We start from the raw sequence: 144,179 nt of genomic DNA, 5'->3' as shown, positions 1-144,179 counted from the left end.
GTGAGCATGGTGTTGAGGACAGACTTTGCTGCAAGCTAGGTCTCTGCTCTACACAGTAGCACAGATAAATGCTCTGCACAGAGACAGAGCACAGTGCTGACTGAAATGTGAGCATGGTGTTAAGGACAGACTTTTCTGCAGGCCTGGTTTCTGCTCTACACAGTAACACAACTGATTGTTGTGCACGATACAAAGCACGGTGCTGACTGAAATGTGAGCATGGTGTTGAGGACAGACTTTGCTGCAACCTAGGTCTCTGCTCTACACAGTAGCACAGCTAACTGCTCTGCACAGAGACAGAGCACGGTGCTGACTGAAACGATGTAAATACGCATTTTAGTATGACGGCTTAAATTTGGCTTTAGTCAAATCCTACCAAATCTTGTAATCAAATTCAACCAACTCGTTGGTTTTATTGAGCTGAAATTCGCTCCGACACTCTCCCGCCCGCAAAAAGCTAATTTTGGGTCAAAGTTCACATATACAAAGAAAAATAAAAGTAAATTTACTGCCCGCTTTAATGAGACTGTTTTATGGCGTGTTACTACTCTGTAGTTAGTACTTTTTAAGGAGTGTTATCGTGATGGATTCAAGGAGCATAACCTTGATAGGGATCAATAGCTATTTTACTCATACGATTATACGTCTTAAAGCTTCTTGACTAGTTACAAAATATCGACGGATCATTTTGTAGGTATGGAGTGTGCGAATTTAGAACAAGATTCATCAAAGAGTAAAATAAAAATATTTGAAACAAATTTTCTTTTAACCCTTTTTTCTCCAAGTTTATTAAAGGTTAGATTGTATTTATTTTTTCTTTTTACTTACTTAAATTCCATCCAACCTCATGGGACGTTTCGGTGCCTCTCTTTTCCAAATTTTTATTGACCAGTGCTCGATATGCTGCTCTGTTTGATGCTGTTTTGCTACACCAAAAATTAAAACTTTCTATGACGGAAAACGAAAGCACTTGGCAATAAGTGTCCAATCACAACTTACATGTCGTGATTACCCCATGCTTTCATATCTAATTAGAATTTTGATTTCTCCTAATAGCAAGAAACGAAGGCATTTCTAACCTTCTAGTACATATGAATAAAAAATATTTTCATTTTTTGCTGTTATACTTTTTCTCTTGTTCAAGCGTAAATTAACGCTAAAATACCCAGATACAAAAAAAAATTGACGAACGCTTTGCATACATATTACCCAAGTCATTTTTTACCACCTAAATGGAAATTAAGAAACCCTTTTCTCTCTCTCTCTCTCTCTCTCTCTCTCTCTCTCTCCTCTCTCCTCTCTCTCTCTCTCTCTCTCCTCTCTCTCTCTCTCTCTCTCCTCTCTCTCTCTCTCCTCTCCTCTCTCTCTCTCTCTCTCTCTCTCTCTCTCTCTCTCTCTCTCTCTCTCTCTCTCTCTCTTTATATCTCTCTTTCTCGCTCTCTCTCAATCTGTCTTTCTCTTTCCCTTCTGTCTTTCTCTCCATCTTTGCCACTTAATAAACTTGGAAGTGAGCTCTTCATGATCTCAGTTTTAATTTGCAGGTTCTGAATCAGAAAATTTTGTAACCGCACTTCAAACCCTTGATGCCATGTTAATTAAACGTTACAAGCGGATATCAGTTCCAAGGGCATTAGCCTATATTAAGCGTATTGCCACTGTGGCAATGCAATCTCAGCATAGTGGTGCAGCTGCGCTTCTCTCTTTCCTTAGGCAGATGTTCATTGTAAGTAAAAATTATATATATTTTAATGATTAAATGGCAACAATAATTTGACAGCAACCCAAAATTTTATTCAATATTCGGGAAATTTCGTAACTGCCCTTCAAACCCTTGATGCTATGTTAATCAAACGTTCCAAGGGCATTAGCCTATATTAAGCATATTGCCACTGTGGCAATGTAATCTCATCATAGTGGTGCAGCTGCGCTTCTCTCTTTCCTTAGGCAGATGTTCATTGTAAGTAAAATTAAATACGTTTTAATGAGTAAATGGCCACAATAATTTGACAGCCAGCCAAAATTTTATCATATGGTATTTAAAAAGAATAAATAAAAAAATACAGTCAAATAAAAGATTATTCATTAAGGCAAATGAAATAAATAATGACCGATTTTTTATTTTCATCTAGCTAGAAAGATGCTCCTACAGTTCCACTAGTGATTGAAAAGATAAAAATTTACCGCCTCTACGCTGTGCGGGTGGAAAAATTCGCGGTTTTAATAGGAGCCTGAAACAAGGGGTGGTTTATTAATGGAAGGTTTTTAAGGAATCTAATATTTCTAGCCAATGGAATGCAACTGAACCCGGCCATGCCTCTGAGGCTGTATTACTTGAGTGTGGACTTAAAGCTCTTTCAGATCCTTAGTTTTTTGGTATTTTTCCTCCTTCCTGCCTGCCCCTGAAATCACCGTAAATGAACGAAGAAAAGTTATGTTTTTTGCCCTATTGTGTCTCCCAATAACAGGTATACACTTATTTGCCGAGTGGTTCAATACAAATAGTTAATGATGAAATAACCTGCTGTCTGTCTTTATTTTGGTTTCTCTTAATTCCCCATAGTCTTAAAGGCAATAAACTTTAATAGTTAAATTATTTTATCCGAGTATTGGATTGATGCGTGTACAATATGACAGTAAGTTACGTAACTATTGACCATGTTATAAATTTGTTTGGAGGAGGGATATGCCAAAAAAAGTTGGCAAAACGCAAAAAATTGATAACAAGCATCTCTTTACTTTTGTGCGTGTTGGACTGATTTTTTATTATTATTTTTTTTGGGAGGGGGAGATCCAATGTGGATAGCCTTCTCTTAGATAGGGCCTTAATTGGGACTAATACATTTGGTTCTCTTCTTTAATCCCTTTTCTTTGGGCAGTATCCAAAACATACCCTCCAAACTAGATATACACCCTCTTCAAGCGAATAGTAATATCAAAATGGAACTAAATTGTTTAAAATTAAAAGATTTTAAGTTGCACTAATTTAAATCTTACTGCCCAATAAAGCTTTCTTATTAACTATGTATTTCCTTAACTATCGTTTCAGAAGGTTATAGCTCATTGCTTGAACTTATGCTCCAAGTTATTGAAGTCCCCCATAGTGTTAAAGGCAATAAACTTTAATAGTTAAACTATTTTACCCGAGTATTAGACTGATGAGTGTAGAGTTTGACAATATGTTACGTAGCTATTTACCATGTTATTTTTTAAACTTTAGATTCATTTGACGAGAACGTAATGTCAGCCTTTTGGGCTTGTAAATAAGAATTTTGAAATGAAAGAACCGTTTACTTATTCTTGGTTCGGTGCATTATGCAGAAGTGACTTCAACCTACTTTCTTATGCTTTTTACACAGAAATACGATAAGTTACGGTCACCAAAAACAAGAAGAACAATAGGGAATTACTCCAGACAGTGGGAAACAAATTAGAATGAATATTTCGGCCCTATGTCCAAGGGCCGTCCTCAGCAATACAAAAATATATAAGAAAAAACTACTTACAAGAGGATAAAATCAATAAAACTGGTTGAAATTCGCTGAGGTAAGGATGCTGGGACTGTTTTGAAAAACTGTTCATTTTAGTTTTATTGATTTTATCCTCTTGTAAGTTGTTGTTTCTTATATATTTTTGTATTACTGAGGACGGCCCTTGGACATAGGGCCGAAATATTCATTCTAATTTGTTTCCCACTTTCTAGAGAAATTCCCTATTGTTCTTCTTGTTTTTGGTGTTTGTGATGGAAAGGCAGTGTGGTCTTCGTCGTTATTTATATGAATTACGGTATGAAATAACTTATAGACTTTCGGGTTAGTAGCACTGAAATTGCTTGGCTTTCCCAGTCAGGAGTTAAGATTTCTGAACCCAGTCTATACCAACTGGTCCTGTTACTGAATAGGTGGTTGAAGATGAGTGGAAGGCCAGATGAACGACGTTTTCTGGAATTAATTTTCTCAAATGTCAACTCCTGGAAATCTCTTAAAGTCTCATTTACCTAGCTCAACTGTCTTCCTTAAAATAATCAAAAAGGGTTTTTCCGGAAAGTAGTTTGTTTTCCTTGGCGTCTGGAAGGGGATTTATTTGAACAAGTGATGTTTTTTTTCCGTTTTATCAGAGAATATTTTTTTTTTCATTCTTAATCGTCGATATTTGCGACAAAAAATATTATCATCTCTAGGTAGAGGATCAAGTAGAAACCCAAACAGTAATGATGCTTTCTAAAGAAAAAGAAAAGTTTTTATGATTCTACTATTCTACCATAAACTCTACTATACATTTTTTCTGCGTTCTACTATACATTTTTTATCTATTTTATTAGAGAAAAAATTTTTTCATACTTAATCGTCGATATTTGCGACAGAAAATATTATTATCTCTGCTTTCTAAAGAAAAGGATGTTGCTATGACTCTATTATTTTACCATAAACTCTACTATACATTCTTTCAACATTCTACTATAAGTTTTTTCAACATTCTACTATACGTTTTTATCTATTTTATCAGAGAACTTTTTTTTCATACTTAAGCGTCGATATCCGAGACAAAAAATATTATTATCTCTAGATAGAGCATCAGGCAGAAACCCAATCAGTAATGATGCTTTCTAAAGAAAAGGAAATGTTGTGATGATTCTATTATTCTACCATAAACTCTACTATACACTCTTTCTACATTCTACTATGCATTATTCATCTATTTTATCAGAGAACATTTTTTTTCATATTTAATCGTCGATATTTACGAGAAAAAATACTATTATCTCTAGATAGAGTATAAAGCAGAAACCCAAACAGCGATGATCCTTTCTAAAGAAAAAGAAAGTTGCTGTGATTCTACTATTCTACCATAGATTCTACTATAACATTCTACTATAAATTACGATTTTTATGATTATATTCTATCTCCTGCTGCGGCTTTTCTAGCTAAACTTAAAGCAAGACTGTGGAGGAAAAAATGCTTAATGCAAATAACATGGTAAGACTGAAGTTGCTTTTTGTTTCTGTGAATTTGCTTGGTTTGTTGTATTTTCGTTGTTTTTATTTCTCGTTTTTTACTTTTTATTATAGTTGGTTCTTGGTTTTTATTGCAGTTCTGTGTCAAGCGTGCTATTTTCTATGTAGGAAAAATTGATTCAAAATTATAAAGTTTCTTATCTATTTTATAATTATGTCTATTCTATGTTGAAATATGTAGTGTGCTAAATAAACAGATTTAATTAAATATAAATAAATAAATAAAAAAACAGTTGATAAATTCAGTGTATGAAATTTGCTTAGGCTTTACCGTTACTTCATTTCCAGGTATTCAAGAAAGCTGATGTTCTGCTAGACCCTGATAGTTCTATAGGAAGTGGTCTTTTCTTGCCGGAGTTAAACGAGCCTGAACATTGTAATGCCAGCAATACCGCTCTCTGGGAACTCCATTCACTAACGGTATGTACTACTAGAATAACGTATAGGTGTTATAAATATAAGTCACAACCGTCATTAACGTTATAACCATTTGGCATTTCCGACGAATTAATGAGTTGAACGAGTTAAACATTATGGCTATTGCTCACGTAATTGAATTAGGTCAAAGCTATTTAAACCAGTTAACTTTAAATAAACGTTATATATATTTTAAACGTTACAATTGTAAAGATTGATCTTTCCTGTCGTTGTTGAACGAGCCAGAACGTTGTAATGGCAGCAATACTGCTTAGAACTCCACTCTCTAAGGGTATATAAGGGTATCTCTAAGGGTATATTAAAATAGCGTATAGGTTTTCATAAAAATGTATGCATGAAGTAGAGATGTTAGAACTATAGGGAGTGGTTTTCTCCTGCCCGAGTACAATGATTTATACATTATAAATGTTTTGACCTAATAGGGCAGGGCCAAAATCCAGAAGAAGTTCACATTTAGTCTGCTGTTTCGCAGTTTTTCGGAGGGATCCATCACACTAATGCTAAGGAGGATAAAATTCGGACTTCTGGTCCTTTCCCCCTGTCTACTGGTATGTCTACTGGTATGTATGTTTTGAGATATTCTGACTTTGTATACTTTCATTTTATTAACAAAACTTTTTCATACTGAAGAATGGTTTGATCTGACTTTAATGCCATTATTGAATAGAATTATATTTGCATCATAAACATACCAGGTGAATGGAACTGACTTATTCAAGGTGACTAAGTTAAAGTCAAAAATCCTCTGGTCATACAGATTAGACCTTTGTGCGGATTTCATACGGGTATTTCCTGTGATATCTCATGCCGTTTGAAGGGGTTGGGGGTAGATGGATTTGTATTTGGATGGTGGTTGTTACCCTGGGTGTGCTTGGAAGGATATGATTGTTTGTTTTTATTATTAAATTAATTAGTATAGGATGATGCTAGGACCGTTTAGTAGTATCCCCTCTATTCGTTTAAAGGTGCCCACAGGGGGTATACTATTTGAGCCACTAGCCCCTCAAGACATTAATATGCGCACCTGGGTCTTGCGCAATACTATAGCGCACCTGTAACGGTATAGTACACCTGTATGTTACACAATAGGGACTGTTTCCTAAGAGATACAGGTGCTTATTATGTAATAGGGATTTGTTTACTTTTTGTTGCTACGTCATAGTGAATGTTTTTTTCAAAACATTTCAAGAATTTTTTTTAAGATATCTCTCTTAAAGACGTTTTTCAAGATTTTCTAAGACGTTTTTATGACATTTTACTTCAAGACGTTTTTCAAAACGTTTTTTTAACACATTTATCTTCAAGAGGTTTCAAGATGTTTTTAAGACATTTTCCTTCAAGACCTTTTTAAAGACGTTTCAAGACATTTCAAAACGTTTTTTAAAGACATGCTTTTCTTCAAGACGTTTTTCAGGATGTTTTAAGACATTTCAAGACGTTTCAATGCATTTCAAGACGATTTTCCTTTCAAGATTTCTTTGGTTGTTACGTAATAAAGTTTGTTTACTTATGCAAATGGATGCAGGTGGTTGTTACGTACTAGGGATCGTTTGATTATGTTGAAGGTGATGCAATCTTGCGTGACTTGGTAGATTTATTGGGAATGACATAATCTCGCATGACATACTAGACTTCAAGGGGTCGTGGGGCATCCCCGCTTTAACTGAGGAGGGCACATGCGTCGGTTGTTATGTAATGACGATGCATACGTGGATGTTACGTAATTTTGTAATAGATCTCATTTTCTTTCAAGAGGTTTTTCTTTTCTTTTTCTCAGGGAACCTTTATAATCTTAAAATTTTTTCCTCGTTAGAAATAGAAAGAAATTTTCCCTCAAGAGAATTGAGCGCTTGACATCTGAACCAAGAAACCCTTTCTAATACTATTATTCGGAGAATAATTTCTAGATAATAGCCAATTCCCCGCGTGGGGAATTCCCTGTCCGCTTTCTAGAATGACTAAATGGGTCGCGTGTTTCATATGCATGGAATAATTGACACGCAGGGGGGGTAATCGATTACTAGAAATTGGTTACTTTTGATATACATCTATATTTTACAGATTTAACATGGACAGTTTAAGTTAGCTATTGAATCAGTGATATGTTACAAAGCTTTGGCCTTAGATATTTCATTGCGTAAATGATTACCTATTGCAGATACATCCTGGAACAAGAAATCTGAAGAATGAAGGCTTTTTGTGCCTACAAGATTTATTATAAAAAAAACCTTTAAAAATCAGGAAATCACAGACAAAGCAATTAATTCTCAACAAACGGAAAAATAATATGTGAAAAAACCTAATATAGGGTAAAATATAAGAAAAACAAGTATGAATTAAAGAAATGAGGCCCATAGCAACCAATTTAAGGGAGAGAGTGGTCGAGGGTTTTTATAAGAGGTAAATCTATGTCATATTAAGAGATATTTCTGGAAGGTCTTAATGTAAATGTATCGTTTTTATCGTTTTATTAGACGCACCTGCAAGAAAAAAGAAACACATTTTTGCATTTGGTTATTTCTGAGAGGTTTTAATGAAAATGCCAAGTTTTTGTATCCAAGACTATACATATTCATGCCACCGTGACAATATGTGGCTGGCCCAGTCAAGCAAGCAATCCCAGGGGGATATTATTAGAGGTAAATTTAACCCGCAGTCTCCATCCGTCGAAAAAATCTTTTAACAACCCCATCCTAACTTTAAGCTGTAGAACTTGTTATTCCAAGTAATTCATGCCACTTTGAAAGACTATGGATGACACGCGGCATCCTCTGGCACCCCTCCTCATTCCTAAGACATTTTTTCAGATATTTCCATGATGAAAATGTGCTTTGAATCCATTGATCTGTGTTTTAACTCCACCCCAACATGATGTCCCCCATGGCAATTCACGCCACCATGGTAAACTGTGGCGTGAGGGCACATGATATCCTCTAGCTCCCCTCATAAAGACGTTTTTTCGGGTCTTAGCCCTCTCAAGACGTTTTTTCAGTTATTTGCCTCTTACAAAATACTCTTTCAATTCATTTGTTCGCGTTTTTGCGAGCCAATCCTCCGTTATATACCATGTCATTTTATGCAACGGTGCCACACTATACTGGCCCTCCGGCACTCTCATCATTCCTAAGACATTTTCCAGATATTTTGTTGTCAAAATCGCTTTAAATTGATTGGTTTATGTTTATGCAAGCCAACCCTCCGTGATACACCATGTCATTCACGCCACTTTGTCACATTATGATTGGCCCTAAGACACCCCTCAGTATTCCTAAGACATTTTACGTATATTTTCATGTTAAAAATCATGCTTTAAATGCATTGGTTTTAAAGCCAAACCCTCAACGTGATACAAAATGATATAAACTAGTTCAAATCATTGGGAAATAGTCAATCTTAGAGAATCTTTAGAGATCTTTTTTAGAGAATGACATAAACTAGTTCAAAGTACAGGAATATAGTCCTTCTTAGAGAATTTCTAGAGATGTTTTCTTAGAGAATGATCCAAGCTCAACCAAAACATAAGAAAAATAGTCCTTGATCGCTAGAAGTACCATTTCCCATAGCGTTGGAACCCGTAATCCACTTATAACTACCTGCACCCAAAGTATCCCACCCTGGGTATCTGCTATCGACCAGTTTTAACGGCTAGAAAAACAATATGATACTTATGAAAATATCTTGCAAGCTCGCACCTTTTTTTAAAAAATCAGCCTTTTGCTTACATTCTAGTTGGTTAGGATAACCTAACCTAGACATTTAATTTAGGTTAGATGACGTGCCAACTAACCTAACCTATTATGTGGCAGGTTAGTTTAACCTAACCTACTAGCATGTAAGCAAACGGCTGAATCATAAGAATCATATTGTTTTTTTAGCTGTTAAAATTGGTCAGTTGCAGGTACCCAGGATACGATGCATTGGTTGCAGGTACCTGGGATAGTGGTAGGTAGGTTGCAGGTGCCCATGCTCTGGGAGGTGGTACTTTTAGCTGTCAAGCACTATTTTCCTATGTTTTGGGTGAGCTTGGATCATTCTCTAAGAAAACATCTCTAAAAATTCTTTAAGAAGGACTACTTTCCTATGTTTTGAACAAGTTTATATCAGTCTCTAAGAAAACATCTCTGAAAATTATCTAAGAAGGAGTATTTTCCTACGTTTTGAACAAGTTTATATCATTCTCTAAGAAAACATTTCTAGAAATCATCTATGAACGACTATTTTCCTACGTTTTGAACCAGTTTATATCATTGTCTAAGAAATCATCTCGAAAAAATTTCTAAGAAGGACTATTTTCCTATGTTTTGAACAGGTTTTTATCATTCTCTAAGTGAACACCTCTGAAAATTCTCTAAAAGGATTATTCTCCTATTTTGTGAAGAATTTTGTATCATTCTCTAAGAAAATATCTCTAAAAACTCTAAGAATGTGTGTGTGTGTGTTGTATGTGTTTTTGTGTGTGTTTGTGTTTTTGTTTTGGATATTTTCTTAAAGAATGATTTAAACTTGTTCAAAATATAGACAAATAGTCCTTCTTAGAAAATTTTTAGCAATTTTATTTTAGAGAATGTTATAAACTTGTTCAAAACATAGGAAAATAATCTTTCTTAGATAATTTTCCTTAGAAAATGATATAAACTAGCTTCAAAACAGAGGAAAATAGCCCATCTTAGAGAATTTTTAGCGTTTTTTGCTAGAGAAAGGATTTTTTTCATCTTTCTCTCTGACTTTGGTAAAAAACCTATCCTGCTAATATATCTCAGACTTTAGTAGCTCTTAATAAAATTAAATTGTTAGTCTTGATGTAACACAAAATGAAAAAAGAAAAAATCGTAAGAAAGTTTTGAATGCTGCTGGTTCATAGATAACACCCTACTCCATGCGTGGATTGCTTAAATACGAACCATTGGACTTACAGAATTATTTTTAACAAGAAAATATCGGGAAAACATCTTAGGAATGATGAGGGGTGCCAGAGGGCCAGTCATAGTGTGGCATGGTGGTGTGAAATTACATGGTGTATCACTGAGGGGTTGGCGTGCAAAAACACGAGTCAATGGATTTAAAGCATTTTTTACAGGAAAATACCAGAAAAAATGTCTTAGGAATGATGAGGGGTTCCAATGGCTGCCAGAGGGGCTGTAATAGTGTGGCACTGGGTGAATTGACATTGTGTATTACGTTGAGAGTTGACTTGCAAAAACACGAACCGATAGATGTAAAGTGGGATTTTTCAGATGAAAATATCTGGAAAATATCTTAGTAATGATAAGGGGTGTCAGAGGGCAAGTCATAGTGTGACACGGTGGCACGAAATGACATGGATTATCACGGAGGACTGGCTTGCGAAAACATGAACCAATGAATTTACAGCACGATCTTTAACAAGAAAATATCTAGAAAAAGTTTTAGGAATGATGAGGGATGCCGTAGGGCCAGTCATAGTATGGCATGGAGGCGTGAAATAATATGGTGTATAACGGAGAATTGGCTTGCAAAAACACGAAGCAGTGGATTTAAAGCATCTTTTTAACAGGAAAATAACCTGAAAAAAATGTCTTAGGAATGATGAGGGGTGCCAGAGGGTGTCGTATGCCATGGTGGTATGAATTGCCATAGGGGTGCATCACGTTGGAGGGTTGATTGCTAAAACACAAATCAATGGATTGAAAGCATGTTTTTATCATCAAAATATCTGAAAATGTCTTAGGATTGATAAGGGGTGCCAGAGGGTGTCGTCTGCCATCCATAGTTTGTCACGGTGATATGAATGGCTTGGACTAACATGTTCTACAGTTTGTGTTAAAAGAACTAGTTAAGCTGGGGGTGTTAAAAGAATATATCCAATATCAAGTTTTTGCGGTTTGTTTCTCCATTTGTTGAATTTTAATTGCTTTTTCTGTGATCTCTTAACTTTTTTGATGTTTTATGAATAAAACTTATGTACAAAAAAGTCTTCCTTCTTTAGATTTCGTGTTCCAGGATGTATTTCAAATAGGTAATCATTTACGCAATGAAATATCTAAATCCAATGCTATGTAACATCTCACTGATTCAATAGCTAACTTAACCTGTCTAGGTCACTTTGGAAAATTAATAGCACTGTAACATGCAGGTGCGCATCAAATTTAACCCATTTGTAGTAGTTGATTTCCCCCTGAATGTAAATTATTGCATGCATATGAAACACGTGTTCCATTTAATCATTCTAAAAATTGGGCAGGGAATTCTCCGGGCGATGAATCGGCTATCATGCAGAAAGCACTATCCGAATAAAAAAGGTTTCTTGGCTCAGATGTCTAGCGCTCCATTCCGTTGAGGGGAAACTTCTTTCGATTCCTAGAGAGGACAGAAATCTTTAGATTATAAACATTTCTTGAGAAAAAGAAAAGAAAAACACATTGAAAGAAAAAGAAATATCTTAGAATATTTGTACCACCCACGTGTGCATCGTCATTACGTAACATCCCACGTGTGTGCCCGCCTCATTTATAAATGGAAATTTCCGCATATCAGCATATTATGAAGTCTAGCATATCATGTGAGATTCTGTCATTCCCAATAAATCTACCAAATCACGCAAGTTTTCGTCAACCCCAATAAACCTATCAAATTACTCAAGATTACATCAACCTTAACATAATTAAACAACCCCTATTATGTAACAACCCAAGAAATCTTGAAAAAGTCGCTTGAAATGTCTTTGAACGTCTTGAAAAACGCCTTAAACAAAAATGTCTGAAAAAACGTCTTGAAATGTCTTAATAGATGTCTTGAAACAGTGTGAAAAACGCCTCAGAGAAAAATGTCTTAAAAACATCTTGAAATGTCTTGAAACATCTTGCAAAAAGTCTTGAAGAAAAATGTCTTAAAAATCGTCTTGAAATGTCCTAAAAACGTCTTGAAATTTCTTGAAGAAAAGAATCCCTATTACGTAACAAGCACTTATATCTATTAAGAATACATTCCCTAATACGTAACATGCACCTGCGTCTTGAGGGAATCGCCGTTAAACTTCTGTTTGTTTAAGCTTCATTTTGTTTTTTATTTAATTTATTAGTTTAGAGTGCATTTAGGAACTTTTATGTAGGTAATCGCTACGCGTTAGCAAAAGTTAATTCTTCCCTAGTGTAGAGATTTATATTTGTATATTAAAATAAAGTTAATGTCAAAGTTAAAATCATGAAAGGTTTTTTATAGAAAAAAAGTTTGTATCACATATTTCTATCAGCTCATCAACTATTATTGATCAACATTAAAAAAAAAAACATTTTTTATTCCCAAAATTTATGTTCTTGTTGTCAGCTAACATTCTAAGATTAGTACCGAGAAAGGAGCTAAAGGTAAGCTCTAGTTATCTTTAGCAATGCTATTATTTAAACTCCCGAACTATTAAAGCTTGTGGGTGTAGTAGCTCTTCTTGATGGTAATTTTAGCTCGCATTAAGTTGGATTTGATTATTCATTTTAGTTTTTGTTAGTTTTAGGTTTCATTTAACAATTAATAGTATCTATTACTTTATGTTTCACATGATTATTCATTATTATTTTTGTTCTTTTTTTGGCTCCATTTATTCTTTCGTAGTAATTTCTATTCGTTTTAGGTTTTATTTATTATGTGAACTTATTTATTCTTTTTTTGTATTATATCGGTTTTTAGTTTTCTTTTAGTTTTTTTTGGAAAACTTTTTAATTATTGATAAGAAAGAGTTAAACAATTTTTAGTTAAAACATTGCTACTTTTTAGTCGATTTTTTTTTCAGTTCTATTATCTTCCAAAAGCTATCATCCATTATCATCCATTTTCTATTCATTTTAGGTTTCATGTATTCATTCACTCACGGTAATTTCTGTTTGTATTAAGTTTGACTTGTTATGTAATTTTTTTCTCGTTTTTGGCTCTAACATAGCTCTTTAATTGTGTTTAAACCTTTTGAAAAACTCGTTTTTGATGAAAAAGGTGGAACGAGTCAAATAGTTCTGATAATAATAGAAGAAGCATTTTAAACTCTAAACAAAAACTTTTTTATACAATATGGATTCAATGTGAAATAATAATTTTACTTTTAAGTCATTTTTTTTCAGAACCATTATCATCCAAAAGTTAGAAAACTGGCTAAATATATAATGAGTGGATTACCAACAACTGGGAGTGGAGTGCTGCCGCCAGAATTAGGAAAAAAGTAAGTGGTGTTCTTTGTCTTTGGCTGTAGAATTAACACTAAATGTGCAGGACATAGAATCGGGTTTCCCAATGATGAATTCACAATGTACATATAGTGGTGCTGAAATAGATATTAAATAAAAAAACAAGTTTTTTCAACTGAAAGTAAAAAGCGACATTAAAACTTAAAACGAACAGAAATTACTTCGTCTATGAAAGGGGCTGCTTCCTCATCAACGCCCCGCTCTTTACGCTAAAGTTTGACTCTTTCTCTCAACTCTTCTTTTTAAAAAAGTAAAAAACTTAAAAAAGTAAAAAAACAAATAAACAAGATTCTATGACTTTTAGGGGGCGTTTCCCCCTATTTTCTAAAATAACGCAAATTTTCTCAGGCTCGTAACTTTTGATGGGTAAGACTAAACTTGATGAAACTTATATATTTATAATCAGCATTAAAATGCGATTCTTTTGATGTAGCTCTTGGTATCAAAATTCCATTTTTTAGAGTTTTGGTTACTATTGAGCCGGGTCGCTCCTTACTGCAGTTCGTTACCACGAACTGTTTGATAAATAGATAGCTAGAAAATGTGGTAGTTGAAACAGCTGCTGGATAAATGCATTTCATTTAAACCGTTGTTTAGGTATTTGGAGAATATATGTTAGGCAAAAGTTTGTAACCAGGCTGATTTCAAGTGTCAAGATATCTTGATCATGAGGTTCTGGTGGCATAGGTTATGGGTGAATCAGGGGGGGTCATCTCAAGAAGTTTCAAGGTATTTCAAGACGTTTTTTCAAGATTTCTTTGGTTGTTACGTAGGAAAGAATATACCCCTTGTTCATAAACTTTTCGTAAAAATGCAGTTAAAAATGTAGTTTCTACCAAAAATCAGGAAATGCTTCTCCAGCTCATAAATTGATCTAAAAAATGTCAGTTAAAAATCTTTTTTGGGACCTTAAGATAAAGTCCACGGGAGGTAAACCCCTTCTTCAAACTTCTTTTTTAAGTTTTATCGAAAGCTATAAGTCTTTTAATTTGGAATGAAATAGATAATTGAAGTTCTCTCAAGCACACATTGCGAGATATTGTTCCTTTTATAAGTATTTGGTGTCTTTTTTTCTGGATATGAATCAGACAGGTTAGCAGGGGGGCTGGGGAATAGTCTTTATTGGGTCACAGTCCTTTATTTTTGGTTTTCATAACTCTACCACTGAGGAAAAGGAGCTTTAACTTCCTAACACGCTATTTGGTTCTGAGAGTATTTCTTCAGTCGAGCATCAGAGAGTCGTATCTCCATCATTGTTAATTTTCAGATGAACAAAAAATCTCACATTTTCCCTCTGATAACCATAAAAAAAGGATTTATGTATAAAGTCAATACATATCAATCTGTTTTTGTGTTACGGTTATTAGAAGGGGAATAAAAAAGTTTTGAGGTTCTATTTTGCTCTTCTGAAAATTTGTAATTATGGAAATGCGACCTTTTGATGCCCGACTGACGAGTTTATAAGCCATGAATCTAAAAACGGCCAATTATTGATAGTCAAGTTCTGGCTCAAAAATATTTCTAATAAGAACTTAGTTAAAGAGGTCTAGCAATAGTTATTATTGATGCTTAAAAAAAATATAATAGAATTGCGTTTGTGAAAATTGAGACGTCGAGCCAGAATCAAGGTGAAATCGAGACATCGATGATCTGGACCAGAATGGGGATAGATTTTAACATTCTCTAATCACTAATTAAGATCTTTCCGTTTAGTTCCTTGTCCACTGTAATTTTATTTTATATATTGCAAAGTCAAAGCCAGAAACTAAGACATCAAAATTATCCGAAATAATTACATTATAGTGACTGCTTTCAAATTGAGCTGTAAATGTTGTGAAATCATTACCTAATTTAATATTAATGTCAAAGATTTATTGTAGTATGCTCATTTGTCTTTTTTCATTTTACTTTTTTCTGGAGTTTTTTATTTTCTGTTTTTGTTGCTACATTAGTTTTGTTTATTTGTTGTTTTCATTGGAAGGTCAAATTGAAAATAGCAACCAGAAACGATTGTTTTTAAAATTAGCTTTCTAATTCGCTAACGCCTCAGACAAGTTGGATATATTCATCCTGATGGAAGGTCTGGTTATTTTCGCCATTCTCAGTGAAGGAAGAAATTATTTTCTTTCTAAAGGAGATGTTATTTCCAAGAAGATTTCTAAGCTGCTATTGAACAGGAATTAACCCCTCAATTCTGAATCAAATAAAGAAATTATTTACACCTAAAGGAAGAATATGAGATACCAAATGTTGTATAGTTGGTAGAAGATAAAAGAAGATAAAAGGCAGGAATATAATTTAATCAGAACTCAGCCATCAACTGAAATGTCAAAATATACCTTTTATCTTCTACCAACCACAAAAACTGTTGTACTGATATACTCAAAAAGGTGATTCATTATCACCTTTGAAAGGTGATTCATTCAAAAGGACATTCATTATTGTTTAATATACCTCCCTAAATAAAAGAAGAAAAAAGTAGTGATTTGATCCATTTTTCCTTATTTTGAAAGTAGTAACTTGTTTCAATGAGAAGCCAACCAATTTTCCATTTGTTTTTTCTTTTTTTTTTTATGTAATTGCGGTTATTTTCGCAATTCTCAGTGATGGAAGAAACACTAAATGAAAGTCACAAAAAAAACCTGGAATCAAAGGGCACATGATGATAACAACTTCTCAAGTGTTGATTGTATTATTATGTAACTGTATTATTATGTACTTCTTCTATTGGAAGAAGCATTTACAAAATATTGACCAAAAATAAGGATGTCATGATGGCTATTTTCAAAATGATATTTCTGTGTCGTCAAGCCAAGTTAGATGTCTCCAAAAGTGTTGGTATCCCTAGGCATCCCTAGGCACAGCCATCCTAATGGGAAAAGAAAAAAAAATGAAAAAATAATAACTTACAGCAGCTAGTCTTTCTTCTTCTGTAATTTTGCAGATTGATCTGTAATCAGTCTTGATCTGTAATAATTGATCAGTCTTGATCTGTAATAATTGCAGTATTTTCACAATCTCTGTATTTTCCAGGTTCTCCAAATTTCCCTAGGTTTTCTTAAATCTCCTCGAATATTAAGTTTTACTAATATACGAACGTTAACACAATTGGTTTTTTTTATGTAAAATTTCAGAAATATTTCGGGAACTCATGTTTTCCGGGAATTTGAGAAAAGAGTAAAGGAGAGAGTAGAAAAATATTACGGGGAGTCATTTATAATATAGTCAAATGTGTTTTCGACATAATACCATAAAATAGGTGTGTTTCCAAGACCACATTGCTTTTCTGTAACGAGCACATACACGTTCAAATGGGGATAATTCCATTTATCTAGACATTGAAAAGAGGTACAAAAGTCTAGACATTGCGACATTGACCGTCATCAGTAGAAATAGTCATTCTACTGATGACGGTCGCTGTATATGTGATCGGAATGTCTAGAGTTTCGTACCTGTTTTCACTGTTTAAATAACTGGACTTGTGGACTTATATGTTCGTCAAAGGTGTCGGAATTTACTTTTTAATAATGTGTGATATTTTATTTCAGGTCAGCTGTAGAATTTTTGGAAGAGCTTGAAAGGGAAGACCCTATGGGTGGAATACCGAATCCTCCTGAATACGTACCGAAGAAATTAAAAACAATTCGACTTTTTGATACTGATTTAACTGAACTTGGCAGAAATATTAGCGATTCTGTGAGCTGTGACGATTTTGACATTTCAGTTGATGGCTGAGTTCTGATTAAATTATATTCCTGCCTTTTATTTTCTTTTATGTTTTCTTTAAACTTACCAACATGTTCAGTGAAGTGTTAAGCCTCATTTTCACCTGGGTTTTACAGAAACGAGAAAATAAATCGACTAATAAAATTGGAAAAAAATTGTTTTCGATACAGCATAGGAAAACTGGGGTTTATAACTGGCGGACTCAAATGCGGTTTAAGATTTATTTTTTTTTTTTTTTTTTTTTTTTTTTGCTTTTTTCTATAGTTGATTGTTGACTGAAGACAAAATTTTCAGTCAGGGATCTTCGAGGTTTTGTCTGTCTTTTGTTTGGTGCAAATATTTATTGTTAACCTATCCTTACCTTGGATCTTACGTCCTCTTTTGCCGCCAGAGGCTCTCGGAGCATCAAGAAAGTGCCACCAGTTATCCTCATAATTGCTGCTTTCTAGACGTCTTCCCACTGGGGATAGACTCTTGTTCGGGAGTGTGTCAGTCCCGCTGGTATTTGCGACGAAGTGTGTTTTTTGGTTCTCCTTTTCTTTTGGTTCAACTGGCTGCCACCTCAGTACCATTCCGGGGAGACTAAATAGTCTCGACCAATAGTCTGCCATACGTATTACATCTCTCGAGTAGTGCCATCTACGTTGCTGTGTAAAAAAAATTTTAATAGGGGCTGATGCGGTATGGAGCGGACAGTCTGGAACGTTGTCACTCCAGTTAGTTTTTAATATCCGAGGAAGACAATTATCCTCAGAAGGAAGAAGCTATTCCGTTGTTCAGAGTATAACATGAGGGAAACTGATGTTGAACAATCACACTCAATTTCAAAAAGTATTTTATCGATCCTCAAATCGGCTTTAATCAAACGCTCTACTGGCTTATAAAATACTAGATTCTATCTTCTTTTTGCTGTATATTGTTCGTTGAACTTCCAAGGTTCTAAATGTCGCTACCAGCTCTACTGCATTATCCCTACAATTTATGCCAGGTTGAAAATCGCCTGTTGCTACGCTTTTGTTTTTTTTTTGGCTTGATCTTCAGTCCCTAAAAACTTGTCTCTTCTGAGAATACATTGAGAAGATCCTAAACCTTACCCCTGCTTGCCTCCATAAGGGTAATTTTAAAAAATCTGCTAGCCGTTTGTTAAAGATTTTGATGTCAAATTCTGGGCGACCCCAGAATACATAGTCCATTACAAGAACAAAGACCAGGGGGGAAAAGGTCACACCTTTGTTTGATTTTTGACATTGTATCGAAGTATATTGTATTTTCTTCGCTGGTCGAAACGCAACCCTAAGGGTTTCCGTACAGAGCAATGGTCAAAGATACAAGTTTAACTGGAATACCGCAATAGAAGAGAATATTCCACAGCAACTCAATGGACTGAGTTGAAGGCTTTTTAGCCATCCAAAGAGACAAGGTACGTCTTAAGTCTTGTTATCATGTATATATATATATACAAGTTTATTGGGAATAAGGAGAAATATAACTTTCTATATTTCTGGGAATATCCCAATTAGTATGGATGTATTAAAAAATGAAGCTATGAAACAGAAATTACACTAACGAGATGTTTTAAATATTTGTAGATAATTTGTCTAAACCTAAGGAATTTTCACTCTAACTTCAATTTCTTAGGATTTTTGCGTTGTCTGATTGCCATTTCATCACCTCTTCCCTCGGATCACCTGCCCTTTCTGAAAATCATGTAACTTAGGATCTTGATGTACTGGTCTGGAGTTTGGTGTATTTCCTGTAGGCAACCTATGTCTATATTATTTAGCATTATGGCAGATGTTATTTCTTTTAATATTGTTTTTGCAAGTGATTTATTGTTTCATTGCACAATTGAAGTGTATTGATGGGTGAATTTGTGTTCGTTTGATAGAATGTTGGTCTTAAGTTTGCTATGAGTAGGGTAAGTTCCTGTTTTGCTAAGCATGTAGTTAGGTAGACATAGCTTGACCAATTCGAAGTTTTAAGGAGTAAGAAGAGCAATAAACATACTAGAATTTTAAGATTTCTTTGGGGGGGGTATGGGAACTTAAAATTATGGTGGCATTTCTTTTTTGTGCATAAAGTCAATTTATTTATTATAAGTCACACAATATTACAAAGTTAGTGATGGGATAAAAATGGAAAAAAAATTCAAGAGAAAAATAGATAATCAACGAAAAAATTGGGTAAGGTAAAGTAAGTGGATAAGAGTAAGGGGACCCCCCAGGGTGAAAGATATCTTTTGTATAAATGAGGTACTCTATAAAAGATATTTTTATAGAATGAAATTTTTATAGAATACCAGGTGCAAACAACAAGATGCCTATTTTTTCACCTGGTGCTTTAAGAAGCTTAACTACTCTTTGATACAAAAAATAAATACCCTGCTGCTGCAGAGTTTTGTTAATCTACAAAAAATAAAAACTCTGCTGCTGCAGAGTTTTGTTAATCTACAAAAAATAAAAACTCTGCTGTAGCAGAGTTTTGTTAATCTGCTGCTGCAGAAGAAGGGAATTCCTTTGATTATTTACCTGCTCAAGTAAATTAGGATCTGTTTTTCGCCCCATTCTGGTATGCTTTATGAACGTTTGTTTACTATGATAAATTTCTTTATATATATATATATATATATATATATATATATATATATATATATATATATATATATATATATATATATATATATACTAGGGGAATATCTCAAGTAGTATGGATGTATTAAAAATATGAAGCAATGGAACAGAAATTACACTAGAGATTTTTTTTTAATATTTGTAGATAATTTGCGAAATCCTAAGGAATTTTCACTCTTCAACTTCAATATCACACTCTGAAGTTTTTAGGAGTAAGAAGAGCAATAAACATACTAGAATTAACATACTAGAGATTAACTTTGATATGTTAATTAACAATAAACATACTTAGTTAATTCACCATAAACATACTAGAGATGGTGAAAGATATCTTTTATATAAATGAGGCACACATTCTGAAGAATTAGGCGTAATGTGTAAGCCAATATTGGAAAAAAATATTCAGCAATGCTACATTTTTTCTTTAGCTCAGTACCACTTTCATTTTTGATCATTCTGGGTGTGTTGTTGTGTTATTAGTTCCAATTTTTCCTTTTATTAAATCACAGGAAGTTTGAGGCGGATTCAATTTCTTAAATGAATCTTCGTAATAGATTTTTTCACTCATTCGGAGAATTTTAGTTAGCAGACTTTATAGCTTTTGAATCGCTCTATATTATGATCTGAAAGGTTCCTCATTCTTATCTTGTAGAGTCGATTTTTTTTCATTGATAGATTTTAATAGTGAGGTGTTTATGCATGTTTTTTTGGGTGAAGGTCTTTTCCGACGTAAATATTTATAAAGACAGCAAAAATCCAACTTTTCGTTTAATATCTTATAAAAATACATCTAAAACATTTTTCATCACAAGGACATATCAAGGGAGGGACGAGAAGGTTAACCCCTCTCCCCCCAAAAAAAACAATTATCTGACTCGTAAAAACAACTAAAATGCATATAAACAAATTTTGATAGTTTTTTTCAAGTTTTCTTGTAACTCCCCTTCATCCCGAAAAAAAATCCTGGACACAACCTTACTCAATTGTATTCCAACAAAATAGCAGAAATAAAATAATTCCTGCCCTGATCTTTTCTTTTGTATCTAGACAGTCTTTTTCTCCTAGTTTCAAGCAATCTTTTTCAGAATGCATTTAGGTTTTACACTCTTTAATATTTTCGTAGAATTCTAACATAGAGGCTGATCAAACGTCACGGTAGGCACGAATCCATATTCTTCCCCTTGATCGGCTGTAAACAGCAGGAAACAAGCCTTGGAAACAGCAGGAAACAAGCCTGCTTACAGCCTTGATCGGCTGTAAGCAGGGCAGGAAACAAGCAGGACTTACTACTCGAAGGAAGGTCGATCATGGGTAGAAACAAGATGCCTGCTTTTGCACCTGATGCTTTGCTTGCATGAACCCATTCCAAGCAGGACGTGGAGCCTTTAGGTACCAAGGAGCGATCCACAACAAGTCAAGTTCATAATAAGAAATTTGAGATTGTCAAGTCTGCACTTCGAGGACAGACTTGACAAGTATGGCAACAAAATTTATCACCTAGTACCAATTTTGGCGTTCACAGAAAAGACATTTTTTATTATTGTTACGATTTTCATTTTTTGCTTTTGCCACTCAATAGCAGATTCATTTTTTGTAGGTTTGAAGTCCTTTCTTTGCCATTTTGTTATCCACGGCCAATAAAGCCCTAGAAAGGACACCTTACTCGCTAAAATAGGAAATCTAATTATTTTCTTTTTTGAAGCTAACCCCTCGTGCTTCAAACATTAGAGGGAGAGAGAGAGAGAGAGAGTGGTTTATTACACAACTTTCGTAGCTTTTGGCTAATTTACAACTGTAAAATATTACATGTTAAACATAGACGTAAAAAATGGCACAAATGAACTACAATATCGGTTTTTTCGTGCACATATAGGTGTCAGTTTGAGTTTTTATCAGTTTTTTCTGTTTGTTGGGCCATCTGCAGAGAGAATGTCATGGTGGGCTGGGTTTGACAGCAATGCTTTTTCAGATCTCATAATGAGATTGCTCAGTCTTTGCTCAAGGCACTGGATCTCAAGTTTTTTAAGCGCTCCTTGAGAAGGATTATCTCTACATCCTAGGACAATTCTAACTGCCCTTTTCTGCAGTAACTCTAAGTCATGCATTAGGTGAGCAGTATTTAGTATGGAAGGGCCCACACAGGACATGCATACTCCAAGACTGGCCACACAGCAAAGGTATCCTTTAGCCAAAGGTAGACGTAGCACTTGGTAGTCGTAATGGTTAGATTGGACTTGTTACACTAGATATTTAGCTCATCGAAAATTTCACCAGCAAACCGCGCTACAGGAGCATTACTTTCAAGTAGATAAGCAAGCATGAGAGATAAGTCATCCACAAATTTATACCTTTCTTCATGCTCGCTCAGGATGTAGTTAATCAAAGTAAAGAAATGTTATGTCTGCAATTTTGGTGCCTTGTGGGGCCCCGCAAGTTATATCATTCCAGTCGGAGTCGGTGTCTTTTCATGGGGAACGAATACCTTCATCTGCCGTCCAAAAAGAAAATCCAGTACAATTGTTATAGTTTGACCCTTGTTTCCCATTCGCTTCAAGTTAAGGCATGCACTGAGATTAGATAGAAGGTCAAATGCTTTGCAAAAATCGACCACAGCTAGATCAACAAAACAACCCGGGTCTCTAGAGACTTTCGAATACGGCTGAACATACTTTATTCCGCATTTCGAGAGGCCTCCGTACTGACATTAGTCTATGGATTCACGCACCTGAGCCAACCGGGAGGAAAGTAAAGACTCCGTCACTTTCGCAAAGCATGGGGTTAGGGAGAAGGGTCTTAAGTCATCACAGCTGTTAGGTGGGCTTACCTTCGGAATGATACATATGTGTGCTTTCTTTCAAAGCGAGGGAAGCGCCCCAGATGTTAAGCACTGATTAATCAGAGTGAAAAGGGGTAAGGCGAGGAACATAGCAAATTCAGGGATAAGTTTTGCAGGGATTTCGTCAGGAAAAGGTGAGGCTCAGCTCCTTGTGCATATCTAACTCAGTGAGTTCAATTAAACCTTCATGGGGGCAGTCTTCAAGTAGATAGTCTTTATCATGTGTAATCACAAGAGGAAATGTAGTGCGTATAAAGTTTAAGAAGGCGTTTACAGCACGAGACCCCAGTAATCGTCCACTATCGTTTGTTATCATAATAGTATGACGTCAAAACCATAATAGGTTTTGACGACTTTCCACCGAGATACAAGAGAGCGTATCTGATGGTATGTGGCTTTTTAGGAGAAAGAAAACAAGATTTTTGAGAGTTTCTAATATGTCAGTTTTTTTTTTTTTTTATATTTTAAGTCTCCCAACTCTTTTCTTCTACAATTCTCCAGGATTTTTTTTCTAGGATTAAGTGAAGAATACGGCAGAAATTTTGATTTTCAGCTTTCAAATGCTATTTAAGGCTTAAATATCCTACGAAACAAGCGATTTTGCGACACGTCTACAGCTATATCTTCCTCCAAAAGGACAGGATATTAATTTCTTTCTATTTATTAGTTTAAGATCTATCTATTCACTAAGTCAAAATTACAAGACTCATAGGCCTTTTATAAGAAAATGATCTAAACTTGCAAAAAAAAATTAGAAACCCCTCCTTTTTCAACCAGTTTTCAAAATATTTTCAGCCACTAAAATATTAAAGGCAAAGTTCGAAATATAATTCGATCCATGGGTTGAGTCTCAGGTATCGAATGACAGAAAGTTGTCGTTCTAGGCTGATACATTAGCAATGTATAACCTCTAAAAAGTATACCAAAAACTTGCATAGGGAACACTAACCAAAATATACAGAATTATGTAAAATTGAATAAAAAAAACAAGTTTTTTTCTAACTGAAAGTAAGGGGGCGACATTAAAAATTAAAACAAAAAAAATTGTTCAATATGTAAAAAGGGCTGTCCCCTCCTCAGTGCCCCGCTCTTTACGCTAAATTTTGACTCTTTCTCACAACTCTGTTTTATAAAATAATAAAAAACTTTAGCGTGAAGAGCGGGGTATTGAGGAGGGGACAGTCCCTTTCATATACGGAATAATTTCTGTTCGTCTTAAGTTTTAATACCCTCCATACTTTCAGTTTGAAAAAAAAACTTTTTTTTTATTGAATTTCTGAACGTTTTTGAATTATTGCCGGTTTTGGATTTGGCTCACGACCATGAATAATTAAAACGAAATTTGCGTATTAATTTTACTTCTTTTTAACTAATTATAACCTTATAATAACCTAAGCTTGGTTTTTGTTCCAGTTGTTTAAAAATGACTCCTGAATCTCAAAGGCTGTTTAATTAGAATAATAACCTCTTTTAAAAGTTAAAAAAGAAACTTTAGCGTAAGAGCAAACCCATCTCATATACGTAATATTCCGTGTTCGTTAATGTTTTAATGTTGCTTCTAACTTTCAGCTGAAAAACTTGTTTTTTTATCTACTTGCTGATTGTTTTTTAAATAATGACGGGAAATCACGCTCCCCCTCCATAGAAAATTTTCTTTCCCCTCGAGAAATTTCTCCATAGAAAGATTCTCTCCCGTAACTTAAATGAGCGATATTTGCGGATCTAATTTTGTAAGGCATGGTAACAAAACGGATAAAAGAGGACGAAACTATTTTCAAACAGTTCGTGGTAACGAACTGTAGTAAGAAGCGACCCGGCTCAATAGTAACCGAAACTCTAAACAAACAGAATTTTGATGCCAATGGTTACATCAATTTTAATGCTGATTTCAAATATATAAGTTTCATCAAGTTTAATCTTATCCATCAAAAGTTACGAGCCTGAGAAAATTTGCCTCATTTTAGAAAATAGGCGGAAACACCCCTTAAAAGTCATAGAACCTTAACGAAAATCACACCATCAGATTCAGAGTATCAGAGAACCCTACAGTAGAAGTTTCAAGCTCCTATCTACAAAAATGTGGAATTTTGTATTTTTTTTTTCCACAAGATACATCACGGATGCGTGTTTATTTGTTAGTTTCTTTTTTTTGGTTGTTTTTTCCCATGGGTGATCGTATCGACCCAGTGGTCCCAGAATGTCGCGAGAGGGATCATTCTAATGGAAATTCAAAGTTCTAGTGCCCTTTTTAAGTGACCAAAAAACTGGAGGACACCTAGGCCCCCTCCCACGCTCATTTTTTCAAAAGTCAGATCTTAGTGAAAATGACAACATCAGATTCAGCGTATCAGAGAACCCTACTGTAGAAGTTTCAAGCTCCTATCTACAAAAATGTGGAATTTTGTATTTTTTGCCAGAAGACAAATCACGGGTGCGTATTTATTTGTTTGTTTTTTTTCCCCCATGGGTGATCGTATCGACCCAGTGGTCCCAGAATGTCGCGAGAGGGATCATTCTAACGGAAATTCAAAGTTCTAGTGCCCTTTTTAAGTGACCAAAAAACTGGAGGACACCTAGGCCCCCTCCCACGCTCATTTTTTCAAAAGTCACCGGATCAAAATTCTGAGAGAGCCATTTTATTCAGCACAGTCAAAAAACCCAATAACTATGTCTTTAGGGACGGCTTACTCCCCCACAGACCCCGTGGGAGGGACTGCAAGTTACAAACTTTGATCACTGTTTACATATAGTAGTGGTTATTGGGAAGTGTACACACGCTGTCAAGGGATTTTTTTTGGTTAGAGGGGGAGGATGCGAGGGGAGGGGCTTATGTGGGAGAACTTTCCATGGAGGAATTTGTCATGGGGAAGAGAATTTCCATGAAGGGGGCGCAGGATTATTTAGCATTTTTTTTTAAACAATGAGAAAATAAATATGAAAAAAATTTCAACCGAAAGTAAGAAGCAGCATTAAAACTTAAAACGAACAGAAATCATTACGCATATGAGTGGTTCACCTCCTCCTAATAACTCGCTCTTTACGCTAAAGTAATTCTATAAATTTCAACTATTTATTCTATGGCTTTTATGATTCAGTTGTCATTCTTAAGGAATTGGGACAAAATTTAAGCTTTAGTGTAAAGAGCGAGGTATTGACGAGGGGGTGAACCCTCTCATATATCTAATAAAAACATACGAATATAGAAGTTCGTTACCCAAGTTAATTCGTAAGTTACGTATATTTTGACGAATAAAACGTTAGTTAAAAAAAAATAAAAGTTTTAGTTGCGTTTTTAGGTAACCAAAAAATTGGGTGGTAACTTAGCCTACTCCCCTGCTTTTCTCATAATCGTTTGATCAATACTATGAGAAAGCCATTTAGCCAAAAAATAAATTAATATGTAAATTTCGTTTTAATTATTAATTTGCGGAGAGCCAAAATCAAAACATGCATTAATTCAAAAACGCTCAGAAATTAAATTAGAAAAAAACAATTGTTTTATCTGAAAGTAAGGAGTGAGATTAAAACTTAAAACGATCAGAAATTACTCCGTATATGAAAGGGCTGTTCCCTCCGCAACGCCCCGCTCTTTACGCTAAAATTTTTTACTGTTTTAAAAATTAGAGTTGAGAGAAAAAGTCAACCTTTAGCGTAAAGAGCGGGGTTTTGATTAGGGAACAGCCCAATAACAGTTCATTTATTTACTCCATTTGTGGTCGTGTACCGTCTTTCGAATGGGCAATAAATTTATCTATCTATCTATTATTTAACAAAATTCGAACTTTAGTGTAAAGAGCAAGGTATTGCCGAGGGGACGAACTTCCTCATATATTTAATATGAGAGGGTTGAGCCCCTCGTCAGTGCCTCGCTCTTTGTGCTAAAGTTCAAATTTTGTTCCAATTCCTTAAGAACGACCCCTGAATCAAAAAGGTCGTATAATTAGAATAAATAGCTCCTTTGAAATTACTAAAAATACTTCAGCGTCAAGAGCGAGGCATTGAGGAGGGGATGAAACCCCTCATATACGTAATTATTTCTGTTTGTTTTAATTTTTAATGTTACTCTTTACTTACAGTTAAAAAGACTTTTTATTGAATTTCTGATTGTTTTTTTAATAATTCTGGGAAATCCAGCACCCTCTTCTTGGAAATTCTCTTCCCCCATGAAAAATTCTTCCATGGAAAGATTCTCTTACGTAACCCTCTCAACCTAGCCCTTCCCCCCTACCAAAAAAATCTCCCCTGAAAACGTCTATATGCTTCCCAATATCCAATACTAGACTACATGTAAACAATGGGCAAAGTTCATAGCTTGCAGCCCTTTCCTCGGGTACTGTAGGGCATTAAGTCGTCCTCAAAGACAGATTTATTAGATATTTTGACTATGCTGAACAAAATGGCTATCTCAAAATTTTGATTTGGTTATTTTGCGGAAAAAGTGAGCGTGGGAGGGGGTCTAGTTACCTTCCAGTTTTTGGTCACTTAGAAAGGGCACTTGAACTCTTAATTTCCGCTTGAATGAGCCCTCTTGCAAAATTCTAGGACCACTGGGTCGATATGATTACCCCCAGAGGAAAAAAAGAAATAAACCCGCATCTGCGATCTTTCTTCTGGCAGAAGTGCAAAATTCCATATTAGTGCAGATAGGAGCTTGAAACCTCTACAGTAGGGTTTGTTGATATGTTAAATCTGGTGGTGTGATTTTCATTAAGTTTCTATGCTTTTTACGGGGTGTTTCCCCTTATTTCAAAAATAAGGCACATTTTCTAAGGCTCGTAACTTTGGTTAAACTAGGTTGAACTAAACTTGATTAAACCTATATATTTAAAGTCAGCATAAAAATACGATTCTTTTGATGTGTCTATTAGTGTCAAAACTCCGTTTTTAAGAATTTCGGTTTCTATTGAGCCGGGTCGCTCCTTACTTACAGTTTATTACGACGAACTGTTTTATATTTTTTTTTGCGAAGAAGTACTGAGGAATTCTTTATCTCAGCAGGGCTAACCTCCTCTATCTCCTCTAAGTAACTATGTCTCTGATTAGGAGACAATCGCAAAAAGACACTTCTTACTAGAAAAAGTGCAACAAACACCCTTCTGTTTAAAGGGCTTAAGGGAAGATGTTTAGAGTCAAGATGAGTCATGTCACCTCATCTGTGTCAATACCGGGCGATGGACCGAGAATCATGAATTGGTTTTACAAACTTTTTGCATTAGATTTGTTTTGCAAATCGAATGCCGAATGCCAACATTTCTTTTATCAACTAAGTTCAAAAATAAACAAGAATGTCTAAAAATTATGGTTCCTTCATCATATCTTAGAACTTTACACAAATTTAACCTCTTTAACAAACTTTAGAGGCTTGACCTCTAGACAAGGAATGACAAACCAATTTTTTCATTCTTCAGTAAAATTTGGATTTTGATGTCCACTATGATACAAACGAAAAACGGTCTTGTGTTGCTTTTCTTCTTAGTTTTACTATACATAAGCGTAAGGTCACGAGCAGAAACCACATCCTAAAGCAATTTGCTCTTGAAGAGAAGGGGAAGTCTTGGGCAGAAAATTTCCATGAAGATATAATCAGTAAAACTGGAGCCTAACTAGGGGAACCTCTTAAATTTGAACGGGGATTGGGTTGATTCACCTAGTCTTATTTTATTACAATACTTTTAGCCATCTGACCCGCTCTTCTTTCCTTGCCAATGATGTGGTCTAAGAATTTGGCAAATATCTAGATGGAAGTAAGATAAAATGAAAGGAAAAAGAGTTTCGTCTGCCGTTAGCTTGACACAGTTTTTTGTCGCCCGATTGGGCATTTCAAAGACAATCGTCGGAGTGTTTTTAATTTTGAATGGTTTGGACTCAAAATTATAAAAATTGAAAAAAAAACCTTTAAGCAGCTTCAATTTCATTTTTGTATGATAATCCTAATCTTGATAACTGCCGCTAAGTTGGAGGAGCTCATGAGTTTTTTTTTTCTTTTCTAACAAAATCACTTAACTTGAATTTCACAACCTTGCAAAATATTGTACTTACCTCATTCCGCATAAAGACAGAACTAAAGCTTTCATGTAACTTCCTGTCATCTTTCTTAAGAACAGGCATTGCTACTGATATGCCTGATGATCAAGGACAACAAGCTTTTGCCACAATAAATGAGAAAATTGAGGCCAAAATTGGTATAAAAGTCGGTTTTCCTGACCTTAGTGCTTTTGTAGATATACCATCTGTTCCTAAACATGAACTACCCTTAGCCTTTTTCAACTGATCCCAAATTTCTTGCTGAGATATAGGCCTAGGTAATAAATCATAGTCATTGTGTTTTAAAGGGTAAGACACCATCTCGAGACCAAAATCTTTATCCTCTAAGCCCTTCGGCTCATTCGGCCTGACAGATTCCGATTCTCTATTTCCACAATAACCTGGGCACAGCTCAACTGGTAGGACATCTTTCTAAATTCTTAAGCCCTGATTAAACATTTAACTACCGAACAAAACTACTCACGCTATAAGCTCTCTTCCTCATTAGCCTCCATCTGCCCCTCTTTCTATTTTAGCTCTTTTGACGCTATTATATTTTCCTATCTTCAACTAAGCTGCATGAATTCAGCTCCTGATCCAATGTTTCTGTTGCCTTAAGTGGTCGGATGTTTCCTATCTTGAGAAAAAGACCTGATGCTCTCATAAATTCAATGTGTAAATACCAAAACAGCTCGATCAATCTCAACTGGTTCTGAAAAATTCAAAAACCGAATGGCAATCATTCTGAAATTTCTCAATTTCTAGTTCCTTTTTGGTCAATCCTTCTTTCTCCTAAGAAGAATCTCTTTAGCTATCGAAACTGGTTTACAGATCCTTTCATCACAAATAGACCTTTCATTTACCCTTTCAGATCGTCGAATACATGCTCTCAGTTGAAGATTCATTGGCAAATACTCAGATTCAAACAACTCTAGGACCCATAGGTCCCCCGCAAGAGATTAAAGATATAAACTACATAAAATATAATCAATTAAAGTCGGGCTGAACCCACTATAGCATGTAAAATCACCCTCAACAAACAGTTCTTCCAATATCTCATTCATAATTATTAATCCTTCTTCTTTATAAAGACCTGTTAAATTTTTTCATCGTCTATTTATTTCCCGAGACCAATCCTCACTTCTCCTAATGGAGAAGACATACTCACATTCATTCTCCGACCAATGATTCTGACCCGTTTGTTCACAAAAGGTACAACTCGTCCTCTCACCAGTACATGCATTGAAATTCCCTAAAAAATAAAATTACAGCAAGGATGCTTTCTTTTATGCATGTATGTTTCTTTTTCAATGAATTACCAAGTCCCTTCACGGCTGTACGAAATATTATTCAGAGAAAAATATACAACACATACGTTTAGGTAAACATCTTTAATTGACAGTAACAACTATAATAAATTTTTAGCTCATTTTCAAGCCTACCGCCAAAAATTTCATACACCTTTCTTTACAAGCACCAAAATTCCTCTATTATATCTACTATTTTCTAAAATTTCTCTCTTAGATCAAAAGCTTCGCCAGACAAAAAATAATCAAGACATTTCCACGTCTCAGCTCGTTGGCTGCCCTTTTAAAATAAAACGGTCTTCTAATAAAAGTATCTTTTATTTTCAGAGGTTGTCTGAGTTTAAGGTGCAAGGGTTGGCTTGAAAATTCATGTTAAGAAGACAAAGTCACTAAGACAGGGAATAAGTGGAGATGAAAAGACGATATTGGGTAGCGAAAAGATCGATCAAGTTGGAACAAAGTAAATAAAATAAATAAATGAAATAAAAGTGTCTTTTAAAATAAAAATTTACAATTTAAATTACAAGACTTCTCGGTACTGTATGTTACCTTTACTGTGATCGTTTGCAATTATTAACGATAACCGTCAAAAAAAGCTCAGCCTGCTGAGTTACCATTACCCACTTGGGTCTGTTTGTCCGGATTGGGTATGTGTCACTTTGAAACGAAATATATATAATTTTTCTTCCTCTAAGTATTATTTTGTGTTCCAAAGTAATATACTGCCAACACTGCACGAATTTTTGGCAGCTATTGCAAAATCTGTAGAAGCACGAGGCTGATTCCTCTTTTGTGACCGATTATTTTTTGTAGGCTACTGTACAATAATAAAAATGACGAAACTGAAAAGACTTAAATCAGCTAAAGGAAAAAGGTGGGCCAAGGGACAGAGTTCTAGCTCGAACCCTGATGTGAAAATCCATAGAGATGCTGCCAAAAGAGGATTTTTTCATCCACTTGGGTTGAGCAACCAAGTGAAGCAGAAAGGTAGGCTTGACTTTTTGTCACTCAAGTCCCCAATAAACACTTTTAAATAGCCTAATGGTTACCCTAGCTTACTTGTTCAGGGTAGTGTGGCAATTACACCTCTCCACTTGATGGGGAAAAATATAGCACTAGATAGTAAATTCTTGGCAAAGTTCTAGTTTGGCTAATTTCTCCTGACTTAGAAAGGGGTTAGCCTATTTTAAGAAAATGAAAATTATAGGTATGTGTATACAGACTAAAGTAGCCTGTATCCTGGGAAGGTATTTTGAAGTAGTCTGTATACCTCTACTCCTCCTGCCAAAGGGCCCTGACCTCTGATGATCTTCAAAAATTTTTGTGTTGTAAGACTGAAACCTTGCAAAATAGATTTCCTGCTTAAATATAGGCTAGTACAACAAAACTGTTTTCAGCTTCACAATTTATGTTCAGTTCCAATTTATAATGTTTCAAAGATCTGCAAATACATTTTCAAAATTTAGAAAAAAAAACCATTGATACAGTTCAAAATTCTATTACCTTAAATCATATTTACAGCATGATAATCTGAACTGCATCCTCCTGTAGAACATCTTGCTGTTGAATTGATAAGGTGACACAATTAGTGGGTGTGATGAGGTGTTGTATCCCCCTGGTACTTCCATTCTGTGTTACTCTAATCCAAAATCAGCAGCATCTTCAAAAGAATTAATTGATTCATCAGTGACTGTCTCATTGGAAAGACTGTTATTAATTAAGGTGAAATGTTGTTTTATGAAAATTTCAAGCTGGCAAATTTCTAAGACTTAGAAATCAGAAGAGGGCTAACATAAAAGCTTAGCAATACCTTCCCAGAACATATTTTTGGCCTTGGATTCATTGCTAGAAGTTTTGTTCTCCTAGCCTAACTTCTCTCCTAGATAGCAAAAAGTAGCTAAACTAGGATTTTACAAAATTCCCAATAAGGGAAATTTATCCATCTTAGAAAGAAGCTGATTTAAGATAAATAAAACTTTCAGGAATTATTATTATTTATTAGAAATATTCCTTCATATAACAAACTGACAGAACACTACAAAAAAAAACTCCAAGAAATTCAATAGAGCACTAAGGTAAAAGACCTGTTTTTGGAAAAAACAACTTTTCTTTGACACTTTTTCAGAAAAACACAGATGGGTTTTTTGGGCTGCCCCTAGCCTATTTTACCACAGCATGCTGTATTGTGAGTGTAGTAACAGAATTCCTGAGTTCATGGTGAAATCTTCACTGCAATTTATGATGATGAATTTATTCATCATAATAAATTCAATATGTGGTCTTTGTTTTGACAAGCAATTGAAAAGAAGAAAAAATATTTAATATTTGTGATTTATAGAATAAATATTAAGCAAGAATAAATATTAAGCTATATAAGTTACATTTTTAGGATCAGAAGACAGTCAGGTTTTTGTTAATATACAAAGAAACCTAAAACACTGAAATAAGACAGTATATACATCAAAATAAGATAATTTGTATTTCCAAAAAAGAGGTTGTTGTAGATAAGTCAATAAATATTTGTTTTTCTTGTATACAACATTTTTCTAAGCTAATGAAACTCAGGGTCATAGAAAGGAAAGGGTTGAAACAGATACATGGATAGACCATTTCCAAGTTTCGGCTGTAGGTCCATCCCTGAAAGTTGTTTACTTAGCTCATTAAAATCACAAGATTGAAAAAAGGGTACTTGTTAAATATCCTGAAAATACCCAAGAAGTTAAGTTAATATTGAAGTGTCATTAATTTTTTTTACAGGAAACCCAGGAGACTGTATGTTAAAATGCATAAAATTAGGTTCAAAATGATCTTTTGACATGGGTCATATAGGTTTTGAAAATAGAAACCAAATGGTTTAGATTTCTGTAGAAATGGACAGGTTTACTTTTCAGAAACTCCTAAGACTGTTAGTTGAGTCTGTCAGGGTATACCCTGCTGGAATCTTATATGTCAGGGTACATAATTTGCTTTTTCAATACTTGCACATTGCAGAAGGGGACAGGATTATATTCAGAGTAAAGGTTTTTCTTCTTAACAAAATTTAATGGAAAGTGTACTTATGTTATTTAAGAGTTCAAAGCTTCAGCGCCTTCCTTAATATCAAATATTTAGTCGACAAACTTTCATATGAACTAAACTCCTAAGACTGTTAGTTGAGTCTGTCAGGGTATACCCTGCTGGAATCTTATATGTCAGGGTACACCTTGCAGGAAAATTATATGTCTTATGATTGGACTTGAGGAGGGTCAATGCACATGTAGTAAAATTGTACATGTCTTTACTGTTTGATTAGAGATCTAAGCTTGTTCAATATATATTTTTACCTAATATTGAAGTATAAGAATTTAAAATCAGAGCACATTAAGCTCAAATTTTAGTATACAGTCATATACTTAGCACATTTACCATGCATGCGAACATGTAGCCCATGTGTAAGCACAGGTGCTATGCAAACATTTAAGAACTCATTTTCTTTTATATCAGGATGTATGTAACAATCAAATTAGTTTTAATATGTAGTAAATTTTTCATCAAGTCTAATTTATACCAAGCTAAATCATGTGTACATTATGCATTGATATTAAAAAAAAAATTCCTAGATGTTTAAATAGTGTTTATTTAATTTTTATGGCACTTGGTATTAACCAAGTGACATATAGCAATCACCAATTCTGTTGGCCTGTCTGTCTGTCGGTCCTGGTTTTGCTACTTTAGGCACTTCCAGGTAAGCTAGGACAATGAAATTTGGCAAGCGTATCAGGGACCGGACCAAATTAAATTAGAAATAGTCGTTTTCCCGATTTGACCATCTGGGGGGGAGTGGGGGCCGGTTAATTTGCAAAAAATAGAAAAAATGAAATATTTTTGACTTATGAGTGGGTGATTGGATCTTAATGAAATTTGATGTTTGGAATGATATTGTGTCTCAGAGCTCTTATTTTAAATCCTGACTGGATCTGATGACATTGGGGGGAGTTGGAGGGGGGAACCTAAAGTCCCAGTTTTGCTACTACATTAATTCTGAAAAATTAGAAAAAATGAGGTATTTTTAACTTACAAACGGGTGATTGGATCTCCATGAAATTTGATATTTAGAAGGATATTGTGTCTCAAAGCTCTTATTTTAAATCCTGACTGGATCTGGTGACATTGGGGGAAGTTTGGGGTGGGGAAACCTAAAATGATGGAAAACGCTTAGATTGGAGGGATTGGGATGAAACTTGGTTGGAAAAATAAGCAGGAGTCTTGCATACGTGATTTACATAATTGGAACGGATCCACTCAATTGGGGGGGGGGGGGTAATTCTGAAAAATAAGAAAAAATGACATATTTTTAACTTACAAAGGAGTGATTGGATCTTCATGACACTTCATATTTAGAAGGACCTCGTAACTCAGATATCTTATTTTAAATCTCAACTGGATCAAGCATAATTGGGGAGGGGGGCAGTTGGGGGGACTGGAAATCTTAGAAAATACTTAAAGCAGTGAGATCAGGATGAAACTGGATGGGAAGAATAGAAACCTGTCTAAGATACGTGACTGACATAACTGGACTGGATCTGCTCTCTTTGGTGGAATTGGGGGGGGGGGTAATTTTGAAAATTGAGGTATTTGTAACTTACGAAAGGGTGACCAGATCTTAATGAAATTTGATATTTAGAAGGATCTTGTGCTTTAAAGTTGTAATTTTAAATTCCGACCAGATCCTGTGACATTCGGGGGAGTTGGAGGGGGAAACCGGAATTTTTGGAAAACATGAAAATTGGGGTATTTTTATCTTATGAATAGATGATCGGATTGTAATGAAATTTGATTTTTAGAAGGAATTCATGTCTCAGAGCTCTTATTTCAAATCCCGACCAGATCTTTTGACATTGGGGGGAGTTGGAGGGGGAAATCTTGGAAAAACACTTGGAGTGGAGGAATTGGGATGAAGCTTGGTGGATAGAATAAACAAATGTCCTTGAAACGTGATTGACAGAATCGTACTGGATTCGCTCTCTTTGGGGGAGTTGGGGGGAGGGGCACAGTGATTTGGCAAGTTTGGTGCTTCTGGACGTACTAGGGCAATGAAAATTGGTAGGCATGTCAGGGAGCTGCACAATTTGACTTGATAAAGTCGTTTTTATCTGGGGGGCAAAAGGGAGAGGAAAAATTAGGTATTTATAACTTACGAGTGGGTGATTGGATCTTAATGAATTTTGATATTTAGAAGGACTTTGTGACTCAGAGCTCTTGTTTTAAATCTTGACCAGCATTAAGCCTTTTATTTTACTTTTTAAATCAATCTATTGATTCATAGAATTTTGTTAGAGCTCATACCATATGATCTCTTGGCTCTTAGCTCTTCTTGCCTTGTCAAAAGTGCCATATGAGCTCTTAGCTCTTGTTTTTAATGAAAAACAAAAATTGTTCAAAACACACATTTGTTTTCCACAAATGTCATTCTATTTTTTTGGGTGCTTAAGGACTGACCATCTTTATTTGTGGTAATCTATATTTGTTTTAAGCCTAGTGTTGGCTCTGCAGCACAACCCAAGGAGCCTTTTTGGGGCTCCTTGGGTTGGTAATCATTGAAATACTAAATGCTTCATTGACTGGTTTTGATTATGTGTTACTGGTCCCCCATTTCTAAAATAAACACTTGATATGTTTTTATTGTAATATTTGTCTTACATAGTAATTAATCTAAAAAATAAGTTTTCCACAAGATCAGTTTTTCAATAAAAAGTAAAGAACTCTATTAAACCAAAAATGAGCAGAAATAAAATAAAAAAAATCTAGCAATTTTAAAACCACCACAAATCACCATCAATAAATAAATAAAACCCAAAACAAACAGAGATTACAATGAATAACCAATTCTAACTCAAAACATGTTGAAATTAAAATGAGTATGGCTGACAACCCCCATACCTTCTCAAGACCAGAACATAATTTTCACCTTATATGCCAGGGGGAGATAAAATAAAAATTTACAATGTCTGAAATAAAATAGACTGTAATTTGTGTCATTATTGTTTCTTAAAAGGGGATATAGACCAGAAAGATGCTGTACAAAACAATTACAAAAGTAGAATGCAACCTACTGTGGGTATGTTTGTTGTACCTTCCATGGTTGGCAACTATTTTAGGACATCTAAACCATTTTTTTTTAATTTTACAAATATTTATTCAGTCCTAGCTCTATTCAGCTCTAAGCATTAAAATGAATATTTTTGTATGACTGGTTCCAGCATGACATTTCCACCATGTGTGGAACTTAATATTTGGTTCATTTGGTTTTACTGAAAAAGACCTCATTCTTGTTGCTATTTCCCTAACTTGAATCCCTTCCTTAAAAATTTATTGAGAAGACAACTGTCTAAGAAAAATCTTTAGTTTGAATAATCTACCCATGTGCCAATAAAGTGCAAAAATAACCCTCTAGCCTTTTGGGGCCAAAAAAATACATTGTGTCCACATTGCTTTTTACTTAGGCAGTGCTTTTGCACTGCCTATGATAGTGAAAAAAAATTGTTAGCTAAAAAAATAAATTGCTAATAATCCATAAAAACATAATGATTGGGCTCATTTAAGGAACATAAGCTTGGAGGTAAGACATGAAAATTTCAAGGATGTTTTGCTGGACAAAAAGGACTTGAAAAAAATAAAACAGTATAGATGTCAGTCAAGTCAAGAAAGACAATGCCTTTTTTTTAACAGCTAAAATAAAGCAGATAATTAAATTATTTGTTTTTCTAAAATGGTGGATTCAGATATGAGTATATTCAAGGATGTATGTAGCCTATGATTTGAATTAGGATATTTTCAGCCCTATTGCAGTCAAAATGTGTATATTTTTGATGGATTAACCATCAAATTGGCTTTTTGAAACAAAGATAGCTTGAAACAAAGCCATCTGTGTTTTTGGTATTATGTGCTATTTTAAGTTTTTGCTTGATTGGGCGTTGTAATTTCTGCTTGTTGTAGGTTTGACATCTTATTTAAACAAATGTCTGTTTATTTTAAGTCCCAAGTTTGTACTTTAATTTCCCTGTAAAAACATACAGGGGTGCATGGATATTTGTCTAGGTTGAGTTCAGGTATTAGAAATTTTGTTCATAATTTACTAATAAGTTAGACAAGGTCTAAGAGTGATTGCTTAGAACATCTATTAAACGTTGAGCTACCAAGACCTCCTTCCAACATTTTACCATTGACAATTCATCTATGTTTTCCAAAATAAATTCATCATAGCATACTATTGTGGCCATTTATTTGAGCTTGGTAAGTTAATTTGCATAACATTTGAATCTGTCTTCTAAATGTTAAAATATCCATTTGTAAGACTGCATCCCTTCATGTCTTATAATGATCATCCTTTTTGAATTTGCTGCATTATTCAAAAATTTGGGTGTAAGTCACAACACGTAATTACCCTCATTCCAATTACCTAGTTGAAACAAACCACCTAAATTTTCTAGAGTCCTGTGAAAAAAAAAATCTATGAAAGATGGACAATATCCTTTACTTAGATACTCCTGCTGATGGACTGATATTGCCATAGAAGTTACTTGTGATTTGCAAACTTTGATTTGTTCTGTAATACACTGAGAAACATCTAGAAAAGAAATTATCTTGAACTTATAGTATGCCAATAAATAGTTGAAGAACAAACATATACAGGAGGCTTGGTAAGACTGCCACACAAGGAAAAAAGTAATGTTTTTTCTTTTGTTTTGCATTGAGATCCCCTGGTCTAAGGAAAAAGGTATAAGCTTCTATTCAACAGAAAATATGACCCATTTGAAAGGAGGGCATGGTTCCCTAAATTTTTTTTTCACATTAGTGTTCTCTTGGCCAAGGGACTTATAGATCAGTTTTAAACCAATCAATGGTAAAAGTTACTGGCTATTGTCTGTCCCTGACACTCTTCTCTTTTAAATTTTTAGTCCTTTTAGCCCAATGAATGACCCTTGGAAGATTTAAAACAATTTTACCAAAAAAAGAATGGTCAAGCCCAGTTTTCAAGGTCTTTTTGATGCCATTTCTGGGTACTCTAATGAACCTCTAACCAGTTTCTCGCTCCCCGTGGGCACATACCCTGGAACTTGGGGGCAAAATCATGTACTAAATTAAACACCAACCATCAAGCACAAATAAAATAATATGCTTCTTTACCTGGAAAATTGTAGCAATTTTCCCCTTTGTTCAAATTGTTTGTTTTTTGTATATATTTTATTAACAAGTAAAATTGAGTAACCAAACATCATATGAAAAGAAAACTAAATTTTGGTAAGCTACTTCTTTTTAAAAGTCCTGACAATATCAGGAAAGAATTTGTTAATTACAAAAAGTTTTCAAAAACATATGCCTTACCATGTAAATATACTTATGTTTGTTTTCAGATTTTCAAACTTTCTTAGAAAATGTTTTTGCATGCCGGCCAATAGTCTGCATAGTGCAGGTGCTGATCCTCCGATTTTCTGGCTTCGTTCAAGAGTGCAATGTGTGGTTGGGAAGAAATTATCTGATGCTTCCTTTGTTTTTCCCCTAGTTTTCTCTAGATACCCATTTAGAGCCCAGGGTCGACCCTGGCTGAGTTTACTGTCACATCTTTGACCTTTGTTCCAAACCAATGATATCAACCAGGGATCAATTTGCTGATGACAAAAATTCTTTAAGAATCCATGTCTTACCTTGTAAATATGCTCATAGTTTCCTTTTAGGTGCAGTAGGGGAGAATCTTCTAACAACAGAAAGTTTTCAAAAACATATGCTTTACCATGTAAATATACTTATTTTTGTTTTCAGATTTAAAAACTTTCCTAAAAAACGTTTTTGTGTGCTGATCAATAGTTAGTGCAGGTACCAATCTCCTGATTTACTTGCTTCATCCAAGAGTGCAATGCATGGTTGGGAAGAAATTATCTGACGCTTCCTGTGTTTTTCCCCAGATTTCTCCAGATACCCATTTAGAGCTGGGTTGACTCTGGCTGAGCTTATAGTCACACCTTTGACCTCTGTTCTAAACCAGTGATTTATGGCTTCACAGCACCTTCTAAATGATCAAGCAGGGATTTGCGAAAATTCTTTAAGAATCCATGTCTTGTCTTGTAAATATGCTCATACTTTCCTTTTAGGTGCAATAGGGGAGAATCTACTAACAACTGAGAGTCTTTAAAAACAACTGAAAGACTTCACAGCACCTTCCAAATGATCTAGCGGGGATCAATTTGCTGATAACGAAAGTTCTTTAAGAATCCATGTCTTGTCTTGTAAATATGCTCATACTTTCCTTTTAGGTGCAATAGGGGAGAATCTACTAACAACTGAATGTCTTCAAAAACAACTGAAAGACTTCACAGCACCTTCCGAATGATCTAGCAGGGACCAATTTGTTGACAACAAAAAATCTTTAAGAATCCATGTCTTACCTTGTAAATGCGCTCATACTCTCCTTTTAGGTGCAATAGGGGAGAATCTACTAACAACTGAAAGACTTCACAGCACCTTCCAAATGATCTAGCGGGGATCAATTTGCTGATAACGAAAATTCTTTAAGAATCCATGTCTTGTCTTGTAAATATGCTCATACTTTCCTTTTAGGTGCAATAGGGGAGAATCTACTAACAACTGAATGTCTTCAAAAACAACTGAAAGACTTCACAGCACCTTCCGAATGATCTAGCAGGGACCAATTTGTTGACAACAAAAAAATCTTTAAGAATCCATGTCTTACCTTGTAAATACGCTCATACTTTCCTTTTAGGTGCTGTAGGGAAGAATCTACTAACAACTGAAAGTCTTCAAAACAACTGAAAGACTTCACAGCACATTCCAAATGATCTAGCGGGGATCAATTTGCTGATAACAAAAATTCTTTAAGAATCCATGTCATACCTTGTAAATATGCTCTTACTTTCCTTTTAGGTGCAATAGGGAAGAATCTACTAACAACTGAAAGTCTTCAAAAACAACTGAAAGACTTCACAGCACCTTCCAAATGATCTAGCAGGGACCAATTTGCTGACAACAAAATTATTTAAGAATCCATGTCTTACCTTATAAATACGCTCATACTTGCCTTTTAGGTGCAGTAGGGGAAAATCTACTAACAACTGAAAGTCTTCAAAAACGACTGAAAGACTTCACAGCACCTTCCAATTGATCTAGTGGGGATCAATTTGCTGATAACAAAAATTTTTTAAGAATCCATGTCTTACCTTGTAAATATGCTCTTACTTTCCTTTTAGGTGCAATAGGGAAGAATCTACTAACAACTGAAAGTCTTCAAAAACACAATGCTGCAGTTGGTGCTGACAATCGAATGGAAGAGGATGATGAGCTTAGTGCTGGAGGAGAATCTTTTGCTGAAACATTTGCCACTAATTACACAAACTGCACTAATGCCTCTTTCTCTAGGTTTGTTTTTTGTAATTTTAGTGTGATAATTTCCAAATATTTTTTAAATCCCAAAGTGTCTTGGCATAACTAGGGGATGTGGGGGTGTGCAGTGCCCAGGGTGGCACTTTCCAAGTGGTGGCACAGATAATAGAGAAGATGAGACCAAAAAGAGCTCGGTAATCTTTTTTGGTTTCTCTTTGTATTTACTATATTTTTAGGCGAATTGATGTATATGCTCTATGCCTTATAGCCTACAAATAGCATTAATTGTTGAAGGATCATGCAAGACAACGTGTTGCCGTCTTCATTTACTGCAACACAATTTTATTTAATATAAACAAGAGGAGGAAGATGGAAAACTAAATTGGAAAATACACATAAGTGGGAGACAAATCCCCCTCAGAGATATATTTGGATGGAGACTATCAGAGACCCATTTGGTTAACATTATAAACCAAACTTATCTCATTTCTCCAGTAAGCACCACTCCAAAATTTATCTTAGAATCTGTTCAGGCTCAAATGGGCCAAATTTTCAGGCATTTTCCTATCAGCTTTCAAATTCTACTGGACTTACCTCTTTCTTTCCACTTTGCAGACACTGCAATATAGGAAATGAAACAATGAACCATTGGTTATTTGAATGCAACATGCTGACACCTGCACAGCTTATCCTTCAAAGTAAACTGTTAAAAAGCTTCACACATCGCAAAATTCCAGCATCAGTCAATTTCCTGTCTGACCTAACCTGCTCAAAGAGTACTGAAATCAACATACTTACTTACCCTGGTCATCCAGTTCCTGGAATCAAAAGACCTAATGCAAGACACATAATCAAAACCGAGCTATCTCAAGACGAACAAATAGCAACCATCTATAGTTCAGCACATCATATGGTATAAACAGACAATAGGAAAGGGGCTGAATAAGTCCAGACTGGAAAGCCTATTTAACACCAAACAGAAGAAGACATAGAACCAACATTTTGTTCAACATTTGTTTTTCTAGGAATCAATAGTGCCAATACACCATTTCTATTTACTGTTTAGTTAAAACTCAATTTATAAACCGCGAAATTATTTTAAAAAACATGTGTTGAGTAGCATTAAAAGCTTAGAATTACTAAAATGTATTATCATATGCTAATGTATAAATGTATAAATGTATATCATAAATGTATATAAATTTATATACATATAAATATTTATATACATATACATTATATTATATGTATATATATTTTATATTTATATACATTATATAAATGTATTTATCATAAATGTATAAATGTATATCATACGCTGTGCAGGTGTCAGCATGTTGCATTCAAATAGCCAATGGTTCATTGTTTCATTTCTTATATTGCAGTGTCTGCAAAGTGGAAAGAAAGAGGTAAGTCCAGTAGAATTTGAAAGCTGATAGGAAAATGCCTGAAAATTTAGCCCATTTGAGCCTGAACAGATTCTAAGATAAATTTTGGAATGGTGCTTACTGGAGAAATGAGATAAGTTTGGTAAGTTATGTAAATTACTAAAGAACTAAACAAGTAGTTGTTTATGCTAATGTAAATAATTGCAGGAATTAAAATACTATATTAATCACATGAAATCAAGGCCTCTAGGCTTTCATATGTCTAGTAAGGAATAAACACTGTGTATTTAGAAAAAAAGTCCCAAGTGGTCATTAGGCCCATGTTGTTCAAAGCTGCTTAATTTGAGATTCAATAGGCTACTCTGTTAAGCTCTTTTGGGCTGTCATATGTCTATAGTAGAGAATAGCCACAGTGATCACCAGACCCATGTTTGCAGAAGCTGCCTAATTTGGGAATGGAAGAGACCACTCCACCATCAATGAATTTGATGGCTGATTTCGTAATCTTTTCATTGTGCATAAATTTTCAAACCCTAGCAAGTGGGTGATCAGGGTCTTCCTTTGTGGATATGGAGACTTCAGCTGCTTAATTTGTTTTTAGGCTATAGTTGTGGGGAGGGGGGTTCATTACTCCGCCCTGTCCTAAAGGGTGTCTACTTGCTTTGCTACTCTGTGCTTGCATACTGGTACAATTTTTAGTTAAATATATTATTGACTTTTTTTTTCTTAAAACCTTTTCAATAGAAATAAGAGTCTTCAATAACCTTAAAATATGCGCAAATACAATTTATAGTTCTTGTTTGATTAGTGGTATATGAAATATTAAGCTGCACAAAAGGAATAGTTCATTTCTGCTTTCAAAGGCCCTAATAAAAGACAGGTTAAGATGGCTAGCCCACGTTGTACAGATGGGAGATTGGCAAATATTGTGTTTTTTGGCTATCCAGGCCAAACGAAAACCTTTCTTTCTAATGAAAGAAAGGTTAAGGTGAGTAGCCCACGTTTTATAGATGGCAGATTGTCAAATATTTTGTTTGTTTGACTCTCCAGGCCAAGTGAAAAGCAGGTTGTTCCTGAATGGGGTTTGAAGAGGTCATAAGGAAAAAATCAAAGGAAACTAGAGCTTCTGGGGGGTGAGGTAGAGAGTGAAGCTTTGAATAGATGGAGGTGAAGGAGGAGGGAGCATGTACAGCTGGTGTTAGCTTCAGGTAGCTTGATACTGCAGTTAGTTACTAGTAATAATAGTAGTATGAAAGGTCCTTAACTGGTTAATCAATAGCAAGTTCAGCCTAACACTTTTCAGGAACTATTTTCAGTGAAATTTTTTTTTTTTTAAAGAATGGAGGAGTAAAAAAAAATGTAAAACCATGGGAAATAGAAAAATTTGAAAGAAAGACGGTGGGGAAGAGTATACAGCTATAAAATAAACCATCGTGGATAGAGCACAAATCAAAATGGCAATAGATAAGAAAAAAGTATTAATAAAGCCAAAACTTGAAACTTAAGAAAACTCAAGAAATAAAGAAGGAAAGCAAAAGAGCTCCCACGCTAAAAACAAAAAGGCAATTGCTGTAAAAGAGATTGTTTTCAAACAAATTTGTACAAAGGTCCATACAGCCTAAACAATGGTAAAATATCTGGGAAGTTTTTCTACAGAGGCTGCATAATGAAAATTGAGTTTTTAGCTCAGATATGTGGTTATTAAGGTCTGTACCCATCAATTGTCTTATTTGCCACATTTCAAGAAATTACTTCATTTTTATTCTGTTATAGGCTTTTGAAAGGTTTTCAGCCTGACTCAGCTTTACACAAAGAAATGTTGGCTATTTTGGCTGCCGTGGCTGAAGTCATAAAAAGTAACAGCGGAAAAGAAACAGAGACCGAGTATTTTGGAGCTTTGGTATGTTTTTGATTTTTCTTGTCGTCTTGTAATCTCTTTTTTCTCTCTATTTTTCCCTTCTTTCCGTCCTATCTCCCTTTTCCTTTATCCCCTCACTTGTGTGTTTCTCTCTCTCTTGTTTCTTTCCTCTCTTTCTTTCATCCCTCTCTCTCTGTGAAAATACTTTTAAGAGAAAATTTTTGAATGGATCCGTTCTTGCTTATTTCCTTGTGAAACTTAAAATTCCCTAGGTATTGAGGAAAAAATATAAGTGAAATTGATTTTATTATCTTATGCGCCTTTGTATCTTGTAAAAGAAAAAAAAGAAACAATTTGACATGCAGTTTTAAAAACTTTCTATCCTTTTACTACCGTTAGTCAAGCACAAAAAAAGATAGTACTTGCAAAGATTGCCCTGAATACTCAAAGAAGGCTCGAGACAGCTTTCTTCGGGTCGCATGCCCATCTGGAACCATTGTTCTGAAGCATATACTCGAAGGAGGCTCGAAACAGCTTTCTTCGGACCGCATGTCCATCTGGAACCATTTTTCTGAAGCATATAATCAAAGGAGGCTCAAAACAGCTTTCTTTGGGCCACATGCCCATCTGGAACCATTGTTCTGAAGCATATACTCGAAGGAGGCTCGAAACAGCTTTCTTCGGACCGTATGCCCATCTGGAAACATTTTTCTGAAGCATATACTCAAAGGAGGCTCAAAACAGCTTTCTTTGGACTGCATGCCCATCTGGAACCATTGTTCTAAGTATTTACCCTACTAAAATCATTTGCTGATTTCTTCAAGGTCTAACAGATTTGTAAATCTAGCACTGAAACTTTGTAGGGGATTAGCAGTGCATTTGACACTTTCTGTGGTCTTGACATTGCAAAATGTGGTCAAGAAAAAAAAGAGGACGAGGGCATCCGGACCGGTTCTTCCAAGATCGTGGGAAGGGGGGGGGGCAATATTTCACATCCTTGATTTGAACTGAACGTTTATTGATTGAACGTTGATGAACGTTGACTGACGTAGAACGTGATGATTGAACGTTTGAAACATAGCTCCTTTCCTATATATGTCTTTAATTTGTTTGCTTTGATGATAATTTGTCCTTTTTGTATGTTTTCATCTTGCTGGGAGGCAAGGACAGGTGCTAGTATTGACCCACCCTCAGGGCAATATAAATTTCATATATTACTTTAATCTTTTTTTATGGTTTTTTCTTATATTAGAAATTTAGGTACTCGTATGTTAAGAAACAATTATTACTTGATAATATACAAAATAATCATGGTTAATACATTTTGCACGCAGCCTCGCTCTTATTCAACCCCCCCCCCTTATGTGCAATATATAGCCCAAATTGTATATTTTCAATGCGTTCTGCTACCCTTGACTGGTTTTTCCAGTTTTGTTTCGTCACACTTGATTCACTTTACAGGTACACGGGTTGAAACAACTGAGATTCATAAATAGGAAATATATAATTTTGACTACATTTTTGCACATCAAAGAGGTCGGAGGTAAAGTATAGCGGGGCTGCATGCAAAATATGTTAACTATGACTATTCTGCATATTATGAAGTAAGAATTGTTTTCTTAACATGGTTAACTGAGAGAGAAAACATTTATTATTAAACCAATACAAAACAGTAATAACAGCCACCCCGAGAAGTAAAAAACTTGTCCGAGGGGGTGGCAAAAATAAATTAGAAAATAATACAGGACAAAGAAAAAAACATTATCTATAAAGCCAATAGTACGACCTAATCGGCACCACAAGCCTTCCAACAAACAAATTCAACATTACTAATGAAATCATACCCCTAAAGGCCAGAACACACTACTGAATTATTTATTTACATTTACACCCCACCACCCCCCAAAAATAATAAACAAAAGAACTAAAATTCATACTTAGTAAAAAGGATTTATTTTATTTCACTCTAGCAAAAAGAAATATCACTACAATTTTTTAAACTCTGATGAAGATTATTCCAACTTCTAATCCCCCTATGAAGCACAGAAAACGCCGACCCGGTCGAATCAGTCTATGGAAAATTAGTCTCCTCAGAAGATCGAGTGTCATAATTGTGGATCATGGATCTCAAATTAACTAAACTGTCAAACATGAAAGATTTGTACCTTGATGTAGCCTAAAAATAAACAAAGGTGTATATAACTCTCGTTGTCCTGAGGCTGGAATATTGTATGATAAAGCTGTGGTAGATATATCTTACAAGTACAGAAAGCTCTTCCTAATGTTTAAGTTGTTATGTTTTAGATTAATTATTTCCCAACGTAGAAGATGCCATGTTGTGTATAAGTGATATATTCTTGTGTTTGTTCTTCCTCGCCATAAACCCGGCATTTTTCAAAATCTTCTTCTTCGGTTTTGTCATAATGGGCTGATTTGCCTTTAGATCTTTTATACCTCTAGGTATAGATGAACATCAAAGCTGTATGCCTCACAATTTACGTAATTTATGATCTAACCCTGTCTGAAACTGACCTTACATTTTACCAAAAAGCAATATAGTCTTTAAAAATAATATTGCTTTAAATATCTTAGTTAATAATTGACTAATTAAAAATCGTGATTATTTTGCAGATGACAACATTGGAGGGAGCCCAAACTGAAGAGTCAGTCGGAGCAGTTCTGTCATTACTGAGTATGTGTATTAAAAGAGTTCCGTCTTCCATTCTGAAAATCAAATTTGGTGATATTTCGAAATGTTTTGTTACGATTTTGGAACGATTTGCTGACTCTGATAATAATGTTGTACTCAAATCTGTAAGTTTGATTTTGTTTTAATAACTCATTTATGTTGGTATCCTCCTTGTTAATATTGTCACTAGCAATTTTCTGTTAGCTGTTAAACTTCAAACAGGATTTTTTAGCTAACCGAAATTTACTACTATCAGTTCAGGGAAACGCACTAATTTGGCGAGAGATTGAAAACGTCAGACCTTAAAACGTAAATAATATTTGATGCACTGCAGGGCCGACGCAGGGACCTTAGTAGTAAAGAAGCGTCGTTAATCCGATACATACATAAATAATATTTGAATTTGCATATCAAAATGTAAAACAAGTATGTTAAAAACTTCACGTTGCCACTTATGCTGCTGAAAATGTGAGATGGTCTATGATTAATGAGCTAAAACGAATCCACCAATCAGAGACAAGCTTACATTAGTTATGGATCTTACTTAGCCAATGGGAAATCACCATTAAGTGCAATACACATCGCCAGCATTGGCAATCATGCAATCACATAATCAGTGGCAATGGTGCAATCATATTACATCATTGCCAGCATGACATACCCAATCAGATACTAAGTGTAATACACATATAGGTATGGACCTTACTTAGGGAATATGAAATCATCATTAAGGGTAATACAAAAATGTTAATCACGAATATTCGTCCACTAATTTTTTTAGTGAAGCAGCTGTTGTTTTAATTCTCCGAATTCATTGAATTTTGTATTCAAAACCCACCAACAATTTTCTCCAACAAGGCTGTTAGGGAGTCTCACTAACATATATTAGTATTAATTTTCTGTAAGTACTTGGAAACACTGTTAATAGTAAACCTATTACTTATTGTTGTTTCTTATGTTTCGTAAGCTGCTCAGTGGCGACCATAGAGGTGTATTTAGCCAAAATCTGACACATCTTTCTGTTGCTATTTTCGCCTCAGGGTGGCTTCGTGTCGCAACAAGCTGCTATTTATTATGTGTTTTTGGGGCTAATTGTGAAAATAGGCACGTTATAATTTTGCGCTGCCTTAATTTTGAAGTAGTGGGATTAGCTGTGCTATATGCAAGGCTGCAATGTTACATGGGACCCATCTGCAACGTCTTATGGGATACCTCATTATTGTTACCAAACTAGGTAAAACTTAGGTAGAACCAAGGGTCAACATAAGGTAAAATTTTAGTTTTGGATGTCAAAACAGGTTTTTCAAATCGAATACAAGGGATATTCAATGCTGCTATTTTGTTTTGGGTAGTGGTGGTACAGTGGGTTTGACCTTGGCTTAATAATATGGACCCAGAGATCGAACTTGGTCGTAGCAACACACTACAGGGCCGACGAAGGGACCTTAGTGGTCAAGAAGCGTTGGTAATTCGATTACTTTACTCAGTACTGCTATCAATCGGATCGAACTTGACCAGAGATCGGACTTGGTCGTAGCAACACACTACAGGGCCGACGAAGGGACCTTAGTGGTCAAGAAGCGTTGGTAATTCGATCACTTTACTCAGTATTGCTATCGATCTTGGTCATAGTATGGCAACCTCTAAGGTTAAATATAAGATGTAAGACAAATGTAAGAATATTTATTTGTCAGTTTCTATTTTTACTCGCCCAGATAATAGGTTATTATCTACCAACCTGAACAATAGTCCATTGTCCGCCACTAGTAATGACAGGGCAACTGAAAATGACCCCTTTTTGGAACTCTATAGCTTCCATTGGAAATAACAGCCATTGACACGAATGAAACTAAATGAGAAAACGGACATAAGAAAGTTGAAAATTGTGAATAACAACATCCAAGATGAAATTTAAATTGCGTAAATAAGACATTTTCAGCATGTTACTTAATATGAAAAAAGTTCGAAGTTTCATCAGTAAACAGTGACATCAAACTTCAAAGCAAACAGAGGTCATCCTGTATAAAAATCATAATGGCATCCCCCTCGATCTCCTGATTTTTTTCATTAAACTTCTCAAGTACTTGTCTGAAAATATTTTAGAATGGAGCAAATTTAGCCAATTGAAAATTGCAAATGGCTTAATTACTGATTGACTTTCATAACTTTTGAAATAAAAATGCTGTCTTCTACTGCAAATAAAATCAAGTGAGCCTCAGTACTGCTATCAATCTTGGTGATAGTATGACAACCTCTAAGGTCAAATGTAAGATAAAGGTCAGTTTTTGAACGATGAAACCACCTTTATTAGGTTAATTTCATTGGAAACTTCATTACAGATGCCAAGCTATAATAAAACCTTTCCAAACTTAAAAAAGGAGGATTGTAATAGCATTAAATGCATAAAAGGAACCAGCTTTTTATTCAGATTCCAGATTCGCAAAATTTATTACCTGGCAAAATTTTAGGAAACTGGATAAACATTCCTCCACAAGATGTTGATGAAAATTGCGCCACGTCAATTTAATTTGTCTTACAAACCTAGAACAGAGGTTTCATGTTTTATCGATATATAGGCAACATTCTGCATTTCTTACAAGAAGATTGATGATTGACGCATGTTTATTTGGATTGTTTTCTTTTTTTTCTAACATTGAATTAGGGGCTGTAAAATGTCAGGAGATGGGTAATTGAAAAGTAATTGGGTATCAAAAGTCCCCGAATCAACTCAGTTTTGTGTCGCAAAATCGCAAATATACCAGAATAAAGCGGAAATGCTATTAAGTTTAAAATCCTGATATAGCCAACCAGTTTCGAACTATCAAAAAGTAAAAAAGTATCGAACTTATATCAAACTAGTTCAAACTTGGTAACACTATGATTGCCTTAAGATTTCACGCCAGGTTCAGTATCTGGTAAAAGGTCCGTTTCGTGACCGCCTTATCCGTTTTATCGGGTTTGTTGCATTACACACTTCACTATACCTACCAAGCTATAAAAAAGTTTTCCCGAACTTTAAAAAAAGAGAATTACTACTTAGTTTTCCAATATTGGATTCTTGTCGTCAAAAGTTTAGCGTGAGTTTAAAAATTGGACGTCTCTTTGGAGTGGGAGATATATAGAGGTGAGATGCAGCTCTCCTTATATTTAGGATCACTCTGGTTATGATAATAAAACAGACATAAATAAAGTGAAATTTTTTTCTGTAAGTGAAAAGCAACATTAAATTACAAACAAATAGTATTCTATATATTATGGTTGCTACCGCCCCCTGAACCTACCGCTCTTTATGCTAAGGTTTGCCTTTTTTCTAATGGCTTAAGAATGAATGTTATAACCCAACAGCAGTGTGGTACAAGATTTTTTTCTGTTTTTGCAATCCTTTGAGTCCAAGTGGATTATGGAAGTTCAAAAGGTAAAGTCCTTATTTATTCGTATTTGTTGCAGAACACAATTGCAATATGATACAGGACTTATTTCTGTTTTTGCAATCCTTTGAGTCTTGGAGGATTTTGGAAGTTTAAAAGTGAAATTCGTTATTTATTTCCATTTGTTGTAAATTTGTTACAAAATCCAACAGCAGTATGATACAGGACTTATTTCTGTTTTTGCAATCCTTTGAGTCTTGGAGGATTATGAAAGTTCGAAAGTGAAAGTCCTTATTTATTTGCATTTGTTGTAAATTATGAAATTCTAAATTCAAGTATTTTTATAAGGCAATTGGTAAATGAAAAACTTGCAACTTTTTTGACTGTATCTGTTGCACGCTAAAATACCTTCTAGACCTTAACGCAAAGAGTGAGTTGAGGAACCGACAGTCTTCTCGTTCATTTTAATATTTAATGTGGCTCTTTACTTTCGGTTGAAACTTTGTCTTTCTCTATTTATTGGCATAAAAAAGGAATATGTTGCCATATTTGCGATATGCGGGGTGTAAAACACCGCAAAATTTTTCTTAACAGAAAGGTAGACATATTGCACCTTGTTTGAAGCAGAATCACATACCAGAGTCAGTCTCAACTGACGGAGCTACAAGCTGGGCCACATTTAATTGTTTTTTCTATTTCAAGGTTTTATCCTGTTTGGCAGTGCTTTTAAGGGTGCAAGAAGCCATAGCTTGGACCAATGCTTCAACTGTGCGGATTTTTGACGTTATACTTAGCTTCACCGTGCATACCAAGCCCAAGGTAATCTTATTAATGTCTAATTTATTGATTAAGAGTTAACAGATCAAACTTGACAAGCTAGTAAGCCTTTGTCAAGGGGGGTCAAGGATGTAATTATTTTCTCTGGGACAAATTTGATTGTCCTTCTCTTGTGTAACCTTTCAGGAAAATTAATCCCGGCCCCTGCTAAGTTCCCTCCCTCAGTTTTAGTTTTCCTGTTCAGTTTCCTCTTCTCTTTTTGATAGCTGATCGTTAAAGAACGAAATTATTCCAGTAAAAGGTCGTTCAAAATGAACTAGAAACGGGTCATCTGACAAATAATTTTGAAATGAGTCACAAAGGATGAAATAGGGCTAATTCTTAACAAACTTGACTTGCCTTAACGCTCTTTCTCAGCAGAGTCACCAGCGTAGAGGGAACTGGTTGACAGCGCCGTCAGTCTTCTCCAAGTAGCCCTGTCCAGGGCTAAGGATGGGGCCTCATTTGGGTTGATGTTGTGGCTGAGCAGGTGTTGGTTTGTTACATCAGCCATCTAGTGCGTGGCCTTCCTCGAGGGTGATTCCAGCCATTTTCCAAAGGATTGAAGTCCGAGATGATCCTTCCGGGGGTACTTAGTGGGAGACGGAGTAGGTGGCCGCACCACCTTAGAGAGCCGGCTTCTACTTGGGTAGAGAGGTTCACCAGCTTGAAGGTCTTCAGGATCTCAGTACTGCGGATCTTGTCATACCATTTTAAGCCTTCGATTCGACGCAGGTTAATTAATTAACCTGCGTCTAATTAATTAGTTAATTAATTAAGCGGTTAATTACTTAAAATCAAAAAAAAAGCTTTTTCGTCTGTGTATCTGTACAATTGAAAATCTGGCCCGCGTAGTTCAAAAGGTATTATGTTCTACAACATAAAGCTTTGATTGTCGCATATGAAGACATATCCTAGCCGCCTAAGAAGAATATCGTCAATATATTTTTCCCCGGGGGGACGGTAAGGACTGCCAGAAACTTTTTTTCTACTGGGTCTTAATGGGACAATCACATTTTCCGATCTTGATGTGTTATTAATGCCTTTTGTTTTCTGGGGTAGAGGCATCGCTCCCTTTGCCTCTTCCTGGTAGTGCACATGACTGTTAGGGGCTTTAACCTATGTAGACAAAGATTCTGTATCCCAAGCGTCAGTGTTTCATTGTTCAATCAATCAATTTATTCTAAGAAAACAGAGGAAAAATTACAAAGCCTTAGACCCCCACGAAGGTTATTTGGCCTGTGAGACTGGGAGACAAAACATTATATTAAATAATATCAATAAAATCAAACAGAAGGACAAGAAGAAGAAAAAAAATTAAACAACATCAACAAAAAATACCATGCTAATCAAAATAAGTGGATTAAACAAATTGAACAGGAAAGATAGAGAGAACAAAGAGAAGGGAGGAGAGAACTAACTCTCTAGGCGTAGGAGGTGATCAGTTAGCTCTTTCCAAAAGTAAAATACAAAAACCCTCCAAAAAAAGAAAATAACTAGTGGTCAGTGGTACTGTTCAGTGGCACTATCTTATAAATATGAAAACATATCCAGATTGCTTATAAGTAAACTCACTTTTTCTCTACGACACCGTCTTTCGAATTACCACAACCGTATTATTACTAGACAAGAATAAAGCCGGGATATCTTTCATAGAGATGAAGTTTTTAATTTCTTTTAAGAAATTAGCAGACACATCACTATTATAATTTTTTTTTTTTTTTTTTTTTTCATGAAATCATAAATCATATTTCAAAAAATCATATATCTTTTTTTTTTTATATATATAATTTTTCTTTAGTTTAGTTTGGCCGGTTTATTTTCTTTTTAACTTTTTAATTAACTTATTACAGTTTATTTATTGACTCATAATTGATTATTCATTGTGATTTTTATTTTTCGTTGTTGTTTTTTGCATTGTTAGTGCAACCATGTATTTTGTCGACTCCGAAGTCCGAATTCGGCCTTTTGAGGGCATGTGATAGAGATCTTTTTGGAATAAATATCTTATCAATTAACTTATATGCAGATATAAATTGATAGAATCTTTATCTTTGCTATGGATCCAAAGAGAGAGAGAGAGAGCTTAAATCGAAATACCTAATAGAAACTTCTTACAGCGCTTGGGCAACTTATAAATTGCAAGAATTCTATGTAGGAGTTAAAATTTCTGATCTGTGTACAGAGAACAGATGCCAGTAATGCAGTTTTGATACAACTAATCATTTAGTTTTGCTCGTAGGGATTTAGGGATTTGCTCTTAGGGATTTCTGATCTGTGTGCAGAAAACAGATGCCGATAATGCAGTTTTGATACCACTAGGCATTTATTGTTGCTCCTAGGGATTTGCTCTTAGGGATTTCTGATCTGTGTGCAGAAAACAGATGCCAATAATGCAGTTTTGATACAACTAGTCATTTATTTTTGCTCGTAGGGATTTAGGGATTTGCTCTTAGGGATTTCTGATCTGTGTGCGGAAAACAGATGCCAATAATGCAGTTTTGATACCACTAGGCATTTATTTTTGCTCGTAGGGATTTAGGGATTTGCTCTTAGGGATTTCTGATGTGTTTACAGAGAACAGATGCTCATAATGCAGTTCAATTACCCAGAATCTCTGCTATGACCTGTCACGTTTATTTCCATTGGTACCTCATTCCTAAAAAATAAGAAAAATATGCTAGAATAGTGGAAGGTACGAAGGAATGTTTTCAACCTTTCGTCTATAGAAACCCTCCAAAGTACTCCCAAAACACACTGATTTTTTTTCATGTTGCTCTCATGATAGAAGATTCATCATCGCAGACATGAAATAAAAAGTCAAACGACTTTATTTTAAAAATGATATTTTTGGGTTTAAAATTATCTCTTCTGCAAGAAGAAGGGATCTGTAATCCCTTAGATGCCATTTTTTATAGAATAGAATAGAATAGGTTTTATTTGCACAATCTTTCGTAGTCATAAAACTAAATGGCGCTTGTGCTTACAAAAAAGAAAAAAAGGATTAAATCAAACGACAAAAAAAAAATCAGAAGGCAAATAGTTTAAAATCAACAATTGTTATACTTTGATACAAAGAAAGGGATGAATGAGTTGGAAAAACGATTTGTGCGTGAAGGAGGTGCTGCTAATCTGTCAAATTTCTTCAACCTAGTACTTCGATGTTTCACTAAAACTGGTGGTAGTATCGATCTGTATTTATCACTTCTGAGAAGATATTGGCCAAATTCAAGGATCAAACTGAGACGACGCTCTTGAAGAGAGGGAATTTGTAAAGTGGATAATGCTAACTTATATTCGGTAAAAGCATCGCACAATATTACTTTGACTGCTCTTTTTTGTATTGACTCAAGCTGGTCACTTAGGTAAATAGTGTTATTGACTTGTGGGCCCCATACGGGACATGCATACTCTAAAATTGGTCGAATGTAAGTAAGATAGGCTATCCTTAGTTGTGTCACTGAAAAACCAAATCGACGCATTAGTATAAGTGTCCGCATCGCACTATTTGCCTTTTTGATAATTGTATCGACATGGAGGCTGAAAGAGCAGTCGATGCTAAACTTGACACCAAGCACTACTGCCGAAGATTCACTAGGATAAGGAGGAGGAGGGCACACAAAGTCTCTCTTCAGGGGATTAAAGCGAAGGATTTTAGTCTTTCCTTCGTTGATTTGGAGGCTGTTCGCAGTACATTCATCTTTGAAGTTTTTGATTATTTTGTTACAGAATTGGGGGACAGCCTCAGACTTCTCAACAATGTACTTCAGTAGGACTGACAAGTCGTCTACATACTTAAATCTTTCTTCATAGCCGGAAAGGATGAAATTTATCACTGCCAAAAACAGTAGACTAGCGAGCTTAGTACCTTGTGGGGCTCCGCATGTAAGCTCGACCCATTCGGAGTCGGTATCTCCTGGGAAAAGACTGTAAACGCACTGATAGCGGGCTTGTAAAAAATTGATCACTAAAAGGAGAATATGTTTTTGCGCACCCATGGTGCGTAGATTTGTGATAGCAACGGAATGGCGAATAAGATCAAAAGCCTTTCGGTAGTCTACGAGGAGAAGGTCGACTATAGCACTTCCTCGGTCGAGCCAGTCGACAATGAGATGGTACATCCGTACTAAATAAACAGTTGTGCTGCTGCCTCTTAAGCATCCATACTGATACGGGTCTAGATGTGCAGAGACCTGTGACATAAGTTTGCGGTAAATAAACGTTTCTGCAACTTTAGAAAGGTTCGGAGTTATTGATATAGGCCGGAGTTGATCACAAGATTTTGGACACCTTACTTTTGGAATAACGCGGACATATGCTCTTTTCCAAGCACTAGGGAATACTTGCTGAAGGAAACATTGGTTGATTATAGAAGAGAGTGGCTTAGCAAGAAAAATGGCGAATTCACGTAACAGCTTTACTGGAAGCTCACCTGGGTAGGACGCACAGTTCGCTTTCAGTCTTAGGAGTTCCTTATAAACAGTGAATTCAGAGACCTCACATACGTCCTCAATCTCTGCACCAGCAATGATAGTATCAATTTCTGATTTGGTGATTGATGGAAATGAGGTACAAATTTCAGCAAAAAAAGAATTGACTTCATTAGCTGAGGTTAAGGTACCGTCCTCTTTGAGGAGCCTTAGATCTCTGAGTGTTATCTTACCGGTAAGTCTTTTTACTGAGGAATGCCATTTGTGGGGGTCTATTGTGAGTAAGGGAGTAATTTTATCCCTCACATACTGCCTCTTGGCACGCTTGTTTAGTTTAACAATATGATTACGCAACTTGGCTGAAGCTACGGTATCACCAGCGATATGAAGGCGACAACGGGTTTTTATTAAATTCTTTAGATCATTGGTTATCCACGGTTTATCAGTGTCACTCACAGTAATGACTTTTACGGGAAAACAAGTCTGAAATTGCTCCTGAAGCAGAGTATTCAGCTTATTGACTTTAATATTAATATCCTGTTCAGAGCAAATGTCCTCAAACTGATAATTACCGATCCAGCGACCAAATGTAGATATCGAGTCCTCAGTAAGTGGTCGCACCGTATACTTGACTCGTTTTGGCTTCGGAATTGCCGAACTGGCTTCCCAGAAGATGATAAAGTGATCAGAATTCAGAAGGGGTCCTAGGGATCTCGGTGCGTAATAAAAGTCTGTCAAGTTGGTAAAAATCAAGTCCAGTATGCTGCCACTTTGATGGGTAGGTATTTTAACGGCTTGTCGCAAATCTAAAATATTTGAAACCCATTGCCTATTAGTTTGATTGAAGTCTCCGGCAATAACAAAGCCAGGAGAGACATGCTTGCGGCGCATTTTGTCTACGAAAAACTGAATGTGTTCAATCAAGTCTTTCCTGTTTTTAGCACTTTCAGGATAATAGACCGAAGCAACAATTAAACATGAAAATCTTTTTGATAAACGTGCAGGTTTGCATTCGGTCCATAATATTTCGTGGTCGGAGTCAAAAGGCTCACTTAACAGCCTTGAGGATAGGTCATTACGAACATAAAGTCCAACGCCTCCTCCTCGACGATTCAAGCCACGATCGTGACGCGTATTAAAGTAGCTTGCGTAACCTTTGATGCGCGCCGATTCGTCAGAAGTGTCCCAACATTCGCTTATTATTATTATTGAGGCGTTGTTCTGCCTGGCAATAACTTCAAGTGCATCAGTTTTGTTGTTCAAAGATTTTGAACAACATAACTTCATTACACACAAGTATATTTGGCAACTTACTTTTAGCTAAAGGACGTTCGGGCTTAAGAACGGGCGGGCTATCCTGGAAGGGGCACACGGGAGTTTCGTCAAATCTCTTCAGACTCGGTATTTTAGGTGCTCTGGATATCTTGATTTTCACCAGGTTTCGCTCAAACACTTGTTTTCGCGAAGAACAATAGTCACGGCTTGTCACTAGTACCGAAATAGCACACCCCGTACGCCTTCTCCTTTCATTTTTCCCTGCCCGACATCCACGTTTCTTTCCTGTCGGATTGTTTCCATTGGTGGACGATGCGCCACCTGTGACTTCTCGCAGTAAGTGCAATGCAGTTAGCGTAGTCAAGATAGATGGGTAGAAACACCCTTTTTGAGGCGTCAGGTACATCTTCTCTCAGACAAAGAGATTCACGACTTCCTCTTTAGTTCTAAACCTGTTTGCTGTCTCAGAGTTTTTTCTTGAAATGTCAAAAAAGGTCATTCAGGCCAAGATTATGATTCTTTGCACAAATGGCATCTATCGGCAGTTAGCGTTAGTAAGATCTCTCTTGTTACTTGACGAGAACATTAGAACTTGTATTCCATTACCAGTAGCTTGGTACAGAAAAAAAAATGTAAAATACGTAAATAAAATAAATAAAATCAACCCCCCAACCCAAAAAAATTCCATTAGTTTAAACCCTAATAAAAAAAAAATAGAAAAAAACACCTGCATGAAAATTCTTCTTGTTTGTTGTACAATTTTTTTTAATTTTTTTGTTTTAATTGTAAAATTTCTGTATTCTAATTTTGCATCTTCGTACGTTCTACAAAATTTTGGACATGAAGTCTTCATTTTTGTAGCGTGTTCACCTTTTTTGGGGTGTTTTCTCCACTTTCTAAAATAGTGCAAATTTTCACATGCTACTAATCTTTGATGGATAACTTTAAACTCACTCGATATACTTTGAACCAGCATAATAAACTGAATATTTTAATGCACTGTACTTTTAATGCGATTATATTTCTATTGACAAGGATCGCTCTTTACTTCAGTTTATTACCATGAATAGCTTGAACATTTCTTACAGCAATTTTCGAAGTGAATTTGCCCGGTCAGAATTCTATATTTCTCTCATCTTTTCATAATATATGTTTGTTGTAAAATACACAAAACTGCTTACAAGAAAAGTTATTTTTGTTTTATTAGGTCATGTTTTCATAATATATGTTTATCTGTTCAAATATATACAAAATTGCTTACAAATTAAAAGTTTGTTTTTGTTTTAATAGGTCAGGAAAGCAGCACAGCACGCAATCTGCTCCATTCTTCGAGCTAGTAACGTCACTTCCATTGGCCAAAAGTCAACTTCGTTGCACCCAGTTGCAAGTCATACTGGTAAATGGTTTCAAGAAGAAATAACAAAAAGAAAAGATGAGAAAGGTCCTGCTTTCCTTCATCTGCTAGGACTTTTGAAAGATGTAATCAGTGTTCTTCCTCAGTCTCAGGTCCAGGTAAGGACTAAAGCGTCGAGAGAAATTTGGAAAAATTAGGGATTCAATATCTAGTGAAAAAGAGGCACTTGTATGATATACCCACTACCGCTCAAGTCGTTCATGCATTGACGCACAGTAAACCGGTTTCTTTCGCTAGTTTCTTTCACCTTAGTGCGAGAAAAGACAAAGAGAAGTGGCAGAATAGATTGGAAATATATAGTTTGGGCTATATATTTGCACATTGGGGGGGGGGGGCTGGTAAAGTATTTGGACTGTGTAAAGTCCGAAAAAGATTCTTACTTCATAATATGCTGAATAACCATGGCTAACATATTTTGAATGCAGACCCGCTACACTTAGCCCCTACTTCCAACCCCCCTAACGTGCAAATATATAATCCTAATTTGTTTCTAAAGTATTACATTTTTATCATACTTTGGTATATTAACCTAACTTCACTTCTTTAGTGAAGAAGTGCTAACACCTTTTGAATGTAGACCCGCTGTACTTTACCCACACGCCCAACCCACCTAATGTGCAAATATATAGCCCAAATTTGTTTCTAACGTATTATATTTTCATCATACTTTGGTATATTAGGATTAACCTAACTTCACTTCTTGAGTGGTAGTGGGTTTATTATACAAGTACCAAAAAAGGCCTACATATACTGTTATACTGTTTTTAGTAGTAATGGGTGCCAAATTAAAATAAAAAAAATGTGGCCAAAAAATCAGCAGAAAATGCTGTAAAAACACATTCTACTAAACGGCTTAAGATTTTCCTAAACCAAACATATAAAAATGCATTTAACACATTTGCCTGTGCATTGATGCTTGTTTGGGCCCTTAGAAAACACATACACTAAACAGAGTGTGGTCTCCTCTCTTCTCAAATTTCCGTCCCGAACCGCCATAAAAAAAAACAATAAATTTAATATGACTCTTCCTCTGCTCGCACCCCTTGAAGTATTAAACAAAAATATGTTAAGTAATAATAATATCAAAAAAATAATTAGCACAATAACAAAATGGATAGATATAAAAGTAAATATTTAGTCCTTTAAAAACTTTTGAACTCTTTTTAAAGGAGCTGAGAGAACTACATGATTTCAGCTCTTTGAGAAGTACTTATCACTCCCTATCACAGGCGATTCTAGGAAAAAATTCTGACCTAGCTGTCGGTTTTAGGGGTAGGTTAATTATAGATGAAGATCTTGTATTTGAACTATGGGTTTTTGAAGTTAAATGAAGGTGTATCCCCCGAGAAATCTTATGCATCAGTGGTAGATAAGATGATATTGACCATTCACTCGCCATAAATTCTACATTTAGTTCTACCTTAGTTCCTACTACCTCTCATATAAGCCCCTACCTCTCACAGAGGTAGAGGCTTATCGAAAAGTAGGTTTTTTTTTTAATCTCTGACTTCAATGTTTAAAACATCTCAGGATATGCTTCACGCGAGCTCAGGCAACAATTAGTTCTAATTTTGGCCTAGATCAGATTTCTCTTGGCTTGGCAAAATATGAGTTTTACTTAACATCGCCTTTGAACTACTTGCATGAGACCGACCATGTGTAAAGCTTCGAAAAGGGTTATTCATACAAAATTCTTAAATCCATAGAGTCATCTCGTATAAATGAAAGTCAATTTCTTATTTATGAAGTATTTATGAACTTCAAATGTACCTGAAGTTGTTTGTTTGCTGCTTTATTTTCCCAACTAAAATTCTATGAGAAAATTGGGCCATTATGAGCAAATTCTGCGAGCCATGTAAAGTGGCTCAAATATTCAACTTCCAATAGACCTGAAGTTGTTTGTTTGCTGGTTTGTTTCATATTTAAAATTCTATGAGTAAATTGTGCCAATATGTGCCATGATGGGATGGCGCTGTGAGTGCTATGAAATAGCTGACCCTCGTCATCTCAGTTTAGCTTATTTTGTGCTGGTTTTTCCGAGTTTGCTGCAGTGATATTGCAAGTAACCAAAGACTTAGTGGTCCTGACTTTGCTTAGTGCTATTGTCATGCAAATTAAATGCGAGAAGACTTCCCTGCTTGAACTTTATTCACCTCGCTTGGTGGTGGCGCCATTCACATTTTGTAGCTTACTGCAGTTTGGACTTCTAACAGCGCCATCAGATGGCTCTACCATAGCCAAAGCCTCTATAAAACGCTGTTATCGTGGGAAACGTGGAGGTAGACTGAAAAGGGGGATGAAGACACCAGTGTTAATTTTCATTAGGATCAAGACTAAAGCCATGTCGCGTAGACTAAGTTGCCTAGTACCAGTAAATTGCTTTCCTGCTCATGAAACGCCGACTGTGCTCACTCCTTGGTATAGCGAACCGTTTGTGATTAGTGACTGTGACAAAACGCCACCTACTCTACGTCGTCAGTGTTTTTCAGCTAAACAAAAGCTGCCTAGTATGCTCCTGTGTAACGCGCGTTTCATGAACAATAAAATCGATGAACTCGAAGTTGTAATCAAGCAGAACAACGCCTCGATCGCAATAATAAGTGAATCCTGGGACATCACTTCTGAGTCAGCGCGTATTAAAGGCAACACTGGCTACATTAATACTGGTCGCGACCGTGGCCTGAATCGTCGTGGAGGCGGCGTAGCACTTTACTTTTGGGACGATCTTCCGTCAAAGCTGTTAAGCGATCCAAAGACTCTGACCATGATATACTGTGGACGGAAGGTAAACCAACACATTAATAAAGAAGATTCTCGTGTTTGATAATCACTCCAGTCTATACTCTGAGCGTGCTTGAAACAGGAAAAAACTTATTGAGCCCATACAGTTTTTGTAGACGAAATGCGCCAAAAGTACGCGTCTCCTGCCTTTGTGTTTGCTGGCGACTCTACCCAAACAAATAGACAGTGGGTTTCCAGTGTCTTGGATTTGCAGGTACGGCCCATCAGAGTGGCAGCATACTTGACTTGATCTGAACGAACCGACTTCTCTGATGCACCGCGGTCCCTAGAACTCCCAGAATTCCGATCATCTCCTAATTATCTGGGAAGCAAATTCAGCAATCCCCAAAACCAAACGAGACAAAGCTACTATATGACCACTAACAAGAGATCCGATTTCCACGTTCGGTCGCTGGATCGGCAGCTACGAATTTGATGGCATTTGCTCCTAGCCGGACATCAACGTCAGTCAGTAAGCTAAATAGCCTACATCAGGAGAATTTCCAGGTTTGTTTCCTGTCTAAAGGCATTACCGTTACGGTTACTGGACCATGGACCACAAGTAACCTCAAGAACCTAATTAAGACTCGTTGCCGCCTTCACAGCAATGGTGATTCAGTTGCTTCAGTCAACTTGCGGAACCATATTGTAAACTGAACCGGCGAGTGAAGAGACAATATGTGAAGGACAAAATTATGCCCTTGCTTACGACATATCCATACAAATAGGATTCGTCAGTAAAGAGACTTACCGGTAAAGCGACACTCAGTCACTTAAGGGTATTGAAAGAGGATGGTACCTTATTACCAGCTACAGAAGTGAACTCCATTTTTGTTGCTATCTGTACCATCTCTCCTTCAATCATTAGTTCAGGAAAACGTTTCTCTCATTACTGAAGCAGAGATTGATGATGTATGTGAAGTCTCTGAGTTTGCCGTTTACAAGGAACTCCAGAAGCTGAATAGGAACTGTGCGTCCTACCCTGGCAAGCTTCCTTTGAAGTTGTTACGTGAATTTGCTATTTTCCTTGCCAAGTCACTTGTATCTATTATTAACCAGTGTTTCCAAGACCAAGGTTCCCTAGTGCTTGGAATAGAGCGCAGGTTCGCATCATACCCAAAGTGTAGGTTCCCAAATCTTGCGACCAACTCCGACCTATCTCAAAAACCTTGAACCTGTCTAAGGTGGCAGGAACGTTTATATACCGCTAGTTGATATTACAGGTTTCTCCCTCTTCTGACCCATATCAGTATGGATGCTTGAAAGAAAGCAGCATAGCTATTTACTTAGTGAGAATGTATCATCTTGTTGTCGGGTGGCTTGACTGAGGAAGTGCAATTGTCGATCTTCTCCTGGTGGATTACCGAAAAGCCTTTGACCTCATTCGCCATTTTATAGCTGTGACAAATTCACGCGCAATGGGTGCACGCAAGCATATTCTCCTTTTACTGATCGATTTTTTGCAAGACCATTTCCAGTGCGTCTACAGCCTTTTCCCTGGAGATACCAACCCCGAATGTGCTGAACTCACGTGTGGCTCTCCACAAGGCATGGAACTTGCAGCGCTGTTGTTTTAGCTGTTATAAACATTGTCCGTTCTGATTTTGAGGACAGGTTTAAGTTCGTAGACGACTTGTCAGATTCATGAAAAGTCCGAGGCAGTTCCTCAATTCAGTGATGCAATAACGAGCAACTTTAAAGACCAATGTACTATCAACAGCCTTCAAATCAACGAAGGAAAAAACCAAAATCCTTCGCTTTAATCCTCTTAAGAGGGACTTCGTCAGTCCTCCTCCACCATCTTCTAGTGTATCTTCGGGTGTAATTCTCGGTGTCACATTTAGCATTGACTGCTTGTTTAGTAATTATGTGGATACGATCACTAAAAAGGTAAATTGTGCGATGTGTACCCTTATCCTTCTACGTCGTTTCGGTTTTTCTGTGTCTCAACATAAGACGGCATATCTTACATACATCTAACCAATTCTCGACTATTCTTGCCCTTTATAGGGCCCTCGAGTCAACAACACAAGTTACCTAAGCGATCATCTTGAGTCACTACAAAAAAGAGCCTTTAAAGTTATTCTTTCAGACTATGTAAGTTATGAATCGGCATTATCTGTCCTACAACTACCGTCCCTTTAATCTGCAAATTTGGCCGATTTCTTCTTAGATGTAAAAAACATAGAGAGATACTACCACCAGTTATGCGGATTAAAATAAACACAAGGTCAGCTAACAAAGTGAAAGACTGGAATTGCCTACTCCAAGAAAAAACCGTTTTGCCAATTCGTTCGTTTTTTGTTTTTTTACCTGTCGACGTGTAATAAGTTATAGTCTCGTGTTTTGTTTTGTTTTTTCGTTGTAAGCACAAGCGCCATATAGTTGAAATTTTATTCTAAACTACGATTGCTTGTATAAATAAAACTATTCTAATATGAGTCAATTCTATGAGCCATTTAAAAGGGCTCAAATATTCAACATCAAATAGACCTAAAGTTGTGTTTTGCTGCTTTGAATCCCATTTGAAATTCTATAAGCACATGTGCTATTACGAGTCAATTCTAAGAGCCACTTAAAATCCTATGAACCAATGGAATAATTCTATTCCAATTATCATACAGGATATTGAAGATATCGGCAATATAAGTGGACACAAAGCTTTAGGACTACCGACAGTGCGATATCAAAGCTGTAAATCCAACCTGAATTTTCATTTTAATTACGACTAGGAGGGAAGTGTGGTCTAAGAAATTATAAACTGATTTAATAAAGCAATAGAGTTTCAGAATTAATTAAAGAGAAATTTGGTTGCTACGAGGGCTTCCACTCTCTAGAATTTTCCCCTAGATCTTGAGATTTTTCCCTAGATCTGGATTTTAGGTCTGAGTGAAGGATCTTGGAAAAACTATATATATTGAGTATTACCCTCAAAAAGTATATTAAGCATATATATTATCATTATTTGGTATCTTGCGAGCTAATTAATTTTAGATTCTGTTAAACTTTCAGTGGCAGTCCTGGTGGCTATTCAGATTTTATATATATATATATATATATATATATATATATATATATATATATATATATATATATATATATATATATATGTATATATATATATTGTTCTCAAAATTTGAGAACATTCCGATAGAGTTATCGGAATATATAAAACTATGAAACCAGGAATAATATTATATATATATATATATATATGGAATGCTATTCAGCATTCCATAAAACTAACCTGTGCCATTTTGATGTGAAAGTTTTTCCATTTTATCATATCTCTTTTTGTTCTTTTTTTTTTTTTATGGAATGCTATTCAGCGCTCCATAGAACTAGCCTGTGCCATATTTGATGTGAAAGTTTTTCTATTTTATCATATCTCTCTTTTTTTTTCTTTTTTTTATGGAATGCTATTCAGCATTCCATAGAACTAACCTGTGCCATATTTGATGTGAAAGTTGTTCCATTTTATCATATCTCTTTTTTTTTATGGAGTGCTATTCAGCATTCCATAAAACTAACCTGTGCCATATTTGATGTGAAAGTTTTTCCATTTTATCATATCTCTTTTTGTTCTTTTTTTTTTTATTATGGAATGCTATTCAGCATTCTATAGAACTAACCCGTGCCATATTTGATGTGAAAGTTTTTCCATTTTATCATATCTCTTTTTTTTTCTTTTTTTTTTTTATGGAGTGCTATTCAGCGCTCCATAGAACTAGCCTGTGCCATATTTGATGTGAAAGTTTTTCTATTTTATCATATCTCTTTTTTTTTCTTTTTTTTCTTTTTTTTTATGGAATGCTATTCAGCATTCCATAGAACTAACCTGTGCCATATTTGATGTGAAAGTTTTTCCATTTTATCATATCTCTTTTTTTTATGGAGTGCTATTCAGCGCTCCATAGAACTAGCCTGTGCCATATTTGATGTGAAAGTTTTTCCATTTTATCATATCTCTTTTTTTTCTTTTTTTTTCTTTTTTTTATGGAATGCTATTCAGCATTCTATAGAACTAACCCGTGCCATATTTGATGTGAAAGTTGTTCCATTTTATCATATCTCTTTTTTTTTATGGAGTGCTATTCAGCGCTCCATAGAACTAGCCTGTGCCATATTTGATGTGAAAGTTTTTCTATTTTATCATATCTCTCTTTTTTTTTCTTTTTTCTATGGAATGCTATTCAGCATTCCATAGAACTAACCTGTGCCATATTTGATGTGAAAGTTTTTCCATTTTATCATATCTCTTTTTTTTATGGAGTGCTATTCAGCGCTCCATAGAACTAGCCTGTGCCATATTTGATGTGAAAGTTTTTCCATTTTATCATATCTCTTTTTTTTTCTTTTTTTTCTTTTTTTTTATGGAATGCTATTCAGCATTCTATAGAACTAACCCGTGCCATATTTGATGTGAAAGTTTTTCCATTTTATCATATCTCTTTTTGTTCTTTTTTTTTTTTATGGAGTGCTATTCAGCGCTCCATAGAACTAGCCTGTGCCATATTTGATGTGAAAGTTTTTCCATTTTATCATATCTCTTTTTGTTCTTTTTTTTTTATGGAATGCTATTCAGCGCTCCATAGAACTAGCCTGTGCCATATTTGATGTGAAAGTTTTTCTATTTTATCATATCTCTCTTTTTTTTTCTTTTTTTTCTTTTTTTTTATGGAATGCTATTCAGCATTCTATAGAACTAACCCGTGCCATATTTGATGTGAAAGTTTTTCCATTTTATCATATCTCTTTTTGTTCTTTTTTTTTTTTATGGAGTGCTATTCAGCGCTCCATAGAACTAGCCTGTGCCATATTTGATGTGAAAGTTTTTCCATTTTATCATATCTCTTTTTGTTCTTTTTTTTTTATGGAATGCTATTCAGCGCTCCATAGAACTAGCCTGTGCCATATTTGATGTGAAAGTTTTTCTATTTTATCATATCTCTCTTTTTTTTTCTTTTTTCTATGGAATGCTATTCAGCATTCCATAGAACTAACCTGTGCCATATTTGATGTGAAAGTTTTTCCATTTTATCATATCTCTTTTTTTTATGGAGTGCTATTCAGCGCTCCATAGAACTAGCCTGTGCCATATTTGATGTGAAAGTTTTTCCATTTTATCATATCTCTTTTTTTTTCTTTTTTTTCTTTTTTTTTATGGAATGCTATTCAGCATTCTATAGAACTAACCCGTGCCATATTTGATGTGAAAGTTTTTCCATTTTATCATATCTCTTTTTGTTCTTTTTTTTTTTTATGGAGTGCTATTCAGCGCTCCATAGAACTAGCCTGTGCCATATTTGATGTGAAAGTTTTTCCATTTTATCATATCTCTTTTTGTTCTTTTTTTTTTATGGAATGCTATTCAGCGCTCCATAGAACTAGCCTGTGCCATATTTGATGTGAAAGTTTTTCTATTTTATCATATCTCTTTTTTTTTCTTTTTTTTTTCTTTTTTTTTATGGAATGCTATTCAGCATTCTATAAAACCAACCTGTGCCATATTTGATGTGAAAGTTTTTCCATTTTATCATATCTCTTTTTTTTTATTATGGAATGCTATTCAGCGCTCCATAGAACTAGCCTGTGCCATATTTGATGTGAAAGTTTTTCCATTTTATCATATCTCTTTTTTTTCTTTTTTTTTTTTTTATGGAATGCTATTCAGCATTCTATAGAACTAACCCGTGCCATATTTGATGTGAAAGTTTTTCCATTTTATCATATCTCTTTTTGTTCTTTTTTTTTATGGAATGCTATTCAGCGCTCCATAGAACTAGCCTGTGCCATATTTGATGTGAAAGTTTTTCTATTTTATCATATCTCTTTTTTTCTTTTTTTTTCTTTTTTTTTTATGGAATGCTATTCAGCATTCCATAGAACTAACCTGTGCCATATTTGATGTGAAAGTTTTTCCATTTTATCATATCTCTTTTTTCTTTATGGAGTGCTATTCAGCGCTCCATAGAACTAGCCTGTGCCATATTTGATGTGAAAGTTTTTCCATTTTATCATATCTCTTTTTTTCTTTTTTTTTCTTTTTTTTTTATGGAATGCTATTCAGCATTCCATAGAACTAACCTGTGCCATATTTGATGTGAAAGTTTTTCCATTTTATCATATCTCTTTTTTCTTTATGGAGTGCTATTCAGCGCTCCATAGAACTAGCCTGTGCCATATTTGATGTGAAAGTTTTTCCATTTTATCATATCTCTTTTTTTCTTTTTTTTTCTTTTTTTTTTATGGAATGCTATTCAGCATTCCATAGAACTAACCTGTGCCATATTTGATGTGAAAGTTTTTCCATTCTATCATATCTCTTCTTTTTTTTATGGAGTGCTATTCAGCGCTCCATAGAACTAGCCTGTGCCATATTTGATGTGAAAGTTTTTCCATTTTATCATATCTCTTTTTTTTCTTTTTTTTTCTTTTTTTTTATGGAATGCTATTCAGCATTCTATAGAACTAACCCGTGCCATATTTGATGTGAAAGTTTTTCCATTTTATCATATCTCTTTTTGTTCTTTTTTTTTATGGAATGCTATTCAGCGCTCCATAGAACTAGCCTGTGCCATATTTGATGTGAAAGTTTTTCTATTTTATCATATCTCTCTTTTTTTTTCTTTTTTTTTATGGAATGCTATTCAGCATTCCATAGAACTAACCTGTGCCATATTTGATGTGAAAGTTTTTCCATTTTATCATATCTCTTTTTTCTTTATGGAGTGCTATTCAGCGCTCCATAGAACTAGCCTGTGCCATATTTGATGTGAAAGTTTTTCCATTTTATCATATCTCTTTTTTTTTTCTTTTTTTTTATGGAATGCTATTCAGCATTCTATAGAACTAACCCGTGCCATATTTGATGTGAAAGTTTTTCCATTTTATCATGTCTCATCGTTTTGCAAAAATCATCGATACCTGCATAAAAATGATAAATTAACAGTTTTTTTCCTTTTTTGCTTTAGGAGTTATTCTAGAGGATGTTAAGTGCTCTCTTTTGGGTAGTGCTTCAACTGTACAGACTTTAACTGCATATAAAAGGAAAACTCCACGGTTCTTATTTCCTCTTTTTTAAATAACAAATGAAATTGTGTCAGTAGGAAAATATATGGAAAGATAATTAAATTGTACTAAAATAACCCCGTTCAGCCTATTTCAAAGGTATAGTTTCAGTAGTTCGTAACTCAGATATAAATTAATAAAAATTTCTTTAGGGCTTGGTTCAGTGGGTGTTAACTGTTAATTTTTGGGTATTGCTTCAACTGCATAAAAAAATTTAAATTTGCAGTTCTGTATTGCTATTTGTTTAATTAGGATTTGGTTCAGATGATGTTAACTCTTAACTTTCTGGATGATGCTTTAACTGCACAAGCTTTAGCTGCATAAAAAAAAAAATGAAAATTTATAGTTTCTTATAGCCTTTTTAATTTTTTTAGGGCTTGGTTCAGAGGCTGCTAACTGTTAACTTTCCTGGTGACGCTTTAGCTGGACAATCTTTAACTGCGCAGAAAAAAATGAAACCTTACAATCTTTTTTTTACTTAAAAATTTTTCTTCAGGACTTGGTTCTGAGGATGTTAGATGCTAACTTCTGGGCAATGCTTTAACTGCAAAAGCTTTAACCGCATAAAAAATGAAAAATTTACAGTTCTTTATATTTTTTAGTTTTTTCTTTATGACCTGGTTCAGTGGATGTTAACTGCTAATTTTAGAGCAATGACTTAACTGCACGAACTTTAACTGCATAAAGAGAAATGAAAATTTACACTTCCTTTCTGCTTTTTTAATTTTTTAGGACTTGGTTCAGAGGGTACTAACTGTTAACTTTCCTGGTGACGCTTTAGCTGCACAATCTTTAACTGCGCAGAAAAAAAATGAAAACTTTACAATTTCTTTTTACTTTAAAAATTTTTCTTCGGGACTTGGTTCTGAGGATGTTAGATGCTAACTTTGATGTTGTTAATTAAGGATGTTAGTTAAGTAATGACTTAACTGCACGAACTTAAACTGCATAAAGGGAAATGAAAATTTACACTTCCTTTTTGCTTTTTAAAAAATTTTTTTAGGAGTTGGTTCAGAGGCTGCTAACTGTTAACTTTCCAGGTGACGATTTAGCCGCACAAACTTTAATTGCTCAAAAAAAACTTAGTGTTTCTTTTTACTTTCTTTAGGACTTGGTTCTGAGGATGCTAACTGCTAACTTTTGGGTAATGCTTTAACTGCACAAACTTTAACTGCATAAAAAAAATTAAAACTTAAAAGTTAAATCAATCAATCAATTTATTAATGCTAAAAAAACAGTTACAAAACGTTGTTTTTTCTTTATGACCTGGTTCAGTGGATGGTCACTGCTAATTTTAGAGTAATTTAACTGCATAAAATGTACAGTTTTTTATAGTTTTCTTTTTGTTTTTTGTTTCTTAGGACCTGGCTCAGTGGATTTTAAATACTAGTTTTAGGGCAATGATTTGACTGGAAAAGCTTAGACTGCGTAAAAAAAAAGAAAACTCAGTTTTTTGTTGCTTTTTCTTTTTTAGGACTTAGTTCAAAGGATGTTAACTGTTAACTTTTTGGGTGATGCTCTGACTGCAACATGTGCAATGCAAGTTCTGCACGGAATGTTGGTTTCTCGTCCAAAACAAGAGTCTTTACCTTCTGAATTAAATGCCAAAATTGTGTCTGCCCTCTACAACTGCAAGCCAGGTAGGGTTCTATTTTATTTAATATTCATTAATACTTTTTACTTTATTTAAGTTTCATGGCTTGGGAAAGAAAGCTTTTTGATTTTATGCCTGCTTTATTTAATTTTATTTTCAGAAAAAAAATAATTCCCAGCGGATCCCAAAACGAGCAAGGTTTGACCGGACCTGTCTCGATTTCAAAAATTTAAGTGCGGGATTTTCTCTATTATGTCGTACCTCATCGTTTTGCAAAAAAATCTTGACAACTACATAAAAAATAGAAACTTTTTTGCTAAAAAAAATGTCATTTAGGTCTTACTTAGAGGAAAGAAAGGCTTAGAATTATTTTATTCAGAAAATTTATGTAAATAAGATTTTGCAAGTCTTTTCTATATAGCTTCATTGAAGTCCCCCTGCTCCAGCCCGTCGTAGGGAATTGCAAGCCAGGTAGGGTTTTCTTATATTTAATAAGAATTTATTCGTTTTTTTATTTATAATTTTGGCTTCAGAAAATTTTTTTTTTGCTTTTTCAATGCTTTGCTCATTTTTTTTTTTTTTTTTACTTCTTCGGTTTTTGCATCTAAGATAGTGTGAATCAGAAAACGGTATTAACTGCTTTTCTTCCCAAAATCAAGAATGAAGAAAATTAGGAAAGCAAGAATACATATATTTTGAACTAAATGGAAACACTGTCTCTGCTTTGTAGAAATGTAAGCCCAAGTTGGGTTACTTTATATAATAAGAATCAATTTATTTATTCATTTTTTTATTTTATTTGATTTATTTGTTATCTGTTTGTTTCCTAGGTTGAGAAGGAGCGTTTTTTGCTTCTTTTTTACCCTGATTATTTCGTCATTGCTTTTATTTTTTTCCTTGGATAATCTCGTTTAGAAACAGCTACGTTTCTGGGGTTTCTCTATGGGGCATTAGAAGGAATTGTTTAAATATTTGTGAGTGATATGTATTTTACCTATATTGGTTATTTAGACTGGGGCTGTCGGAAAGATGCTATCTTCATGAATGGCTGAGACAGGTTTTGGTGTATTTGGAAGTATCTGCAAAACGTTAATTGGAAATTCACTAACACTGCAATTTTTTCTGCGTTTATGAAATAACTGCGAATTACAGCGCAAATACCCGTTTTGATTGAGATCATTCAATCTATCTTTCTCTCTATTTATTTCACTTTCCTTACTAATTAATTGTTAAATACCGTCTCTTACGGATGTGGTTTATTGAATTAGATTTTTACTAAATGTCTTTTTGAAAAAAATTGACTCATTTTGCCACCTGAGGCCAACACAGCTACGCATGCTCCTTCTCCATCCCAATCTATTCAAAGCCTCCCTCTTTATACCCTCCAAAGAAGTCCCTATCTCCGTTAAATCTTTTTTTGTGACATCCTCCTACCCCAGACGAGGACGACCTGCTTTCCGTTTAGCCCTTGACGGTTGGCTGAAAAGGACAATCTTCGGTAATCTGTCACCTTTGATCCGCAGAACGTGTCCTAACCACCTCAACCTTTCTTTCATTATAGCCCAAGAAAGTGGGATTGAACCATACTTTTCGCACAGCCTACTGTTTGGATACGATCAGTTAGCCGGGTACCCAGCACGATTTATAGACAATTTCTCTAGAAAACATCTAGTAAATCTTCATTCGCTTTTTGGAGTGCACATACTTCAGAGCCATATTTGATGACTGTCATCATTGTACCTTCCAATATTCTAATCTTGGTTTGCAGACTTATCTTCCTATTCTTCGAAAAAAAATTTAATTGTGAGAAAACACCCTGAGCCTTGGCTATTCTAACTTTAACATCTTCACTGTTCCCACCGTCTTTACTAATAATATTACCAGGTTAAGTGAAGCTGCCAACCTGATTAATCTTTTCGTTACCCAACGTTTCCTTTTCATCTTCACTTATTCCTAGCCTTGGTGTGTTAACCTTATAAGGGTGTTAACCCTGAACTCGCAAAACCTCTAAAAGCTCATTCATTTTGCTCACACTTTCATCTAGGATGCTTAAATCGTCAGCATAATCTAAGTCCAGGAGAGTTTTTCCTCTCCATTCGATTCCGTGGTCTCCCACTACCTTTCCTGTCCTCCTTAAGACAAAGTCCATCAAAATGATCCATATAAAGGGGGATAGAAGAAAACCCTGCTTAACTCCTGATTTAACACAAAACCAGCTGCTAACCTCATTTCCTACCTTAACCGCAGCAGTATTATTCTCGTACATAGCATTATCACTTTAGTGCTATATTTCATATCGCTTTAGTGTATTTGTCTGGTATACCATATAAGGATAAGACCTCTGCTAAAGCTCTTCTATCAACAAAGTCGAACGTTTGCTCATAATTATCCAAAACTGAGGACCTAAGGTATTTGACAACTAATGCACTTCTCAATTATTAACCTAAGAATAAAAATTTAGTCGATACTTCCTCTGCTTTAAAGTTTAATGAAGTTGTAAACTGTAAACTGTATAGAAATAAGTAAAGGAATAAATATTCAACCGTAAGTAAATTTATCTATTTTGTAAAATGGGTAAGTAGATAAATGTCTTAAGTGACGATTAGTGGATCTACGAAACGTTGTAAGAAGGTGTAGGTCAGACACGGCCTTATACAGGATTTTTCTTGTGGGGGGGGGGAGGGGGCTACAAAAAAACTTTGAAAACGCAACAAAAGTCTGTATATGTGTAATTTTTGTACGGGTCCGACCATTTTTTGGGGGGGAGGGACTGAAACCTGGCACTCTCTTGGATACGGCACTGAGTTCTCGTTTCACCCAAAAACTTTTTTTCAGGAGCGTAATGGAAGCGTAATTGAGACAGTAGTTAAAACAAGGGCTATATGATATACTTTTAAGATTGTTTCTAAAAAGCTGTCGTGAGGTCAAAAAGAGGTTAAGTTATTTAGTCCTCCTCGTGCCTCAATTAACCGTTTGTGTATTCTTGCTTCATAAGATGGCAAAATGGTTTGAAGGAGATATCAAGTAACTTAAATTTGGTGTATAGGCCAAATAATGCTGTATTTTCTCTTTTAGAACCTGCCGTGGGGCGAATGTCCCCAGATGGAGTTGAATCTATCTCTCTTTGCATTTCTTAAAAATTGATGGATTCTTATCAAGTTTTGGCTTGTTTAATATCAAATAAAAAGTCGAATTTTGGGAACTTGTAGTTTTGACAAAGTGTACCTTTCTCTTCAATAAAAGTTTTCTGTTCTAAAGTTCAATAGATCTGGACGATATAGCACCTATAAAGTTCATATATATATATATATATATATATATATATATATATATATATATATATATATATATATATATATATATATATATATATTATCACGATCTGTTCCATCGTTTGACAAAGCCATACAGCGAAAACGCTGAAACACTTTACGATTGGACTATCTACATGAAGATATATTCCACGGTAGGTACTTGGGAACAGCTTTGTAAAACGCCGCATTGGAGTGGTACCCTGAATGAGGTTATCCTTGAAAAACTGTCTTTTGATTATTTTAAACACGGTTCTAAGAAAAAAAAAATTCAGCATAGTTCCATTTCACCTAGGATACCTAGGTGCAATGGTTGATTAGTGGCATATCAGGCCGTAAGTTTTTCGCGGCCTTGTACCATGAAAGATGTCCCCAAAAACAAACGAATTTTGCCTAAGATGTACTCTAATATATGCACAGAAGTTTGACCTCATTGATAGTAGAGGCTCTTTTTCCCAGAAAGGGCGTGGTTGAAACTAAAAAGAAGTGCATTTTTATACTACTGTATTTCTATTTTCCTGGGGAGGGATCCTTCGGACAAGTGTTAGCAGGAGAATCCCCCCATCACCATCCCTATATGTATATCCGGTATGTATCGAATGTATATGTCTTTTACCCCATCTCATATTCTCTATTTGACCTGATATTACTTTGCAGAAATGAACGATGTACAGCGCCTCCTAGCTTGGTTGACAGTGTTGACAGAAGCCATTATTAATTTAGCTCGTTTAGATAGCCTGTTTTGTATTAATCATCTACCGAAATACTTTAGTGAAGTGACTCAGCTGTATATGTCGAGCCGAGAGGAAGTCCTCGTGGCTGTTACTCAAGTAAGTTGAACAACGACGCGATTTTATTGATGAAGGGTCATTCTATAGTAAAATTGCCCTTTCCGTTATCAACCACGTGCTTAATATTGCCCTTACTTCTAAAACTTGCTCTTTTTATTAAGCATATACTATGATGATTTTTTCATACTGAATTTTTGTTTAGATTTCTTTATTTTTATATAATTTTATGTTTCGTTTTATAATTGTTTGAATGTTTGTAATGGCTATCATCAACCTTGAATTCGATTTTTTTTTAAATTCGATTTGGTTGACTTGTTCATAATTATAGCTTGGGAATTGTTCTTTGACACATTAATTGTACTGCTTAAAAGTTTTATTCTTTTTTCACGCGAATTGAGCATAAGGATTCTTGTAGATTTTTTTCAGAAATGAAAAAAAAATTTTGCCAATTTCAGTTGCTTTTGGACTCTATAGAGTTTTTTTTTCCACTAATTGCGATTTTTAGGCTATATATTTGTTGGTGGAATTTCTCGTGAGACACTTGTCAGTTATTCAGAACACACTCAAGTTCTTTGTATTAATGTAAAATCTGAGAAAACTGGTTTTGTAGCCGTGAAGACAAGTGACGGATGACAAAATGTATTGGACTCTTATAATTTGGGCTATATATTTGCACAATAGGGGAGTGGGGGTAAAGTATTTAGACAGATTTAAGTTTAGAAACGATTCTTACTTCATAATATGCAGGAGAATTATAACTAACACAATTCGCATGCACACCCGCTATATTTTATCCCCACCCGTAATATAGAAATATATAGCCCAGATTATAAAATTCCAACGCATTCTGTCACCCATCACTTGTCTTTGTTGCTATGAAACCGGTTTATCAGATCTTACATACAGCCTAAGAACTTGAGTGTGCTTTGAATAATTATCAAGTACCTCTCGTGGTTACAAGGAAAAATTTTAAATGTAATTACATGATTTTGTTGGTACTTGAATAAATACTTTAGAACTTTCTCAAGGAATTAAACTCATTTTGCTTTTTGAGTGTCTCGACACGGAGTAATCATTTGGTTCGCTTTTGTTTCGAAGAAAAGTTTGAAAGTGGGCTTGTCTTGCTGAAAAAAAATATGTTTCTATTCATAACAGGTTCCTATCTCTGTATCGGCAAAAATGAACTATTAATAAACGTTAGAAAATAATTTTGCTTGTGCACAGAATAAACCTTGCGGTATAAAATCTTCAATCAGGGCCTTATCCAGGATTTTATTTAGTATTAGGATTTAGTTTAGGATAAGGGGATTACAGAAAAACTTCAAGAACGCATCAAAAATTTTTTTACATATATATTTGTTCCATTTTTAAGAGTCGGCCGAAAATATCTCGAGGGGGCATCAAACTCTTCACCCCCCTGGATATGGCCTCTTCTTCGATTAAACTTAGTGTCTCCTTGTCTGAATATCTTGATATGGTTGAATATCAGGTTCACTGTTGTTCCAACTAAGAGTTAAAAAGTTCGTTTTTCTCGTCTCAAAGATTTGGTTTGCTATTAATAATGTTTTTTTTTATTTCTGCACGGACAATAAAAAAGTACTGTTGATATTAAAAAAAAACCTATTTTTAGAGAAACTTTTCAGTAAGACCGGAAATAATCTGAAACAGTGAAACCATACGTAGTTACATTTCTTGGTCGTTATTAATGTTCCAAAGACATCAAAACATCTTTTGTCTTCCTGGAACCATCTGTTGTATATCCGTGTCACCACTATTTTCTAAGATTTTTTTTGCTGTTTAAAAATTATTAAATTTTTGGCAGCAACAATTTTTCGTCAGTGTTGCCACTTTTGGCCGTGAGAATGATTAAGTAAAACTAACTTTCTATATGTGACAAATCTTCTTGTCCATAAATTGCACATATTAAGAATCTGTTGATTCCCAAAGACAAATATTCCTTGAAGAGAAAAGTGCACCTTCTTAATCGGTATCTTTTTTTTTGTTTCTTTTTTTTTGCTCACCTCCGTTTCTTTCTTTCAACATGGTGCCCATTTCTAGCAAAAACTGAATAAGGTCATTTTTATGGATACAAATATGCAGGACGAAAGATGATTAACGTAAAAAAATATTGAGAGCTGAAATGCAAGTTAAGACAAGAAAATGGTTCCTAGACTACTAATTAATCATTGAGATCCATACTTTTGGTAAGATTTATTTCCCAAAACGAGGGTCAAGCTGATCTACTGACTGTTATTCGGAAATCTTGAGACCGCGCCCCACTAAGGCCATTAATAACGGCTATTTTTTTTTTGTATTTTTATTCCTAGTTACTATTTTCCATGATGTAGTCAGTAGCTACCTGCAGAACCTGGCTGTTTTTAAAATATTATACACATTGTTTTACAGAAGGATTTTATAGAAGAAAAAGAATAAAGCAGGGCTTTAGAAGGAAAAATCGTAATGCAACGTATTTCTGTGTTATTAATGCCGGACAACTTTGAAAAGGGTGAATTTTCTTTTTTTTTTTTTTTTTTAAATAACGCTGTCAGACTGTCATGGCAGGCTCGCTACTAAACCTGGATGAGATTCAAAGTGCCGAAAACCATCGGCTGTTGACAGCTCTGTAATGAGCCCTGGGAGGTAAATGATTGTCGAGTTTTGTGGGGTTGAGTTTTTTTCCTTTTTTTTAAATATGGTTGTAGAAGTTCCCACTAAACCAATTCAGATTTCCTTTTCACTCTTTTTGTTACTTTAACAATTCCTTAAATATGAAAAGGACGACTGTTTGGAAATCAATCGTACCAACCGCTTCCTAGTACCGTTTTTTATTGTAATATTAAATTTTGCCTAACACGGTGCAAAAGAGTTTTGATTGACATATTAAATTCTAGTAAAATACATTTATATTCTATGCTGCATGCTGCTATACAACGTAACCCTCCCATCAGATCATAGTATATTGGTAATAACCCCTTGAGATGATTACTGTCAACAAGACATATATCTCAAAATCTCTGTGAAAAATTTCGGTTCTCGTTGTTCATTTTGGGGACCACTTAACAATCTACTCGTAATATGACCTGCGGCTTATTATTCAATTATGAAAAAAAATGGGAAGAAGTTTTGGTTCGTATTTTTTTTTTTATTACGTTATATTAAAAGGAGGATTAGATTTTGTGAGTTTGATAAGTTGATTTTATTATCTACTTGAACTTTTATAACTTGAAGGATAAATCAATTTAGTTAAATCAAAGCCATTATATATTGTTTTTTCTATATCTTCTGCTTTTAGGCATTTCAAAATGTTTTGAGTGGTCCAGTGTCACTGGCAGTGGGAGCAGCAAATGCGACAGATTTAACCGATTCACTGAAAAAGGGTCTTGAGAAGGTCGTTACATTTGTCGAAAGCTGCTTGGAACTACAATTCATCAAGGCCTGGAAATATGTCTGCAACCTCACAACAACTTTGATTGATGTAAGTACAAGAAAAGAAAAAAGTAGCAAATATTCAACTTATGTTTAAAAAATGTCCCCTTTTTAGCTCGCTTCAGGACTCTTGAAGCTCTTATATCCCACAAATGTTTGGCACAGATACGGCCGAGTGCTCTGTTTCATTTCCTAAGCAGATAAATTTTTCCCTGCCCTCATCTCCTCCCGGAGATTATGAATATACGGAAACTGAAAAAGCTCAATTGGTATGCCCACTCTGTTTTTTTTTAAAGTATGTTTGGGATCCGACCGTTCCTTTTGCTTGGTGCTCTTGTGACGAAAATTTAAGGACAACCACCCCCTCTCCATCAAACAGTTCGTGGTATCGAATTATAGTAAGGAGTGACTCGGCTCAATATAAGTTTCATCAATCTTAGTCTTACTCATCAAAAGTTACGAGCCTGAGAAAATTTGACTGTTTTAGAAAATGGGGGGAAAATCCCCTAAAAGTCATAAAATCTTAACGAAAATCACACCACTAGATTCAGCGTGTTAGAGAACCCTACTATAGAAGCTCCTATCTACAAAAATATAGAATTTTTTATTTTTTGTCAGAAGACAGATCACGGATGCGTGTTTATTTGTTTTTTTTTGTTGTTTTTTTCCCAGGGGTTATCGTGTCGACCCAGTAGTCCTAGAATGTCACGAGAGGGCTTAATCAGATGGAAATTGAAAGTTCTATTGCCCTTCTTAAGTGACGAAAAAAATTTACGGGGAAGGATCTTTCCATGGATGGATTTATCATGAGAAAAGAGAATTCCCATGAAGGAGGCGCAGAATTTTTCTAGCATTATTTTAACAACAAAAAATGAGAGAATAAATAAAAAAAACTTTTTTTTCAATTGGAAGTAAGGAGCAGCATTAAAACTTAAAACGAACAAAAATTATTAAGTATATAAGGGAGTTCGTCTCCTCAATACCTCGGTCTTTACGCTAAAGTATTTTTTGTAATTTCAACTATTTATTCTACGGCCTTTGTGATTCAGGGGTCATTATTAAAGAATTGGGACAAAATTCAAGCCTTAGTGTAAAAGGCAAGGTATTGACGAGGGGGCGAATCCCCACATATACTTAATAAAAATATACAAATATAGAAGTTCACTACGTAAGTTAATTCGCAAGTTAAGTATATTTATTACTAATAAAAAAGTTCGTAAAAAAACAAAAAGTTCACTTTCCATTTTAAGTAACCAATAACTGAAGGGCAACTAGACCTCCTCCCCTACCCCTTTTCTTTATCAAAGTCGTTCGATAACAACTATGAGAAAGCCATTTAGTAAAAAAAAAATAAAAATAAAAAATATATGCAAATTTCGTTTTAATTATTCATGTACGGTAAGCCGAAATCAAAACATGGATTAATTCAAAAACGTCTAGAAATTAAATTTAAAACACAGATTTTTTCAATTGAAAGTTAGGAGTGACATTAAAACTTAAGAACGCACAGAAATTATTACGTATGTGAAAGGGGTTGTCCCTCCTCGACACCTTGCGTCGTTTAGTTTTTATTGTTTTAAAAAGTAGTGTTGTGAAAAAGAGTCAAACTTTAGCGTATAGAGCGAGGCGTTGAGGAGAGGACAATCCCTTTCATATACGGAATAATTTCTGTTCGTTTTAAGTTTTAATGTTGCTCCTTACTTTCAGTTTTCCTAAATTATTTCCTAGAAATATAGGAGAGGCGTAGAATTTTATGAACTTAGATTTGAAGGGACTGTTGCATGTTCACCACGGGACTGACATCAAGTAATCACTAAGAAGTTTACTTTGATAGTTAAGGAAGTTACATTTTGTTTTTCGATAAATTTAGGCGGGTTGACGAAAAATCATTTCTTTTTTCTGAAAATTTTAGAAACTTTAGATGGGGTTGTTCTCGTCTTTTCACGATCTCATACCAGAATCTGTCTCAAATTTGTCTCAATTTTTTTGTCTCAAAAATTTTGCCTCAAATTTCAAACAGTTCGTGGTAACGAACTGTAGTAAGGAGTGACCCGGCTCAATAATAATCAAAACTCTAAAAAATGGAATTTTGATACCAATAGCTACATCAAAAAATCGCATTTTAATGCTGATTTCAAATGTATAACTTTCATCGAGATTAGTCGGACCTATCAAAAGTTACGAGCCTGAGAAAATTTGCGTCATTTTAGAAAATAGGGGAAAACACCCCCTAAAAATCATACAATCTTAACGAAAATCACACCATGAGATTCAGCGTATCAGAGAACCTTATTGTAGAAGTTTCAAGCTCCTATCTACAAAAAGTGGAATTTCGCATTTTTTGCCAGAAGACAAATCACGGATGCGTGTTTTTTTTTCCTCAGGGGTGATCGTATCGACCCAGTCGTCTTAGAGTGTCGCGGGAGGGCTCATTCTAGCGGAAATTAAAAGTTCTAGTGCCATTTTTAAGTGACAAAAAAATGGAGGGCACCTAGGCCCCCTCCCACGCTCATTTTTTCCCAAAAGTCAACGGGTCAAAATTCTGAGATAGCCATTTTATTCACCATAGTCAAAAAAACTAATAACTATGTCTTTGGGGACGACTTACTACCCCGCAGTCTCCCTGGGAGGGGTTGCAAGTTACAAACTTTGACCTGTGTTTACATATAGTAATGGTTACTGGGAAGTGTACGGACGTTTTCAGGGGGATTTTTTTTTGTTTGGGAGGGAGAGTTGAGGTGGGGGTGGGGGGGTTACGCGGGAGGATCTTTCCTTGGAAAAACTTTTCATTGGGGGAGAGACTTTCAATGAAGGGGGCACAGGATTTTGTTTGCATTATTTAAAAAAACAAGGAAAAAATAAATATGAGAAGTTTTTTCTACTGAAAGTGAGGAGCAACATTAAAACTTAAAACGAGGAGAAATTATTGCGCATATGAGGGGTTTACCTCCTCGTAATACCTAGCTCTTTACGCGAAACTATTTTTAGTAATTTCAACTATTTATTCTACGGCCTTTGTGATTCAAGGGTCATTCTTAAGGAATTGGGACAGAATTTGAGCTTTAATGTAAAGAGTGAGGTATCGACGGGGGTGAACTCCCTCATATACGCAATAAAAATATACGAATATAGAAGTTCGTTATGTAAGTTAATTCGTAAAATTACGCATATTTTTTACTAATGAAAATATTCGTAAAACAATTAAAAGTTCTAGTTGCCTTTTTAAGTAATCAAAAATTAGGGGGCAGCTAGGCTTCCTCCCTCTCTCCTTTTTTCTCAAAACCTTCCGATTAAAACTATGAGAAAGCCATTTAGCCAAAAAGAAAATTAATATAAAAATTTCGTTTTAGTTATTTTTGTGCGGAGAGCCAAGATCAAAACATGTACGAATTAAAAAACGTCCAGAAATTAAATAAAAAAAACAAGTTTTTTTTAAATGAAAGTAAGGAGCGACATTAAAACTTAAAACGAACAGAAATTACTCCGTATATGAAAGGGGCTTTTCTTCCTCAACGCCCCGCTCTTTACGCTAAAGTTTTTTCCTTTAAAAAAAAGTAGAGCTAAGAGAAAGAGTCAAACTTTAGCGTACAGAGGGAGGCGTTGAGGAAGAAAAGCCCCTTTCATATACGGAGTAATTTCTGTTCGTTTTAAGTTTTAATGTCGCTCCTTACTTTCATTTAAAAAAACTTTTTTTTTTATTTAATGTCTCAAAAGTCTCAATTTTTTACCTCTATTGAGTTACTGACTACTGATCACAAAAAAAAAACACAGAAAAGAAGCAATTTTTATGTTGCTATGCAACTCAACTAATATAAAAGTTGGATTCATTTTTTGATGGTAATATGATGCTCTGCAGCTCTACAACTATTAATATGTTGCTCTGCTACTCAACTAATCTCAACTCAAGTTTTTCTCAATTTTTGTCTCAAATTTGTCTCAAAAGTCTCAATTTTTTACCTCTATTGAGTTACAGACTACTGATCACAAAAAAAACACAGAAAAGAAGCAATTTTTATGTTGCTATGCAACTCAACTAATATAAAAGTTGGATTCATTTTTTGATGGTAATATGATGCTCTGCAACTCTACAACTAATATAAGTTGCTCTGCAACTCAACTAATCTGAACGTCAAATTCGTTTTTTAAAGATAAGGACAGTTTGTTCACAAGACAAGTCTACTGAGGAGCGAAGCTCTGTCTGTGTAAGGTCTCACCTTTTATGATACATATAAGATGAACGCACAAAGTGTTAAGTACCTGACAGCACATCAAAGTAAATTCAATGGGAAACCAATCATAGTTATCAAAGGGTGCTTGCAGAAGGAACATGATATTGATGAAGAAAGACATTTAACAGGTTTTCCTAGGTGAGTAGGGGGCTATGGTTTGAAACACAGTTTTTTTTTTTTTTTTTTTTTTTTTTTTTTTTTTTTTTTTTTTTTTTTTTTTTTTTTTTTTTTTTATCGCGTCAAACAATTTAAATTATTTAAAACAATTGAACTAGCAAGACTGCCAAATTCTGTTTACCGGTTAGTTAGGTTTGCTTAAGAGCAATGATTACCGTTAACATTAATAAAGAAAAGAAGAAACAGTACGTAATGAAAACGGGATTCTGAAATTCAAATTTCCGAATTTATAGTTCAGCTGCCTGAGTGAAGATTTAAGGCAAAATTTATTGAAGTTAGAAAACGTGGAAGCTTGTAATTGCAGCACTCGCTTTCTGTATAAAAAATCCACCAAAAGATACTGAAATGTAGACTTTTTTTCAATTATTAGTTAGGTTAAAAAAATAGCCCATGCTCAAATTTTCATGTAATACTTACAAACCAAAAATGAGCCACTTCCTGGTGCATATTAGCATGTTTGGGACGACTAAAAAAAAACAAAAAAAAAAAAAACAATACTTCATCTATTCATACACTTCCTTGGAGAAAAGAAAAGAATTTTTTATTTCTTCCCCATCCCCCGTTCCTATCAAACAATTAACAAGAACTCTAAAGTTAATATATTTACAAGGAACTCGTACTCAACAAATCATCTTCTTAGCACATACCGACGCTCACCCAATAAAACAAACGGACCAATTAGTCTTTTAGCAACTTACAAGCATATACTCATTCCGAAATTAGACGGTAATACTTGGCAACAATAGTGCTGATGCAGGATTTCCTAACCAAGCTCTTGCCATTTCAGTTTTCTGCTTCTGTAGTATGGCGCTCAAATTAAAGATTTAATTTAATTAAATCCTAATTGACATTAATAAATTTATTAACATTTATTAATTTATTATATTAATTAACATTTAATTAAATCTGTATTAAACATTTAATTTGTAAATCTTGGCTTTTTTCTCTTATCAAATAGTATGGCTCGGACATTGCCACGTGCTTAAAGGTTATAGGATTTTCTGACCAAGCTCTTGCCATTTCAGTTTTCTGCTTCTGTAGTATGGTGCTAAAATCGAAGAAAAAATATTTAATTCGTAAATATTGGCTTTTTTCTTTTATCAAAAAGTCTGACTAGATTATGGCTCGGATATATTATGGCTATATTATGTCTTACCACAGTCACTTGCTTAAAGGCTCAGATCAAATTGTTCACGGTAACGAACCGTGGATCGAGTGACTAATAGTGACCGAAACTCTAAAGGAATTTGTTAAAAATGTATGCATCAAAACAACTATCTTGTATGACAATTCCAAATCCGTAAAGTCCACCAAAAGTTACGATCCTGAGCAAATTGGCTGGTTTTAGACAAAGGGGAAATTCTGTCTCTAGAAACCAAGTAATCGTAATTCTACGTTAAAAATTTATGTCTATTGCAAGAAATGCTACGTGTATGCCCACTGGATGGTACAGGGAAAGTTAATAAAGGCTGTAAAATCTCATGTTGTTTTCAAACAGTTCGTGGTAACGAACTCTTGTAAGGAGCGACCTGGCTCAATAGTAACCTAAACTCTAAAAAATGGAATTTTGATATCAATAGCTACATCAAAAGAATCACATTTTAATGCTGATTTTAAATATATAAGTTTAATCAATTTTGCTGTTTTTCAGTTATTCAGTTTTTTACTGTTTTTAAAAGTAGAGTTAAGAGAAAGAGTCAAACTTTAGCGTAAAGAGCGGGGCGTTGATGAGGAAGCAGACCCTTTCATATACGAAGTAATTTCTGTCTGTTTTAAGTTTTAATGTCGCTCTTTACTTTCCGTTAAAAAAAACTTGTTTTTTTTTTATTTAATTGTCTAAGAGCTCAGTACCCCTATCATTTGGTCACTTGAGTTTAGCCGAAGTCATAGCGTAGTGACATGGGATGGTAAAAAATCCAAGATTTGTGATTGATGTGTGCTATTTCTGTATTTCAGCACAAAGCTTCTAGTACAGAAACGAATAATTCAAATGGCAAAATTCGATTTGAAAATTTCAGAAGAATTATAATTTTTATAAAAGTATTGTCTACTAATACTCTGTCGTTGTGTTGTCTGCCAGATAGATCATACGAATGGGAAAACTAGCACCCGATACTTCTATTGTTTTTAGTTTCCAAAAATTGTTCGTTAAATCTTCGCTCCGATTGGTCAGTCATTGAGATTTAACGTTGAAAATTGTTCAGTTTAATACGTTATGAACCGCGTACATCATTGACTGGGTTTTAGATAATTTGCGTTTGTTTTAGGTTACTTCTTATTTTCATTCAAAAATAACTATTTCTTTTTTTAAATAAATTTCTATATGTTTCTAATAAAACATCGTTTTAGAGGTTTGTTTTGTTTACTTGGGCTGCTCTTTACTGATAGTCTCTAACTGTTTATCCAGGGCTCTCTTAAATGCCTTGGATGTTGTTAGCCCACCCCTAAACCCCCTCCTCTTAAATTCGAGTTTAATATTTGTATAACAAGACTTCGAAATGATAATTATCCCTTCAAACATGCAACCCTTAAAATATTTCTTGGAGGCTGCGGTCTGAAATAACTTAATTGGATTTTATATCAATCATTTTCATTTTGTTCAAGTCGGTTTGTTTGTACTAAATCTGGTTTACAAGAGATGCTCCCCCTCTGTCCCTTCTATGTGGGTAAGTGTATGAATGTAATTGTTATACTTGAACTATTTCTAAAACACCTGGGAGCTGCCACATCGCACCATCCATATTACATGCTTAATACAAAAAAAACAACAACTAAGAATGCAGGGAGATTAGGGGGGTGAATTTGTCACAGACCCTCCTCCCCTCCCCCTCTACATTTTTTTGAGTGCTTGTTGAAAGTTAAGGCCTGAAAATGGACTTTTTGTGGCTGAGAGACCGTTTTCACGGTATAGACCTTTTTTATGAGCCGAGAAACCGTTTTACTGGTGTGTCAAAACGTATCGTAATTTACCAATTTGTTTTGATTTTAGCCTCTTGCACATTAGGCCAACTGTTATTTCTGACAAATAGTAAGTAGAAAAAATGGTAACAATGTGAATAAGGAGTAATACTGACAAATGGTAAGTGGGAAAATGGCTACTTACAGGGAAACGGCTTCTTGACCCTATTGTACTTCCTAGCTGAAGGGCCATGAAACGGAGGTCAGCACCGCCTGTAGGGACTGTAAAGTCCAGTGTTGTATTTTTTTTCTCGTTTTTACAAGGAAAAGCAGCAGTTATTGTGACTTCGTGTTTTCAAGAGGAAAAAAAGTGTAGCCAACAGTTTTCTCTTTTTACGCTACATGTTTTAAATACTATATTTAAATTCCTCAGTGTTTTTATTGAAGTCTTGTATTTTCAAATGTTTTATCCTTAAGCTCCATTTTCATTGGGTATTTTAGGGGCAAAATGTCAAATGAATTAGCCAATTGAGAACTTTGTTTTCCTGTGCTTTGTTGAAAAATTAGTTTTCTTGTATTGTTATTGGCTAACAAGCAATTCGTCTGTAAATTGCTGAAAACTGTTGAAAACAGTAGTATTTCACTACAACAGTAGTGAAAACTACTGTTGAAACTACTACTGAAAACAGTATCTGTATTTGGCCATTACGGTGCTTTCTTGTTGTTGTTTTTAGAGGCCAAGAGACCTTTTCACCACCGTAACTCATTTCTTGCGTGATTATAGGCTGTTGGTCAAATTCATCCAGAGTCTTTGACAAGTTTGCTGCAGTCTTTAGCTGACTTGAGAGCTTCTCCTCACTTCAGTCACCCGGCGGAGTGTGACTATGCCTTTGGAAGAGCTGTCCGTGTTTTGGGACCTAAAGTGGTTCTAGATGCAGTACCCTTGCAGGTTATTCTATTATTATTCTTTTCCAGTGAGACTGTAAATTGGTAAAATATACCTTTGCGCGTAGAAAGATTTTTAGGAAGGCGTGTGGAAATGTATGAAAATATGGATATTGAGGCTTTTTTTGTATAAAGCATTAACCTTTAGAAATTTGTTTAATCTTTTTCAATAAAAATCATTGAAAACTATATATATATCCATTTCAATAGTCTCTGAAGGTAGTAAAACTATATATTATCGGAGAGCATCCTTGTATTTTTGTTTTTTTTTTTTATGTACCAAAAATACTTAATATTTTTAAACTTATTTGTGTAGGGTTACACCACACATCCTAATATGTTGTAATAGTTGTTAAACCCATTTTACAATTGAATACGTAGCTCAATGCTTGATTAAACGAGGTTTAGATAGATTAAGCCAGACAAGGTGACATGGATTGGAGTTGCTAAAATTTCAGGTCCATCTCAAGGCATGCATAGTCTCATTCTCTGGAGTCCGAGCATCCAAGTCTGATTTTAATTAGACTTTAGTGAACCCGGAAGTATTATCTTCATCCCTCGTCGCTCGGTTTTGTTCCAGAATATTTTACAACACCTCCATGAGATTGATCCAAAGATCCAAGTTCTACTTGAAAATTAAAGAAAAATAGACCTAAAAGCAGACTTTTTGTTTTTTTATACCTTCCCCTAAGGGTCAGACTTATATTTGCCTAACAATGTAGACATCCTGGCACTATGCACATCAGTAGAGATAGGAGGATCAACAAGAATTCGTTTTAGAAAAGAAGTTTATGTTTCAAGAAGCAGGCTTTTTGGCCCAGTTCTATGTTTATTCATGGGGAAGATGGATCTCAGAATCCTGAGACGAGAAATTCCCTCTACCCAAGAGATTCCCTCTACCCAAATTTTTCGAGTCAAGCTTAAAAACAAGTATAACAACAAAAAAATGTAATAAGTTCGTTTAAAAAAAAAATAGATGTAGAAGTCAACATGTCAAACAGATTAAAGAGAATTAAAACTAATAAGATTAGTATAGGGATTAAACCGGTTATTAAAAACACTAAGAGGGGACAATGAAGGAAACGGTACAAATAGCAAGGAAGAGGGAAACTATTGTATTTTGTTTGTTTTTTTGGGGGAGGGGTGTAGGGGACAAAGGTTTTTAATGATTTAAATAAAGAAGACTTGGAAGTCTAGAGATCTGAAAAAGACTGTAATAGTGAAGCATTTTTGTTGGTTAGATGGGCAACACGGGAATGTCTACCTAAAATCTACGTCCAAAAGTATTCTAAGTATTCAATTACTTCCTTCTTGGGTTGTAGAGAAATATGTGAAGTTTGGATATAAGTTGAGAAAAAAAAATTATAGGAGATCTCTTAGTCTCACTAACCGTCACCTCCTAATATCTAAAGCTGTTAAATCATTAAAAATGGTCATCAGATTAGTCTTTTCTTCAACCAAAGGGTTTAGTCTGAGTGCTAAGGCAGTTAGTAAATGTTCAGAAAATTGAAGATATCCTCGGGCTGCTGTTAAAATACAGTTTAAACCATATTTCAATTCAATCATATATATTTAAACAAAAACAATTAACTACTGTACATAATCTGCCAGGAAAGTACGTAAAGTGCTTGGCTAGGACAGAAACTTAAATAAAGAATAATTAAAGAATCAACAAACATAAACAAAGAATCAACTGGATTTATAAAAAAAAGAAAAAAAGGGGGGACGAAGAGAAAGAAAAGTAAAAGACCGGAAAGAAGAGGACCGCACGATATTCAAATCTAAACAGTATTTCTACAATGACCCTTCACAGCTCGCTTGAAGGTAATAAGGTTATTTGAGTTCTGGATTTCCAAGGGATTAAATTCCAAATAGCTGGAAGAAGCTCTTTTTGTTGACGGTGTCTCGTGGACAATGTCACATGAATTTCGCGTTTCGTAAGTATCCAAATCTTGATTTAAAGTGAATAGATTTTCAAATGATGATGGAAGGAGGTGGTTAAAATATTTAAAACAAAAAGTTGCAATCTGAAAATCCCTAGTCTTTGACACACCAAATATTTTAGTAAGTTTAAAATGGAAATGAAAGTGGGCCTAATTTAATAGGCTGCTGAAAATATCTAAACATTCTGACAGTTCAACCCATTAATTATATGGCCAATATTGAGAATTACAATTTCAAACTGAATAGTGTCTTCGTTAACAGTGTAGACAAAATACACAGTTTAATGTTTAAGTTCAATTGACTTTTGGTTCAAGTTATTGCCGCTTCATTTAGTTTAATTAAGTTTTTAACTGAATTTAATTAATAGAGTGCGTAGAATCGTGATCGTATATCAGAGAAATAACCGTTTGGACGTTTCATTGACAATAGATTGTGTAGATTGATAACAATATGTCTGTTTTTTTTTTCTCCCGAAGGGTAATCGAGTCTTTCGGGTGAATAAACGATTGTATGTTTGCTTATACCGTATAATATTATTTGTTGAGTTTTCGAATAAATCTATCTATCAATGCGTGTTGTATCGACCGATATTATTACAAATACCATGGTTAAATTCAGCTGACAATAATATCATTGTCAGTGACATTTGATAGTCATTAGTATATAGGCATTACCCCAGTACCTGTATACCCAACCATAGCATTAAAAGTAGTGAGTAACCTATTTATTTTCACAGATTACGGGAAAAGAGGAATCGTATGAATTTCCCAGAAGTTGGTTGTTGCCTGTGCTCAGAGAAAATGTTGGCTATACAGAGTTGGCATATTTCCAAAAAACCCTTCTCCCAATTGCTGAAACCTGCAGGTATTCAATTTCTTCTTTAGTTGCGGTTTTCTGCTTCTTAAAAGGTTAATTTTAACAAGGGTAGTTAAAGCCAAGAAGGTAAAAAAGAAAAGAATGTTTAGTATTGAAGGCCTTTACACGCTTTCAAATGGTGTTTCCGTCGGGAGATTATCTTATTTGAAATCATAATACTTGAAAAGCCTAAAATCTAGAAAAACCATAATGTTTGATTACTCAAAACTCTACTCAGTAACACACTTTACAAATTAAGTTTCCATTTTAAATCCTATTCTTTCATTATTATCTCTTCTCTCTTTTTTTTGTATGAATAATATACCTGAACACTATCCATTAAGTATTGGCATACGTAATTATTTGTTGTGGGGGGGGGGGCAACCGTCCAGCTGGGGGCAAGATTGACTTGGTCGGTCAATCATCTTACATTCACTTTGGATATGACGGGGAGCAAACACTTTCAAGGATGGTACTGCCCCTTTCCTCGAGCTTCAACCATTAGAAAGGTGAACTGTCAGCTCCACATTTCGGTCCTCACTGACACGGCTGACAACAGCTTTTGTTGACACAGAATTGAGAGACTGTAAGTGATTAGCGATGCGGGTCAATAGTAACCAAAACTCTAAGAAAGCCTTGGCAACAATGGATACATGAAAAGAACTGAATTTGGATGCTTATTCAAAATGTATAATTTTCATCAAATTCAATGTTATCCATCAGAAGTTACAAGTCTGGAAAAATTCGTTCAATTTCTTAAAAGGGGGAAACACCCCCAAAATATTAGGTGATTTTAGTGAATATCACACCATCATATTTGGCATATTAGAGTACACCCTACTGTAGAGATTTTAAGTTCCTATATACAAAAACATTAGAATTTTGCATTTTTTGCCAGAAGCAAGATAACGGATGCGTGTTTTTTTTTCTTTCAGTGGTGATCCATCGAACCAGTGATCCTATAAGTACGGGAGAGGGCTCATTTCATTGGAAATCAAAAGTTCTGGTGCCTTTTTTAAGTGGCAAAATAATATTGGAGGGAAGCTAGCCCCCCTCCCATGCCTTTTTTTTCTAAAGTCATCTGATAAAATTTTGAAATAGCCAATTCAGCCTTGTCGAAAGATCAATTAACTATGGCTTTGAAGATGACTTGACCCTCATAGCCTCCGGGGGCTGTGAGGGTCAAGCTGTGAACTTTGCCGATTGTTTAATTATTTTTTTAAGGGGGAGGGGCTCACATGGGAGGATCTTTTCAAGGAGGAATTTTTCATGTAGGGGGAGCTGGATTTCCTTGCATTATTTAAAAAACGATCAGAGGTTAAATAAAAATAAGTTTTTTCAACTGAAAGAAAGGAGCAATATTAAAAATTAAAACGAACAGAAATTATTACGTATATGAGTGCGGTTTTCCCCTTTTCAATTCCTCGCTATATACGCTAATGGTTTTTTTAAGAACTTTTAAAAAAGCTTATTATTTCTAATTAAACGGTCGTCGTGTTTCAGGAGTCATTTTTAAATAATTAGAACAAAAAGTGAAACTTTAGCGTAAAGAGCGAGTTATTGAGGAGGGGGCAACACCCTGTAATAATTTCTTCGCAATACGTTTCTGGATTCCACCGTAACACGTAATAATTTCTGTTCGTTTTGAGTTTTAATATGAGCCTTACTTCGCGTTAAAAAAAATTATTTAATGCACAGAAAAGGCTAATAGTGCTGCAACCAGATTGGTCACATCTGGTTGCATAAAGGGCTAATTGTGCTGCAACCAGATTGGTCACATCTGGTTGCATAAAGGGCTAATTGTGCTGCAACCAGATTGGTCACATCTGGTTGCATAAAGGGCTAATTGTGCTGCAACCAGATTGGTCACATCTGGTTGCATAAAGGGCTAATTGTGCTGCAACCAGATTGGTCACATCTGGTTGTATAAAGGGCTAATAGTGCTGCAACCAGATTGGTCACCAGCAAAAAAAAGCGCTTGTATAGACCTGAAAAGGATAAAAGCTAATATAAATTTATTTTGTTGCCTTATGTTTTTTTAGATATGAGATGAGATGTCAAATCATTTGCTGATGGATAATTATTATTTTTTTTTTGCATTTATAAGACAAAAGAATTAAACGTAAAGATCTATAGGGTCTTATCGCCCTCCAAGTACATTTAAGCTTTTTCACTTAAAGATTAACTTCAATTTAATCGAAGAGACAGATCATCTCTCGTCAAACCATTCATACCAGCCTCAAATCAAAAGGCTAATGATTATGCTACCTTCGCATGGTCAGTATACCACGGCCCTTTAATTCATCAGTGGGCAGGCTCGACCTCCTGATATTCTGCCTCAAGGTGTAAAGCTAGAAAACACAAAACTCAAGGAAGGAAAAACAATTTTGGAACGGGGGAATTTAGACAGTAAGCTCATTTTGCTTTCAAAAACGAGCTAAAAGTGGATCCATGGTAGTGCTAACACAGTTAACACTGTGCTTAACCAATAACGACCCCAAACACCAGTTAGATGTGTCGAAAATTGAAATTTCTAATTAGAAAAAAAACATGAATTAGTTCTGTTGATAAAAAGTTCCTAATAGTGGCAGAAAACTCTATAAACTAAAACAATTCCGATATAACTTACGTCTGGTGTTGCTCTGCACTTTAGCACACAGAAAAAAAGTATATCTCCTTTATGTCTATGGAAACCTTGTCCTTCATTGATATTACCACTTTATCACAGTCTTCATGTTGCCACCACAAGAGATGCTTTCCTGCCACTGAAAGGTAGATGTTTCATCTGAATGGTAAGGCATTAATGTAAGGGCTATTAGAGAAATAGTAAGGGCATAATGTAAGGGCAATACGGAAAGAATGGTAAGGGCATTAGAGGAAAGGTTTTTGAGGACCAAATTTTATGTTTAAGGGCGCATTTCTTGGGAAACACGTACATAGCATCAGCTCTTCCGTTCTCAAGTGTTTCGAGTGGACTGTTATTGAGTGGCTATGATTATATGACTGCCAACTTAAATTTTTCTAAAAATACCCCTTTTGAACAGTTTTTATTCGATCAGATAGCTCTCACAAATTATAAGTGTCATACTAGAAGTGCAATTGAGTAATGACCCATGAGTAAGCACTCTTGCTTCATTTATATCTGGTAGAAATAGATTCGAATGTACATGAGAGAGAGGGGGAGTAGGGTTAGCGTCGATTCAGGCCTTCCTGTAGAGTACTTAGGGTGTTGAATTTATTTTTATTTTGATTAATTTTTTTGCAGAATTCGATCGAAACTATGTGAAAAACTGAAGGATCAAGTAGGAGTCAGAGCCTATGATTTAATTCAAAGGCAAATATGGTCGACTCTCCCTGGTTTCTGTAATTCACCTACCGATGCAGCTGAAAGTTTTCAGGTCAGTTTAGTTTTAATTACGATGGCCTTCGTAGGAAAATTTGTAGCTACAAAAATTACTTAATTATGCGCCACTATTAGTGGCAATCAGATAATGAACAGAGGTATAGAGGAAAGCTCATAATGCATCCCAAATGTATGAAGAAGCAGCCACCAAATGACCTTAGCATCTAGTTATTTTTAATATAAGTTGTGTGGTAGTTTTCAAAATGAAACCACCAACTTGAAGTACTTATCACGCAGCAAATGGTACTGTTCTGAGGGAATATTACCTTACACCTCGCAGAGTCAGGAGGGGCGTACAGGGCATACACGAAGTCTCGCCAGACATCTTGAAGCTGAACTACAGCCCTGACGTCCCACTGCGGTTGAAGAAACAGCTCGGCTCTTTCCAGATCCTGGTCGTACTGCCGTCGTAAGGTATTTCTTGGTTGCCCTTTTGCCTCTTCCTTCGGGGCGCCACTCTTATACTGTACTTGGGAGTCGATCTTGTTTCACACGAAGGACATTGCCAAGGTGCGCCCATCTCTTGTGGTTCAGGAGGTCAGTAACTAATGGCTGACCAGTTCGCCAGTGAACTTCTAAAAGACAATATTGCGTAAAATAAGGAACTTCATTGACCTTGTATACGTTCTCAGCCAAGGCAGTCACATCCCTTCAAAGGACTTTTAGCTGGAACCTTGCAGGACTAGCTGACTAAAGCTCCATTGAGAAAGTCATTTTAAGCTGACTTGTGTATGTTAATATTTTACCTAGACTCATTCATTATTGTAGACTGTAGTGAAAGTATAAAAAATGAGCCCTTGGGCTACAGTAAATTTTGAGTTTAGAATATTGCTTGATGTTGTGAGTTAGACTTTTCTTCCAAGCCATGTTATCTTGGAATAAAAGATAAGGTTATCGATTTTAGTCTGTGGGACACTTAGAACTTATTTTATATTGTTACCTGTTATTTAGAACCCATCGTGGTGGTTTTCAATCACTGTCTGTCACAGTGATGTCACTGCAAAATCGGCAAAAAAAAATTTCGGCAAATTATTTACGGTACTTATATGATATACCCCTTCATCTCAAGAAGTGAAGTTTGGTTAATCCTAATAAAATATACCTAAGTGCGATAAAAATGTAATACTTTAAATAATTTTAGACTATATATTTGCTCATTATGGGGGAGGATGAAATACAGCGAGTCTGTTTGCATAATGTGTTAGCTACAATTATTCTGATATTATGAAGTAAGAGTTGTATTCTGACTTCACACTGTCCAAATACTTTACTCCCAAACCCTCCGCCTAATGTACAAATGTATAGCCAAAATTGTACATTTCCCGTCTATTCTGTCAATTCTCTTTGTCTTTTCTTGTGCTAAGTTGAAAGAAGCTAGCGAAAGAAACCGGTTTACAGTGCGTCAATGCATAAACAACTTGAGATATAGGAGGCATATCATGCAGGTGCCTTATTTTTTTTTCTGAAAAAACCGGTCTCGCCCGATTTTTTCAGCGAAAACTTGTAATGAAGGGAGCTGGGGCTGACAAGAAGATTCTATCTATACTGACTGCTAGTTAAGTTTGTAACGTCAGATGCAACAAAAGAGTACCGAGCAAACCAAATGCGAATATACTAACTTCAAAGTGGGCCAGAAGATCAAAATCGCTGCCTAAAACTTCAAAGAGCAAAGAAAAACATGACTGTAATCCAAGCTCACTATACTACTGGGAAAAAAAAGATCTTCTATGCGTGAATCGCCATATCAGTTGCTGGCTCTCTTTTACGGAGACAAGTAGCAAAGATTTGGCCCAACTATGCCACAGTGGTGATCGATCCTGGGGCCTCATATTGCCAAGCACAGCATCCATTCATTGTGCCTGGACAGGGTTGGTACGTGAACCAACCCTTTAGATCGATTATTGCACTGGTATGGGAAAGAATCATTGAGAGGGTTAAATACTGTCTCTGCATTGTTTCAAAAACTCAATGGGGGTTTTATAGTTGGTAATCTGGTGTATTCAGAGAATTCAGTTGAAACTTATTTTGTTTTCTATTATTAGGATTGAATAGTTTTTGTTTCAAAAACTGAATGGAGATTTTATAGTTAGTAATTTGGTGCTTTCAGAGAATTCAGTGCATTCAGTTGAAACTTATTTTGTTTTCTATTATTAGGATTGAATAGTTTTTGTTTCAAAAACTGAATGGAGATTTTATAGTTAGTAATTTGGTGCTTTCAGGGAATTCAGTGCATTCAGTTGAAACTTATTTTGTTTTCTATTATTAGGATTGGATAGTTTTTGTTTCAAAAACTGAAAGGAGATTTTATAATTGGTAATTTGATGCATTCAGGCAATTGAGTACATTCACTTGAAACTTATTTTGTTTTCTATTATTAGGAATGAATAGTTTTTATTTCAAAAACTGAATGGAGATTGTATAATTGGTAATTTGGTGCATTCAGGGAGTTGAGTGCATTCAGTTGAAACTTATTTTGTTTTTCTATTATTAGGATTGAATAGTTTTTGTTTCAAAAACTGAAGAAATATTTTATAGTTGGTAATTTGGTGCTTTCTGGGAATTCAGTTGAAACTTATTCTGTTTTCTATTATTAGGATTGAATAGTTTTTGTTTCAAAAACCGAATGGAGATTTTATAATTGGTAATTTGGTGCATTCAGGGAATTCAGCGCATTCAGTTGAAACTTATCTTGTTTTCTATTATTAGGGAACAGTTTTTGTTTCGAAAACTGAATGACGATTCTATAGTTGGCAATTTGGTGCATTCAGTTGAAAATTATTTTGTTTTCTATTATTAAGATTTAGTAGTTTTTTTAGGGTAATTTTTTATTAGTTTGCATTTTTTTTTAGCATTTAGCCCCTGTTATTGGCAACACAATGGTGGAAAGGCCAGAATTTCGTCTTGATTGTATGACTTCTTTAAGAAATCTAGTATCAAGTTGTAAGAAGCCCATAGATGTAGCTGAAGTAGCACGATTTGCGCCAAACTATTTACCCAGGTAAGACTATTGTTAACTTCGCCATTAATTGCAATATTCAATTGAAATTTATAAAATAATTAAATGTCTAAATCAAGCCGAGTGCTAGAGATATACGGGAGCCAGGGATCGATCTCTGCTGCAGAAACCTGCCCCAGGGCCCGCAATTTCATTGTGGTGATAAGATTATGCACACGTATCCCCATCATAGTCCAAACAAGAAGAAGAAGAAGATAAATAAAAAACAGAAAATTTAAATAGAAAAGAAGTATAATTTTGAGAGGAGCTACTGGAGTTCGTCATAGCTTAAGAACATTCGCACGACAAGAGAACATGGATCTAGCCATTTTGTTCATCATAGTTGAAAGGTCCGATAACTATGCCTTTGGGTATAACTTAACACCCCCCCCACAGTCCCAGGGGAAAGGTCTTTAAGTTGTAAAATTTAACCATTGTTTACGTATAGTATTTGTTATTGGCATGCATGCATACATTTTCGGATGGGGGATATTAATTGCAATATTCAAAGGAAATTTATAAAATAATAAAATGCCTGAACCAATCCGAGTGCTAGAGATATCGCTTTTGTATGAGTTTATTGTTTTTGGCACCACTATAAAAAAAAATAAATAAAAACCACCCTGTATTGATTTTGTATTTAAACAATAATTTCAGCAAATCTCCGAAAATAGGCTTTAACTTTATTGGCTAACATCTATGACGTATTTCCTTAAGCCAATTACCTTATTTGTCTCTTCTAGAGAGGCAATTAACCCCGCCTTTTTACAACCAGATTGGTTTTAAAAACGTTTGTGTGAAATTTTTAAGCCATTAAAAATAGCCAAATTGATTCTTAAAATTTTTAAGTAACCCTCTGCTTCTTCCTGGCCTGAATACCTAGTTTGCCATTTCGTACACATAATTTGCTCTGGTCAAGTTTTTTAGCCACACTTTTTATTAGCTGTAATATTTTTTTGAAGTGAGACCATCATTTATTAAAAAAAAAAGTTGTAGTTTTTGCTAGTATAGTTCTAACATGATTCGTCTTTAACGACAGAGTGCATTTAGTCGTTATAAATTAACCTCAATAGAGATAGATGGCGTGGTTTAGACTTATTGAATAGATATTCCGAACTCCGTTCTCAGGCCGCCCCACATCCAACACGGGTTGTGAAAAGTATAATTTTGAGTACCCATATTCGAGTCTCAGAATTCGTGTTCAACCATGTTAACTGGCATGTCCTAACTTTAAAAAATCTGTGTCCAATACGCTAGGAACACGAAATATGAAAACGCTTTAAAACTGCTGGTTTTTAATATTGTGAAACAATTTGGACGAGCCTGCTTGAAACCCACTCTGAACTCGATCCCTGACAACACAACTTTATCTTTGTGTTTTGTATTTTGGTGTTTAATAGTAGTTGGATCCTATTGTCAATTGGGATTATTAAGAAACAAGTGTGATTGATTTGTACTGTTAAATTGATCAAATCTAGATTAAAATACGGACTGCTCAAAGTTCATTCCAACAAAGCCCCACTGAAAAATTTTGGGCTTGAGATAAGTTCGATACGTTTTTTTTTTTTTTTTTTTTTTTTTTTTTTTTTTTTTTTTTTTTTTTTTTTTTTTTTTTTGATATTTTGGTTCTAATTTGAATCAATTTGGATGAAGTTTGGGATGTTTCGGGATGCAAATTTAAGGTTTGCACACTCCTGCATCTATATACGTGTCGCCTATTTTGGGAATTAATTTAAAAAAATTCTCCGTAAAACGAGTTTTTCAACGAAAAGTAAAGAGCTCCATTAAGCCAAGAATCAGCAGAAATAAAGTCAAATAATTTTTAAGTGCAAAACTACCACAAATCACCATCAATAAATAAATGAAACTCAGAAAGAACAGAAAGAAATAAATGACTGTGGATTGACTTTATTTCTGCTCATTCTTGGCTTAATAGAGATCTTTACTTTTCTTTGAAAAACTCGTTTTGCGGAAAAAGTTTTTTAGACTAATTCCTGTTCGTTTTTATTGATGTAATCTTTTTCATGGAACAAATAATATTTTACATCTTTTCAGCTTTTTTTTATAAGAATCCGTAGAAGAGGTTGCTATTTGCATGTTGGAGAAACTTTTTTTTAACAATTTTTGATCCTGTTGTAAGCAGTATTTTTTAATTCAATTTTAAATTAACATTTTTTTTAATTTAGCTTCTGAAGTTGACCTGAAAAATAAAACTTAATGTTATTTCCAAACGATTCTACCTATGCTCTTTGACAACCTGTATATACTAATACTCTTTTTATTTATTAAAATTGTTCGAGCAGAAGTAGTAATAGTATATCCCCTAAAGTTTCAACTTAATTGCCTCAGTCGTCCTCAATATATTGCTGAGGTGTCTTATTGGCAGCCATAAACACAATACCTTTTGATTTATCTTAAGGCAACATTTAGTTTTAAAGCATAATGGGCCAATTATATAATTGTGGAAGGTTGACATGCCTATATATATATATATATATATATATATATATATATATATATATATATATATATATATATATATATATATATATATATATATATATATATATATATATATATATATATATATATATATATATATATATATATATATATATATATATATATATATATATATATATATATATATATATAAATATATATATATATATATATATATATATATATATATATATATATATATATATATATATATATATATATATATATATATATATATATATATATATATATATATATATATATATATATATATATATATATATATATATATATATATATATATATATATATATATATATATATATATATATATATATATATATATATATATATATATATATATATATATATATATATATATATATATATATATATATATATATATATATATATATATATATATATATATATATATATATATATATATATATATATATATATATATATATATATATATATATATATATATATATATATATATATATATATATATATATATATATATATATATATATATATATATATATATATATATATATATATATATATATATATATATATATATATATATATATATATATATATATATATATAACGAAAAGAGAAATCATCAATGCAACAGCAAACACATTAAAAAAAAAAAAAAAAAAAAGAGATAGAAGGAGAAACGGAAAACTGTTTTCCTAAATTAGTGATTAATACACACCAGCATTTGAATGAGGCCTTAACCCTACTCATCCATACAACCACATAGGTCAAACAGCATAGTCATACACAATCATCCATAAAGAATAATCCATGGACAGGCAGTCATGTCATCAATAAGTATATGTCGTCATTTACCAAACAATAAAGACAAATAATTCAAAGGCAACAACCCAACACAAGGGCTCATCAAGAGAATACACTTGCCTGTAGGGTTTCGTCACTTTAAATTCTCTACCCAGTCAAGTGTTGTGTCTACCACAGAATATCTATGACATCCCCGTGTCAGGTATCACCCCCAAAATACATGCCTATGAAAAAAAAAACAGCAAATGTAGAACAACTTAGTAACACCAAAACAAACTTATCCTGTTAATATAATCCTCTTTTTAACAACAATAGGTAAACTAAATGTGATAAATTTTACCAAATCACAAATATTAACACTTTGCAAAAAACCTGAATGAACTAAACAATTATAGAATTCATCTTTACCATGTGGCTATTTTAAAAAAAAAAATCCGCTCTATTAGAAACACAATTCAAAATAAATGGCGCTGCATCATCTTTTCGCGAACCTCCGAAGTTAGCCGAAAATTTCCTTAAGTATATCCAGATAATTCTTTTGGTATTTATTTAAAAGTTCGTTATAATGAAAACTAAATTTTTTAAATTGCCAAGTTAATTTATTTGCAAAAAAACCTCTTAATATCAATTTTTGGCTTAAGATTTTACATCTATTTTTAAAATCAATATAATTACTACAAATCCTTGCATAACGAAGTAACTGTGAGAAAAACGCCGAATATGTGATATTTGAGTGTATATTACATTCAGGGAATGGGAAACTAATCAATTCGAAATCATCCGTTTTATTATATATTTTAAAACTTAATTTATTATTATCAGAAATATTAATATTTAAATCTTAATATTTAAATCTATACATATATATATATATATATATATATATATATATATATATATATATATATATATATATATATATATATATATATATATATATATATATATATATATATATATATATATATATATATATATATATATATATATATATATATATATATATATATATATATATATATATATATATATATATATATATATATATATATATATATATATATATATATATATATATATATATATATATATATGAATCGCTGAGTAAGAGTAAGCAGTTGCTTTCTAGACAAATATTCTTAAGTATTTGGAAATCTAGCGGAGCTTGGTGAATGTAATTTTTAAGAATCTGCCCAATTATCGAATCTAAAAAAATTGAAATTTTTGAAAATCATGGAAGTATCTTGAAAATACTAAGGAAAGCTTGTCCGGAAACCGATGTTAATCCTGGTTCTTTTCAGTGTTTAATCAAAATAAGGGTATGTAACAGGTTTGTCTTTAAAAAACGATGGTTCTAGATAACAAACATTAATGTAACGAACTTCTCTTAAAGGCTTTTCAACATATACACAAAGAAGCCAGACGGACAGACAACTGATGGGCATCGATCAGCGGCCTATGAAACCATTTCAGTATATGCAACAATTACTCAAAAAGAAAAATTGCACTCATTTAATGAAAAGCTATTTGAAAAGATGGTGCAAGCTACCAAAGGAACTGCACCGAGTGGTGAAGACCCTGTGTATGTAGTCCTTTATTTCCTTCGTATAATTGAAGTTGTTCAGTATTTTGCATTTAAGATTCATTTTGAGCAATTTATTAGCCAGCGGCCAAATTTTTTACCCCCCCCCCCCCCAGTGGGGAAAAATCGAAGTTTCGGCTTCATTCTTTATGTACGAGTGGCTCCTTATGAATATATCAATGCATAAAGAAAAAAAGTAATGGTGAAGAATGCATGAATGTATTGCTCCTTTGTGTAAAATTAAAATTTTTAAGTATTTTGCTGTCTGATCTGATTTTGTATTTCTATTGTTTGTACTCTTTTAGGAAGCAATTGATTACTTTATTCATACTACAAAACCTACATAATTGTCTTATTTGCCAACATATCAAAAAAAAAAATAGAATTTTATATTTCCAGCTACTGAAAAGGTAGATTAGGATATCACAAGAAGTATGCGTGGACACTTTTTTTTTTTTTTTTTTTTTTTTTTTTTTTTTTTTTTTTTTTTCATGCGTTGTTCTATTCATAATGAGGTGTTTGTAGATGCATCGATGGATGACTGAGCGAAGCCAAAATTTTAATGTAGTTGTGAATGCGTCGCTTGGTGGCACTGGTTTTTAGATTATGGCGCTGGCCCATGTGTTGCTCAAGAAGAGTTTTAAAATATATATTTTAAAACTCTATATAGTTTAATTATATATCTCAAATGTATTTAAGATATATAATTTTGAATATATTTTAAATGTATCAGCCTAACCAGTCAAAATCATTGTTTATCTTTGTCTAACAAGTTTAAGAACAAATCATTTTTCTACAGCAAAAGAATCACTCTATAAGGCTTATGGCTGTAATTTGATCCGAGTCTCTTGTTGGTTAGACTGATGCATTATTAATAATGATAATATTGAATTTTACATTGTTGTTAAGTATATTTTTTATGTAGTATGTTTTTTGGTCTTTAGGCTCGTTGCTGCTTTTGTATTTCTGTATGTTATTTTACTCTTGTCTAGATCTAATTTCTTGAGCTTGCTCCTGCTTAGGCCTTGTCAAATATTTTCGTGTTTCTATAAGGATTAAATATGGTTCTGAAGCATGGGCACTCCGAAAAATGGAGGAACATTTGCAAGATGTTTTCCAGAGAAATTGCTCACGGGTTATTTTGGGTACCCGATTGACCGACTGCTTTTCGATTGTAAACAGTACGCTGTGCGAAAAGTGTGCTACAATGCTGCTTCCTATGGCTATAATGAGATAAAGGTTGAGATGGCTAGGGCACGTTCTGCAGATGTGGGATGACAGAATGCAAAAGACTGTCCTTTTTGGCCAACTGTCTAGGGCTAAACGGAAAGCAGGTCGTCCTCAGTTAGGCTAGGAGGATCTAGTAAGGATTTAAGGAAAATGGGAACTTCATGGGAGGGTGTAAAGAGAGATTCTTTGAATAGATTGGGGTTGAGGAGAAGCGTGCGTAACTGTGTTGGCCTCAGGTGGCGTGATGCTGCGGTGAGTTGTTAATAGTAGTAGTAATACAAAAAGCACGTATAATATATCCTAACCTTGTTCCCAAACTAAGATTATGTTATCCATATAACGAGTTGAAACTATATCTAGTAGTAGAAAGCCCTCCATTGTGACTGACTCAATGAACTCCAGAAAAAATTAAACATTTTTTAATATTATTAGTATTACTATTGTTACTGTTGTTATTACTATTATTATTGTTTCCAATAGGTCACAAAAAAATGCAACAGTTAAATGACCAAATAATGAAACAAAAACAAAGATAAGCACTTACTTTTAAAATGGGACTCGGCGCATATTAGCATGTTTGAACGATTCGAAAAACTTGCTCCTCCCTCTCCCCCGCCTATATTAAACACATAATCAACAACTCTAAAGTATTGTTAGTAGTAGTAGTAGTAGTAGTAGTAGTAGTAGAACAATTTTATTAGAAATAAACATTTCTTAATCAATAGCAAAACATAAGCGAAGCTTGCGAGGTTGTGCTAAATTCAAAAAAATAAAGAGACAATATGGAGAATAAGAAAATATGGAGAATGAGACCATATACCGAAATCAACAAAAAAACAAAACAAAAAAAAAACATAAACAATACACTACATTGCATGACCCCAAGACAACAAAAAAACAAACAAACAAAAAAAACATAAATATTACAAATGAATAACCTATGTAAAATTTATTTTAGTTAATCTGTTTCAAAAGCATACCTACCGAGCAACTCCACACGTAAATCAGACTTAAACTGGCCAAGGCTACCTATTTCCTTGATATCTATACTCAGTTTATTCCAAAGTTTTGAAGCTCTGTAAATAAGTGAAAAAGAAGACCTACTTGAAACTAATGGAGGAACCTCAGTATTACCTCGTATCCGAGTAATGTGGTGGTGAACATCAGACCTCTCACAAAATATTCCTGTAAAACAATCAGGAAGGCTATCACTGTAATACTTATATATAAAAATCAACGTATAAAAATCACGTAATCCAGCTGCAGGCATTATATTTAAATCACTATACATAGACCTCAAAGGCTCCTGGTTCCCAACACCACAAAAAACTCGGATAGCATTATTCTGGATCACACGGATTGGACGAACTATCGAAGGGAAAGTACCAAGCCAAATCGACGAGCAATACAAAATGTAAGGGTGAATCAGGGAAAAATATAACAATCGTAGAACATTTGGGGGGAATATATGTTTTCCCCCAAATTGTGCGCATGATACCTAAGTTGCGTGACAATATTTTCGTAACTGACTTCACATGATCTTTAAATGATAGGGTTTCATCAATATTGATTCCGAGGTATTTGGTGAATCTTGTTCGTTTAATAATTCCCCGCTCCGAAATTATTTCCGTAAACCAAGGGTAAAAATTCGGAGATCGAGAGAAAATAACAAAACTTGACTTATCTATATTCAGGTCAAGGTGGTTTATTTTAAGCCATGTACATATCCTGCTCATTGCTGCATTTATCGTTGACATGAGCAGTTGTTCTGTAGGGGCAACATACACCAAGGTTGTATCATCAGCAAATAAAGGCATAGTAAGCTGGGTCTAACTCGGACCATTGTCAACAAAGTCGTCAATTCTGGGCAGAGCTTTCACAACATGCGGTAGATCATAAATAAAAATTAAAAACCGAGTCGGACCCAGTACGGATCGTTGGGCAACCCCCCAATTAACAACATTTTTACTAGACAAAACTCCTTGTAAATTGACATACTGCTGTCTATTTTGAAGATAACTGCAAAGCAAACCCAATGTAGCACCCCTTAATCCATAAAATTCACATTTTTTTAATCATGTTCGATGGTCAACAGTGTCAAACGCCTTAATTAAGTCCAAAAATACACCAGCTACCCTAAGCTTTTTATCAAGAGCATCATTAATTATAGTAGTAATAAATGACATCGCCATTTCTGTTGTTCTGCCCTTCCTGAAACCAAACTGATTTGGATGTAGAAGAATATGACGCTCCAAATGCTCATAAATTCTAATATTAATACATTTTTCTAAAACTCGTGAAACAACAGGTAATAATGAAATTGGTCTATAATTCCCCAAATCATTCTTATTACCACCCTTAAACACAGGAGTTATTCTTGCAATTTTAAGACAATTGGGGAACTTCCAATTGCTTAAAACAAGCATTAATAAGGGACGTTAATATATGTGAAATGCTTGGAAACGCGGCTTTTAAAACAAGAAGGTTAATGGAATCACTCCCAGCCGAAGAACTTTTCATCTCAAAGATAATCTTACGAACTTCGTCATGAGTGACAGGTCTTAGATACATTGATACATCGACAGAAGTACCCATAAAAGTCTCAAGCGGAGGATCATTATCAGAAGCTACTGTAGTAAGAGAAAATCGAGCCCCAACAGTTGCAAAATGTTCCGAAGGGACATTACAAATTACATCAGGCTCATTCGATTTTAACCCATCACTTGTAGTAACTTCATCAGGCAGAACCGGATCTGTTGAAGATTAAATAAAAAAAACAAATTTTTGAAATGAAAGTAAGGAGCGACATTAAAACTTAAAACGAACAGAAATTACTCCGTATATGAAAGGGGCTTTTCCTCCTTGATACCCCGCTCTTTACGCTAAAGTTTTTTATTGTTTTAAAAAGTAGAGTTGCGAGAAAGAATCAAACTTTAGCGAAAGGAGCGGGGTGTCGAGGAGGAAAAGCCCCTTTCATATACGGAGTAATTTCTATTCGTTTTAAGTTTTAATGTCGCTCCTTACTTTCATTTCAAAAGACTTGTTTTTTTATTTAATTTCTGAAAGTTTTTGAATTAATGCATGTCTGATTTTGGCTCTCTGTAAATAAATTATTAAAATGAAATTTGCATATTAATTCTTTTTTTGGCTAAATGGCTTTCTCTTAGTTTTGATCAGACGATTTTGAGAAATAAGGGGTGGGGAAGGAGGCATAGTTGCCCTCCAATTTTTCGGTTACTTAAAAAGGCAACTAGATCTTTTAATTTTTAACGAACGTTTTTATTGGTAAAAAATATACGTAACTTAAGAATTAACTTACGTAACAAACTTTTATATTCTTATATTTTTGATTATATATATGAGGGGGTTGGTCCCCTCGTTAATACCTCGCTCTTCACACTAAATCTTGTTTTGTCCCAATTCTTTAAGAATGACCCCTGAATCAGAAAGGCCGTAGAACAAATAGTTGAAAATACCTAAAAAATTTTTAGCATAAAGAGCGAAGTATTTATCTCCCCCTAAATACCTCGCTCTTTATGCTAAAGTATTTTTAGAACCCCTCATATGCGTAATAATCTCTGTTCGTTTTAAGTTTTAATGCTTCTCCTTACTTTCAATTGAAAAAACTTTTTCATGTTTATATTTTCATTATTTTTTTTTGTTAATAGTAATGCTAGAAAATCCTGCGCCCTTTTCATTGAATTTCTCTTCCCGCATGAAATATTCCTCCAAGGAAAGATCCTCCCATATAGCCCCCTCCCCTGAACCCACACCCAAACCAAAAAATCCCCCTGATAACGTCGGTACACTTCCCAGTAACCATTACTGTATGTAAACATTGGTCAAAGTTTGTAACTTGCAGCCCCTCCCCCAGGGACGGTGGGGGGTAAGTCATCCCCAAAGACATAGTTGTTATGGTTTTCGACTATGCGGAACAAAATGGTTATCTCAAAATTTTAATCCGTTGACTTTGGGGAAAAAATGAGCGTGGGAGGGGGCCAAGGTGCCCTCCAATTTTTTTGGTCACTTAAAAATGGCACTAGAACTTTTCATTTCCGTTAGAATGAGCCCTCTTGCAACACTCTAGGACCACTTGGTCGATAAGATGACCCCTGGGAAAAAAAACAAATAAACACGCACCCGTGATTTGTCTTCTGGCAAAAAATACGAAATTCCACATTTTTGTAGATTAGACCTTGAAATTTTTTCTTTGGGGTTTTCTCATACGCTGAATGCGATGATGTGATTTTCGTTAAGATCCTATGACTTTTAGCGGGTGTTACCCCCTATTTTCCAAAATAAGGCAAATTTTCTAAGGCTCGTAACTTTTGATGACAAAGACTAAATTTGATGAAACTTATATATTTAAAATCAGCATAAAAATCTGATTCTTTTGATATATCTTTTAGCATCGAAGTTCCGTTTTTTAGAGTTTCGTTTACTATTGAGCCGGGTCGCTCCTTACTATAGTTCGTTACCACGAACTGTTCGATATAACACTTTTAATAATTTTCCAAGTTTTAGCCGGGTTACCACAAGCATTTTTAAATTTACACTCAAAATATTTTTTCTTCGCGTTTCTCAAAAGTGTATTAAGAGCATTTCTATAATTTTTATAAACTCTTGTGCAAACTGGATCATTTTCATTCCTTATTGAATCCCTATATAATTGGTCTTTCTTATTTATGCACCGCAGAAGACTAGGTGACAACCACGGCTTTTTGGGCATCTTTTTCCTTGACCTTGTCCGATTCATTACACAAGTTTTACTCAAAATAGAGATCAATGTATCATAAAATCTCTGAAAACTTATATTTATATCATCTAGATTTTCAACTTTATTATTCCAATCAACATTAGAAATCTCTTGTTTAAACTTTTCTAAGTTACCCTGGTTGAGCACAGGTAAAATACTCATTTTCAGTCTAGGGCCTTGCTGCCTCGGGAAACAAACTTTAAAACTTGCCGAAATCCCAAAATGGTCAGAAACATCAGTAACAATAACCCCTGGATCTGAAAATTTAGAATTAGAAAAAACATTATCAAGTAGCTTTGCCGTTAAAGTGGTAACACGCGTACAAATATTAATAGTGGGAAATAAACTATATGACATGCAAAGCTGTAGGAAGTCCATAGGAATATTCGAGGAGTAGTCGAGGAGTTATATAGTGGTATTTTTTATTTTAGTGGTACAGTAAAATTAGTGAGACTGTAATAAATATCGAACGTTGAATGTTGGTGTCGATTCCTAAAATATTGGTTTTTAAGTCACTTCTGCGTTAATTTTTGTTTTGAGATTGGTCAAAAACTTTATGTCACATTTATTCTTGTTTGTGTGGGAGAGGCGTCGTTTTGGACCAATCTCGAAATAAAAATTAACGCAGATGTGATTTAAAAACCAATATTTTAGGAATATAAATTTTCTTCTACATTTCTAGTAGTTTTTGACAAATGACCGACACAGAAACGGGATAAGAAATAACTCTGTTAAAAGCTATCCATATATATTCGATTTCCTTGCGGTTATGTCAATTTTTGCCGAAACATCGATCTTGGTCTGTACTACAATCAGTGAAACGGACATTTAGTTTAAACTTTAAGTTAGGATTTGTGAAAAGAATTATTTCCGTTTATATTAATTCTGCTCTATTTGAATGCGGGGGAGTTATACGTTTTTTTATACACTTTATCTGCGTGATAATTTTGTATTCTTTTTTGGTTCATTATTGTTCTTGTATAAAACTAAATACTCTTGAAATTATATCTTGCTCCTTTTAGGTTTCTATTGCACTCGTTAATCGACTTAGAGCAGATACTAATTATATATCAAGAGACTTCGTCCATTGAAAAAATGTACAAAATCTGTACACAATGGCTGAATGCTTCTCCACGTGATATACAACTTGAAAAGCGCGCCTTTAGAATCATACAAGTCCTTCTTGATACAGAATCAGCTGAATGTCAGAAATTTGTTGCAGAGCATTCAGAAGAAATCTTGCAGCTTATGACAAAGCCTCTGCCGAAGGGAACGCCACCTTCCGTAACTGCTGTAAGTTTTTTTAGTTTTTTTGAGTCATTATGATTGCTTTATTTATGGCTCTAGAATTTACTTCTGCTTTAGTGATATCTAGTGATCCATCGGACTGTTTTCACATATTGTGAAGCCTGTATATTAGGGAGCAACCGATTTTATTACCTCATTTGTTACCATTGAGTTGCTTCAATTGCTATACTGTATACCAATTGCCTTATTTGCATACTATTACCACACATTATGAAGCCTCTGTCTAAGGAAATATCTCTCTATTATTGCTGCAGTTTTTCTAAGTCGCTTTAGTTGCTATAAGGGGCTATTCTTTCACGGCTCTAAAATTTAATTCTGCACCACAGTATATAATGATGTGACTGTCCAACGGTGAGTCAGGCGGATTTCACATATTTTTCAGCCTTTGTGTAAGGGTGCAACTGTTTTGTTATCTCTGTATTTTTTTATTGAGCTACTTTAGTTACTGTGCTGGTCACTGGTATGTGACCAGCATAGTAAGGACTCAGGATCCTTTGTCTGAGAGGGCGAGGGTTCGAATCCCAGTGTACCCAATTGTTTAATTTGGGACGGGTCAGTGGCGTGACTGTAAGCTTAGCCAGAGTCGACCCAGCTCTAAATGGGTGCCTGAAGAAACCTGGGGAGGGTAAACAGGAAGGGTGTACGAAAGCACTGGATGGTTGGCCCCCAACCCCCCATTGCACTTCCTGGCTGAAGGACCAAGAAACGGAGATCAGCACCGCCGGTAGGGATTGTAAAGTCTAATGCCGTATTCTTTACCCTTTTTTACCCTTTTCACTGGTATGTTGAATTAGTAATTACTTTTGGATGATAAAATTTACTTCCAACTTAATTGTATATGGTGAAGGTTGATTTTGCAGACTATTGCCACATATTGTCTAGCTTCTGTCTAAGAAAACACCTCTCTGTAATTGCTGCTATTTTTCTAAATCGCTTTGGTCACTCTAAGGAGCCATTTTTTGAGGCCCTAGAATTTACTCTGATAATATAGCTGTAGTTATGGTAAATTAACTTTCTGCTTAATTGGATATTGTGAAGTCATCTCCTAAAGTTTATTACCACAAAAATATCGTCAGATTCAACTAGTTAGTTTTGATTATTTGCTTTCGTAGCTCAACGTGGCAACACTGACAAAAATGTGGTCAAATTCAACTAGTTAGTTTTGCTTATTTGCTTTCGCAGTTCAACGTGGCAACACTGACAAAAATGTCGTCAAATTCAACTAGTTAGTTTTGCTTATTTGCTTTCGCAGTTCAACGTGGCAACACTGACAAAAATATGCTACTGTCCAGAAACTTCACAATTTAGAAACAAGCAAAAGAAAAATCTTGTAAAACAACGGTTTTCAAGTATGAACAGACCTAAGGTGGGTCCAAGAGGGCGCAAAATGTTTTATCTTGATGTTCTTGGGACTTCAATATATTTAATTTTTTTTAGTTGATTTCTGGTGCTTTACTAATTTGCTCAATTCATAAATTAATTTACATTATATTTAATTAAAAATTCAGATAATTTGGTTCATCTTTATTGTGCCTCTGATTTGCCACTCTCCTTAAAAGAAACTTGGTAATATTTTTAATTTATTGAGTATATAGCACGTCACCCACTGTATTGTATTGAAAAGAGTAGTTATTCTTAAGTATTTTCATATGATTTTCGAACCTATACCGATTTCAAGTAACCAGAGGTAGCTTTGACTGTTCAACTCGGTATAGTGTTCTTGTAGAGCCATTCTTACCTTAGAAGTTGAAAATCTTTTCCATTAAAAAAAATGACCATACCACAAAATGTACAAACAATGGATTTAATCTGTTCTTTAGTTTGTATACTTTATTTACCATTTAAAGTTAAAATTTTATGTCGTTGGTGTATTTAATTATTTTAGGTTTGACTTCGATGTATTACCGTTTCAAGTTGAATTTTTCATATCGTTGGTGTTTTTAAACATTTTAGGTACGACTTCGATGTATTACAAAGATAGTTCAGAACTTGGATTCATCTGCTCAAGAAGTGTTTGCTACAGCTCTTCAAGAAGCCCTGTTGAATATCAGGTCGTCTGGAGAGAAGGCCAGGACTGCTGCTTTTGTCCTAATTACACAAATTGGAAAAACTTTACAAGTAAGAAAAACGAAATTATTATATAGTTTCTTCAGTTAGAGTATTTTAACAAATTTTTATACTAAGTTTTTGGGTAACCTGTATCTTTCCTGACAGTTAGGTTTCTGTAAATAAAGTAAGTAGAGTAAAGTAAGTAAGTAGTAGTATAAAGTAAGTAACTAAGTACATTAAGTAGAATAAGGTAACAAGAAAAAATTGTGTAGAGTAAAATAAGGTTCTGGGAGGTGTCAAATTTCAATTTGAATGCCGGAACTCAAGTCATTTAATTTTTTTTTTTGAAGACATAAAATAAGCAAACAAAATAATCAGTTTGAGCTAACAAGGAGCTATGCTCAAAATGAAGGCTACCTTTTATCAAAAAAAAAAAAAATTGATAAAACCCTACAAAAATAAAATAGCCGTCAAAAACATAAATATCGAAACCCAACGGAAGAATTAAAAATAGAAAACAGGAAAAATGATTAGAATTGGTATATTTTAGTAAATTATAAAAAAAAGTAGTTGGTGATCTTATCAAAAATGTAGTTGGCGTTCTGAGCCCTTCTCGGTCAAATTAGTAAAAAAAAAGTACTTCATGACTTTGCGAAGAAAAGTCATGAACACCTGCTTTTGTGAACATCTTCAATTTAAGATAACGTTCTATCAAAAGTCATTGTTTTAGCTCTGCTTTGCTTTTGCTTCTGAGAATTTGTTTACGGAGTTACTCCTTGTGGTCAGGTCGGTAGTGTTTATTCAAAAGGTTTGTGTGTCTTTTCCCGAGAGACTTTTGAGAGACTTTCAGAGACTTTTGATTTACCATTTAAGTTTAGAGGTTTTATATTTTCTGAAAGGTGTTATTTTTTAGTTGCGTAAAAATTTCGATGAGGTAAATTTTGATGCTAAAATTATCTATAGCATATCATCAAGTCCTGAAGTAAGGATAAACTAAGAATATCAAATAGCATTCTGATCAGTAAATTGAAATTTCATCTTTTTTTTATTTTGCTGGGTTTTTTTTATTCTCCTTTCTTCCTCGACATTCAATATTTTAATATCAAACTGTGACACGGATGTCCAGCAAAGAACATCCCTGGACTGATGCCACATATCAGGTGTCATCGAGATAAAAAGCATCCTCTTAAAAATAGGACAAGTAAGCAATTGAGTTAAATTGCCCTATAAGTCTTTGTTTTAAATATATATATATATATATATATATATATATATATATATATATATATATATATATATATATATATATATATATATATATATATACAATGAAAAGAGAAATCACAGCAACAGCACAAACACATAAAAAAAAAAAAAAAAAAACAGAAGGAGAAAAGGAAGACTGTTTTCATACATTAGTGATTAATATAGATCAGTACTTGAATAAGGCCTTAACCCTACTCATCCATACAATCAAATCCTCCTTCAAAAAATCTCCTTCAAAAAAACAAATATTTTTCTGCTAAAATTCAAAACATTTCTTCTATCTGCAAATCGGTCTGAAAAATGCAGGGTAAAAAATTGACATTTTGTACCGTTAGACAAATTCCATTGGAGGAAATCTAATTCTTCTTCATTCTTTTCGTATGAATTAAATAAGTGTATAAATTGAAATTCGATTTTTTTTTACCCTTGTTGAAAAATTAATCGTAGTTCATATTACAAAATTTTTTTTTCTTTCTTGTTGAATTTATTTTGTAACTTTTTACCATCAGAGGTTAAATTGATCCTCTTGATATTATTATGGAAATGTGATAGCTTTCGGCAAGATGCTTAATATTTTAAGCTATACATAAATTAGGCATTTAACCCTGTTAGAATGTTAGCCATTTGATATTTAAAAATGCAGAATGGCTCATGGTGATGAGTCATGCGTAATGAATAAAATTAGTAAAACGTTTAGAATTTTTTGTATTATTAATTAGATATTTAGGAGGTTGCCTATCAGGGCATAAAGTAATCTTTAAAAGCCTTTGGCTTATTCTTAACAAGAATAATTGTTGAGGACCAATCACGGTGTCATCACTTTTATCCAAGCCGCTCTTTAAATTAAAAACAATAGCATGAATTCCCGTAAATTATATTAACTAATGTCATTTTTGTCAATTTAAACTTTGATTTATTGGTTGATGCTTTTTTATTGAAAATGCAATTTTACACATAAGTTTACTATATTATTAATATATTATTATATTATTTTGAAAACAAATTGTTGACCATATTACTGTATTATTTTGAAAAAAAATTTGCAGAAATAAAAAAAAAGAAATATGAACCCTTCAAAATGACGTGCCCTTTGTAAGTGACCAAGAAATGTAGGGCAACTAGCTTCCCTCCTACGCCCCTTTGTTCAAAATTTATTAGACATTTGAGATGGCCATTTTGTTCAAGATTTTTAAAAGGTACAATAGATATGCCTTTGGAAATGACACGACTAAATCTATGTCATGAAAGGTTTTATCTCTTTTAATAACATTTATTGGAGGATGCTTTTTTGTTCGCAACAAACTGAAGGGTTTCTGATACCTTGTTGAATCTCTGAAATTGTGTCTCTTTCCAACTCTTTATAATATAACATATTTTCTGTTAATTATAGAAATGGTCTAACGGTGATGAGGAAAAAGCTTTAAGAGATTTTCTTCACATTTTGTTACCAGGATTGGCGTCGTCTCTGCCACAAGTAGTATCTACTTTACATGCATTGTCCTTCTTGGTGCACGAGTTTTCTAGTAAGTCTTTTTCTCATGAATTTGTTCAAGGGGCGTTTAGTGTTTGACATTATGTGAGAGGGGGGCTGAAGATCAGGCAAACGTGCACTTTAAAAATCATAGTTTTTCAGGTTGACTAAGGGCTACACATTTACCGTTATGCAATTTGCCGTCTGACATAGAATTTACCCTGACATTAATGTCCCTAGCGTGGGATTATTGTGGGAGCAAGCATCAGTGGGTTTAGATTTCTTTGGTTATTATCCAGTAACGTGCAGAGTAGAAACCTCCCGGTTAAGTCCTTCTTTTAAACAGCAGTCTTTTTATTGTTTATCTGCACGAGAAATAATATTTTTTTATAGGATTTTTACTCTTTATCCCTAAGGAAATTACTATTTATACTTGTTCAAAAGGATTTAGCATTTGTTCCAATTCCTTAGTTTAGGATAAGTAGTATCTACTTTACATGCAGGGCCGTATCCAGGATTTTTGTTCGCGGACGTATGCATTTTGTTACGTTTTTATAAGTTGGACAAACATTTCGAGGGGGGATTCAAACATACTGGGTATCTAATCCGCTTCTAGCCAATAACCCCTGGAAGGATCATGAGAGATTTTTATCCCTTACCAGAAATTTATCTTTTGATTTCATATTAAACTTATTATCCTCGGTTACGAGGACCCGTATATCTAGCTCATTTTTTTATTTGTAACTATTTTTTTAAATTACGCCCCGTTTTATATTATATCGATAGCAATCTTCATTTGTTTTTGTGCAAAATAATATATTTCATTGCAATTTTTTCGAAGGAGTAATCTAGACTAAAGAGCTTTTGATGAGTGTCACTAAAATTAATGAATCTTGTATATTTGAAATCAGCATAATAAGCCAAATAAGATAAGATATTTAATTTCAAAGAAATGTCTATCATAAACCGTGAAGGACCGAATTCGCATAATCCAAGTCCAAAGGACCAAATCGGTTGCTATATCTTTTGATATTGAAGTTTTGTTTTTTAGAGTTTCAGTTACTATTGAGCCGTGTTGCTCCTTACTTACAGTTAGTCACCACGAACTGTTTGATTATTGATTCAAAACACTGAAATTTCTGAAAAAGATTGATCAAGTTTGTGATGGAGTTAAGCTAAAACATCCAAAGCTAACATATCAAAATAATCTTATGCTTAGTCATTAAAATATACAAAAAGTTAATCCATACTAAAGTAGCGTCAGACTAAAGCGTTTGAAGATGGGAAAAAAACGTGTTTGAAAATCGATATCAAGAAAACTCTTCTATTATTTAGATTTCAACTATTTAATCAGTTATAAATATTATTTAATTAGGGCTATTATTATTTAGGGCTATTAAATAAAATTTACTTGTTTGTTGTCTTAAATAATTGGTTGCTATTTGAAGTCTTTTTCTTTCTTTTTTATTACAATAATGGAAGTTCTCCTGGAGTATTCAATTAAGTTTTCCTGGATGTTCTCTTAAATAATTGGCACTTTTATTGAAGTGTGTTCTCTATTAATTTTCTTTAGCATGTGTTCTTTATTTATTAATGTGAAATTTTTAATTCTTTGTTTTCTTAATTTATGGAATTTCCCTTTGTATTAATTTTTGCGTGTTTTACAGGTGTTTGTTTTTTTTATAATATTTTTTTTTAATATAAAAATAACTATGGTAACCTGAATGGTAACTGTCTTCAGGGTTAAGCTTACTTCTAGGAATCTTAAAAACTTATAGATTACTTATCGGGTACAAAAATCGGTTAGGAACAAATAAATATTCTGTTCACATCCACTGTTTAAGAAATACCAACAATTTAAACTGGTTTTCCCTTGAAGATTACGGAAAAGTCGTAAAAATATCGACATTCAGTGGGGAGGGTGTAGGACTGAAGGCCTCTCCGCTGCGAACGTGCCTAAATGGCATCAGAAAAGTCAAAGCAGGAAGAAAGGTGATAAATGTGTGTCTGTTTGTAGGCAACTTTCCTCAAGATCTGATTGATATGCTAGCAGAGAATAGTTCTGCACTGATGCAGGTGCCAACAAGAGAAATAGTTCAGCCAGCAATCGCTTTAGCTAAAACACTTACTGCCTCTTATAGACTGAAACAATTGGCACCTATCCTCAAATACTTTGTAAGTATATATTTGATTTATTAATTTGTTGTTATTTATTATTAATTGATATTATTTATTTGATAGATAACAAATGTATATAGAATAGGACATCTGAAATTTGAGGATTTTGGAAAGTTGGTTGTTCATACTGAGAGGGGATGATTTTTTTCCCTGCTTTCGAGAAAGATAACTTCGAAGACCACACTGCCTTTCCATGACGAAAATATAACAGTTCAAAATAGGGATGAAACCTTTTAATTGACAGTGAAACAAATATAAAAATTTTTTACTGGATATTTCGGACGGATATACAGTATCCATCATCAGCAGTAAAACTGCATCAAAAGCATTAAAAACAGTTAACAAAATTTATATTCGTTTCACTGTCAAACAAAAGGTTTCATCCCTATTTTGAACTGTTATACTTTCAAGAAACTGTTGAAATCACCATGGCTGGTCCTCGACATCAAGTGAAAACAAAAGAAAAAGTTTTAACAAAACGACGGGTCCATGGCCGGTAGGAAGAAAAAGAAAAGAAACGATTATACGAATATTTCGTCTGTATCAAAATTAAGGCCTCAGCATGGAGAAAAAAAATTTCATTCAGTTACGTAAACAACAGAAGGAAAATTTAAAATTGAAGAAGATGAAAAAGAATGAAACTGAATATATATATAACTGCTTATCTATTACACAAATCATGGAATGTGCAATAAAACAGTCTAGCAGCACGATCAAATGGCCTGATTGTCTAACAATCGTGCTGTTCTGAATAACAGCGCAGAAGCAACTGGTCATAAAATCAATAGATAATGAACCTGACTGTTCTGATGAGTAATAATTTTTTGGCATTAAAATCAAAGCAATTTTTGGCATGGCAAAAGTATAAAAAGAAAACAAAATGAATATAAACAATTGTATTCCATGACATAAGTTATGTTAGTAGAATATGTAACAAAAGAGCCACTCCTATAAACAACAACACAAAAGCAACATGACGAAAATGAACTGAAAAATTGTTTAACAATAAAAGAGTTACTCCTGTAAACAACAACACAAAAGCAACTGGACGAAAATGAACTGAAAATTAGCATAATTTTTCTGTTGGAAAATAAAAATACTGTTTAACATGTTGTTGAACAATAAAAGACACTTAGAAAAGTGTTGTAAAACACTTTCTTGTATGGGCATAGAAAGTGTTACAACACTGTAAACAACACTGGGCAACAATGTAAACAACAGCAAAAGCAACTGGAAATAAATGAATTGAAAATTAACATAATTTTCTATTGGGGAATAAACCAGTGTTGTCCATGTAAGAAAGTGTTTTTCAACACTTTTCTAAGTGTTCAGGGTGGGGGCATCAAGTTTCGTGTATAGATTTTCGGCAATGGCGATTCCGATGCCATTTTTGAAGGGATTCAGAGTGTTGTTAAAATTCCCACAAAATTGTTTTCAAAATAACATTTAACTATTGAGACTAGTCAAAATAATAGCTACAATTCCTGGGTCAGGTATAAATGGCAATTTTCTCACATAGAGATTTTTAAACTTGATTCTTAATTTTTGGTTACTATGGGCCGTGGTTCGTTCTTTACCAGGTTGCAACTGTTGCTGCAACTAAATGCTTTGCTAGAACAACATTCTTTTTGACAGTATGGTATTTTAAGGGAATTGTCAGAAAAGATGAAACTAAAGAGAAAATGTGTGCTTTAATTTCATCGATTTAATTTCATCTGTAAAATCTTTCCTAAATCAAAAAGAGTAAATCCAAAGACAAAAAAGTGTGCTTTAGAAACTCCGTATATGAAAGGGGTGTTTCCCTCTCCTCAACGCCCCGCTCTTTGCACTAAAGTTTGACTCTCTCTCTCAAATCTACTTTTAAAACAGTGAAAAACTCTAGCGTAAAGAGCGGGGCGTTGAGGAGGGAACAGCCCCTTTCATATACGGAGTAATTTCTGTTCGTTTTGAGTTTTAATGTCGCTCCTTAATTTCAATTAAAAAAAACTTTTTTTTTATTTAATTTCTGAATGTTTTTGAATTAATGTATGTTTTGATTTTGGCTCTCCGCTCATGAATACTTTGCATATTTACGAAATTTGCATATTTTATTTGTCTAAATGGCTTTTTCTTAGCTTTGATCGAACGAGTTTGAGAAAAAAGGAACGTGGGACGGGGACTAAATGCCCTTCAATATTTTGGTTACTTAAAAAAGCAACTAGAACTTTTAATTTTTTACGAACGTTTTTATTAATAAAAACATACGTAACTTCCGAATTAACTTACGTAACGAACTTCTATATTCGCACGTTTTTGTTACTTATATGAGGGGGTTTTCCCCCTCTTTAATACCCTGCTCTTTACGCTAAAACTTAAATTTTGTCCCAATTCTTTAAGAATGACCCCTGAATCACAAAGGCCGTAGAAGAAATAGTTGAAATTACTAAAAAATACTTTAGCTTAAAGAGCAGGTATTTAGGCGGAGATGAACCCCTCGTATTCATAATAATTTTCCTTCATTTTTTTTAATGCTGCTCCTTACTTTCAGTTGAAAAAACTTTTCATATTTATCTTTTCATTATTTTTTGTTTTAAATAATATTGGAAAATCCTGTGCCCCCTTCATGGAAATTCTCTCCTCCCAGGACAAATTCCTACATGGAAAGATCCTCCAAAGGAACCCCCTCCCCTCAACTCCCTCCCTATCCAAGAAAAAAATTCCCCTGAAAATGTCTGTACACTTCCCAATAACCATTACTATATGTAAACACTAGTCAAAGTTTGTAACTTGTAGCCCCTCCCTCGGGGACTCTGATAGAGTAAGTCTTCCCCAAAGACATAGTTATTAGGTTTTTTGACTATGCAGAACAAAATGGCTATCTCAGAATTTTGACCAGTTGACTTTGGGAAAAAAATGAGCGTGGGCGGGGGTCTAGGTGCCTTCCATTTTTTTGGTTACTTAAAAAGGGCACTAGAACTTTTAATTTCCATTAGAATGAACCCTCTCGCAACATTCTAGGACCACTGGCTCGATACAATCGCCCCTGGGGGAAAGAACAAAAAAAAATAAACACGCACCCGTTATCGGTCTTCTGGCAAAAAATACGAAACTCCACATTTATGTAGATAGGAGCTTGAAAATTCTACAGTAGGGTTCTCTGATATCCTAAATGTGATGGTGTGATTTTCGTAATTCTATGATTTTCAGGGGGTGTTTCCCCCTATTTTTGAAAATAAGGCAAATTTTCTCAGACTCGTAACTTTTCATAAGTAAGACTAAATTTGATGAAACTTATATTTTTAAATCAGCATAAAAATCCGATCCTTTTGACGTATCTATAAGTATCAAAATCCCATTTTTAAAGTTTCGTTTACTATTGAGCCGGATCGCTCCTTATTACAGTTCGTTACCACGAACTGTTTGAAACAGCTGGATAACTTGAAAATGATTGTTCGTTTCACTGGCTGAAAATTTCAAACAGGAGAACCAACCCGGCCATATTTAATTTTTCATCCTTTTACTTGCTGGAAAATTTCACGTCACTAATTTCAAAAACAATCAGGTTTTAAAGAAATGGGGGCTATTTATCCCTCGAGAAATAGGGAATAAAGTGGCGCATACGTAAACCATTGAAATTGAAGAAATTATAGAAAAGCAATCTCAGTTTTTCCCCTTTGTCTTTGGATTCAGTTTACATTTTATTGAGAATCATGACATAATTATAGATTTCTGGAATGTCAAAAATGACCGAGGATTGTAGACGTATATTCCGTGCCAAAACTAGGGAACTGCTAGACCGGCTAATCAGGAAATGTGGACCGGAGCTCATAGCCCCACTTATACCTCCTGAGGACGAGGGTCTTATGAAACGTTTCCACCTCCTTAGGAAAGAAAATGCTAGAACAAAGAGGAAGAAAGAGGCGGAAAGGAGGGAATCAAGGGATAGTAAATCCGAAGAGGAGGGCGATTTCGTACCCCAAACAAGAGCCAAAACGTAAGTAGATTTCCGAGTTTTTATTGTTTCTTTTTCTCTTTTTTCTATGGTGCTTTACTTTAATATAAATCAATAGGCAATTGAGACAAAGTGAAAAAGTTTAAATAGGACACAAGCTAAGGAAGAAAAAACAAAAGACATAAAGAAAAAAAATACAAGATTATTGTTTATTTGTAATACCATATTATTCATTTTGTTTTTCTGCATATTGTCTTTAACTTTTAACTTAAATCCTGAAAACTGTGCTTTACTTTAATACAAGTCAAGAGATGATTAAAAAAAAGAAGAAAAAAAGATGTTGAGAAAAGACAGAATCTGAAAAAAAAAAACTCTAGAAACAAAAATTTATAGGATAGCTCTTTTTTGCAACGTCATATTATCCATATTGCCTTTGTTTTTTGTCTTTCATTTTATTCGTTACATATTACATATTTATTACATAACAGCAGTTGGGGTGGCGCTTCGCGCCACCCCAACACTTAGTTGGTGGGGGCGCTTCGCGCCCCTCAAGCCCCCCCGCGCGCGTAAGTCGTTACGCGCCATTGTAGTTGTGTCCCTGTGTCCCACCTGTGAATATAGATAGATATATACATATATTTTTAACTACGTAAAACTTGCGAATATACAACATTCTTGGCTGTCCCATTGTCTGTGTATATAAATAGATTGTCAGGTTTACCGACTCTTGAACTTGCAACATATAATTGTCTATGGGAAAACAATCTGTATTCAAATCTATACCTCATTATTCTAATGATTGCCCTTGAGCTTTGTTGATGATGACTGCTAATCGAATATTCCCTGTATCCCCGTCGTCATTTATATGTCCCGGTCGTCATTTGTGTCCCGGTGTCCCAGTCTGTAATTTCTCTTTGAGTGTCGCGGTCGTCATTTATATTCCCGGTGTCCTGGTCGTCATTTGTGTCCCGGTGCTTTGTTGATGGTGATTGCTAATCAAACATTCCTTGTGTCCTGGTCGCTTTCTCTTTGAGTGTCCCGGTCGTCATTTATATTCCCTATGTCCCGGTGTCCCGGTTGTCATCTATGTCCCGATGTCCCGGTTTGTAATTTCGTCAGTCGACAAACATGACGTCAGTCGACACACAAACATGACGTCACTCGATACACACACACACAGACAACTTATTTTTATATATATAGAAATAAATTGTTTTTATTCGTGTATCAATAATCTCTGGAAAGGAAGTATTGAGTGAAGAGCTAAATTGCTTTAAAAAATTTTAAATTTCTTTTGAATGGTTTATCAGTAAAGAAATAAGGAACAGGAGTTCAAGAAAGGAGTAATTGGGAAAAAAAAATTCTTGAACAAGTTATTCCTGGAACTAATGACCCACCCTACTAGTAAAATAAATGAAGAACTGTTTGCACTAAACAAACTGAAAAGCCATCACACCCAATCAAAAGGCCCTATGACACACTTTGCATAGGTAACTCGTGCAGAGTAAAATAAAAGATAAAGAAAGATAAATATGTAAATTCGTTTCTCTAGTAATATTTTAGCAATATATAGTATGATAATTTTATTACAATCCTAATAAGGGGGAGGGGGTTAATGCCAGGTTCGCTTGTCACTAAATTGGACTGTGTGTCTTGGCTTTTTCGACAATTAGCCATGACTTGATGCCCACAACTATTACATTTTAATTCAAATTGATAAACCGTTTATTTTTAACAGTAGTACTTACAATTACCGTAAAACCCTTTTTTTACGTATTTATTTTTTTATGATTTTGTATTATGTTTTTCAAGGTACATTTTTTATCCATGTATTTTTCCGGTCAAAATCCTGGACAAAGTTATCTCTATATCAGCAAAATTTGACCATAAATTAGGCTATATTCATACCTACTTTCATCATTTATGTAGGGTGATTATGTTGCATCAGTTGGTTGTTCTACTAACGTCGAATTCCATTTTACACGTAGGGGTTAAATTAGTGAAAATCAAACCTGGAATTAACCCCCCCCCCTTATTAAGATTGTTTTAAAATGTTGTTAGTTCATTTGTTAATAGATATGTCTTTCCTTCCATGCGAAGTAAATTTTGAATTAAATGGTTCCATTTAAAAAAAGTTCCATTGAATTAAAACGGAATAGTTGTGGTCATAAGTCATGGCTAATTGTAAAATAGATAGATATGTAAATTTGTTTCTCTAGTAATATTTTAGCCATATATAATAGAATTATAGTCGAATAGTTGTGGGCATCAAGCCATGGCAAATTGTAGGAAAAGCCAAGAGAAATAGTCCAATTGTGTGAGAGGCAAATCTGGCATTAATCCCCCCTTATTAATATTGTATAAAAATGATTATAGTTCATTTGTTAATAGATATGTCTATCTATTACCCGTCCATGCGTCATTCCTAGGGCAGAGAAACTAAGGTAGATAGTCATAGAACTAAGATAGTCATAGAATCTATGGTTTAAATTTATCAGTTCTAATTAATGGGAGATATGTCACTGTTTGCTAAGTTAAGAACACTCAGTTGATTATGATATGTTCTTTGTCGTTGCATAAGATGCCATTGTTTTCATGTGTATTGTCTTTATCTTGTCTTTATCTTTCTTATCTTGTCTTTATCTTTGTCTTTATATTATGTGTATTGTCTGTAATCTTTGGCATATGAAAGTAGTTGCTTGCCATTTTAAAAACTAGAGAAATGAAATGAATAGTCATTTCATTATAGTCAATAGTCATTTCAACTATAGAAATGAAATGAATAGTCATTTCATCATAGTTATTTCATTATAGTCAATAGTCATTTCAACTATAGAAATGAAATGAATAATCGTTTCTATAGAATAGAAATGATCTCTTTAGTTCTGGATTTGGGCTACACATCCATTTTCCAAAGTCCATGTGACCCACTCGGAAATATATCCACATAGCTCAATATTTTTGCCAATTTAGCGATAGGCCGACATATGCAATTTTATTTGATGTTGAGATTTTGCAATTTTTAGAGATTATTTAATTTTGTGTCCTTATACAAAGTGGATTGATTGTTGGCAATCTTCTAAGAAAAATAAATGATGAAAGAGTAGAAATAAAACCATGATCTAGATGGCATCTATGACGGATGATGCATCTATGATCTACAATGGATAGATGGCATCCATTATCCTTCTTTTGACGTTTTTTTTTAATTCCACATGTTTGTAGAGCGGAGCTTGAAGTCCTTTCTCATTGATAAAGACTATGTGAAATAATTGTTTGCCATTTTAAAAACTATTTTAAAAACTGGACGCTGACATATTGGTAGCTACGTTATAGATTGAGGAAAGTTTCGTATCTAGTTGATATTGTTGTGATATTGTTGACATTGTGATAGTGTTTGTTGTTTGTAAACTGGCACCTAACTATTCTCTACTTGTGTTTGCAATAGGTCAAAAGTCAAAGGAACAGTACAATAAGTTATGTTTATTTTCAATTAATTCGGGGCTGATAAAGAATAAACTTATTAGTCATGTTTGTCTTTAATAAATTAATTATATGGTTTTAAAACGTTTGCACATTGAAAAGCTAAGGAAGAGTTGTCAAATGTTTTCTATGCCAATTGCTTAAGCATAGGCTTTTTTACCCGTTTGACAGACCCTATATCAAACAATTGGTCTATAAATATGGATTGGGGCTGATAAAAAAATAAACTTAATAGTCATATTTTCTTTAATAAATTGATTTTATGGTTCTAAAACGTGGGCAATTTGAAAAGCTGAGTAAGATTTGTCAAATGTTTTCTATGGCAATTGCTTAAGCATAGGCTTTATTACCTGATTAACAGACCTTATATCAAACAATTGGTCTATAAATATGGATCTACAGTAAATTTCAGAATCAGAAGAAAGAAGATTAAACTTAGAAATACTTTCATTAAAAAAATAACTGTGGATATTTTGGAAGGCCACTCTGACTTAACATAACACACAAATAACAGTTCAAATGCGAATCCTTTTATTAGACAGTGAAAACAGATACAAAAATTCCTGGGTATTTTGACTATATACATCAATGATCGTCATCAGCAGATAAACTCCTAATGAGCGATATACACAATAGTGTTGGGTTGTCGCCTCTGAAATATTTGTCTTTTTTATTTTATTTTTTTTGAATATTTGGTAAATGACGACTTATACTTTCTTACGACACGACTGCCTGTCCATGGATTATTCTTTACGGTTGATTGGGTATGGCTTTGTTGTTTGATCTATGTAATTGGATGGATGAGTTGGGTTAAGGCCTCGTTCAAGTACTTATCTATATTAATTACTAAATTAGGAAAACAGTCTTCCTTTCTCCTTCTGTCTTTCGTTTTTTTTTTTTGTTTTTTTTTTCTGTGTTTTTGCTATTGCATTTCATTATAAATGTCTTATAAAAGGATTTATCTGAATTTGAACTGTTATCTGTGAGAAATAACTGTGTACTGCTTTTTTGTTTATTGTGTATGAATAACTAAATGTGTATAATGTCGTATCATATGATGTACAAAAAATTTGGCTCGGTACGACTCTCTTGGGCTCTAATGAAAGAAATGACAAGGTTACTCGGCCATGTTTTATGAATGAATGATGAAAGACTAACAAAGATTGTGCTTTTTGGTCACTTATGGGGAGATAGAGAAAAGCAGGATGTCCCTGAATGAGGTGGGAAGAGGTTGTAAGGAAGGGAGGATTAAAAGAAAACTGGAACTTCATAGGTAAAGAGTCTTGAATAGATTGGGGTGTAGGAGGATTGTCCACAGTTGTGTTGGCCACAGGCGGCTTGGTGCTGCAGTGAATTGTTAGTAGTAGTAACAATAGTATTGTACCAAGGACGTCAAAATAACGTTTTTGTCTCCCTGGACCCATCTTAGGTCTATCCATACCTGAAAACAGCGATTTTCTAAGGTCTTTCTTTTGATTGTTTCAGAATTATAAAGCTTTTATGGTGGTATCACATTTTCGTCAGTGTTGCCACGCCGAACCTGGAAATAAATAAATAATACTGAATAGTCAAATTTGACAACGTTCTTTGTCCGTAAAATTCAAACAGCTGTTTACTCCCAAAGACAACTACCCTTTCAAGGGAAAACAACGCCTTCTTGTATTTATGACGCCATGATTTTTGCTTTTTTGCTGATACTTCATCCCTCTTTTTTATTTCAAAATGGGTGCCTGATTTCATTTTCTGAACTCCCGTATTTTCCTAAGTTTTAAAGATGGTTTCTGTCATATGATACCGTGCCCATCATGATTCAAAAGTCATCGTTGTCGCTGTTATCAGGCGTCTTCATCGCCAAATCGGCATCTTTATGGACTTAATAACCGGTAGCGTCGATAATTGTGTCTTCTTTGCCCTGATTGTCAATTCCATCATCGCCAAATTGTCATCATGATTCTCGTTATCTCCATTTTGACTCCCCTTGTCTTATACGTTGTCTTTTTTTGTCGTACTATGCATTCCTTTTGTCATTATCATCATCGTCGTCTCCTAATCCACTAAGATAAACCCTTATATTTCTTAATCCCGTCACTTCTTCTGGGACCTACTCTATTCATCTTGTATGATTTGCTGTCGTCACGACGTGTTATTCCCTTTTATAATAGTCGCATGACGACAGTCCTGTAACCAAACTTTTCGTAGCCTGTTTTTGTATGGTTCAAGTTTCTTTGAAATTATATTGGCCTAGGTTGGATTTTAAGGTGTTTCAGTTTTCCTGAGATGGGCTTTGCGGGGCTCGAGTTTTGCTTCTGTTCAGTTTATATGAAATCAAACTGTGTAAGGTATGCAAAAATTATAAACTTATTGAACGGTCACAGAATTTAACTTAATTTCTGTCCATTACTTTCTTTAAGGTGAATTAAATAAAGAATTTTTTGCGTCTCTGTTTGTGTCTGCGTACATTAGCTCGCACTTGTGCATTTTGTATAATTATAGCAATGATTTTCAGTCGAGTGATAAGTTAACCTAGATTAATGGAATTTATAAACATAAAATAATAACGAATAATACAAAATATAATAAAGAATATAAAACAAATGTAAAAAAAAAATAAAAAATAATAAAATATATTAAAATATAATAAAAAATAATAAAAAAATAAATAAATAAAATACATAAATAAAATAAAAAAGTAAAATAAAAATAGGTAAACAATAATAAAATAAATAATAAATATAATTATAAAAAATAATAAAATAAATAAATATAATAAAATAAAAACAATAAAAATAAATAAATATAATAAAATAAAAAACAAAAAAAAATAAAAACAATATAATAATAAACAATAATAAAATAATTAATAAATATAATAATAAAAAAATATAAACAAAATAATAAAAATATAATAAAAAATATCAAAATAATAAAATAAAAGATAAAAAACAGTAAAACAATAAACAATAATAAAATAAATAGTAAAAAAAAATAATAAAAAATACAGAAAAAAATATATAAAAAATAATAGAATATAATAAAAAATATAAAAAAATAAATAAATAAAATAAATAAAAATAAAAAACAATAAAATAATAAACAATAAATTACTAAATTAATGGAAGGTATGCACATGCAATATAAAAGAAATATAGTTCCGTCTAATGGGTTAATTACGCTTGTTGTTCTTACCCTTTTTCTCATGTTGTAATTGCCTTTTTTTAGGATTGAAGAAATCCTTGCTGACCAGGAATCTGACCTCGATGATGGTAAGGAAGAAGCTGTACAGAAGAAAGGAAGAAGAAAAGAGACGGCTGGTACTTGGATTGCCGAACATTCGGACGATATCGTGGATTTGTTGGACCCATCGGCTGCCCAACAAGTCACAGGTAAGATAAGAACTCAAAACAAATAAAACAGAATGAAAGTCAGTAAGATATGATAAGAATCAATTTAAGATAATGTAAGATAAAATAAGAACCCAAAACAAATAAAAAAAAATGAAAATCAATAAGATAAGAACCCAAAACAATAAAATAAGAACCCAAAACAAATAAAACAAAATGAAAATCAATAAGATAAGAACCCAAAACAATAAATATAAGAACCCCCAAAAATAAAACAAAATGAAAATCAATAAGATAAGAACCCAAAACAAATAAAACAGAATGCAAATTAATAAGATAAGATAAGAATCAATTAGATAAGTAAGGTAAAATGAGAGCTCAAAACAGATAAAACAAAATGAAAATCAATAAGATAAGAACCCGAAACAATAAAATTAGAACCCAAAACAAATACAACAAAATGAAAGTCATTAAGATAAGATAAAATGAGAGCACAAAACAAATAAAGAGTAAGAATCAATATGGTTGGACTTTAATTAAATACCATGTGGTTTGTTAGGTGTTGCTAATGTGCACATGTGCTAATGTTGTGCACCAACATGAGCTTTCAGTAAGTCTTCGCGTTCCGATTCATATTTGTTCCGGTCTGTGTAGCCTCGAGTCCGAGTCAGGTCGAGTCTTTTTGTGATTTGCTCACTGTTTTTGAAATTTGTCAGTAATTGTTCAACCAAACCTAAGCTTTAAAATGTTGGATTTCTTTATTGACAGATCTCAGGTTTTACAAAACACTTAAACATTTTGCCAGCAAAGGTTTACTTGCTGGTAAAAGATATTTGAAGTATTTCTTTCTACAAGTCTATACTTGTGTGAAATAAATTGAGCAATTTTCCAGTTAAGAGAATTAAATGGAATATTTGAATTAAAATGAAATAGTTGTGGGCATCAAGTCATGGCTAATTGTAGAAAAAGCCAAGACAGATAATCCAATTGAGTGAGAAGCAAACCTGACATTAGTTCCCCCCTTATTAGGATTTTGTCGAAAGGAGGTTAGTTCATTTGTTAATAGATATGTCTATCTATTATCCGGCCATGCATCATTGCTAGGGCAGTAGAACCAAGGTAGATAGTCATAGAGCTAAGATAATGATAGAACCTATAGTTTTCCTAGTGTTTGATTAATTTGGCTTGGGTAAACGGCGGAAGTATGCGGGTGCCTCTCTTATTGGACCAATACACGGTTTGTTATCTTTTAGCAAGTCAAGCCCGGCCTAGAGTCTACGGCAGGTTGACCAAAAATTTTTTTCAATCTAGATACAAAGGTAGTTTTCAAGATCTAGGGGGAGGGGTAATTTTGTTTTTTTTCGATTTTCTTGAATAATGATTTTCTTCAATAACGAAGTAAAAGAGATTTTCCAAGAATTGGTCAACAGGTTGACCAAGAATTTTTATTTATTTATATTTTTTTTAAATCTAGATACAAAGGTAGTTTTCAAGACCTAGGGGAAGGGTAGTTTTGTTTTTTTCGATTTTCTTCAATAATGACTCAAAGTAAAAGAGATTTCTAGGATCTCAATATCTAGGAGAGTAGTGAGCAATAAAGCCCTCCTCCAAGGCAATGAAATTCTGTTTTTTTTTAAGTTCCTAAATAACAAAGGAAATTTTAACTATGGTCAATTATAAAGGTAGCCTACAGTGTAAGATTTTGTGTACATAAATGTTTACACCAAAACTTCTTTTTGTTTCCTAGAAACTAACACACACAAAAATAAAATAGAATGGGAAATAAAATAAAATTACGAAACAGACAGAGAAACTGAAATAAGTGAGAAAGAAACACCCCTATGATTATTACTGTGAATCTGACATGTGATAATTATCACGTAGTCTTTATGATTGAACTGAATCTAGTTGGAAGTTGAGAGGAGAGGAAGTTGGAAGCGAATTCCAAAATCAGTATAATTATGATTGATGCTCCAATTAGTTAATTTTTTACAAATAATAACAACAATAGTAACTATTAAAAAAATCAGCTTGTTGGGAATACCGACTGTCTTTTCGTCAATTGAATAAAATAAAAAGGAGAAATAAAAAAGTTGCCATGGAGTATATTCAAGTTTCTTGAAAAACTAATTCTTTGAACACATAGACTCTATTTACTTTTTTATTTTATTTTATTTTCAATGCACAGTTTCTTCTCTTATAAAACACATAAGCTTCATTTTTTATATGACCAGCTTCATTTTTCGTGGATTGGACTTGTCACTGCTCAATTATGCTGACGACGTTCTAAATCTCAGTAGAGCAGTTTCTATGATTGAAAATTGCTTCCGAGTTTTAAGTGATGAGTATGCTACTACTGGTCTGTTTTTTAATGAAAAAAGAAGTGAAGTTTTGACATTACGCGGTGCGTATAGACCTCATAGTGCTGATCCGTTGAACCTTTGCAATCATGAGGTGGAGTCCTCGATATCCCTCACGTATCTTGGACTGCCTATTGGTAGAACCATGAAGTCTACTCGAGATGGACTTATCAGCCATTTTATAAATCAAACTCGTAAGGCATATGGAGTGCTTGTACCGTGTAAATCGAAATATAATCGACAGGTCCTAGCCCGCCTCTATTCAATGTTTGTAAACCCCCACCTTCCTGCAATTTCCCCTTTGTGGCCCATTTTTACAGCGACTGATGTGAAATATATCGGATCAATTTATTTTAAGTATGCCATGTTTTTACTGAAATTGCCACTTTGGATTAGAAATACCCATGTTGTGAAAAAGTATATTCTCACAGAACCATTTCAGCGGGTAAAAGATCGGCGTGCTCGGTTTGTGGCGGGCTTGGATGCTAATTATAGTTTATACCTTGCTATGGTGTAATTTAGTTTGTGGTGCCTCATGTGTTGTATATATTTAGTTATGTGACTAATGTGGATTTTCTGTTTTTCTTGCTTTCTTGTTCGTTTTCTTTTTTCCTTTTTGTATTATTTTATACTCCATTTAAGACAGTCTTTTTTTGTCCTACAAATGGGAAATAAATTTATCATCATCATCATCATAAAAGGTTAGCTGTACTCTTATTATGTATTAAAATGTTGAGTTTCAAAATACTTCGTGTATTTTTATTGACACTCGGAAAAAATAAGAGAAAAATGAATGGATTTATGTATGACTTTCTTTTGTAGTCACAAAACCTGTTGACGAAGGACAACCAAAGAAGGAGTCATTTAAAACAAATCCAGACGGGAAATTACTTATTGTTGATGATAGCGAAGAAAGTGATGTCAGTGACAGTGATGAAGATGAGAAATCTAGCAAGAAAATTCCTCTGAAAAAAGGCAAAAGTGTCAAATCCTTCAGAAGTACAAGTAAGTGCTTAACATTATACCCCCCTCTCTCTCTCTCTCTCTCTCTCTCTCTCCCTCTCTCTCTCTCTCTCTCTCTCTCTCTCTCTCTCTCTCTCTCTCTCTCTCTCTCTCTCTCTCTCTCTCTCTCTCTCTCTCTCTCTCTCTCTCTCTCTCTCTCTTTCTCTTGAAAATTTAAAATTGAAACCTTGAAAATTGGGTATTAAATTCTTAGTTTCTTTAAAACACGTCTATTGGGGTCGTTATATGGATGACGTAATTTCACTTTGGAATTATGGGGAAGCTGAACTTCGGGGTTTCTTAGATCATCTTAACACTTTTGACCGAAATTTGCAGTTCACCCTAGAAGTTGAAATTGAAAATAAACTACCATTTTTAGATGTGTTAATTATTTGCAATGTTGATAAACTTGATTTTACTATCTATCGAAAGCCAACACAAAACAATAGATATCTTCACTTTAATTCAAATCACCCCCCACAAGTTAAAAGAGCAGTTGTAACTTCCCTCATTGATCGTGCCCTGAATATTTACTCCGATTCGTATATAAATGCAGAAATAAACTTTATCAGAGATATTCTTTTTGGTAATGGATACCCCATTCCTTTTGTCAATAAGATAATTAACCGTAGAATAAAAAGACATTCTTGTAAAATCGAAGAAGATATTTCACAATGTGAGACTACTGATAAGCCCTCAAATATTGTCTATCTTCTGTATATCCCAAAAATCACAAAAAAATTCAAAAATGTTTGCACAAAAAATAATCTCTACGTAGTTTTTACTAATAATTTTAAAATCATTAATTTCTTAAATTCCGGTAAAGATAAGACCCCAATTACTCGCCAAAGAGGGGTCTGTCAAATACCCTGTAATTGTGGAAATTACTATGTAGGCAGGACCAATCAGAATCTAGAAAAACAGGTACAACAGCATAAAAAAGACATAGACAAGGCATTAATTTCAAATAGTTCCAACAACTCCTTTGATTCTGCTTTAGGTTGGCATATATTTAATATTTAATATAATTTACGTGTATAATATTATTATTTATATTGTTTATATTATATTGCACCTGTGACTATTTCTTCTATAATACAATTAAATTATTATTCATATTACATTATTTGTTCGTACAGGTACACTAGATTTTTCCAAAACAGTGCCCACATTGGCTGCTATGCAAGTGGGAAAGTGATCTTAAAATCATCTTAATATTTGTAATTTTTAGATACTACTATAATGTATACGTATACTACCATTATTCATATCGTTTATATTATGTTATACTTGTCACTATTATCGTTTATTATACGATTAAATTATTATCTATATTACATTATTTGTTTATTCAGGTACACTAGATGTTGCCGAAACGGTGTCCGCGTTGGCAGCTATGAAGATGGGAAAAAGGAAACGTGTTGAATCAGCTGAAGACCTCCGTTCAGTCTCAGGAGATATGAAATATAAAGGTTATTTTTGTATTCGTATTATCTGAAAACCAGTTAATGAAGACAGTTAGAGAATGAGGTAACGAAATCGCTTGAATATGACGTAATAACGCGGAGAAGTAACTTTTCAAAAGATACGCGGGGTAAATCGGCTCTAGACGTTAGAGAGAGAGAGAGAGAGATGAATTTGTTAATAATGGTCTCTTGGTCTTTGCGATCTTAGAATTTACTCTAGCTTTTCTTTTTAAAGAAGGATTACTTATCCTTTTCATTATGTTTCAAATACTTAACATTCCATAAGAATACCAAAAAAATTAAGAAGGGATCGAAGCCTGTCGGACAGGAGACAAAAAGCGCCACCACTACGTAAATTCGAAGCTTTCAAAGCGTATTTTTCTTAAATACGTTTATTTTTTATAACCCTCCCCCCCAGCTTGAAATTCTTTGTTAATTCGGTAAAAATGCGTTTATTTTCACAAAAAGAGTATCCAATACGAAAAAAAAAGATAAGCAAAGCAACTTTTAAAATTGCAAACTTCGCATACAGTAGTGCTGATTAGGCAATGGCCCATAGCGCAGCAACGTAATTGGTCCAAATTTCTTATTACGCCATCGTGACTCTATGCCCTTGGTCTACTAATGTGACGCTACTTTCTTTCATCAGGAAGTCGAGGACTATAGTGGGGGAAAGAAAATTTTAGAAAGAAAATGACCTTTACATTCCACATGCCTACCTCATGCTATATTACTGCTTTTGCTATAGTTATATTTCTGAAATAACCATACAAACTGTAACCCGTGATAGAAACTTTTGTAAAAAGTAGAAAAAAAAAGAAAAATGGATGGTATTTTTCTTTCACTCAAACGATCATTATGGCGAATTCTTCCATTATCGGACACTTTGATTGACACAAATGACGCGTTTGAGATTTGTATGGAAGTTTTGAACTCTGAGGAATTAAAGTTAACTTTTTAGTCCAAGAACTGAATTCTTGTGATTCCAAGCAAATTGTCAATGGTGAGTGACAACGTCCAGAACGTTCGATTTCCAATTTAATGAGCCCCCTCCAAAGTTTATTTGACCATCCTTCCCTTAAAAATCCTATATCTTAACAATGGACAACGCTCATAGCTTAGAGTCCTTGCCCCGGAGGCTGGAAGGGGGGTAGTCAAACCCGGAGGCACAGTATGTGACCTTTGTACTATTTTGAACAAAATGTCTATGTATAGGAATTCTGGTCGGATGCGTTTCGGGAAAAAACAGGCTCTAGATCTTTTAATTTGCAATGGAATGAACCCCTTCCGAAGCTTTTAAGATCACCCCTTCCATATCAAGTGCCTCTGGGAAGAATAAATAAATCTTAATAAATTAAACCCTAATGGTTCTATTATGGTAACGCTATAGCGTCACCTCTGACTTAAAAATCTCGATAGAACTTTCAATTTTCCTTCTAATAAATATCTGGAATTTTCTGGAAGGGGGGGGGGGGGGAACGCGAAGAACCAATAGATTGTAAGCTCTCGTAACGTTTACCCTTTTTTTGAGGATCGGAGAAAACTCCCTCTCTGCTTAAAATCCGCAGTTCTTTCGGTAAACGTATATTAATTGTTACAAGACAACTATCATAAACGAAGAAGAAGGTAAGCAAAGCAACTTTTAAAATTGCGAACTTCACACACAGTAGTGAACTTCACACACAATTTTTTTGAAATAAATATCTTATCTTATCTTACGTAACTGGCCCAAATTTCTTGGTATGCCCTCGTGATCCTATGAGTCTATAAATTTATCACTACTCTCCTTCATCAAGAAGACGAGAACAATAATGGCGCGTATTTCAGATTTTGACATAATGAAATCAATAGAAGTTAGCCTTTTTTATGAGCGTTCAAGTCACTAAGAGGGAATTCGAGTGGGGGAGGTGCTTCCAAACCATGCTTCTCCCTCTTGCTCATAATTTTACCAAAATATAACAGTATGGGAATTTTTTTAGAAAGAAAGCGACCATTACATTCACGGGGTCTACCTGATGTTGTAATGCTGCTTATGCTTGCTACATTGATTTTCAAGTAACCTTATGTAGAAAATATATATTTTAGCAGTCAATCTCTGATTATGTGTAGTGAAATCGTAGAAATTTATAGTGACTTTCTTCGCTCGTAGATGTAAAATTGTAATTCGCTCGTAATTATAGAAAAATAAACAATACAAATATTAAAAATGTTCTGTAGTTGGCAAAATTGTATTATAGGATTTGGTCCTCATCGATTTAAGGCGAATGTCCTTGTAACAAAATCAAGTGCAGTAGAATATCCATGAAATATGAAACCTGACCAACTGATCAGAATGTTAAAGATGCTTCAAATCAGAGTTTTTGTTCTGTGAATGTTGTGATATCCGTTTTTTCTATTTTGTTGAATTTATCGAAATTTCTTTACATCTCATCGTGTTTTTAATTTAATACGTAATTCTGTATGAAGTTTTCTTATCTTTCTAATGCAGGTTGAATTAAACAGCGTGTCGTCATTAACCCTGGTAACGTCTGACGTCTTTCCGCGATCATTTTTAAAGCTTTATCGAACAAATTTAAACCACGAATTATCATAAACAAAGTTATTTCAAATCAAAAAGATTTTAGATATCAAATGATTTCTGAGGATTTTTCTTTCCCTTATTAACTCTGCAGAAGTGCAAAAGCAATGAGAATGCGAATTTGCAGTGTAAAATTTTATAATTCAGGTTTATTTGAATCAAAGAATCCATAATAATTTTTGGCAGTTTTTTCATCTAAAACACCAGAAGTGACAACCAAAAGGCTTCACAAAAAGTATCAATTCTAGTGAAAATATACTTATATTTCTGAAATAACCATACAAACTGCAAACCTTCGATAGAAACATATTAAAAACTTAGGAAAAAATTGGATGGTATTTTTATTTTATTCAAGCGATCATTTTTGTGAATTCTTCTGTTATCGGATATTTTTTCTCATTTTATTTAAATGATGCATTTGAGATTCGCATGGAAGCTATGAACTCTAACAATGTGGTACAACAATTAAACTCTAAGATTCCAAAACAATTTTCTCTGGTGGATGATAATACGCAATCCATTTTGCGTGGTATTTTATGTCTGTTTATTTGCGAATTTGGCTGTTTTTTATGTCTTACGTATTTTTTTAATTTAGATTGAATTGAATCAAATTTGTTCTGGTGCTTATAATTTGCTTTAAGAAGTTTTTTAGCTTAGTGTCTTTCATTCTTTCCTGATTATTTAGTTTTCCTGATTATTCTTTCCTTGTATATATATATGCTATATATATGATATATATATATATATACATAAGTTAACATTTATTAACATTCTATATATATATATATATATATATATATATATATATATATATATATATATATATATATATATATATTATATATATATATATATATACATAAGTTAACATTTATTAACATTCTGAATCAACTTACATTGTTTTTATTTATTTATTGTTTATGTTCTATGAAAGCGATTGACAAAATATTTGAGGCAATTTGCATTGCCATAAGTGTCGAAGAGACCACAATATTAACCTTATTTATGTAGTAGATGGATTAAAGTGTTAGGTAGTTATCTGTTGTTTTAGACTGAACGTAACTACAAATAATGAATAAGAGTTGAGTTCATTGTTCGAGCATTTTTTGAGTTCCCTCTGTAACTCTCGTTTATTGGTTTTGGATATTCTCCTTAGATTTAGAAAAAGAAATTTATTTTCATTTAAAAAATCAAAATGAATTTTGCCACCCATGCTTTGTGATTTTGAAACATACCTATTTTTGTATCTGCTTTAAACAAAAGTAAGTTTCACCCCCCCCCCTTCTATATTTTTTGTGAATTGGTGCCCCTACATTTTAGGCTGAATAATAAAAAATAAATCATATTTAGTTCTAGAGCACACCCAGTACGCGCATTTTATTCTTTCCAGGTTTTCGTTTACGGGCATTTGTCTTGGCAATGTCGCTCCCACCACAACATTGCTATTGATATAAATTTTCAACTGATTTTTGCTTAAATAGCTTTGGTACATAAAACTTTTAGATTTTCCTTCTTTCTAGATTGATTTTTAGATTTTCCTTCTTTCTAGGTTTTAACTTTGTCGGTAGGCATTCACTTACACTAAATATACATAGAGTATACACTATAATAATAACAATATTTGACTTGTTCAAATCAACCGTAATATTATTTTTTAGCTGGTGGCTCGGGTATTCATAGAAAGTTAGAACAGCCATCAAAGAAAACGAGGAAGGACAAGGAAGAGAAGAAGCCACTTAGAAAAGGAAAAGGGGATGTCAAAAAAGGAAAATATGATCCCTTTGCCTATTTACCCCTCCAAAAGGGGGCATTAAATAAAAGGTAACTTCATTATTTATCTTTTTACTATGTCTTTTATTTGGCTTCATTCGGTTCAGTTCTGTTTACTATACAAAGTTTAGTCTGTAGATTCACAGTATACTCACTATCAGAATAATAAAAAAATTAAATATTCAATAAATTCAGTTCGAAGGAAACAATTATTTCTATGTTAAGTTCGGTTTAATATAGAGTTAAACCCGTGCATTCATAACACTCACAATGAAACTAATAAATAGAGGCAAACCCATTAAATTCAGCTCCAATGAAACAATTATACCCAGTGGCAGTTTTAGGCCTGGGCAGGGGAGTTAACTACCCCCCTCCAGTTTTTTTCACATCTAACATTTACTTTATTTTAAATGTTTAAACTCCCGTAATAAACCTTGCCCCCCAGATTATGAGGCTTAAGTCTCTGTTGATTAAATCTACACCCAGTTCGGTTTAAACTAGAGTTAGATCAGTACATTCAGAGTACTCACAACGAAACTAATAAATAGAGTCAGAACCGAAACTAATTCAGTTCCGATTAAGACCGCATTCAGTTCATTTCAGTTTGTTTTAAAAGTAAATTAGTAGATTCACAATCAAAACTCTAATTAATCGACTATTCAAAAATCGGATTGGGAGTCGATTCTATCTGTTTACTAATGCAGCCAGTCTATTGGTTCAATTTGTATTAAAGCCATGCGGTATCTAAAAATCATTTTTTGAATCAAAGCCTTCCAGTCTTGTCTGCTGAGCGTCTTAAAGACTTAGGGTCCGTTAGTGAATTTTCCCAGGTGACTAGCCTTCATCAACAGCTAATGAGAATCTTTAGTTTGACTGTAAAACTTGGTTGAAACGACTGTGAAATCTTACGTTCCATTTGTGTGCAAGCTTGTCAATCAAAGCGGGTAGCACTACAGGGAACTTCCATACTTTCAAAAATGCTCAAATGTATTTTTCTCTGGGCTAATTTTTAGCCTCTTCCCAAGAGGTATGCTAGAAGGTTTTTAGGGATTATCCTTTCCTGACTCTTCAAATAGAGAATTATGTTCTCTATTCTATAGTCGAAAAAACAAAATACACACTTTCTCATTATGCGAGTTTCATTAAAACTGAGAATTCCTATTTCTAGCACTAAACGGGAGACATTTAGTAGTTTTTCTAAGATTTTTGGGGAATTAAGTGACCACATGAACTTTTGAGGTACCGCATGGCCTTAATATGACTCATTATTTTTTTTTCTACAATATGTGGGAATGCATGCAAAAGTCTTCTTTTGTTAAATTATCATAATTAGGATTACAAAAATATCTGTTGATTTTTTTTTTTTTTTTTTTTTTTCAATGGCATACCTAAAACGTATTTGTATTCGAAGCCAAAAAAGATGGACAAAAAAGAACCAAATCCTCATTTTTACTTTTAGACTTGAGAGATTTGTCCTCTTTTGTTGGTGTAGCCTTTTTTCGCCTTCATTTTTTCGTTCGTCGCGTTCGTCAAGGTTGAGATCAGAAACCTATTATACTATTTAAATCCTATATACTATCATTTTTGTACTCCAAACCTAAGGGCTAATCTCACGTGTCTCCAAAAATAAATTATCGCCCTGCTAAGCGTCCTCGTAGTAATAATTTACTTTTTTTCCTCTGCATTTTCTGCGGAATGATTGATGACTCCACGGTTAGTTAGTTGAGCTGACTGACTAAGGAGCCTAATACGCTCACAAGAGATGAAAGAAGAATAAAATGAAATCGAAATATATAACATAATAATATGATAACTTTTAATACTAATAAACAATAGGTTACAAAACTGTAGAAAGTGTTTAATTAATTAAATTAGTGACTCAATATACAATAAAGTAAGCAGCTTAAAGAAGAGATAGCCCAAAATTCAAGGATAACCGTCAAATTCCGTTTTCAACAGAAACTTGTATCTGCCTTACAACTGAGCTTCAACGGTATTCATAATATAATATTTCTCCCGAGGGTTATGCTACCAATAAGCCTACATTTTTCTGCATAAGTTCGTCACTATTCTGCAGTAGATTGTAGACTACTAACCAAGAGGCATGACTTGAATGAAGTACTAATGAGCTCCTTTGACACAGCGGCAGTTATTAAGATTAAGGTATGGCATTTTAAAATGAAACTGCTCTAAAGGCCATTTTCTATTTTTTTTTTTTTTCAGTCCAAACGACTCAAAATTAAAATAGTACGGCAATTTTATTTTGAAACTTCCCATCAGCTGACAAAAAAAACGGGTGTCTAAGCTAACTGTGGAAGAAACTCATTGTGCTTTTATTTCATCAGGCTTCCATCTGGATCTTTGCCAAGTTTTGAGCGTCTTCTTAGAATACATCATTGGCTAAGATCGGAGAGCGGGTCAGAAGGTTGGAAGTTGTGTAATAAGAACAGGTGACTCAACCCAATCCCCGTCCAAATTTGAGAAATTCACCGCAGTTAGGGTCCAGTTTACTAATTATATCTTCTTGGAAATCTTGTGCCCAAGACTTCCACCTCTTGTTTTGCCCTGGAAGCGGGAGTAATTGAATTAGTGCCACCCTTTTTTGTTGCAGTGCCACCCCTCTCAGTGTGCACCCAGAGATGGAATCAACCCTTACAGTCCCAAAAACGTAATTTTTTTTTTACAATGTCTGCCAAATCCTCTGTCTCAACTCGTATAAATATCTTCCTCTGTAAAATTAACAGGAACCCGATCGTCTCAGTACCATTGCGAGAATGTGCTGAGTGTGCTATTCAGACATCATAAAGACGTCCCTCTCCCACACCTAAGCCAGCAACAGTAATTGAAGTCAAATTTTTCTGAAGAGGGTATTTATTAGCTGATTTATCATACCATTACACACTTGTGATACCCTGACAGGTTTCTCAATTTGAACAGGACCGACATAAATTGAAATTAATGAGTTTAGTTTTTAACGCGTATAATAGAATGGCTCCTTCTCTTATTTAATTATTTAAGCCTAAAAGCTACCTTAATCACTGAAAAATTACCGTAGCTTCACGTCTCGTAATTTGCAGTTAGCAGAGCAGAACAAATGCTTTAGGGTATGATATCCGCCAGTGACCTTACGCTCTTGTTAGAGGAGCAGCCAAAATACTACTACTACTTCTACTAACAACTCAGCACAGCACCAAGCCATCTGAGGCCAACATAGCTACGCACGCTCCTCCTCCATCCTAACATATTCAATGTTTTTCTCTTTACAGCCTCCCAGGAAGTTTTCATTTCACCAAAATCTTTGTTTACGATTTTCTCCGACCTCAACCGTGGATGACCTGCTTTTCGTCTAGCCCTAGACGGTTGGCCGAAAATGACAATCTGTCATCCTTCATCCGTAGAACGGGCCCTATCTATCTCGACATTTTTCTCATTATAGCCCTAGAAAGCGGGATTGAACCATATTTTTCGTACAGTCTACTGTTTGAAATATGATCAGTCAACCGGGGACCCAGAACAATCCGTAGGCAATTTCTCTGGAAAACATCTAGCAAATCTTACTCCGTTTTTCAGAGCGTATATGCTTCAGAACCATATTTAACCTCTGTCATCGCTGTAGCTTCCAATATTCTAATGCTATTTAGTTAAACGTTGCATGCGCTGCAGTTAAACTAAGAATTAAAACGATTAAAGGCCGTTTTTCGTCTGTATCATAGGGGGACAGCAAAATCCAAATTTTACTGAAAAACAAAAAAACTAGTTTGTTATTCGTTGTCTCGAGGTCATACCTCTAAAGGTTATGAAAAAATAAACTATAAAGGTGAAAAAATTAAAAGTTGTAAAAATATGCGACAAGGTAATGGAACTATAATTTTTAGACGTTTTTGCTTCTTTTTTTTCAACTTGGTAGATTAAAAAATGTTGGTATTCGGCATTTGATTCGGAAAATAAATCTGACCCAAAAACTATATAAACTCAATTTATGATTCTTACACGGGTATGCCAAATTGAAGTCACATTATTGAGGAATATACTAAAGTTTTTGCAGTGTTTTTTATATGTTTAACCCTAAAAAATAATTTTTATATGTTCTTTCTTGAAAAATAACAGAAATATGATATATACCTTCCCGTTTAGAGCATGAAATGGTAAAGTCATCATTGAACACAGGATAGGCTTTCTTCCAGAGACGCCAATTAGGGGGGGAGGGTGATCTCCCTCCCCCATTATTGTGAAAAAAACTTCTCTTTTGGCATTTCTATTGAAAAATTGACTGAAAAAATTGTCCGCTACTAGATTTGGAAAATCGTGTTTTCTTGTTTCTTAATTAAATTTAAAAAACAATTACTCCCCCCCCCCTAGATTGTTTTTAATTCGCGTCCTGCTTTTTTTTCAACAGACCCTTCTCAACTACAAAGGTCCTTGTCTCGCCCATGTAGTAGCTACAATCGAACCCTGGGTTACGTTTTTCCAGGCAGAGATTAATCCACTGGTCCAGGACTTGAGATGGTTACAAATGTCCTCTTAAACATATTCTGTTTTTCAGGAAAAAAGCCAAATATGCTGGTCAATTCAAGAATATTGTTTCATCTGCGAAAAAAGGAGCTGATAGTGGAAGAAAGAAATCAAAAAAGGTGAAAAGGTTGTAGAAAAAACTATAAAGAATATATTAAAATTGTCAAAAAAAAACTTTTCTTATTTTTCAGAAGATACTAGTTCGGATTTTCCTTTTAGGAAGCTTAAAACTCTAATATATGCACTTAATTTTGTCTGTTCATGGCGGCCCGTCAAGTTTTTTACCCCCATGGAGAGAAAGGATGATAATGGTAAAAAAAAAATGTATAAATTCGTAGTTGTTCATTAAGCAGTCATCTGACTTAAAAAATTTAGTAACAAGCAATGTATCTAGCGAAACCATTCTCACTAACCGTCAACCAAGTTCAGCTGGAAAAAATCAACCGTTTCACATACCTAGGCTCCCAGCGTTGTGCCGACGGATCTTCCGACGCTGATTTCCAACAGAGAATACAGAAAGCGCAGACAGTCTTTGCTTCCCTTTGGAAACCCTTATGGAATCGCCGTGAAGTCAGTGTCCGAACGAAAGTTCGCATCTACCTGGCACTAGTCCGCACCGTTCTCCTTTACGGATGCGAAACATGGTCGGTAAAACTACAGCATGAGAATACACTTAAGGTGTTTGAGCATACTTGTCTACGAAGAATTCTCAGAGTACAGCTACGTGACCGTATCTCCAACGCGGATATACGTCGAATGTGCAATATTCAGAGAGATGTTGCGCTCACTATTAAAGAACGCCGTTTGAAATGGTTGGGCCATGTATTACGGAAACCGCCTCGCCAAATACTTTTAGTTGAACCTATTAGCTCCTGGAAGAGACGTCAAGGAGGACAGAGGAAGAACGGGTGGAACCTAGCCAAATCAGACCTTGAACCTATCGGGGGTTTCAGAAAGTTCGGTCACAGATGGTTAACTCAGTGGCTCGCTTTTGCAGAGCAGCTGGGAGAAGATCGAACAACATGGTCCAAGAAGGTCTCCAAAATCATCAATGCCAGGCGAGGTGGAAACGCCTGATTCCGTTCACAAGTACAAGTAAAGTAAGTATCTAGCGAAAGTAACAAAAAAATCACAACAATGAATGACGTGCTTTACTGAATGGACCACACAAAAAAAAGAAGGCCAATAAATTCTGAAGGAAAAAGGATTTGTCATCAAAAAATGTAAAATGGTCTAAAACAAAAAGTCATATAAATTTTTCAAAGAATGGATTGACAGAGAATGGCTTACCATAGGATATTGAATCACCGTTGTACAGTTGCCGAAGACAGCAGAAAAACTAAGGCAGCTACGTTTAGGTAATTTTAGTAATGTCTTTATGAATATTCATGATCACTCTGATGTGTGATCAAAGTAGCCTTTTTTCCCCCTGACCATTTTTTATATTTACCTAAAGGCTCATAGAGAGTTAGGCCCAACTTTTGCGGAAAGATAGTTTAAGTGAACAATTCAATAATGAACTTAAACAATTAAGAGAATTTTAGACAATTTAAACATTTAATTGACACAGATAATTAAACATAATTCTCTTGTGGAGAGTTAGACAATTTTAGATATTTAAAGGCACTGAGGCATCCACCCGCTCCTCGCCCACACAATGACTCACCCCCCCTCCTTAATAGATGCTGCATAATCATAAATCATTGTGAATTATTTTATGTAGTACCATGGCACTACGATTTTTAATTTCAGTTCAAGGGATCCTTCTCCCGATTTCCTAGGACCATTGATTCGCCGCAATCCCTCCTGGGAATGAAATAACAACAAATAAACACATCCGTGAACTTCCTCCTTGAAAAAAAAAATGCAATTATAAACATGAACTTGAAACCTGTGTAATAAGGTTTCTGATGTGCAGATTTGATAGTGTGACTTTCATCGAGATCACTTACCTTTTTGGGGGCATTTCCTCCCTATCCAATCTTTTCAAAAATCAGGAAAATTTTCTCAGGCTTGTTGCTTCTGATGGGTATCTTTAAACTTAATGAATTTTATATTCTTGAAATTAACATAAGTTTATTCTGTTAACTGTTATCAGAATTCTCTTTTTTAGAGTTTCGGTTACTATTAGCCGGAGTCGCTCCTTAATTATAATTTGACACCATGAACTTTTGATTTAAAATCCGTTACCACGAACTGTTTGCTTACAATCGTTACCACCAACCGTTTAATATACTGGACATTCAAATGAGCACAGAAAACTATTTCTAGGGAAAGCAACTAAACCCTCTTTGTTATCCTTTTACACCCCATTTCTCTTTCCAATGGGTTTCTCCCTTTAGGTATCAGACCCAACTGGGTGCCAACGTGTTTATATTTGGTAGCACAGCGAGCAGTACTCGATATACTTGTAGAATACTGTCATTGATGGTAAACCTTTGCCTTTGAGGTAATAATTGGTCCCTTGTGGTGCTATAGCCTACCCTTACAGTCTTCGTATTTTAGGTTGCTGCCATGTGAATTTTCAAAGCTTGAATTCAAATTTGCTTTCCGTGTTCGGTAACATGTCTTATGCAGCTGAACTATGCTCAGTTTTACTCATTAAAAGGGCACTAGAACTTCTGATTTACAATCGAATATATATATATGTATATATATTATATATATATATATATATATATATATATATATATATATATATATATATCCCTCTGTTTATGTGGTTGTTTAGCGCAAGTTTTTGGTCTTCCTATACTGTGGTTGCTTTCTGGGCTCTAAGCGTGAGTTTCTTAATGAGGTTCATCGATGAATTATCCTCTTTCTTGGTTAACCTATGCGCTGACCGTGACTAAAAAAGTAAAATCCAAACTGTTCTAAGGCTATTTCTAGGAAAAGCATCTAAACTCTCTTTGTTATCCTTTCGAAACCCCATGGCACAGAGCTATTGGTCATTGTCAGATGGTTCTAAGACATACTCTGCTATTCATCGAAAGGTTTTTGACTGCATGAAACTCAGCCTGCACCTTGGCTATTCTACTTTTTATATTTCAATACACCCACTCTCCTTACAAAGTACAACACTGCCTAGGTAATTAAGCCTATCCGCTCAATCAATTTTCTTGTTAATTCATCAACAATTTGACATCTTTATTAATATTTCGTTCCTAGTCTAAGCTACTTTGCCTTTTCATTGCAGACTTTCAAGGCTATTACCACTGGAAACTCTCCAATACTCTAAAAATTAATTTATTTGGCCAAAAAAAATAAAAACGCCTACGCTCAAATCTTCCGTGTAATCCAAGTCTAGGATAATTTTAGCTTCCTATTTCATGTCGTATTCTATCATAGCCTTTGTTGTGTTCTTTTGGACAATAATCATCCAAATAAACCAGAAAATGGGAATGAGACACAATCTTCTTTGAAGATTTTGATTCCTTGAGATTTCCTGATGTCTTGATATCTCAAGACTTCAGCTTGGAATATAATGTATATATATATATATATATATATATATATATATATATATATGTGTGTGTGTGTGTTTCAGTGAAAGTCCAAAATTCTCTTTTCCCTGCTTGGATTCAATTGGTTTTGCAAGTCAATTTTTTCCAGTCTTATGCAAGCTATGATGGTAAAAGTTAGGTTAGTTTACGTTACTTTAGGTTGAAAAATATCCGAATATTACCCAGCTTGAATCCACTTTTCTTCGTTTAATATTTAATTCAGTCTCCCTTCGCTGAAAAACATAGCAGACATAAACATCTGCAAAAGTCTTCCATTACACACACAGGCAAGTTATACAGCAGACTTTAAAGAGGTTAAGCAGTGTGTCGCTGCCCCCTTACAGGGCTGACCCACTAAGCGGACCCCATGGAGGGAGGTTTGTTCATTTTAGGGTGTTTCAAGTAATTTGAGAAATTATTCTTTTACCCGATTTTCAACCATCTAAAACATTTAAAAAGTAAAAAACAAGAAGTTAATTTGACTAAAATTAGAAATCCTTCAGAAGTCCTAAGCTAAAATAAATAAATCATGGAGATGGCGCAATGGAGATTTTGTCGTGATTGTTCTATAATACAAAATATCCAATTTTCTACCATTTTTTTTATTAATTCCCCCCCCCCTTGCAGTGGGTTGACTCAATACTAATTGGCAGCCAAAATTGGTTCTTGTTTTGTTTTTTTTTATGTTGGGTTCATGCACCGATTTATCATCCAAATAGACACAAAATAATACAGAAAAAGCAGGCAGTACAGCACACAACACAACCACTACATATACCACAGAAGTAGTCGCAATTAAATATGGTTACATAGGCACAACTAAATGACTGGTTTCGCCTCCTTTATGGAAACTTGCTGGGAGTAGTGGGGTCAATTGGTGATGGGGGGAGGGCATGTGCCCAATTAAAGCCACTCAAGTAACTATGTATAAAATACTGTATTGTATATTTCAAAAAGATTGAAGCTTAGGTACTCTTAGCTGCTCTTCTTTCTAATTTTAACTTTTAAAAAAAAATTTATTTTTAAATAAGTATTGCAATAGAGAAGGCCAGAGATGGGCATAGAATCTAGAGCAGGAAGGACTTAAAATTGTGATATTTTGTGAAGATTTCTATTATACAATTTAAATTTTGTATGTGACAATATTGTTCCATTCACTTTTTTTATAAATGTCTATGTTTTAAGATTAGCTGGTTTCATTTTGTGTACAAAATTTAGTTTAATTGACAATACTGTTCAGAATGAAAGCAATAGATACCCACAAAAAATATATTTTTTATGTTTGTGCCACTCAATTCATCCAAAGGCTCTTTAATAGGTAGATGTTACTATCCTAAAACTTGTTTCAATTATATTCCAAAATATGGTCGCGTTATTAATTACTATGACCATAGAACAGATGTGATTGTAACCATTGTACATGTGGTTGCTACCATGGAGCAATGTGCAACCAAGCACATACAAAAAAATAGAAAATACCTATGAAATAGAATTACGAAGGTATTTCTCAAAAGGGGCTCATTCAATTGAAAGTTCTAGTGACCTTTTAATAGTCGACAGCGATTGGAGAACAAGCCCCCCCCCTGCCTAAAATTTCTCATAACACATCCAATTAAAAATTGAGATAGCCATTTTGTTCAACATAGTTGAAAGGTTTAGTATGTCTTTGAGGATGACAGCCCCCTCCCCCACAGCCCTCGTGGCAAGAGTTTTAAGTTTTGCCCTGGGCACATATAAGGTTTTTATGAAAAGGGTGGGCATATAAACTTCAAGGGGAGATCATTGGATTGGAAATCAGAAGTTCTAGTGCATTTTTAAGAGTCAAAGTGATCAGAGAGCAACTAAATTTACCCCATTCTTCCAAACACTTAACATAAACAAAAAAAAAATTTTCATTGACCTTGTTTATTTAACAAAGCACAAAAATCAGAAATTTTTTGACAAAATTCCTGCATCTTTACTGAGTCGATTTATGGAATCATCTGCCTCTCCCATTCTTCTAATGGCTCCACAAATGGCAAAGGTTTTAAATGTGCTCTGGGCTCTTCCGCTTTCGTCAACGTCGACAAAGTTGATCTGAATTGAAGCATGATCCTTAGCATGTATGATCCTGTTGGAGGCAGAACATTTTCGAGGAATGTAGAGATCGACGAATTCTCCAGCGTCGTTTTGCATATTGGCTGCAATATAATTCTAATTATCAATTGTACTTAACAGTTCTAAACAGTATATTTTGAGAAAATTTTCAGGTTTGGTTTAATGTCTGAGGATAAAGTATAGTAAGGTGATGAAAAGTTTAGTGATTGACCACATAAAATCTTCTAGTCAGAATTTCTAAGAAATCAGTAATTGACAGTCCTGGCAACCAATTCACATTTGGTTATAATTAATTTAGAGCTACCATAGCTCTTGACCAGAGATAAAATTTCAGCATATTTTTAGAAAAAGAAACCAGTGCATAGAAATCATGGACTATTTGACTATGATAATATATCAACAGAAGTTTTGCTCGTTTTTTTAAGGACAATAAATCATATTTGAGGGCCAAGAGCCCAGGCTGTTTGAGGGCTATTATATTCCCGATAATGCAAGGATAAACAAATTCACCAGTAATTTTATACATGCCCACAATATAAATCAAAAATCATAAGCAGTGTTTCATTCTACAAATTTTTACTGTAAATCAAGACAAACACTAAAAATTGTGTTTTTTTATATTAAATAGCAAGGTTAAAATAATAATATAAATAAATTAGTGTTATGGAGTAATATATCTATTTAGAACAAACTGATTAGTTTAAATTAGAATTGAATAGAGTATTTGTTAATCATCCAGAAAACATTCAAGAATTCTGTCTGTATTTGGAGA

The 144,179-nt window shown here is 34.3% G+C and overlaps 3 protein-coding genes and 1 long non-coding RNA gene across 4 annotated transcripts in view; 3 read left to right on the top strand and 1 right to left on the bottom strand.

Moving 5' to 3' along the window:
• Positions 1–17,419, top strand: part of LOC136041672 (nucleolar complex protein 3 homolog) — a gene marked incomplete in the record, with an annotated part of 87,476 nt that extends 70,057 nt beyond the window's left edge. Inside the window, 4 exon segments of the mRNA XM_065726390.1 lie at positions 1,542–1,723; positions 5,301–5,432; positions 13,532–13,629; positions 17,203–17,419. Of these exon segments, the coding sequence (XP_065582462.1) occupies positions 1,542–1,723; positions 5,301–5,432; positions 13,532–13,629; positions 17,203–17,389 (599 nt within the window).
• A 13,493-nt stretch (positions 17,420–30,912) lies between these two features.
• Positions 30,913–137,999, top strand: LOC136041650 (RRP12-like protein). Its single transcript, XM_065726355.1, has 24 exons — positions 30,913–31,164; positions 40,419–40,587; positions 43,713–43,839; positions 46,429–46,611; positions 50,557–50,673; positions 57,666–57,887; positions 69,116–69,281; positions 73,204–73,376; positions 76,630–76,812; positions 84,852–85,016; positions 87,693–87,820; positions 91,077–91,209; positions 94,064–94,212; positions 98,918–99,106; positions 106,115–106,385; positions 108,354–108,518; positions 111,106–111,238; positions 113,204–113,361; positions 117,069–117,337; positions 123,998–124,161; positions 127,302–127,484; positions 128,837–128,953; positions 133,184–133,346; positions 137,839–137,999. The coding sequence occupies exons 1-24, from the start codon at positions 31,011–31,013 to the stop codon at positions 137,939–137,941; spliced, it is 3,984 nt and encodes a 1,327-aa protein (XP_065582427.1). The 5' UTR covers positions 30,913–31,010; the 3' UTR covers positions 137,942–137,999.
• A 192-nt stretch (positions 138,000–138,191) lies between these two features.
• On the top strand, positions 138,192–138,884 carry LOC136041684 (uncharacterized). Its single transcript, XM_065726409.1, has one exon. It carries the CDS (start codon positions 138,192–138,194, stop codon positions 138,882–138,884), a length of 693 nt encoding a protein of 230 aa, XP_065582481.1.
• Positions 138,885–143,199: 4,315 nt separating this feature from the next.
• Positions 143,200–144,179, bottom strand: part of LOC136041679 (uncharacterized) — a 12,275-nt gene continuing 11,295 nt past the window's right edge. Inside the window, exon 2 of the long non-coding RNA XR_010621092.1 lies at positions 143,200–143,490. This is a non-coding gene — a long non-coding RNA (uncharacterized LOC136041679). The remainder of the gene's footprint in view (positions 143,491–144,179) is intronic.

Source organism: Artemia franciscana, unplaced genomic scaffold (assembly GCF_032884065.1).
Source record: "Artemia franciscana unplaced genomic scaffold, ASM3288406v1 PGA_scaffold_32, whole genome shotgun sequence".
NCBI lineage: Eukaryota > Metazoa > Arthropoda > Branchiopoda > Anostraca > Artemiidae > Artemia > Artemia franciscana.
The sequence above is the reverse complement of the archived record's forward strand: the minus strand, read 5'-3'. Positions and strand labels throughout refer to the sequence as shown.

What these genes read in the sequence shown, in the direction of transcription:
- LOC136041650 (XM_065726355.1), top strand. Translation starts at nt 31,011, where the DNA reads ATGACGAAACTGAAAAGACTTAAATCAGCTAAAGGAAAAAGGTGGGCC. An exon ending in TCCTCGTGGCTGTTACTCAA is followed by an intron (nt 73,377 to 76,629) that starts GTAAGTTGAACA and finishes TTCTGCTTTTAG; the next exon opens with GCATTTCAAAATGTTTTGAG. An exon ending in GCGCCAAACTATTTACCCAG is followed by an intron (nt 94,213 to 98,917) that starts GTAAGACTATTG and finishes CTTCTCTTAAAG; the next exon opens with GCTTTTCAACATATACACAA.
- LOC136041684 (XM_065726409.1), top strand. Translation starts at nt 138,192, where the DNA reads ATGTATCTAGCGAAACCATTCTCACTAACCGTCAACCAAGTTCAGCTG.